General features: G+C 45.5%; 3 protein-coding genes across 3 annotated transcripts in view; 1 reads left to right on the top strand and 2 right to left on the bottom strand.

The window, feature by feature from the left end:
* Positions 1-45340, bottom strand: part of LOC146204800 (nose resistant to fluoxetine protein 6-like) — a 54733-nt gene extending 9393 nt beyond the window's left edge. The window contains exons 1-10 of the mRNA XM_084605199.1: positions 45088-45340; positions 25550-25758; positions 18476-18596; positions 15557-15644; positions 14748-14842; positions 11931-12107; positions 11368-11461; positions 11175-11276; positions 9363-9528; positions 3775-3857 (exon numbers count right to left, since the gene is read on the bottom strand). Coding sequence (XP_084461325.1) covers positions 3775-3857; positions 9363-9528; positions 11175-11276; positions 11368-11461; positions 11931-12107; positions 14748-14842; positions 15557-15644; positions 18476-18596; positions 25550-25758; positions 45088-45340 — 1388 coding nt within the window. The remainder of the gene's footprint in view (positions 1-3774; positions 3858-9362; positions 9529-11174; positions 11277-11367; positions 11462-11930; positions 12108-14747; positions 14843-15556; positions 15645-18475; positions 18597-25549; positions 25759-45087) is intronic.
* A 21197-nt stretch (positions 45341-66537) lies between these two features.
* Positions 66538-132183, bottom strand: LOC146204798 (nose resistant to fluoxetine protein 6-like). The gene is made up of 15 exons (XM_084586560.1): positions 131799-132183; positions 88768-88979; positions 84950-85064; positions 81174-81261; positions 80019-80119; positions 77278-77457; positions 76694-76787; positions 76465-76560; positions 75811-75976; positions 74712-74791; positions 74524-74646; positions 73996-74116; positions 70446-70638; positions 68382-68524; positions 66538-66826 (listed from the first exon to the last, which is right to left on the bottom strand). The coding sequence occupies exons 1-15, from the start codon at positions 132181-132183 to the stop codon at positions 66572-66574; spliced, it is 2352 nt and encodes a 783-aa protein (XP_084442686.1). The 3' UTR covers positions 66538-66571.
* On the top strand, positions 112361-113025 carry LOC146204799 (cell division cycle protein 20 homolog). The gene has a single exon (XM_084589501.1). It carries the CDS (start codon positions 112411-112413, stop codon positions 112894-112896), a length of 486 nt encoding a protein of 161 aa, XP_084445627.1. The 5' UTR covers positions 112361-112410; the 3' UTR covers positions 112897-113025.
* Positions 132184-144179: the final 11996 nt, after the last annotated feature.

Raw genomic sequence — 144179 nt, 5'->3', positions numbered from 1 at the left:
AGGGTATACTGCTGGGCTAGTTGATGGTGGTGTGTCCCTAGTCCTTTGTCCTTGTCTGCCAGCGCTGCGATACCATAATGTTTGAAAACAAATTGTTGCATTTCTTCTTGTGCCTCTGTGCGTATGAAATTAGCGGATATTTGTTGGAGAGTTGTCGTGCTTTGCAAGCTAATAATAATGTATGCGTAAATACCATGACCTGCATGTAAGATAAGAGCGGCGGTAATGGGGGCATTTGTTGCAGCAGCAATCACTTTTTGGGCGGACACGGTTTCTGAGACGCGCCTATAGTCTGAAAATTTTCCTTTTTATCTATTTCTTTCCGTTATCTTCTGTCTGCGCGCGACAGGGATATGAGCCCAGTTGGAGAAAGTCATTTAATCGTGCTGTGGACGGTCGGACGGACTGACAACAGTACACATACAAAGAAAACTGAGAATTTAACTGTGCAGTGTAGCATTCCTGCCTTAAAACGGGCGCTGATAAGGAATGTTTGCTCTCGGTTGTTTTACTCTTCAGCGGCAGTACCCCCCCCCCCCCCCCCCCTTTTTTTTACAAAGGCCTCGGAAAACGCTACGCATCAAGAGGAAATGCCTCTCAACGGAACTGCACATGGCCATGACACTTCTCAGCCAAAGTACATTGCTCCATTTAAGAAGTGGTAATTAAGGATGTCTTTCGTCTGTGGTGATAATGCCTTTATTTCACAGCCCAATTTCTCACCACAATACATAAGCACTCATTAGACTGGGATGAATGAGGCCTAATGACTAACCCGTCGCTTCAATATCGTGAGCGAACCGGTTTACCGGGCACAAGGGAGCGAATGAAGATGCCATGACATGAAAAAAGGCAGGCGAGACTTGGGACGGGCTCAGGGATGAAAACGGACGCAGGATAAATACAAAATGCTTTGATTAGGTTGTGGAAGGCAGTAATTCTGCCCTGGGCTCAGCCGTGCGTGCGAGTGATAAACGAGAGCGGTAAGGAGTCTGCATTTATACTCCTGTAAAATTTGCGCGGGACTCGAAAATTCCTACCCCGGAACGGACTTGGGCATAGCTTTAGTTTCACGATGAGGTTTTCGAAAGCCAAGATCAAAATTTTCGAGCACATTAAGTTGCTTCATATCACCGAGCCAGTATGGTAAACTCAACAGCTGGTCCCTAGGAATGGCTCCGTTTTTTCACTTTCACTGGGCCCTGTTCACAGAAAAGATCGAGTTTGCAACTTCTGATAAAATAGCAACAACGTGAGCAGTTTTCGTTTTCTTTCATCATGTGCCGCGCATTGTTGTCTTTATGGTTGGAAAAACATGCGCATGGCCTAGTTTAGCGCTGGCCCTTTGCCTCCTTTTCATCCGACCAGAGTAAGCGGGATCGGAAGATGCCTTGATATTTTATAACCTTTCTCAATAACACGACTAGGAAATCAAATAGAATGTTTTAATGCAAAAAATTACGGAAGTTTGGAATTTTCTAGTTCAGTTTGATAAGCTGAGTAGAAGGTACCGACTTCACAATGTTGGTAAAATATTTATAGGAATCCCCCAAGGCGGAGTAGGTTTCTAATAAGGGAGTAATTACTCATTGTCTTCCACCCGAACGCAGCCATACGGCTACAAAGGAAAGCTTGCCCCGGAAAGGCGGTGGCGCCGGGTTCGATCGCCGGATCAGGACGAATTTTTATTTAACTACAAAGTTTCTGAGAAAGCTGTATAGCTTTCCTTTGTAGCCGTATAGCTGCGCTCGGGTGGATGACAATGAGTAATTACTCCCTTATTAGACTTTATAATGCCGGATCTCAGCAAATGTGTCCCTCTTTTGCGACTAATTGTGCTGTTCTAAGGCGTGTTTTCACAGTTGTCGAGAAAGAGCACCTATTATTTGCCTTCGCAGCTATTGTAAGGTCTTGAAAATTATTTATTACTTTCAGAACGCCGGAAAAAGTGTTCAAATAGGAACGCGGCCTAATCTGCGGCGATATTCTAAGAGGCGAGCTTATTCAATCAGAGAAAAAACAAACACGCTAGCAAACAAATATAGCATATTAAACATTAAGAACAAGAGAAACCAATCTCGGCATCGTGAAACAATGCGCATTCAGGGCCGTAATATTGCAGATTATTTCTTGGGTGGACGAAATCTTCTCACGAGTGATGCAGAAGACGGGGCAGTTTCTTTTCTTTGTGCGCGAGTGGTACAGCGGCATTTACCATTGTGTGCACTTATGTGTATGTCAGCAATGCATATGCGTATACATATGGGAACAGCTGGCAATTGCCATCTTATGCACTAAGCAAGATATATTTCTCCATTAGTCTAACGCACACAGAGTAACTCCTTGATCTTTTTTTGCGCATGCTGCAGAGATAGTGTGTCCACAAACAAAGGAGAGGACAGTGGTTCAGTAAAGATAGCATACACTATTCAATTACCCAAAAGGCAGCCAATGCTTCCGCTCGGGATGTCCCGCTCGCATTGCCCCTTCATTAGTATGCGGGTCAAGCAGTAACCGCTTATGGAGCTGTTTCTCCAGCGGGGTATTCACGGAACGCAAATTTCCCCGCCACATTACCCTCTCTCGTAATACACACGTATACGTAATATTTACGCAGTGCGTGCAGTCACTTCGAATTGCTCGCACGTAGCCGGGATTTTCCTTCCGAGAAGTAGTACGGGGCTGCATTCTCGTCTAATAACAACGCGTACTTGAATAAAGGGTTGTATTGCGTCGTACAGGGGGGAGATAAGACGCAAAGAAAACAAGAAGGCGGCATAAGAACCCCCAGCGGGGCCTCCAAGCTCAGAACCGCTCACCTGAACGAACATAACGGAGTATTAAAAAACACAATGAAGGTAATTCCCCCCCCCCCCCCCCAAAAAAAAAAAAATTAAAAAAACTCTCAATAGGGCCGATACCATCACCTGACGCCAGCCGCGGAGCTCTCCCGAACCCTAACCTTTTTTTACAAGCGATTTTCTACTTCCCTCAAAGCCTCGAAAACTGCGCGCCGTGCAATAGTCAAGAACAGCAACGCTCTGTTACTCTGTCTGGAAATTCTCCAACCCACCAGAGACCAAAAACTATCTAGAACCCTTTTTTCTCCTCCCGGGAGGCTGACCTGTCCGGTTCAGACCCGAGCCAGCAGCGATGGTTGAGCTTGTGTGCCGGGTCTCGTCAGTCATCGGGGTCCTTGCTGGACTGAGAACTCCGTCCACAATAGAAAGCTACAACTAAACCTTTGTTTTGAGGCTTAAAAGATATGACCTTATATGTCACAGTTCGGTTCGAATATGCACGAAGGCGACGCTCCTCTGTGGCGAGTTCCTACACTAATTCAATGAAACTGAATGATTGCCTTTTAAATAACAGTCTGGCGAATAGTACGAACGGATTTTTAAACTATAGACCGAATTACTTTATATTGTTTTTGAAACGAAGGAAAAGCCATCATATAAAGTTTTCAGCGCGAGGAAATCTAGAACTTTCTCTCACACGAAACCGAAACTGAGAGCACGAGGTGCGGCGCACCGGACGCTCGGTGAAAATGCAACGTCCGCCGATGGCGTGTTGCATTGACTACAAATTCGAACTGCCTGCTGCACCGCAAGTGATGTCCGCCGTGACTGACAGTCATTGAAAAAAGGAGCTTTTTTTTTCTTTATTTCGAGCTCCCTTATTTTAACAGTCTTAAACAATGTTTGCTCCATCTTTACAGTAAAATGCCACTGTCGAATAAAAAGCGCAGTAACTGCAGGGGTCTTCACTCACTTGAGGAGGAGCAGGGTGAGCGGGAAGGCGATGAGCATGAATATCTGCATGTCGGTGCTCACGTACCAGAGATGCCGGAAACACTGAAATGAGAACAGAAGGGAAAGAGCGAAACTCAACAGTGATGACTCCATGGTCAGCAGTGATGTTGTACTCAAACATTGTACTCTTGCAAAATATAAGCGAATTCGAGTCAGCTCAATTCGAATACGGTAGCGAAGAGCGCGTAAAACGCAATCACAATACTTTCACATCTGCAAAGTAGAATTTATTAGCTTGCAAAAGGCAAACATAAGCTTGAGTGGCAGTGACTGGCAGAACCACGAAGAACAATAGAACTGAGTATTCAACAAGAACCTGGAATCAAGTTTTACAGGCAAGTGCGTAAGTGAAACATTTCATTACTTTGTATGTTTGAATGGAAAAAGAGCATCTCATCTGGCAGCTTATTTTGGGTAAGCGGCACATAGCACGATCTAGTGCGATTATCGTATTTAGTGCGCATCCGAGGCAGCACAAACCGCTCAAGTGGACTCAGAGTTCGTCCAAGTAATACGAAACACAAAAGTCATTGGACAAAAGACAGTTTACCATTCGACGCTCTACTGACCCAACTGTGCACCAAGCGAACTTGCAGCTTTTTATGATAGCGTTCTCGTAGTAGTTTTGTTTTGTTTCGGGAGCATCTCGCATCATTTATGTCGCAGATAAGGTGGCTTTACACTTCATATAGCCGACGCCGTAAAAAAAAAAATAATAGTAATTGAACAATGGGCATGGTAACACGTATATTTACACAACCGTTTTTTTTTTCTTTTTTTGCTGATATTTTTTAAAGAGAGTTGCATCAAGAGTTGCAATTTCAAGCGTAATGTGGAACCGCAAAGTGGAACTTTTTATGATCGTTCGGTTGTTTACTAGATGACGTTTCGCGTTTAGATGTTCCTATTTCCAGGAGCAATGACATCTTCTACGAAATATTACATATTTGTTAAGGAAATTAACCCCTGGTATTTTGCGCCGGAAACTCTCAAGTTGTCCTTTAAAAGTCCTGAATATGCTACTTGGGCGGAAAATATCCTTCGTTTTGATGAAAGCAAAAAAGAGAGAGAAATCGATCTTAAAGGGTTACGTGCAACGGTTGCCACCAATAACAGGAAAAAATCTGGCACCGTCATATATCAAAACGCATCATTACCTTTTTATTCATGCCGTACATGACACATAAGAGTGTGATTAATGATCCCCCAGACGAGGGGCCGGAAGGATCAACTTGCCGCCGCCAAAGCCTTCGCCGGCTTTTTGTTCTTGACGCATGCGAATCGAATAATCGCCCCCGTTAATCGGACTGCTTGAGGTCATGTACTAGCGCGCCTCAAGCCTCGTGTGCTCCAACGCTGCTTACAGAGTGGAGCACGCTGTGCCACCCGGACTGGGCACATTTATTTCTCTTTCTCTTTTCGTCTTCCTTAACACATGTTTTTACAGTGGTATGGCGTAGTGACGACTACTTACGGAAACTGCTGCCGTTGTTTGCGACCCTTGCTCAAATATGACAGCTAATCCTAATTCTCTCTTTTATTGTAAAAAATTATTTAGCTTATTGAGTGATTTCAAATAAAGCTCATTTGCTCATTGCCCCCTCTTTTTCTTTCTAAAAAAAAAAAGGCCATGTACATACATAAAAATAACAAACAAATAAAATCCATAAAGAAACCGTGATACTCTGTACGCCACTACGGCAGTATATGACAGGGGCCAAGACCACTTGGGACTCTAGCAGAGGCTGAAGCATAGCCTGTCCCGGGCCAGGCCCAGCTAGGAGAATACGCTGCTTCGCTGGGCCTCAGTTGGGTATGATTTTGAATGTGTGGGCACGAGCCAGTCTTAGGCCCGTGCACACGGGTCCTGCGTTCAGTTTTTTTATTTGTTATCGCAGACTAAAGTAAACTTGGGGCATTCTAGCAGCGCCATTAATTAAACAGGACCATAGTGGGGGTATAGAAAGAATAAAAGATTGCTCTATGTGTCTACTATAGTTACATTTCTCTAGTCTGGAAGCAATCCCGGCTCCACAAAGTCATTAGTGAGTTCTGTGTTGCCCTGGAATGCAGGAGGACGAGTTTATTCAGTGTGACTCATAATGTAGTGTCCAGATATATCTGGACGTGTGCACCCGGCCTCATAGAAAGCCAAACAATACTGTTCAGTGATTCAAGAGCAGCAGCGAAAGAACGCTCTAGCATATTCTAAATGGCAAATTCCAGCAGCGGACAGCGCGGCGTTCTTTCTGGGGCGCTGTAACGCCTGACCCTCGGCACGATTGCATGAGTATACGTTCACCTGTACTCAAGTACAGAGCACCCCTAGCGTGGGTCGTTTCAGCTATCTACGTACTTACGACTTCGGTTCTACCAAAAAGAGCTTCGTATCTGCCTCGCATGTCTTCGATTTCCATTCGCGCTTGCCAGTAGAGGCTTGGAACCTTATAGAAACCGCTCTAAACAAACCTTAATTTCACTGTTCTACGGGCAGCCGTTTGTCGCAGCCAATTGTCGTTGATTGCACCTCTTCACCTCCCAAATACACGCTACGCTATGAGAAACTCCTTTTAGGCGTAGTATGCACTGACTATTTCAAGCCTTAAAATACATGCTACGCAATAAACAAGCGCATTTTCTTCCGTCTTAATAGAAACGTAACCAGTGAGGTCTTAAGCTTAAACTAAGCAATCGTGCTCATTAAAAAAAAAAAAAGAAATTCATTGCTAGGCTGCAGGGATGTTTTAATATTCCCAAGTCACTGACCATAAGAAGTTTTGAATGACAAAAAAATCTAGAGTTAATGAAAAGTGATTGATTACAAGTGCGTGCAGCCCTTTTGATTAGGCTCTAAGAACTCCGGAAAAACTCACAAATGCTGTCACTCTTCGCAAAGCCGAGTGAACGAGTCCGCCTTATCTTCGCTTCTTTTTGGTTTACCAAACCAATTTCTTCAATCGTTATAGCAGTTTAAGCACCCTTGCCGGCCACTTCTTTAATCGTGCAGTAGGCAGCTACCTGCATATACAGTAAAAATTTTCTTCTTGCGCTTCCGCGCGAATGGGCTCAGACCCGAGCCAAGCCCGGCTGGCATCGTCAGCGAGGTAATTAAGCGGGCCAGGGTTCGGGCCTCAGAATGAGGCCCATGCAGTGATCTAGTTGAGACCCGTATCGCGCAATGAATTAATTATGGAGACGAAAGTAGCCTGCAGTCTTTTTGTGCACCACCGCTTTCGCGGAATTCGCCTACAGACATTTAAACCGTTGGATTATGGTGGGTCGCTGCATGAACAAATCTTCGCGCGGTTAAAAATTAATCCGCCGCGAAATGGACTTCAGGCGGCATAGAAGACTAACACACATGCTGTACTTCTGCGCAAGGAGTGAAGAGTGGAAGAGGCTGCTGCCCGCACATATAGAATCTTTCGTTTTGCACTATTTTTGTCATGGTTCGAAACAGAACGTCTAGCGACTGATGCCACAGCCTCTGGCTAATCTCAATACTTACCGACAATAGCCGGTAAATCATTAGGCTACTCCAATGTATAGCCAAGTTAATCTAGATAAACTGAGTGCCACTGTGTACAGTTGCTGTCACGCATGGATTTCTCAATGCTAGAAACGTTACCTTTACTTGTATAACGGAGGACCCGAGTTGGCTATATTTACACTGCACTTGCATCTGATGCACTGCACGCAAGTCTCTAATGAAAGCCGATCCTTAATTGTGCCCATACTGACCATCGATCTGGCAGCTGTTATTGGTCGCATAAGTTGCGACACGAGTGCAAACCTAGATGCAGGTGGTCTCGAAGTGTCATCGCGTCAACTCCAAGCTAACGGCAACATGTGCTAAATACCGATAAGTTTCACTTTCCAGACTAGGAGCATTCTTGACGAAGATTCGCTTTAGAGACGGGTGTCTAATGCGAAAGTTTTTTTTTTTTTTTTTTGAAAATGAGAGAAAGACATTTTCATGTGTAGCTTACGCGTAACGCTGCATATGCATTTAAGACATGCGAAATACGAACATTTTATGCAAAATGCTGTTGAAAGTAGATTGATTGCTAAAGAGCGATGCCACGTACAGGCAACGAAAACTTTTCTTCACTTTAGTTTTTTAAAACAAGTCACAGTTTATATTCTGGCTAATTTCAGGCGATATACCCTCAATAACAAGACATACATTCAGCGTGTGGGATGATGTGTACCTGTTTACAAGGAGGCAAGGAGGCCGCATCAGGATGCCTCGTTTATGCGACCAACAATATTTCAATGCTGGAATGTGAAACGTACAACTGTTGCGTGCGATTCAGTAAATCGTAAAATGACTGTTGTAGCTGTTATTAAAGTTTGTTCAGGACGCCGACTTGATGTAACTATACGGCTTTTTTTAAAGGATGTTTTGGTTGACTATGATTTAGGCAAGCCGCGTAATGTGATCAATTCCGGCACCACTCTGCAAGCGCAACACAGCTGGCACACTCACGTGGAAGATAACTGAGACAAAGTCGATACTGTCCGAACAAAAAGAAAAAAAAAAAGCCAATACCAGCTAGGCTATATGGTTTTTATGCTCTTCTTATTTTGCGCCCATGTATGACAAATTATCAGTAGTTCATAAAGAGGGCAGCCTGGGAATTTCTCGAGGGAAAATCAAACTCCCTCCCCCCCCCCCCCCCCCCCTTTTTTTTTTTTTTTGCAGCAAAGTAAGTTCAAGGAGTGTGTATTTCTTCTCCAAAACGACTCTTGCAAAAGTTGGGTGTAAACCCGTCACCGCCACAGTTTGGTACTTCTTGTGTATATCAGCCTTCAGTGAGAAGGGCTCATTTCGTAACTTTGAAGTTGATCCAAAACAATGTTTTCATCCAACCTAAAGGTCACAATAGGCACATTCATGCAATGAATAATTACTTCTAACTTAAGTATAGGTACACCGGGGGTTGTAAAGATATACATATATAAGAAGCCAGCAGTCCGATAAACAAGGGAAAGCATATCGGCATGGATTTTGTAACTTGTGATGTTGAAGTGAATTATTAATGCATGTATTTCTTTTACGTTTGAAAGAAATAATTTTATAGTATAAGTAAAAACCACTGCCTCCGTGAGCGCTTTCAAGGTTACGTTACAAGCTGCATAAATACTTAATAAAGTAGAAAACTGAGCAGCCGCATCTGTAGCTTAGTTCGTACAGCAGCGGGTGCAAAACTCGGAAGTATTGGATTCGGATCCCACAATGGCAGTGGCTGTTTTCTTGTACTTTGAAATTATTTATTCAAACTTAACATTAATACTGTATTAATACTTCCGTCAAGAGCACAAGTTGAAAGCTTAGTTTCCTTGTTGAAAGCTTGCTTTCCATACTTGCTTTGAGTGTTGGCTTTTTTTACATCCAGCGCCATAATGTTTCAAGGCCTTCGCAAGCTTAATTTATTATCCGCGATAAAAACGCAATTCTCCTTTTTTTTTTTGTTTTGCCCACGTCAGATGACAGAGGCCGTGGTAAAGGAGGACAGTAATGGCCAGCTCTGCCGGCGCCCTTACCAGTTCGCCCTCTTTCACAAAGTTCTCTGTCAGTGTGATAGTCTTCCACCAGCCGCTGTAGCAGCCTCTGATGTGCTGGTTGAAGGCGTCTTGGTCGGCGGGCCCAGATCCCATGAGAGGCAGTAGCAGTCCCGCTACCAGCACCACCAGCGCTGGGATTGTCAGCCTGAAATATGTCGATGGTGTCAGCTTTCGTCGACATCTGTGCGCTTATAGCAAAAGCTTCAGGCAAAAAGTTCTACTTCGCGTCATGCCTTATGCCGATGGTCGAACTGTTTAAGAATACTAAGATAGAGCAAGGTTCTGACGATCGCACAGCAGGAATTTGCCCTTCCTATAATATCCAACCTCTCAGCTCGTAATATAGTATACTAAGAGCTCGAAAACTGCCAGCTCGTAATACCTTTGGTTCCACATGGTTCCAACTGCTCTGCTTTAGCACATTCTGCCTTATTGTCTCTTTTGCCATATGGTTTTTGTGACTAATAGAAGCAGCAGTGTCTACCTTGTGATATGTTTTCCAAAAATGCTGCCTACCCTACTTCCTCCAATTTTTAAAATTCTGCTGTGGAACGCAATGAGCCCTGTTCATTTGCACGTTCACAAGGGAAGAATGTATTAGGCGGAGAGAGGTACAATTGATCTGCTAGCCATCTAGTTGTGTGCATAACTTGAGTTTTTTTTTTTTTCGAACAGTTGCCTATGGCTCCTAGCTCTGTATCTGGTCACAATCTGCTAAAAAAAAAAAAAGTCCAGACGTGCCTGGATCCTGTTTTTGAGCCAATGGAGTGGGCAGTTTGAGAAAAGCAGTTAAGATAGAAAAGCCATGAGCCACATGTAGGGTACAACTTATCTGGATTGATAAAATTTGTCTGCAGAAGTAAAATTAGAAAAGCTAAGTGGGCAAAAAGAAAAAAAAAAAAAGACGTCAATTGTAAAATTAAAGTTTTTGCCGTGGGAATAGTCAACCAAGAGAGAGAGAGCGGAGAAAACCTTTAATGAGAGGCCTGTATTTGTGAGCATGCTTTCTTATTAATAACAAAAATGACGACATCTTTTGCAGCCATTTAATTTTGGAACTCATTGCCTTTAACACTGAAAACTTATATGTCTTTGCACACATTTAAGAATAACTTGAAGGAATATTTGTTGAATTGCTGGTGTTTTATATTTTTTATGCCTGATACCTGTGTTAGTGCCTTTGTTTTTGTGTAGAACTACTGATTCGCCTAATTCCTGTGTTAGTACCTTTGTTTTTGTGTAAAAATACCGATTTGCCATGTTTTGTATATTATAACCTTTCGCTAACTTTGCGGTTATTATTTATTTTGTTGTAGTGATCTATCTAGGGTCCCGATGCAGTCTTATGACTATGGGACCCTCGTCTGTATTTTTATGCATTTTGTAAATATGTTCAATCTAATAAACTTTCACTTTCACTTAAAAAAAAAAAGACTACTGCCGTAGTCTGAAGGTGCAGTTCGATGTTTATAACATTTTTTCTTGTTTCGCCGCAGGATGGCGAAAACTGATACGAATCTACAAAACCACAGCAGCCGCTGTTACTTTCCAGGACAGTCACACCATTTGGCTAAAAAAAGAACTCAGCTGAATGCTCCTGTGTTAGTAGACAGACAAAAATCAGTAACGACCCAATCATCGTGACAACTCTAAGAGTGGTTTACTTAAAAAAAATATTTAGCTTAACATATTAGAGGCTTCCCTGAAGCTGCGTAATCATGCATTTATGATTACAAAACAAAGACAAAATAAAAATTAATAAAAGTAAATTAAAACAGATGCCAGCTTTACCTCAAGTAACGACGTATCCCTCGGCTAATATACACCAGTAGCAAATTATTCTTTAGGACAGCCGACCGGGATTCCATTACCAGGTACGAGAGAAGAAAGCCACTGAAAAACAAAGCATGGAAGCAGGTCAATTGTTCCACACGTTGGAGTTTTATGTTGCATTCGGCAGCATAAGAGAAACCACTATTCTTACCTAATGAAGAAGAAAGTAGTGACGCTGAGAAAAGCATTGATGATAAACTGAAACATGACGTTCCATGTCATAAACTCCATGGTGTAAACCGCATCTGGAAAGTCAACCAGAGTGAGTACGAATTAAGCAGGCTGAGCACCACTTTTTAACGAAAGTCCTAGCAAGAAGTTGCTTAAGATATCTTCATAGAATGGGGTATTTCTAGAACACGATTGTACTCAATATTGCATCAAAACATACGTCTAAGAATGGAGCAGATAATTATTCTGTTTTAATAAATCATTGTAGTTATTTTTCTGAAACTATTTCTGTCAAACCAGGTTACAGCTGGAACGACCATGTTTATACTGCTTTTCCCATAGAAATATGATAAATTAGTGACAAGAACCGAAATGTTAACACCCAATGACTATTGAGAACTGCCTTTGTATGGAAGGATGAACAGGCCACCGAGGAATTTTTTTCTCTGTTTGTATTTTGTATAAGGCTTCCATTTTTTAATGAATAACTGCAAATTCATTGGGTTGAAACAAATATTTCCATACTTCTGAAGTTTTACTCACGGAAGAATCCAGTGTCCACAAGTATATAGGAGTGGCCAAATACAACCCAAAAGGCCATAATAACTTTAAGGCCAGCCATGAATTCCAGCGGCTTGCGTTCCGGCTTCACCTTTGTTCGCAGCAGGTACCAGGTATTTGTGATAGCCGAGAAGGCCAAGAGCACCCGCAGTGGCACACCTGTGAGAAACGTTCGAGAAAACAATTAATAGAGCACTGAGAGTGAGAAATGCGTTATTGACACATGAGCAAGGAAGATGGCAGAAAAAGCTGCCACCGCAGCACACATTACACTGAAATAAACTGTCGAAGAACGCACAATCTACCATACGCTTATTGCTGAGGGTAGTGGTGTGAAATGCGTCACGCGCAAAGTAAGCCAGCAAATTAAAAAAAAAAAAAAAGAAACCGGGGCAGTTGAGAGATTGACGCCCAGTAAGTAATGCCGGTAGTCGTCTGCTTCAAATGAAGTGACTTGCTACTCGATAATTACTTCCTTTTTAGTCAGCAATTATTAACTTGTCAGCTGTTATAATACGCGGAATCGTTTAGTGAGAAACATGTAAAGCTCGAAAAACAATCATAAAGCTCCTAATGACACAGCTTTCGGGCTCGTGGCTTTAATAAGAAATTGGCTGCTGCTGCTGATGATGATGACTTATTGACCATTCCTTTTGTATCGGGTGAGCACCGTGTTGGTGCTCCAGCCATTTATGAACGTCTCACGCCTAAGAGATTTCATGACCATTACCAGTCGAAACTGACGCAACCGCGGTCACTATGAATAAGCGAGTTTCACGAGCTTCGATCAGAACGTCAAAATACCGTTGATGGATGGTATGTTCCACTGTTCTTTCAGAAGTTTTTGTGCCAGTTTTTACAATTATTTGTATAGAAAGTTCTTATATAATGCTTATCACGTATCTTCAATGGTTCTTACACTCGTCATTACGCTTAACCAAGGCCTGGTGAAGCCGAACACGACAAAAGCAGAGTGACCAGGCTTAGTTGGAGCTCTTAATCATGCATATAGCAGGTGGCGGTTGAGGCATCTCTTTACAATCGGCTCGCCTGGACTGCGCCCTGTGTGCCTTGAACTAATGCTGACGATTGGTGCGTCTTTAGCGGCCTCGGAGAAGAGTGTTTCGTGTTGCGCTCACCAGCCACTGTTCGGTACTTCTTCTTTGTAGTCGTTGTGACACGTCGAACGTTCTTGTTTTAGTCTTCAGACATGGCACATGTTCACTACGGAGCTTCTTCTTCTTGTTTTTCTCGCCTCTGTTCATTGTCGTTGTCTTCTTTCGCGTGTGTTGCAACTTCTGTTTCACCGTTGAGGCCCAAACTCGTTTGTGTTACCACCACATATAGAGGTTTGCATCAGGCGGTCGCCAAGAACGCTGTTTCGTTTTCATTCTCGGAACATGCACCAGCGGTTCTTTAGATTATTTGCTCACGTGATATGAAACAGCCTGTTTAGTCACTGCGTGCTGGACAAATGAAGAAAAGGAAATAAGCGTGAAAAACATTTGGAGGGCGCTTAAACTTCGCCTTAAGAATAGACACGATAGTGTGCGCGCTCATTGCCTCATTTGTTCTTACTTTGTTGCTACTGTGATCAAACACGCTTCTTTGCCTATTGTTAAACGACGTTGACATTTAAGCTCAGCATCTTTGGCTCTAAGGGCCAACTCAGCTTCAGCCCTGCGTTTACGCTCGTCGGCAGCTTGCTGACGTTCCGGCTAGGTTTCTTCCTCCCACTTACAGCGCTTCGCTTCCGTTTCTGACGTTCGGGCCTCGGCATCCCGCCTTCGCTTCAACCATCTAACTGCTTAATACGAAGCGTTCTTCTTCGCCTTCTCGGCATCCGTCTTACGACTGATCGTCAAGCAGCACGATCATGACAAGAAACATCCTCAAACGAAACCCCCTCACTATTGCACGCATACATGCAATGTCAGACTTGTTGCCGCACTGGTACCGGCCACAGGTCATCGCACGTGTTGAAATTAAGCGACACGCACAAGAGATTATTAGTCTACACCACGCTCGTTTCATTCACTAATCACACTAACAACCACCCCCAGTCGATCAACCGACACTACTTGTATCAATATACACTCATTACTAGTCATTATCATTTTTCGGCATCTCTTTCGATTCGACCTTGACGTGCAGTTTGATGATGCATAGAATGCGGAGACGCATCTACCTTGGCGAACACCTATCAGTTCTGTAGTTTCGGTGGCTGCCACATCGCATAATGGTGCCACTCAAATGTTTTGACTCGTCCTTGAGCACTCCCTCTCAAGTCGGTGTACGGCGACAGCTTTTCGGCGCAGCGAGATCAGTATGCTAAGCGTAAAATAGGCAACCAGAGAAAAGAGTTTCACTTCAGAGAAGACTCCTCGAAGAAACAAAAATAAATGACAGGTTATCGGGTTTATTTCCTTCTGAGAATAAAAATTTTGAATGAGACTGAAAAATTTAAAAGTTATATTATACATTGCAGCTGCCAAAAATAAGATTTTCTTTGATGCTTAGCACCCTTATTACTTTTTGTGCACACTGAAGACATGAACCATCCAGCCTTTTAGCCGCCTGAGTCAGCTTTTTGTAACCTAATATTGAGCGTTGGCGGACCAGCACCACGCACAGAGAAAGCTGCAGTCCTCCGCTCACACAAACATAATTATTGGATGGACGGACTTTTGTTTAATATTTGTTATGTGGTGTGGTTTTAAGCACGCAGTAAAATTACGACAAGATTCGTATCACTGTAGCTTCAGAAGCCCATCGCACAGAGAAAACGACAACACTTACTGGCGGTAACTTTCTTCTTTGGGCATCTTTTCATAATCATGTATTCAGTCGCTGTGCCGAATAAGACGAGCAAGAGTAGAGATCCTAGAATGGCCCTGAAAAATGAGGGGAAAAATCCTTTGAGGTGAGTTCCTTCGTGAAGAAGAAAAGAACCCTTAAGATAGGTCAAATCTAAATTTGCCTTGACAATCCTGTCTTTACATGATAAATCTAAATTTCTATAGAAGAGTTACGGGCACAGTCCTTGCCATAAATTGACAGGACACCAGTTTTGTCTCTGGAACACGCAGTAGGCTCCTTTTGCGTAACCAGAGCTCCAAATTTATCGAGAATAAGATGAGCTCTCGTTATTATTTCTCTTGAGCTAAGGATGGCCAGAACTGCGACAAGAGACCCTCTGAATGGCTCAGTAGCAAACGCTATCAGCCGCATACTTTTGACGAAGATCCCACACTGGCAATGCACTCAGTACAGGCATTCCCATGTTTGTTTTAAGTATTAGAAGCAAAATATATTCGTGAAACGCTTTGATTTTTGGGATCTAACGTCGCACGTGACTCACGCTATGACAGACGCCGTAGTGGAGATCTCATAATTTCTACCACCAGGGGTTCTTTAAGTGCACTGATATCGAACAGTACACGGGTGCCATGCGTTGTGGAGACTAAACGCGGCCATCGCGACCGGGGTCGAACCCGGGTCCTCGGGAACATCAGTAGAGAGCCCTAGCAACTGATGATGATGATGATGATGATAAGTAATCACGGCGGGGCTGCACACGTGAAAGTCCCACTCAGGGCGATACTTACAAGCATATGACGTGGACTTTGGTGATTGGTTTTGGATCGTCTGTTCTGCATGAAGTCACGGTGGCGTTGCCTCCGTACATTGTGAATACTGAAGAAAAAAAAAAAAGAAGAAAGAAACAGAGTGCTCATCATAAAACAGAGTGAAATGAATTTTCAGATACGCTATGGCTATGCTGTTGCCCCTAACCGAAGCTTCAATACCTACAAAATTTTTATTGTTATTCGTGCACTGGGGGTGATCGAGAGCTACAAATGTAACCATACATTAAAGAAGAAAGGCACACGTGTTCTTTTCTTTTCTCACTTTCGGAAAGATTGGGAGAGATTTGCCTATGAAAGCCACGTACATTGTTCCTGATTTCAACATCTGTGTCTGCTGTGACAACGCTTCCGGACGCAGGCTTATATATTTATCCAGAATTAGTTTTCGCGCTCAAATTTTAATTGCCTTCAAATTTCACATCATGGTGCAATTTGGTGGCGGATTCTTGACCAATACTCTTCAGTCGTGCTGTCAGAAATGGCGGTATGGGCCTTGGCCACTGATATGATGGCGCTGTACTGCTCCATCCCACCCAGAGCCACCAACGGTAAAGCCGGTAATTTTCCCCATGCACCCTCTCACACGTGTAGTGCGATGGTGGCCGAGCAAAGCGACAGTCATGTACAGTTTTGAAGCATTGATGACGTGTCGAAAACGTCAATGAGCGTTTTAAACCCGGCAGTTCGGATGTTGGTGAAGGTGTAAACTGCTGAGCGCGTTTAAGGGCGTCCGAGAAATTCCTACCGCCACAAGACTTTAGGATATTAAAAATGCGAGGATGAGAGGAAGAGCTATCTTCGCTCACTATCAGCCCCCTAGCGTGTATTTTTTTTTTTTTCTTCTACCATCTGCATGTGCTCTCCGCCGGCTTCAGGGCTGGCGGACGATGCGACGCGCACGTAGAGCAACGGAACGCCAGCAAAGGAAGGAGGCGATTGATTGCAGTAAATGTGTGGGTGCATCGGCATTAGCTAAGATACGAATATTACCGCTGGCGGAAATGACACAAAAAAGAAGCTTCATACTCGTTCTATATAACTTCGCCTCACCTTTTGTGTTTTCTGTTTATTGTTTTTTCTCGGTACCATGTGCTGAAGGGATCTGCCTTTAAGAGGCTATATGTATATACCTACCTTGTACACCGTCACTCGTATAAGGTGTTTTCTCGTCTCATTATCCCAAAAGTTTCGCGGAATCGATAAGATTGCACCTTTGAAAGCTTCCGACAGTGTTGTTGTGGCTGTTGTACTGAACAACAGTATATAGATGGAACCGTCTTTCGTCTAGCACTCATGGCCGCATCATCGTGAGCAATAGAAATCAACAATAATAGAAGATGTGGCTAGAACATGAGCTTTTTATGACTGCTCACCGAAGAGGGCGCAGCGTATACAGACTTCAAGCACCAGCTCACTAGGCCGGTGTCAAAATCAGTTACTTTGAGAAATACTGCGCTTTAACGTCGTGCTGCTCGTGGCCAGCCGTCGTCTTCTTGGCCCACACTGTCGCTGGGGAAAAAGCGCCGCCATAATCTGGAGATGATTGTTGTTTTTTTTTTACAATAAGTAAAAACACACTGTCGCCTGCCACAGGGTTTACAGCACTCAGCGACACCTTCAGGATGATCGAGTTTCTCTCATAATAAAAGCTTGCGTAATTAGATAAACCATTCTTTTACTTGAGACGACCCAAATGAGTGCGTGAGGATGTGTTGTGTTCCCAAAAACTCACCGCACGTAACAAAGGCACGGTGAAACCTTAGCGGAAATGAGTGGTAGTGCTTTTGTTTCGCAACTCGCAAGAAAACGAGCATGGCTGCATGGCTTTTATTGCGAGCCACGAGAAATAGCCGTGAGAACAAAGGCCCGATTTCTTTCGCATGTTAAAACAAGGAGCTGATGTTAGTTTTAGCTTCTGAGACACTTTAACCATCCGCAGCAGTAATCGTCTGCTGGTTCGGCTCACGTTCGAGCCGAAAGGACCCCAACGGAGACGCACAACCACCTTCGTAACGTCAGTCGCATGGAGAGGAGGAAACGTCCTAGGCCTCGTTAGTATGGCTTTGCTACAGAGCAACATAACGTGCGTGGTAACGCGTTGGCTTACATGCATACTACGCAAGACTGGGTGACAGTGTTCATAACATGTTGAATGTGGACACCCCCCCCCCCCCCCCCCCCCCCCCCCCTTTCGTGTAAACATGGCCTTGACTAATAGAAAGCTGAGGCACAGTTTTATTTGGAGCCGCTGGAAATACACAATTAGTACTCTAAGCATTTCAGGACTCAAGTTTGCCTTCCAAAATAGCTTTTAATTAGCCTTCTACATAGACTTCCATTCTTAAAACTTTGAACACTTTTGGAAACAAGTTCCTAGTAACGCGAGGGGTTGAGCGATGCTTGCGGGGAATGGGTATTTGTAAACACACAACAAACCTGCCGCTATTTCAGAGAATGCGTGTTTAACATTCCCGGTAATATGTTCATCTTTAACTGTTGCGACCAGGCTACCGCGTCTTCAGCCGAAGCAGGAGCGTCAACCGCAGCCATGGGCGCAGTGGCATGGCAACGTTTGCCTCAAACTGTGCAGTTATCGACGTTATTCATTATGGCTTTGTTATAAATTCTCACTTCAGTCGCTGGCGCCTCTAACTAAATTAACGGTTTGTTATTTTCCCTGAATGGTCGCCCGTTAAAGGAAACCGTCATTTTAGTGCACGCAGAATCAAGATAATTCTCCCTACTGTAGAAATTTCGAAAGCACCTCTCGCGCTCCCCGTGAGTTCTCTAAGCTGGAATCTTCGCAATGTAAACCGTCAAAGCTCTACGCACGGAAGCGGCAACGGAGCCCGCTTGAAATGGCGGTGAGCCCCTTACTTGAGCGGATCATGAAGGTCATGTCTTCCGCCGTGCACGACGAGGGCGTACACAGACCGCCCCTTGTGTCGATGCTCTGGAACTCATGGGATGATGTCGCTGTAAGCGGATTCTTGCGGCCCTAGAATGGAGAGGAGAGGAACAGATGAAAACAGCGTTGGGCGTAATTACAAAGCTCTGGTGGCAAGAAGACGTTTGCGATTTCCTTGTCGTTACGACACGAAGCAAAAAAAAAAAAGAAATCCAGAGGGCCCTTGGGACCACTAAAGTGCGATGAGATGAAAGCCATTATAGTGTGGTGAATCGTAGCCCTCGACTACAGCACCTCTGTCTCCCCCTCTTCTTTGAGTCCCACCTTCCTCCCTTCCTTTACAGCGAGATACATGTGTCCGCGGAGAATTGTGACGGTTAAAGTAGGTACAAGCGTCCCCCGGCCTGGCGCTCGGCTTTTCTAGGGGTGTGCGCTTGGGAAAAGCTCCGCAAACCCCGCTGCGCCCCTCCTCCGCGGTGGGCCCAAACCCAGTTTCGAACCTCGCAGCCTGCAAAGGTGGTTCAGTTTGTCTTGCAGAGGTACTTCCTTTGAGACTCACCTGCAGTGCTCACTTTGAGCCTCAGCTGCAGGGGACGCTTGCACCCATTCTTACCGGTGGGTGTCCGGCGGTGGGTTTCGAACTAACCGCCTCCTGCAGCCGAGATGGGCGCTCTAACCGCGGAGAATTGCGTCGGATACTGCGCCTTTTTTATCCTGTAAATCAATGTGAAATGCCGACGATACCTGCTGTACTAACGCCTCCTAGACATCTGTTTCTATTTGCAGTGTGGCCTTCGAGGAAGCGCCAAATGAATGGCGCCGCACGATGACCAGTCGTGACGGTACATCGCGCACCCCTTGTCGAACACAACCAGCATTTCATTGAACGCATCAAAGTTCTCCGGCGCTCTATAATTCGTTTACAGGAAATTAAAGGCGCAGTCTCTGTCACTCGTGGAACCGGTAGAAAAGGGGAATTATGATCAAAGTTTCACGAATAGATCATGTTGTTTACATCGTTGGGAAGGGGTTTATTTTTGGGATGTATTACAACGGACCATAAAGCAGGATTTTCCACTAGACTCGCACGGCATTCGATATTTAAGCGCAGAGAATGAGGATGGGGGGGGGGGGGGGGGGGGGGGTTCCATTTGACGTAATTATGCTACGGGTATCCACTGTATATGGCGCTCCAGAATGGCAGGCTATCACTGTGACAGGGATGCAAGACCTGTTCGAATTTATTTTCGAGGGAGTATGGAGTAGTTTATTCCTATTCAACAAGTGGCTGCAGAACCTCCCGAATGGCTCTCAAGGGTAGAACCTTTGTTTTCACTGCGGGAGTTTTGATGCGACGAGGCCAATCTAACGCTGGCTGATCATGACATTCATTCATGTGTATTGCCTTGTGTGTCTTATTGCATGTTTTGATCAGTTGCCGTTCGTGTTGTTTCGTGTGCCAAAGCCAGGCAATAAAGGAATTAATATTCTGCGGGGTGGCGCAGTTGGTTTAAGCGCTCGCCTGGGGATCTAAAAGACGGAGGTTCGATGCCCGGTGGAGATATTTATTTTTAACTATCTCTCTTGAAAGTGTGACACCCTTTGCCGACAGCCTCTGCCGACAGCTCCTGCTGACAGCGATGAGGCATTAAAGGCTTCCGCCTTAAGACATTGCTTGAGGAACTGTCTGTACCGTACGTACTTATGCATGGTCCGTATAGAGCACTGATCTCGTGCCTGCTGCTGCATCAGCGTGAATAAGACGGTATGATGAATGGGGAATCGAGAGTTACGGGACCAAGATTTCGCGGCTGTGAATGCGTACTTTGATGATTAATTGGAGACTTCAGAAAAGCATGTCTCTTCCCGAGTGCGGGCAAATAGTCTTCATTGTTTTATTTTTGGTCGGGGCCTAACAGTGAAGTTTAAGTAAAATGCAGAGGCATGCTTATGCAGGTGCTACCATCACTTCCACCAGCTAACCGATTTTAGCTGATTGATTAAACTGCTAAACGATGAATGGAAAGAATACACCTGACTGGTGGCAAATATCATAGATGAAGCTTTCAGCGTGCTTAAACACCGTAACAACAGTGGTTTTGTTTGTTTGATTTCTCGGGTTTAACGCCCCAAAGCGACTCAGGCTATGAGAGATGCCGTAGTAGAGGACTCCGGAAATGTCTACCACCTGGGGTTCTTTAACGTGCACCGGCATCGCACAGCACACGGACGCCACTTGGTTCCGCCTCCATCGAAACGCAGCCGCCGGCAGTCGGGATCGAATCCGGGTACTCTGGCACAGCAGTCGGGCATCTTTGGGCAGATCAACGCTCATATGCGCGGAGCTGAAGTTCACGCAAGTGATAGAAATTACACTTGGAACCTAAACATTGACGTGAGCCCACTGCACGTGTGTACAACGTGCACTTATTTAAACAACAGCTGCATAAAGGTGTCGATTTTTAGTCATTATCCTTACCTTGTTGTTCCCGCGAGTGTCAGTGAAGCCTAGTTCAAGCTGTTCGCTTTTAACTCCCCGCTTTTGTGCTCAGTGTACGGCTTTCATGTGAATGAAGCCAGAGGCGTGTTCGTTTTATTATTCACGGGATCACTGCACAAGGTACGAAGGGTGTGGTAAGAGTATGACTCAATTGGATGGCTGGAGGGAACGGTGAAAATTTTTAATGTCACTGCAGCTGTGTCAGTGACGAAACGAGGTTTTGAAGAAAGCCGATGCCGCCTACTGTGGCGCTATAGGATTCTTGACCACATCATCTACTTTGCTAGGGAAGAGGGGAGCGAATTACTAAGTTTCATTTGAAGTTAAACGTAGCGATCCACTTGCCGGACATGGGCTTGGTAACTGGAAACTGAGCAACCATCATTGGACGGTGCTGTTTTTGTGCTCTTAATGGTTTGTGCAGAAGATGTAGCAGAATAGCATTTTGTTATTTGAAAAGGTAATAATATCAAACAATGTCTTGTAACTCGAACTCTAAAGTTCTGTCAGAGAAACTAAGGCAGGTCCAGAGACATTGTCCATAATGACCTTGGTTGAGTTAAATGTCGTGAAGTACGGAGACACAACCGTCGGGTGCATTCTCCTGGTCTGAAGGACACATTACTTCCTTAGTGCGTACTAAGTGGCCTAATTTGTCAAGCGATGGTCGCCCTTCGCGCGAACGCTTCCACTTTGCTGATAGCAGTAAAAGAATACTGGCAGCCATTTCACTCTGTCTTGGGATTCCCAGGATGCCGCGCGCACTTGTCTGGCGAGCAACAACACGCACTGCTTGCTGAGATCACAGCCACAGGAGAACAAACAGGGTGAAACTGCGCCGTTGATTATTTTAGTAAAAACCCGGACAACAAAGAGAGCCCATGATCTCACGTGTACGCTGTTTTGACTCCACTGGCCGGAGTAATTAGTTCTGTTTAGGTCTGACATGCTTATACGAATATAGGAGTGCTTAATGTTCAGATGCTACGCCGAAGGTACGCATTTTCTGAAATGCTGCTGACGGGGGTGGGAGTCTCGTAGATAAGCAGACTTTAGTGGTACTGGCGCATGTCTGCCCCATTCTAGAGTCAAACTGTAGCCCAGCCACTTAGCTTTCCTTAAAAGGACACGTATGCGGCGCATACAGATTTCAAATAAGCCTTTCAAAGAATTTCGCCCGAAACATCCCGCATGAAAAATAGAACGCCCTCGTAGAGAAGAAATCTAAAGAATCTGCGTCACTGGTGCAGAGTAAAACGCGGAAACATCCTTCCTCTCCTTTTGGTATTTTTAGCCCATTTTCTTTTCCAACAGTGGCGTATAGCACCACCCGAAAAATATTTCTGCCAACGCCACTGACGCACACGGTGCGTGTAGAGCAGTGTGAAGTCTTAGTCAAAAGTTTAAAGCCCAGATAGTCTGTTTCTAAGGCGTGTAGCTGTGCTCCTTTAGTATTCCTGGAAGTCCTTCCCATTGAAAATGATAGGACATCAATTCTAGTTACCTTCAGGATATATGAAACCCTGGGAATGCAGTACGAGTCACGCGGTGTACAAGCCCCTGGGCTCTAAGCTTGGCAAAGGCTGTAAATGCTAGCGCCCACGCGGCGGCGAAGAAACGGGCCTTCGCACCAATTGATAGTTGGAGATGAGTGCGTGCCGAACTTTCTACATTATAAGACAGGTATGGCTGAACATCAAAGATATGGCAAACCTCCTCAGTGCCCGCGTGTGCTTTGGCGAGACAGTAGTCAAAGCGCGTAGCACGTGATGTGTGTGGATGGACGAAGTTGACCCACGTGCATGTCATTGTATACACTCTCAATCATTTTAAGATTAATCTGAATCTTTAGCGTCTAGGACGCCTTTCATATTTGGGTTTATTTTATACACCGTTTCGTTCCTTTGAGGATATTTGGGGAACGTGTTAAGAGCTACCAGCATTGCCTGTAGCGTGCCATAGTTAGTAACTTATGTGTAATTCACTTTATTATTTGTCAGCACTTTAACATAGCTTTACCAAGACAGCAGGATCGCTGATTTGTGTAGTAAACGTGATCATCGCTCAAAATAACAAATAGAAAGAGGTGCGAGATGCGAGCTCCCGCCTTCTCACATCATGCCGCCCCACATTGCACAAATGCTCTGCAATCACCGATGCGACGATAGAAAAGGAGACAATTGAAATCACTGCTAAGACGTGATGTATTTCCGAACGTTTCGAAATTGGTAACTTTCTCGGCCATCATATCAGAGGTTGAGAGAAGTTGATATATGGATCCAGTGCAACAAGAAGTTCGTAGTGTTAAAGAACCCAAAGCAAAATAATCAGGGGATGAGGGAAATACCGAGTGTGCTACCCAGTGTTTCTACAAGAGGACTTGTCCTCGTCTGGGCGAAGAAAACTAAGGCCTGTGGTAGAAACGTTGGATAGCGCACCGAGGCTTCCCCTCAGCATCTGTTTATTTCGCTCTTTATGTTCCACAAGAATCTCATCCCCTTACCCTCTCTCTAGTATGGATCCTGGCGTTAAATGACGATTCCATGTATTCAATGGTGATATGTTCCATGGTGTTACCGAAAATTCTCGCATTCAAATTTGAAAGTCCTTATATCACCTCCTCCGCCCCCCCCCCCTCCCCCATATTTTTTTTTTTCTGCATGAGCTTGAAAACTCGGTAAGTTTTGAAAAAAAAAAATGAACAATGTGGGTTCTTAAAATTTCCTGACAGTCTGCACAAATTCACCTTTTGTAAAATTTCCCCTAAAATTTCTTGAAAGCCAGAACATTCCCTTGAAAGGAACACGACTGGTCTACCCCACCTCAGCGACCAGAATAGAGGCTTCATGCACAGACAGCAAAAAGTAGCTTCCTTCCGGATAGCCCCAACGTTTACGTAAAATTGGCGCTTCCCGACATGTATATAGTGAACAAAACCGCGCGGAGTATTCTGGTTTGAAACTTCGGCTCCTCGCTTGAAAAAACTACAAGACCATTAGCACGTATCTATATAGGATGGAACGGCTACCACACATTTTGAATACCCTTCAGAAGCAATCTATTTGCGGAGGCTAAGTCGTGAAACAGCATTATTTTGTGTAAATGGCTGCCTAAGCTGGGGGCCCCGATGCTTAAGGGCGGACGTTGTTTTTTCAAGGAACTTAGTCCCTCTGCCCGGTTAGTGCATTCCAAATAATAATAAAAAAAAAAAAATTGAAGAACATCGCAGAATCTGCATTGGAGTAATGCGAAAGCACGGATGCTGCTTTTGGTTGCTGCTGGTTGCTTCTAGTTCACTTAATTCTAGTTCTTAATTCACTTCTTGTTTACCCATTTTAGTCCTTGGTACTTTCAAATTGCGCGCCAATCCCTTCCTATGCCCTTTTTCGGCTCTACTTCCGGTTGCGTGACGTCACATTCTCTACGTCACATTAATTCACTTCTTGTTGACCCATTTCAGTCTTTGGTACTTTCAAATTGCGCGTCAATCCCTTCCTATGCCCTTTTTTGGCTCAACTTCAGGTTGCGTGACATCACATCTTTGACCTCAGCTTAATTGACTGATTTAATTAACTATTTTAGTATTTGATACATTCAAATGTGGCACCAAGCCATTGGCTAATGAGACCATTTTCGCCTTCACTTTTAAAATTTTTGCCTCTAATTAATTACTTAACTTATTTTTCGGACACAACATTACGTCACCCTCTATCGATTGACACCGCTCATTGAACTCTACCACTTCTGAATTACTCACAACTGCTGCGGACAACGTTTACATTTTCCGCCTGTAATTAATAACCTTACTAACTTATCGGCTTAATTATTCTTTTGGCAACAACATTACGCCACCCTCTATTGATTGACACCACTCATTAAACCTCTACCACTTCTCAATTACTCACGACTGCTGCGGACACGATTTTGCTGACGTGGTCTACGGACAGAAATCTGTGAACATAGCCAAGTAATGCTTCCTCATTAAAAAACAGCATTTCAGAATTTCCGTCAAGCATGCTCAGAGTTCCCTTTCGCATATGAGCCCGCTTAACACGGTCAGTGCGGATTTTAGGCAGAAATGTTATAAATTGGTTGTCCAGGGGCCAGTATTAAATCAGTGACAGTTGATTTTGTGCACAGCATGGTTGCATCTTACAGGTCGCTGAAAACACTCTAGCGTTTGTCATGAACCAGAACCAGCGTCATAAGTAAAGCCCGGTACATAATGCAGCACTAAGGGAAAGCCAAGAAATTGCTGCTGCCCTTAGACGTCAATATTAGACAAGAATTAGGCGTGTGACATCTTCGAAGTATTTACTTGAATTTGCGGTGATCTGAAAAGGCGTGCGAATTCTGAAATTGAGGTTATGACCTATAATTTTGTGAACCCCCATCTTCCGAGTCTCCGAGTGCAGTATTGTTTGTTTAAAAGTCAGTGCAAAAGTTAACGCAGATGTACGCAACAATTATTCAGCAAGAATCGAATGCCATGACAATGGCTGTACGTGAAAAAGTAAACCATCTAATTGCACCTTGTGCTCACCGTGAGATCTCCAATCTCGTGGAAGCGCTTGATGAAGGTCTCGAAGTAGGCTTTTGGCAGCTTGTAGAACAGCGAGCAATACTGGCCTTTGAAGTCCAGTTCGCCGTCGGCCAGGTAAGCGCGCGCGCGAAGGCACTGGTCGTAGCCGCCCATGGCCACGTAGGTGCCTTCGAGGGCATTGCTGGACAGCATAGAGTTGGACATGATCACTGCGGAAACAATGAGAATTCACACTGATATGCCGTGATAACGAGCTGCTCACGTCTAAATCAACTGATGGCTGTATAAAACGCTTCAGAAAGTTATTTTGCTGTATGTTGCCCAAATTAAGCAGGAACCACTGTAACTGACAGCGATTTGAGAAATGAAATACCATATTGAAAAAGCTTTTTACTCATGCATCGCGACAGGTAATGATTGTGAGCATATCACTGGGCATACGAGCGCATGAACGCGAACACACATATATGTGTGTGTACGTTCATGCGCTCGTATGTCAAGCGATATGCTCGCAAACATATGGTCAGTGGCACGTCGTGAACAACTGGACAGAGTGAACAGCCGATTTGCCGCTGACTCTGCTGTTGACTGACATATATTTATGATGTGTACATTAAAAAAAAAGAAAAAAGAAACGAACGCAATGAGTTCATCACTGAATTATTTCAAGTGGAGAATCCCCGGGGAGAGGGGCGGCGGCTATGAAGCGGGTGCAAATGAGATGCATAATTTATAGAATTTTTCCTCAAGCAGAAACAAATACAGTTTGGTTCTTGCATTTCTCAATCCGTACAGGTCGCTTTTTCGCAAAAAAAATGGCCGCTGCTTTTCAGACTTTATGAGCACAGCATAAACAATACCTTTAATGCAGTAATGTATTTAAGGATTACGTTTTCACCTTCCTCTGTCCGTACATACGCATCACGAGGAAATGACTGTCTCAAATGGGCCACGTAATTTAGGACGCAAGTGTAAGATGTTCGGATTGACTCAAAATTTCTCGCAGGGTCTCCTGTAACTGGAGGAAAGCTGAAGAGAAAATTGGGTTAATTTATGTGGGGTGGAAACCGAACCCAAAACACTCGGATTGCGAGACATGTGCGCTACCCGTTAGCCACTAACTCTCGTTGATAACGAGAGGAGACACAGACGCAGCGCTGAACTTACGACTCATGGTTATTGAGGCTGCGCCTATATTTAAGTACAGTGGCGAACAGTTTTAAAATGAAAACAAAAACACACAATAAAAATGTCATGAAAGGCGTGAGAGCAATTCTGCGCGTGACAACAGTACATGGCAAACTTTGAGCATTTCCCTATCAATGGTTAAGAGAGCGTCTTTTTCAGGCAGATCAATTGATGTGGTGCTTACGCACTGATTTTGGGGCTTGTGATTAAAGAAGTGATTAAAAAACCTTTCCTTTTTGAGACTGTTCGCCACTGCATTTAAACAGAGGCAGAGCCTTAGTAAACATCGGATGGAAGTTCAGCGCTTGTGTATGTGTCTCATCTCATCCCCGTTGTATGCGCTGCGCCGATAATGTCTAACCAACATGCCCAAACGTCTACCTTGTCGTTCATACAAGCTTAATAAAAGTGGACCCAGCGAATGAGTGATGAGAATGGGAGGGACTCGATAATGCAGTCGCTTTCAACTTTCATGCAGACATATTTAGAAGAGGCCCTATACGAGCGATACATTTTACCCTTTTATAAATGTGGAATATCCTCGTTAGATGAGCTGACAGTGACTTCTTTAAAACGTTTTTACCATTTTTCAACGCGCTGGGCGCCTTTCTTTACTACGCCTCCTCTGTTGTGTGACGTTCAAGCACGCGTTCATGTCCTTCCTCGCACGTGTTCTTGTCCGCGCACGCACATGCTTTCAGCAACCAGGTTCTTTTTTTTTTTCCTTGGTCGTGACTATTTTTGCATGTCTAGTTGGCTCGCCACGTGCATAAAATGTATTTTAGCATGCCAGTGTCAACGCTATATAGCGTCTTCGTTTCTTGCATCCGCCAGACTTCACTCACCTGGAACTCGTGACATAATTAGATAGTAAAAAAAAAAAAAAAAAGAAAGAAAACGCTTGCACCGAGAGGCCGATAACAAGTGATGACGCTTCATAATTGCTCCTTATAAGTGGCGCAATGAAAAACATGCACGCAATTTTTGTCTTGATCCGTGCGCATGATGGTATCAAAAATCTGGTTTGGTTTGGTTTGGTTTATGGATGTAACATCCCAAGCCTCGACCACCTGAAGTTTTTTAATGTGCGATGACATCGCACAGTGCTAGGCCGCCTTACTTTTCGCCTTTATCGAAAAGCGACCGTCGTGGCGAATATCGCGTCCTTGAGATTAGAAGCCGAGCGCCCCAATCACGAAGCCACCGCGGCGGAGCAGATCAGAACTTTGAAACAACACGCGTGCCTCCTTGCAGTGGGTTAATCTAGGTATAACACGAACTAGACCGCAATTCTTTTATTTGCATTGATCTTAGCCTTACAACGACAACCTCTTGTGCATTCATTCCTGCATTCTTTAATCAGACACTTGGCAAACGTCTGTCCACGAATGGCGCTAGGGGGTTCCCCGACCGATGGAATAGCGTAGGAGCTGATTTTATGCAAAGCAGCTTCGTGTTGAACAAATTGTCTGCATCATTTTGGCACTGATTATTCCACGATTGGACTCGTCCTACACTTGAAGGCCTTAATACTTCTCCTATTTGTTTTCTCACTCTTACGTCTGCTCTGACCCTGAGCGACTGATTCGTAACACAGAATGCTGCGCGCTACCGCAGCGGTCTTCGTTGTGGAAATTACAACCACTAACATATGCTACGTGCCCTTGGAGACCGACCAGCTCCGTGTACCCCATCATAACGTGGCAACACCCGGAACCTTGTCGGGCGCCAAAGAACGGGCCAGCCCTAAATGAGCCTCACAGTCGCGTGCATGGGTCTCGCCTCGGGCTGCACCATCGACGTCTTGCTCTTTCCGGCAGCTGCTAGCGTGAGCTGCCCGTTGCTTTCGCTCGCTATCTGACTGCACGGCGAAAAAGCGCAGCAGGAATTGAAGCGTGACAGTTAAAGACCAAATGCGCCCGTGATGACTGGCTTGAGGTCCAGTATAAAAGAGCCTATGAGCAAACGCCTGCCGGTTTGGGGCCCGGAGTGATTACGGTGACGAGGTCAAGGCCGGAAATCGCCTCTCTCTTGGTGTTACCATATTTCCTTTCGATTCTTCGATGCAGGCTGTTGCAGGCCTATGCGTTCAAGCTGTGTAACCTATAAACGCTAGGTGTGTATTGTTAGAATTCCGCGATGTGTACCGCAATATATACGTCGTCGCCTTCTTCCATATATAGAATAGCTCCTGATAGCCATTAGGGACACAGTAGCCGGTCAAGGCCGAACGACAATCGGCAAATTCGACCGCTTATATTTGTTGCCTTCCGAGCACCTTTGTGCTAATGTTGTTATGGCAGTGCGTAAGGACAACAAACGACTGGTTTGGAAAAGGGTCGGTTGGACATAGGTAATGCTTTTGTGCAGCTAACTTGCATTTCATTCATTCGACCGCTTGCTCTACTGCCCAGCTGTCTGCATTTTTGATTGTTCACTATACTTGTGTTTTAACAACACTTACTTCAAGAAAATCGCTTTGTTATTGAGATCGCGCACTATTAAAACTGATATTTTGCACAAGCCCATCATTAGATAACCTCAGTTTTACAGTAAGACAGTTGTCAGGGTGCCAGAGGAAACAATTTGCTTAGCTGAGCTCGCTATGAACATGAACAGCAGTTCAGAAAGCGGGCACGGATAGCGCACTTGCCCACATGGTTTATGTGTATTCTGCGCTGAAATATGTATGATACCGCAAAGCGTATTTATTCGATTGTAGGCATGAAACATGCTTGTAAATAAATTTTCATTTCAGTACAGGAGGGCGCTCCCGCTTTTCTTTTTTTAACATAGGTTCACCAAGTTCAGTAAGAGTTGAGAAACTGTCATAGCACTGCAGCGAGAAAGAACTACTGCCGCCTTCGCATAATAACTGGCCCCGCCGGGGTGGCACACTGGTTACGGCACTCGTCTAATGTTCTCAAAGATGCGGGATCAAATCCCGGCCTCGGCAGCCGCTTTTCGCTGGAGGCGAAAAGCAAGGCACCCGTGTGCTGCGCGATGTCAGTGCATGTTAAAGAACCCCAGGTGGTCGAAATTTCCGGAGTCCTCCACTACGGCGTCTCTCATGGCCTGAGTCGGTTTGGGACGTTAGACCCTACAAACCAAACTAAACCAAACCAAACATATTGATTGAAGCACTGCCACTTCTCTGTTTCTTGTTTCTTGCTTACAGTTTTAAAAAATCGACAGGGGTAATAACGAAACCTTATAAATAATGCGCCAGCATGGTTGTTCTACCTGGTACAAACTTTCTACAGTCATCTTGGTGCTCCAGGGAATGTTCTCGGGAAATCTTATTTTGCAAGTTCTTGCGAATGCGTTCTTGTCATAGTTAACCGGAATGCGGCACGAATTCTAACTCTTACTTTTTTAGCTTTCTAATGTTCATGCTGCGATTAGCTTTTATTTTTTGTTATATTTCCAAATCGAACAAGTGACCCTAGAAATTTAATGATACGTTGTTCCAGTGAATAAAAGGACAGCTGGAGGTCTTTATGTGCCGTTTATATTTGTTAAGAGAGAGTAAAAAAAAAAAAAAATTATTTGGCAGCCTATTTCTGACACAGTAAACTCAGCACTTCTCGTATACACGCGGCACTTAGCAACCCCCCAAAAGAGACTGCATCCGAGCGCGTGCTTTCGTCCTTCACACGTAAAAGAAAAAAAAAAAAAAAATAAAAAAAATACGTGTTTGGCTGGGAAGTGTTCCTCCTTCCATGAATAATCTGATGGTTTTCTTAACTTTTACATATTTTATTTTAAAAACCGTGAGAGATAGGTAGGTGCAGTTTTAATCGAATCTTTGCATGCTCTAATATTCCTCCCCTTCCCCCTTCGCCATAATCATAGCAACGAATAAACGCTTAATTGAGCTCCTCTTGGACATGTGGTCTAGGCTCCGACAACAAGGTGAATATTTGATGGCTATATCTCGTAGACTATAATAGGCAAAGATTCCAGTCTGGCAGAGTCTCTACCTTCTTCGCGTATGGAGCGCAAAACATTTGAAGAACGTTGTGATTTTCTGTGTACTGTTTGTTGCCAACCGAGGCCCAAGAGATGATAAAGTTGACACAAACACGTGACGGTTTTTTCGTTGCTTTTTATTCATGAAGAGAACCGAGTCAAGCTATCCGCATAGAAGGACGAAGACATGGTCATGCACATGATGGTTAAAATTTGTATAAGGGCACAACTTATGAATAGCATAGCCTGACCATTATGGGGATTAACCGGCATTACTTTGAGCTTTCTGGCTAGCCAATCACGAGAAAAGTTTCCAGGGCGCATCAAGAATCGAAGCCAATAGCTCTATTGTTATCCAGAGTCATGAGACCAGACTAATCCGTCTGAAAGTCGGACTTCCTCAGCTCGTGAAAACCAAGAGATCTCCAAAGAATCAGGCCTTTGTACGCCAAATTTGCTATTCTCGTGTCCTGGAAACTTTCGTCCCCAGTAGTATGTTGCTCATATAATTTCATAATATTATTTACATCCGTTTAAACACCGTAAATCTGAACATGCCCACACTTTGTGATGACAGGGACATCACTTCGTTTCCCAAAGTTTAAGTCGCCTTCACATTGTTTTTGAAGCTGTGAATTTAACGATAGTCATATGATAATTCAAGCCATTAAGCGCTTGAAATTGGCATCGCAAGCGTCCTTGAGTTGTCTAAATTCATCCCGGCTACTTCATTCTCTACGAGGGAGGGAGAACGGCATAAAAAGTCATGAAGTCGGCGCTGCTATGCTGCTAGCTCGCTCGCGGGCGCCCTTGGATGGGCAGCTTAGCTCGCGCTCACGACTCCACGAACAAGGTCTGTGAAAAATGATGTCCCTTTACGGCGTAACGAGCTCCGATGCCGCTCGTGTCGCTAGCGTCGCCTCGTTGAGGCAGGCAGCTAAGTTGAGCCCGGAATTGGCTTCTCCGATTTGCGTGCGCCATTCTTCTAGCGCGTGAGGGACGGCATTGTCAGATGGAAGGGGAGATTTCCCGCATCGCGTTTCGTTTCCTCCAGTGGCACAAATTATGATAGAGCTTGAAACAATGAGCACGCTCAAGTCGCTTCCTTTGCTATTATCTTTAGCTGGAAGTTTCTGCGCCGACTTTCATTATAGGAAAAAAGAAAGAGAGAAGAAAAAAACAAACAAACTTGGACCGAACATCACCTCAGCGTGAAGCTAAACTTTTCTCGTTAATGCTACATTAGCCTAATCCTAGGCAAATGTAGGAATAGGACAGTCGCAGTTGCTGATTCATTACAGCCGTGCTTAATGTAACTGGCCGTTTTTTTTTTTTTTTTTTTTTTTTTTTTTTTTTTTTTTTTTTGCCAGGAAGCGTTCGTTAGGGCTCGAAAATTATACGCGAACTGCAGTTTTCCGCGCTTTGATGTGATGTCCCCTTGGGATGCAAAATTAGGTGGAGAGGCTCCCGACGTGCCTTTCTGCAGCGCCAACTACATCTACAGTACGTTCAGGAATTCCCTATTTAAGTGAAATGGAATCCAGCGCAAGTTGACAAGGTAGAGTATAATACGAATGAAATTTGAAGCTAACCTGGCCACAGTGTTTCTGTAAGTGGAGAAAATGTAATTTATCGGGCAACGAAGTTCACACTAAGCGAAGAAGGAATAGTTGGAATGATGTTAACGTATGCGGCGCTGCAAACGTAAGCCATACAGATTGTTTCTAAAGAGTCAATACAACGACAGAGTGAGCCATTCAGATCTGCATATGAATATTATGGAGTATGCGTTTATTTTATAATGTCTTGAGCAACTTAATGGCTTTCATCTATAACCTTCAATAGTGGCGCGCATGTTAGCCATTATGTTTCTAAGTGCAGCCAGGATTTTGATCTACACGGTGGCAGACTAAAATATATGAACGAAGATTCCCTGCTCGAAGCTCAGTAAATGGCTCATGCTGTATGTATAGGGGCTGATTATATTCTGAGCATATTGTCTATTCTCAATTGGTTGCGTGAATATTGTCTGTAATCGATTAGGCTTTTCGAAAGCCAGCTTGATCATATTTTAGACTAAAGTCTGTCGCCGTAGAGCTGTGTCCGATAAACTACAAGAAACTACCAGAAAAGTGAGCGCATATTGAAGGGCCTACGCTCTGCTCCTAGACTTTATCACAGTATTCGAAACAGAAATAGTTTGATTTGGCGATCAATTGAACGCGAGGATTTTCGCGCAAGCGTGAAACTGTGGCCACCTTACGTCAAGAAGAGGGGTGCAACCTTGCCACACATGAGCCTTTAGGCCCAAGTTACACACATGCAATCTATGCTGAGGTGCTCATTTCGTAGTAAGTCTCTAGCCGTCATTTTTCGTAGGTAGTACCGTGTGATTACCTAGCTTAAATGCAGTATTTAGGCTCAGAAAGGCTCAATTACTCAATAAAGTTTTACCAGAAGTAACCGCTTGACGATTATTTGGAGAGATTAAAAATAAATCAGATTTGCTACCAATAAAAAAGCAATGATCCCATTCCACAGACGAGTGGGAGAACGTGTGCTACATTGCCAGAGTGGTCACACTAGACGTAATACGTGCGAACTTGAGGTCAGCGTCTGCTTCGTTTTGCACTGACGATGCCCCAGATAAATTTTGTGCAATCTCTCATGCTTCAGCGAGGTGTTGTCGAGCGTTTCTAGTAAGTACACTGAAGCCTGCGTTGATGCTCCACCGCAGTCGCATCTTCTGAATGCCTTTATGCGGTCCTAAAACTCCAGCTTGACAGACAGGCTTCTAGGGAAATTCAAACATTTCAGTGCGTATGGGCATGCCGTGACAGCGTTAACGGCTCCCGTTCGTGTCCCCGCACTTTGCAACTGGCTTTATTCAGTAATCTCTTAATTTTTGTGCCCCTGTTGAACTAAGCGTCCTCTTTAGCATACAGTCGCAAGCTACATACAAGACCAGTGGACGTAAATAAAAAGCCCCGCTCGATCAATCAGTGCGAAACTGTCAGGCTTCTTAGGGGCACGTATCATGCCTAACTCAGAATACGAGGTGGTTGGGGGGTTCCCCTTGAAAAGAGAAGCCCGAGTTGGCAACTTCTTCTGAGTAGACCGTGTCACGTGGTTGCACGACATCGCACAACCCTACGATCAGTCAATGCTCATAGATGTCGGATGCCAGAACCCTGCCCGTGAGTTTTCGCTCACAATGTCGATGACGCCGACAGCGCCAGCGCCAGATTTTGTGAAGGAAGTGAGAAGTCAGGAAGGACTTCTTCGTGCGACGAAAACTCTAAGCACAGATTACATCCAACTTCTCGATTAGAGGTGTACATGAGAGATCACGAAGTCAAGCTATCAGGGACACCTATTAATTGTGATGCGCAACTGTGGGATAATATAAGATACTGCTATGCACACATTGATGGGAGTGGTCTATATAAGCTTCCAATGTATGAAAAAAAAAATGATTATGAAGATTTTCCAGCGCGCTCACATGGAGTAGTTAAATTGCCATGAAGATAGATATAGATAGATGGATTTATTGAAAGGAAAGAAAGAGAGGTTGGCTGGAATGATTAAAATCTGGCCCGCTACTCTTTACTTGAGAAGGGGAGAAGAAAGAGGATCATGATGGGTGACAATGTGGGAGAAGGCATATGAAAAAATATACTGGCACGGCAGGTTGCAAGTACGAAAATGAACTAGCTGCCATTTTGAAAATAATCAGGAGACAACTGCCGATTATTTTCAGATGCTTTATGAACACCGTTCACAAAAATAGTCTGTTTCCTATGATGGCGAAATTTGCTTTTAAGGTTTGTCTTGCGTTGACAACGTGTTCACATAGAAAGTCAAGCTAATGATCTGCGTTTTTGAAAATAATAGAAAGGCAAGTGTGTATTGTAAGAAACTCTTTGTGCGCATATCTATATAAATGCTGTAAGTTTCGATGCGCACCAAAATTATTCCTCTGATGTTTGTCATGTGCTCACGAGTAGCTAAAGCTTCCATAGAAAACCAGCATGGTGCGTTTTCGAAAAAAAAAAGATAGAAAAAAATATACATTATTGTCCAGAGAGAATCGGAATGGAGATGCATTGATTGTTATGGTGCTATTATATAATATATGAAAAAATATATTTTCAAGAAACCCTTCCCAGAATTTGTCCAAAATTTACGGGTAAGATATGCGTGCATGCTCGGCGTTCTTGCGATGATAAAACCTTGTACGCAGCTACAATGGCATTCGTTTTTTCTTTCTTACAATAAACAAAGGAAAGGAAGTCGCTAGGCCGTAAACAACGGGGCATTACTCGCAGCCGAAAGCAGTGCAGGGTCAGCGCCTTGTTATCCTTTGTTCGCGTATATGAGCGTGCATAAATGGTTCGGCACGTCATATTCTCGGCGTGTCCAACGTGCACTAAATCTGGAGGTTGTTTATTGTTTACATGCTATGATGCCGCACAGAAAAACACAATAAAAACGTTAAGGACCATAAATTAGTCTTTAGATAAAGGCTGGTGTGCATCGAGTTCAACACTACAGCCATTGGTGAAATATATTGAAGGGCAAACAACGCAAAAGACAAACACAGGAGCAGAACAACCACAGTACAAGCGCTGTCCTGTGGTTCGTGTGTTCCTGTGTTTGTCTTTTGCGCTGTTTGCCCTTTAAAAAGCGCACTGAGTGACTCGTAGAAACGCTCTAGTCCCTGTCCTTGCGATGGGTATCCAATTGAAGTCTATACCTTTGGCATCGGGCACTTTTAAGTTGAGGACAACCCAGAGGGCTATGGAACGAAAAATGGTAGGGGTAACATTAAGAGATGGAAAGCGTGCAGAGTGGGTCAGAGAAATAACTCAAGTTACCGACATTCTAGTGGAAATTAAGAAGAAGAAATGGACATGGGCAGGACATGTAGTGCGAGGAGAGGATAACCGATGGTCGCTGAGGGTAATAAACTGGATTCCAAGGGAAGGAAAGCGTAGCAGGGGGCGGCAGAAAGTTAGGTGGGCGGATGAGATTAAGAAGTTCGCAGGGGTCAAGTGGATGCAGCTAGCACAGAACCGGGTTAATTGGAGAAATATGGGAGAGGCCTTCGCCCTGCAGTGGGTATAATCAGGCTGATGATGATGATGACTTTTAATTAAGAGGATTCCTCCAGTTCTGCTTAAAGCTGTATATATTCTCCCTTCTAACAACTCAAAAAAGCTCGTAGCATCAGAAAGAAATAAAAATTTGTTGTTTTGCTTAAGAAGTCAATCGTAGCACTTCATTCACTTCTACGTCGAAGCTGCAAGCAATAAAAAGTCTGCGTGTACTCCTGTCCTTCCCAAAGAGTTTGGGCGACTGCAGCATGCTTTTCGCAGAATGTTAAAAAAAGGCGTATATGTCGCTGTAAGCGCTCGAGTTCCGGCAGAGGTAGGCGACGGTATCTCGCTCTCACGATCTTTATTTGGTTCGAAGGCCGAAAACTACGTCAGTAAAAATATCTGGGACACTAAATTAACACCAGACGGCGTTTATTTTCTCACGGATAAAATCACCATGTCAGGGTGACGACGAAGCCAATGGTGGAAACTAGGGCTTGCATTTCCAAACGCATAAGCGCAGAGCAGTACAGTTTTTTTTTTTTTTTTGTGTGTGTGTGTGAATTTTGGCATCTCTTGACCAGATTCCAGAATGAGTCGTGAACATTGCCGAAGCATTATCATTTCCTACGGAAGACCTTCGGTTTACTGGCTGTACGAAAAAAATGGGATCACGTCCTTGAGTGGGAATGATCTTGCCGACGGACTATAATTGGCCCGAATGACCCGTTGCAGGTATTCATCGCACTGTCGACAGCCGATGTTAACTCCCTCCTTAGCGTCGTTCCACGCTGCGCCGTGTCGAGGCAGTGGGAAGAACGGAGAGACTGGCATATCCGTTGCTTCCATTCCAACACGCCTTTTAGGCCGCTTAGACTGCAGCGGAACCGCAGCAGTCTTTACCTCAGATTACGACTGGACGTCGAAGTACAAGGCCTCCTCCGACGTAAGAAGTCTCCGAACTGCGATTTGGGCCAGCTCCTCGAAACAGAGGACTATATAGTTTGGCCTAGATTACGAATGTGGTGAGTGTATGCGATCTATTGCTCTGTCCAGTCTGTACAACCGACTGCTGGCCGAGGACGTATGATTAGACCAGTGAGCGGACTCTGAGTACACTTGCCAATCCATTCAGACTTCACTCGGCTTGCGATACACCACAGGGCTTCTCTTCTGACTGCGAAGTGATCCAAGTGTATGCAGCCCTTGTCCCCGACTCTCACCCGGCTGATCCCTTCTGAGCCTTCACTGCTCCCATAATATTAGGAACTTTCTACTATATTTCCTTCTCCAGATTTACGCATACATTAGCAGGCTTGAGCGATTCACCTCAGGCAAACTTCATTGCTTTTCCTGTCGTAAATCTCTATCACTAATTTTGTTCGTTTTTAAGTTTGAAACATCAAAAAATAAATTAACGTACACAAACATTCATGTTTTTCAGATATCTGCGGAATTCAAATTGTAAAAAAGCTACTTTAAGAAAATGTTCTTCGAGATTTCGGCGCCTTTTAATGTACATTACTGTTGTTACTGAACAACTGTTTTCTTCTCAACGTTCATATGGTTTTATTAAATAATATTTATTGTTTTTACTCAAACATGACTCGAAATTTACGCAGGTTAACGCAATAACATAAATAGAACGCACTTCCTTATTTCGGCTTTTGGAAGAGTTCGCATGATAAACCACTAGTAGTTTTGAGTCTCATTCCTTTCAAAACTGCCTTTTTTTCTTTCAAAACTTCTTTTTTGCTATTTTCATCTAAAAACCAAACTCTATCGACCTCGAATGACCTCATGCTGCTGGTTTATTTTAACCACTTCTCGTAAGCTACTGTAAAAGCTGCAGGTAAGCGATGCCAAGTCATTTTATGCTAGCTCGCAAGGGGGAGGAAAATGAAGAAGCCCTTTCCCGCTGTTTGTTGATACAGGGCCACTGAGAAGGTTGTAGAGCTCGACAGAATTGAATTGAATATGTAAAAGCTGCAGGTAAACGATGCCAAGTCATTTTATGCTAGCTCGCAAGGGAGAGGAAAATGAAGAAGCTCTTTCCCTCTGTTTGTTGTTACAAGGCCACTGAGGTGGTTGTAGAATTCTACAGAATTAAGGGAATTGAATATGTAAAAGCTGCAAGTAAACGATGCTAAGTCATTTTATGCTAGCTTTTAAAATGATGTCGTAATAGCTTGGTAAAGGTATTCCGGCATTTAGACTTTTCCGCAGCGTGCAGTGACAAGTAGATAGCCCGGTGAAGACGTCGTCTATAGAAGCTGTACGTGTTCAACACAGAAACGATTGTCCTCAGGAAGAAAGCCAGTGCCCCCGAGGGCAAAAAGCACGAACGCTAAGCGCTGTTTGGAGGCGCAGGGCGGCGCACAGAAGGGCGAAAACAGTCGGAGTCTGTGACGTCACAAACAAGACGTCATTGCCCGGCTTCTCGCATTGATTCACTGCTGTGAGGAGAAGTTTTGAATGGTCAGTGCCTATGCCGGCTTTTTTTAAAAGGTGCGAAAGTTTGTGTGCGGAATTCATTTAGGGCTGCAGGCAAGCCGCTTCGAGTTTCATCGAGTTTTCATTCGGTTTTTCTCAAACGTTTATGAACGCCACGTTTCCCTACCGCCTGCTATGGTTGCTTCATTTGAGTAGCGTGAAATGACGACATGAGGAACGGCGAACTGGCTGCGCTTGATGTAAACCTGTATTTTCGTAAACGCTTTTTGACGCCTAAAATTCCGAAATCACGTTTTGATGCCTACTCTGGGGCCAAGTCACGTCGTCAATGGAGTACAAGGCATTCTGGGCAGCAAGTCGCCTCCATACCTAAACTTGAAATTGGGCTAGATGGTGCATTGCAACTTGACGAAAGACAATAGCGCACAGGAAGACACACGCAAATGAAGAAGACACAGGAAAGCGCGTGTCCTGTGTCTTCTTCACTTGCGTGTTCCTTCCTGTGCGCTATTATCTTTCGTCAAGTCACCTCCATAAAACTTTGCTTTTTCTTTTTTTTTTTGGAAGGACAATGCCAAGTGTGGTGCAGCTAAAAGTAAAGACTGTTTATTGAGCGGGTAACTGCGTAAATGTCGCTTTGGTTCGTACTATTTACTCAGACTAATCTGCCATCGCAGATCGATTCGCAGTCTGTGTTCGATGGCAGAAGTGAGCAACAGGTATGAGACACTGACGGCCATTTGGAGAGGAATAATGGTACCAGTGCTTACTTCCAGGAATGCAGCGTTGGGCCTAAACGAAGAAGTAGAGTCGAGATTAGAAATAAATCAGAGAGCGTTTGGAAGATTAGAGATAGATGCCCACGATAAGACCGCAACTGGGACAGTACCGGGAGATATGGGCTGGTTATCTGTCCATTGGAAGCTGAGAGTAAAATATATTGGGACGAACGCCTGAGAAAATTGGACAGCAGGTGGGTAGCCAAGGTGTTTAAATACCTATCCAGAAAAAATTAGCTGAGGTTTAGCTTTAGTTAAACCCGGTAGGTTGCGTAAGCAAAGCCGACGTAGCTTCTCTTTCTGTTCTGTTTCGCGCGCCACACGTGCGAAGATGTACACGCGCGCCGCACCTGAGGTCAAATTCTCCGAGCCGATGACCTTGCCTTAACGAGGTCAGCAAAGTTATCGCTTTAAAATATTTTGGCATACATCACAAGCTTCGACTATTCTCATCAACATGTCCGTAACAGTGCCTTGCCATACCACATTTTCCTCCTAATAATGAGGTGTAACGCGGTGTGGAAGCAGATGTGATCTTAAGTGGCCGCCATTTTGCTACTTCATGTGTGTGTGGCAAAGAGCCACATCATACTGGTCTACGCTTTTGATTAATTACTCTGACGCTGGTTATCGATGACAGAAATGTCTTCTTCTCCGAATTCAGTTAATGCTTGGCTGGTTGGCAGAAGCATTCATTTTGTTGACGATGTTATGGCAGCCATACGGCCAGATGATGGGCGGTAACTGTTAAAAATAAAACAAAAATGCCCAGAACATTCTGCACGAACGCAAGTAAAGGCAATAGAGATGGGCACTGCGCCTGCAGACAAACTGCGATTGCACATCACGCATGCATTCAAGGAAAACTCGAGAGCAATAACAACCTAAACACATCATGGCATCAGTCCAAGGCCCTGGTTGCTTCAAACTATTTTTTATCTAGATAGAGGCTAGTTTTCATATGACTGACGAATGCAAGTATTAATGAACCAACCACTCAAAATGTGTAGCGCTTTGCCCTAAGCGTTAAGCGGGTAAAAAAAGCCAATACTTTGCTTAGCTTACCAGTTGGGGTTGTTCTGGCTTAAAAGACTGCACAAAGTGACGTGGATAGAGAGAACAGTGAAGCGCAGCGAGTGAACTTGCAGACAAATGAGCATTAAACTAAACAACAAATTAGTATGTGTTGTATAACTGCAGGCAACTCATCAAATAACCAGGCGTGGTTACTGGGCGTTTATATGTGACGAATGCATGTTCAAGGAAACTTAACGGTAAATTCTCTGACACGTAGTGCGTCCGAGAGGCGCTCGCCAAGAAAAGTGCGTCATTCTTTCAATTTACGCTTGCGTGGCTATGTGCGCAGTGCTAACGAGTGCCTGTCTAAAGCACGCATATAGTGCCAAGTTTATTTTCCGTTATATCGCAAGAGCCGGGATTCCGGCTCCAGCATCGCGAATTGGAGCTTGAGTTCTTTCTTTTCCGTTTTTACTCCGCCGTCCATTGTAGGAGAAAAGGTGTTTTCTTCCCCTAAGTAATATGACCCAATTTGTAGCTTTCGCTGTGACATGGGCTAATCATTTTGTGCATTGGGTAGAGCCTCGCAACGGTACGAACATTAAAAAAACACGACTAATCCACTCGAATGAGGTTCTCATTACTTCAGTGTACTATCTCAGTTGTGCGTTTTATTTACAATACTGTAACTATTTATGGGCTGTTTATAGGGTGGGAAACGAAAAACAAAATACAGAAGAAAGGCAGGCGCATTACTACAATGAACACAATTCTAGTTTTTTCTCGAAAGCCTAAGCTAAGATGGTAATGCAGATTCAGACTATTAAATTCAGCAATGGTTTTTGGAGGGAACGAATACTTAAGCAGGTCAAGGTGTGTACGGCATAATGGCGAATGAGTGGTTAGCACGGGTAGATAATCTTCCTGAGGTTCGGATATACAAAGTAAAGTGTAAGATAAACTTATTTTCATGGAGCATATGAAGAAACTTGAGGCGTGCTATTTTTCTACGCGTGGATAGTTCGGGTACTTGAGCTTGGACGCATAGAGCTGCCACTGATTGTTTTGCGGTAAGCGGAAAATATAAATCTTAAAGCTAATTTTTCACCCTTTCAAGTTTATTGATCTGGTATTGGCAATGTTGGTCCCATATAATGCTTGCATATTTAAGCTAGCTTTTAAATGCTTGAAGCTTAACATCAGGTGTTGAATGTTTCAGTTTACGTTTTGAGAAGCCAAGTTTTCGTTGAGTAATTGTGACGCCTAAGTATGTTAATTTATTACACCTTTGAATCTGAATGTTGATAATACCATAGGTAAAAAGTAGGGGCGATTCTTACTGGTTATTGTGATGGTTAGATTTCATTGGGTTAATTTGCATATCCAATTTCACACACCAACCATAGACATTTTTCAAACCCTGATTCATCAACATTTGATTATCAGCAGTTTTTACGTGGCAAAACAAGAGACAGTCGTCTAAAAACAGCCGCACTTCTACATGACAGTCTATATCTTCAACAATGTCATTGACATGTAATATATATAGTACAGGGCCTAAAATAGAATCTTGTGCAACACCAGATGATACATGAGAGGGAGATGAATGTTCACCGGCTATTTCGACTAAATGTCTCCTGTCGGAAAGGCAAGCGCTAACCCAGTTTATAATCGGCATATCAATGTCATATGCCTATATTTTTTAAGTAGTTTATTATGACACACTTTGCCAAATGCTTTACGTAGGTTTAATGCAATAAAATCTGGTTTTGTTTTTTAACTGATGGCTGCGGCGAAGGTATGAACAGTTTCAAAAAGTTGAGCTACTGTCGAAGAGCGACGTTGAAAACCATGTTGCCTGGTGAAAAACTCATAATTATTTTCGAGAAAGTCCTTTAAATGTTTAGCTATAACACGTTTAAGTAGTTTGCAAGAAGTAGATATAATGCGCGTGTGCAGAAGCACGAGCGCTAAAATCTCAAGGCATGTTTTAACATGTATGAATTGAGCAACAAGGAAAAGTACATAGATTTTGTGTTCGTTTACGGCAAGGGGTCAATCATTTACGAACGCGCTACGTTTCAGAGCATCCGGTGCTGTAAGCTCTGCTCGAAGTGCTTGCTAGCATAGCAACCGACCATTTAGAGCCGAAAGTGGAGGCAGCGAGAGTGACGTGGTCTAAGAATAACTTCTAAATCTTTCAGAGGCAAGAGCGAAATGACATGCAGCGTCATGTTCCACTTCTCTGCATGTAGTTGTAGCTATTGCATGAGGTATATTTACCCCATGCATATATCTTGAAAATAGACTAATAACGTCTACTTAGCGATTATGTCCAGACAAACGGCAGCTGTGGAGATTTTGCTTCTCGCCTTTGTAATCAAGGCAATTGTTTTCCAGCACAGCAGCGCCCGACGTTTTGCCAAGTATATAGCGTACATGAGGGCGTTTGCAAACACCACGCGGTGAATGAACGCAGCAACTAGTTACTCCTTACATCCAACGTGCTACCGCCACGCCTATTGTGCCGGAGTACCCAGGTTCGAACCCGATCACCGGCGCTGCGTTTCGATGGAGGCAAATCGAAGAGGCGTCCGTGTGCTGTGCGGTGTCAGTGCGCGCTAAAGATCCCCAGGTGGTCGAAATTACTCCAAAGTCCTGCACTACGGCTCCTATATCTCTCTTTCCACGTTCACTCCCACATTCCTTCCTTCCTTTACGGCGCGGTTCAGGTGTTCGTAGAAGAAAGTGTGACAAATACTGCGCCTTTCCTTTCCTGTAAACCAAATAAAAATAAAATTAACGTGTCGCCAGTAGAACGAAATATAGAGACAGTACAGAACAGCTGATAAGAAACAGAAATTAAGTCCCAGTGCACCAGTGTTTGCATGCTAATTCAAGAATCCATTCAGTTGATGAATTTATCGTCAGGGTGAATGGTAGTGACTAAAGAAAGATATAATTGCTACAGTCACCTATGTTATGCTACAGGTGTCATCGCTACATTGACACAGACATAATGCGATGAAAATGATTGAGCCTCATGAAATGTTCCGCTCGGCGTTGATATGATCTTGTACCACGGTGCACGCAGCGCATTCTTTAAAAGTAACCTCCAATTTTCGGCCCATTGTTGCTTTCGGTATTGAGGTGGACTACACCCTCCCCCCCCCCCCCCCCCCCTCCATTTTTTTTCTTTTTTTTTTTTTTTTCACCCGCAGAAATCTTCTGCTGCAAGTCTGCTGCCAGCCCTGAAGGCTGAACAGCACATCTAGGCGCTGAGAACACAACCCTGAGTCCTTTAAATGTGCGCCCTCTGCGCCTTTATCACAGTGGGAAAACTCATGGCGTTGCCTCTCTTTCCTTTCTTTCCCTTCATACCCCTCCGCACATGGAGGGCAGCCTACTGGGTCTAGTTCTCTACACTATTGGGCATCGCCTAGTTAACAGCCCTTCCTTGCCGTGCTTACGTTTCTCTCTCTTTCTCTTTAGGCGTTGAGCTTCGAGTTGTTGTTTGTCCGGCCGCACAAAGGTCAGCTCTCTGCTCAGGGAGTGAGAACTAAAAAAATATTCCACCGTGATTGGCATTTGAGTACTGGGTCTTCTTTCTTATTTTTGCAGTTTGAGTTATATAGGAGCAAAACCACGTTCAAGATATTTCACAACCTATGCCCATTCATCTGGACTGTCCGCGCACGGCTGTACTTGCGAATGTATTGACCTTGAAGGTTACGTGGCAGCTAAGTCCGACCATACGCTCTTTTCACAACTCGTCATGCGCGATAAACTGGGCTACATTCAACCCATATAGTTCTCACTGATTTTTTCGACGCACTCACACCTGCAAAATTAGCCTATTCGGTCTTTTTACGGACAGGGTAAGGCAGGGTTCGAATGTGTAAAGCTCCCGACGGCCCTATAGTGCCTATACCTCCAGATAGCAGTGTTGAACATTCAATGTCTACAACCGTTACGTATTCCCTTTTGCGGCCTCCCGTGTGCAATTGCGAGAAATTGCGAGATTTCTTCTGAGCCTTGGTCACCTGTTGGACTCAAATATGTACGTACAGTCTTTGTCAAAAGTGTAGAGCCCAGGGGGTCTGCTTCTGAGCCACTTTGTGCGGCTTGTAAAGTATTTACAATGTTCCAAATCTCTTGAGAGTAAGAAGATTTTTTGCCCTACCCTCTCCTTTGGGAAGGATCTCCACTAATGCTAAATCAGCTGTGCTACACGGCTCAGAAGTAGACCCCCGGGCTCTACACATTTGACAAAGGCTGTACGTGCAAAAACCTGCCGTGGCTGGCGAGTGTCTTTGACGCCCTGCTTCCGATCTCAAGGACGCGGGACGGAATCCTGGCCGTGGTGGCCACATTTCCAGAGTGGCAAAAAAAATAAAAAAAAATAAAAAAATTATGTGCTATGCGATATCAGGAAACGCGTAAGAATCTCACGTTGGCAGAATTCACCTGGAGTCCCCTACCATGACGTCCTTCAGGCCAGGTGTGGCATCGGAACGTTGAACTCTGCCATACGTGCTAGCGCACAGAGTCATGCACGTACTGTTCCGTCAACGTTCGGCATTAGCTAGCATAAACTGGCCACAAGCATAGCCGGCGCTTCAGCGAGCGGCTAGGATAACGCAGACTGACAAATATAAATTAGCGAACACCATGAGGTCACTTGGACACAAAAAGTCGCTTCGAACGGGCACATCCATAATTGACAGGTTATATCGAACCAAAGCGAAGGAGGGCGACGCGTGGAGCGAGAAAGGGCATCTCTTGTCGCCCGTTCTCACTCCTACAAGCGCTCTGCATTTTCGCTTCGTATATGAGCACTTCAACAAGACGCTTACAAAGGTTAGCCTGCACGTTTCATAAAAAGGAAAGCTAAAGCCTATGCATACTTAAGTTCAGGGATACAACTTTTACGAGAAGGCCACAACCAAATGTGGCTGGCTGGGAACCTCTGCGCTCGAGCCTTCGGTTAATTGTGATTGGATGCCATCCGAAAGTCGACTTCACTCACTTCTGTACGCCCATGCTTTGTGCTGCCGGAGTGCCGAGAACGTCTTGAGGAGGCTCGCAGAACAGTCCACAGAGAGCTCGGGGCTTGTCACCAGCTCCGAGACGATGGGAAAAAACTTCCTGATCACAACTTGAGCGATTTCTCGGATGTCAGCCTCGTAGCTCCTCGTAGCACTTTCTTCACCGGCGGTTCCTAGCACCAGAGCTGTACAAATAATCGCGGCCAAAATGCTCCTTTTTGTTAACGTAGACATGTTTTATCCTTCAGGCGAGCAAAGCCTGCACGTCTGTGAGAAAAATAGAAAGTGTACTAGTAGCAGCTATGAGCTAGGCTGTCGTCGACTATCAAGCAACGCCGTCTCTCACGAACTGATGTACCAGTGGCGCGCGTCGGCGCGCAAACACGTGCGGATTACCGCGATATGCGCATGACTTTCGGCCTTTACGCCGGTGTCAGGGAGCGGATAAGTAACGCGCTCCCGTGTACCCTCCCTTTCCAAAGTGTCCACTTTCACGCGCGTGCACCCTCGTCTTAATTGGCTTTAGTCGTCGGCCTCACGAATAGCGGAGAGTCTGTCTTATAGCGTCTGTCTGTCGAGAGGGTTTATTCCGAGCATCTCGCACGCTGAGCAGTGTCCGCTACTCGGAGCGGAAGTCGGGCTCCTTTCACCTCGAAGGAATTGACGGTGCGGAAAAGTGTTTTAAAGAGTACTTCCCTGCGTTGAAACGTGCAACCTACAGCATTGTCAAGACAAAATAATTGTAGTCTTTTAACTCCGAGTCAAAATTAGAATGCCTTCGGGAAATGCTCGTGATTTCGTTCACTTATTGCAATTGTTTTTCACGCTTTGTAGCCCTCACGCTCCCCGAATAATACTCATCGAGACAAAATATAAAATAGCACGGAAAGCATAGGAAGGCTTCAAGGCCTGCCATTTCCTGTCGCGAGTGGTGTTACTTGCGTCAACATCCGATGCTGCCCAGCGCAATGACTGCAATGCTGGTACGAGCCGGAGCGTTTATACAATTCCAGCACCTTACATAATTCTGCCACTGCTGAGCTGGCAGAAGTTGCTCGTTTCTTTTCTTTTTGCCATCAAATGAAACGCTGCTCACCTACTCGGAAGCGTCATTTTGAGCAGAGACAGTAGCGTTATGGGGACGAGAAGGCGACATATATGCTTTGTGTCGAGTTACGTAGAAAAGTGTACACAAACTTCTTTAAAAATCTGGCTCGAGTTGAAAATGCCTTAACGCTTGTGTTGTTGTTATCTGATAAACGGTAGAACGCCACTCGCAGCCACTCTTCGAAATTCCCGCTTTTGAGTATTTGAACGTGTTTTCTTGACCTGACCAATGTACAGGCAACTAACGCCATTACTGCATATTCTAAGCTAAAAGCCCCATGATGCGCTGTATTGGGGCACGCCGGTAATGTGCTACCGTCTCAACTGCGGCACCGTTTACAACGGGCTTCACGAAAACGAGCGTACGTCCGCTCCGAACGAGCCCAGCGAGCATGCCTCCTCTGTTCAAGCCGTGTAAAGGACAGCGTCGCGGTCACAAGGCCTACCCTCTCCGGTTCCCTTGCCTTCCGCGTTGGGCGCTTAGTAAGACGTCGATCGAAATGCAGCCCTCACGCAACTGCATTGAGCGCACCGTTTGTTCTTGCCACTGGACCTCTTTCTTCCTCCTTACTTTTGCTAGCCCACAGTGCGAGGCCAGACGAAGGCAAGGGGAGAAAGAGAGAGGAGGAAACAGCAAGGGGCGAAGGAGGACCCACTACAGGTAGGCCACCGAAGGCCGTGTTTAAACGCCACTTCTCTGATTTCATTTGTGCTCAGAGAATGCACCCCTTTAGTGAGCCGCACAAATTGGATACGGGTCTTCGCACGTTCAAGCCCAGCCTCCTTACAACGAAAACAACCGGGAAAGTTACGAACGCGTAAACGGTTTCGAGAAGTGTAATCCGCCCCCCACAAAATGGGTGCGCGCTTCTCAAAAAGCGCGTCTGAGACAAGCACAGAAATAAGAGGAACCCTCGGGCGTACTTGGCACGAACGGGCAGCGGTTGTGGCCAAAGTAAGTACGCGCGGCTTTTCCGAAGTCCAATAAAAGCCGCTTTCACGCGAGGATTGGTTCCACGAGCAAATGAAGCTGTTGCCCACGGGATGGAAGCAGCAGCAAAGGAGTAAGAGGAAGCATAAAGTGCGGCCTCCGCTAGGTTTTTTTTTTTTTTTTGTTGTTATTACGGGGCAGGTATTTCCCCTCTGAGAATGAAACGCAGGGAACCGTATCACGTGTTCGGTTGGTGAGCTGAGAAAATGAGTGGCCTGCTGCAAGAGCATATAATATCCAGATTCCTAGGGATCGCATGTCTCGATTTACTGCACTTTTCCTGAAGGCTGTGGTCGAGGCGCCAATTCGACGTAACAAAAAAAAAAAAAACAATAAAAGAAAAATCTGCATTTTATCTCTTGCCCAGGGCCTTCGCGTGCTTTATTTTTTTTTATACAATTCTTCTTCCACGTGGTTCACGCGCAGTACAGTGCACTGGAAACGTAATTACCGAAGCAAATAAATTTATTCCCGGTGAGACGGAAGGATTGGAGTTCAAACACGAAAGGGCGTGAAGCAAAAATCTCTGCGAGATATTTCAGATTGCGGTACTCGTAACCTCCCGACAAAAATAAAAAAGACGCGAACTAGATGAAATTGTCCCACAGTGCATCGAATGGTCAACCACTACGATGTGTATCCGTCTGACAGCGGGTTCCGTCGCGGACTGTCGATAATTTGTGCATGCAGCTGTAGCAGCTCATTCATGCTTTGCTCGCGCGCGTTCGTGATCTTGAAACCAACGTCCTGGCTTCGTGGGCACAACGCATGCACTCTTTGCACCTAGCGCCAGCTGCGAAGTAATCGGTCAACCCTCCTTAGCTAGCTCCATCATTTTTCGTTTCGTTTAACGAATCTTCCGCGTTCAGCAGTTACAGGGCGTGCACAGAATTACTTTCGACATAGCCGCAGCGAAAAAAAACACAATCACAGAAGGAAGACACGTACACAAGGACCAACGCTGCATTGGCATTGGCACATGTGTTTTTTTGTTTTTTTATTTTTATATATATATATATTTTTTTTTCTCTATCTATCTCTATCTCTATCTATCTCTCTCGTTATACCTGTTGCGCGCATGCGCGTACTAAGCAATATTTTTCGCGTTCTTCTCGGAAATAAACCAGTTGTGAGGCAGCGTTGTCCTTGTGTACGTGTCTTCCTTCTGTGATTGTGTTTTTTTTCGCTGCGGCTATGTCGAATGTAAGCTACCAACTCGCCCAAAAGCTGGTTTTACTGGAACAGAATTACTTATCCTGCCTTAAGTGGCACACTGTCAACGAAGTCACATGTAAGAGATTAAGGCGCAATTGTTTTCTTGTTGTTATTGTTCGCGTTTATAGGGATATGACTTCGTTGACTGCGGTCCGCATTATGCAGTTTCTCACACATTGTTTTCTTCGGGCTGCCGTGCTCGTTTGGATGCAGTGGAATGCCGTGCTTAGGTCGGTACAAAGCGTCTTTTTATTTTTTAGATTTCACGTCTTACATGTGAGCCGGCTTCCTCATCACGTTAGCAGCTTTTATTTCTCTTGTTCTCTTTTTTTTTTTTTTTTCAAACATTAAAGAGGCATGTACATGCACTTTGTACGCAACACTTTTAACTTCATAACCAACGGCCCGTCTCGTTTCATTTCCATTGTGAACAAGGCACCCGTAGCGGTGCCGAAACGTCAATGTGTTTATGTTTTCTTTTTCGTTTTCTTTTTCGTCTGTGACTTCGGCGAGTGCTGTTTTCGTCAATATGCTGAATTTCCCTTGCCGGACGGGTTTCCATTGAATCCTCAACTGTCAAAAGAGGCTTTTAGGGTATTTTCACCCAGATGTCTCCAACGCCCGGTAGTTACAAATTTTTCATTAAGGCAGTAGTAATAAGAAGGTCGAACAGGAGAAGTACGTAGCCCGAGTATCGGCGAAACTATACCTTCCTCGAGAATTTGCTTTAAATTGTTTGCGAGCAACACTTTAGGGCTCCAAGACGTCACGTAGAACAATATTAAAAAAAAAAAGTTAACAAGGCGAAGAGGAGGAGAATAAATGTACAGTGGCTTTATTCCGCCTTTCGCGGTTGCCCTCTTTAGGAGCCATTGGTAGAAAGCATTATCCCGCATCCACCATAGCCATAAAAAAGAAAACTATTGATTGCTTATTGTTTGATTAAAAGAGAAGAGCTGCCTTGGTGGTAATGATTAAAATGTCGTTGTGCGCCTACGTTGTCTTTTTTTTTTTTTTTTTTTTTTTTTCGGGAGTACAACATGGGTTTTGTTCGAAGTGAGAAGTTGTAAGTTACTGGTGATGGGCTGTCTGGGCTGCAGAAATGCTGTGTCTATTTCATCACATAATTTGAGCGTAGTTTCCTTCGAGCGTGCACTGAGGAAACGTAAAATATTCTTTTTTCTTTTCTTTATGTAGAGGAGGGGGAGGAAATTTATAACGCTGTTATTACAATCACTTCACTGCCTTTTAGCTCCCCCCCCTCCCCCTTTTTTTTTTTTTTCCTCTTCGTATTCTTGGCTCACTGCGATCAACGTAATGCGGGCGGAGATGCCTCCATCGGGCTCGCAACCGCGTCTGACTGAGAGAGCTGAGCCGCTTCTCTTGAAGGAGAATAGCCTGAGCGGCGACAGCGACGAGCGTAAATAATGCGGACGTGAGGCCACTCTTATTTTCCCACTGCGTGCTGACACATGTTTTTCCTAGTCTCCTTTGACAAAACTAACGCTCGGCGTTCGTTTTTAGAGCCTGCGTAGTGTTGTTCTTCGCGCAGTACGCAATACGCACGTTTAAGCGACTCGGTCATTGTTTCTCAGTGGGCTTTGTGGAAAGGAAAGTACAAAAAAAAAAAGAGGGGACGGATTCTTTTTAAATAATTGCCCCCATTATTTCGGAGCTTAGCCACGCGCTACCCGACTCCAAGGATAATGACATTCAGTGGGACTTGACAAGGACGTTAAGATCAGGAAGGCCGATTATACTCGCCTAATAGAGGGAGTAAAGTTGTTCCCGCTCGGCGCTGCGCTGACGAATGGGGGGACCCATTGGCGCCGCGCTTAAAGCCAGCGAACAGTTGCGCGCGGGATCTTTTGTTTTGACGCTGGAGTTGACGACCCATCTTCTGGCGTGCTTTTAAAAAGGATGAAAAAGAAAGAAGGAGGAAGCTCGCCGGTGGCTTTTCCATTACTCACGCATGAGAACTCGACGTTCACAACGCGCTGAACAGTTTTCTTGAAAAAATTACCTCTTTTCTGCGATTTGTCTCGTGCACACGTTACGCTCCATGCCCCCTTGTTTAGCTCTTCGCTCTCTCCCTGTCTTGAGCGATCGTATTACCATACTCTCATGGCCCTTGGTGACGCCAATGCGCGGCCGCTCGATTTTGGCTCGCTGTTTATCCGAGACGCAATCAATGCCTCGCAGGAAGCTTGTGAGAATATTACTTCAAATCAAGAAGTTTAAGAAGTTTGGCGGAATATACCAGGCTTAGCGAAACACAGGCAACGGGGAACCAGCATTCAGGTTTGGCTCGTAAAAGAGAGGATTCCGAAAGATGGATCTAGGTTCCTCAGGGTTCAGCTGCGTGTGAGGAGAGTCTGATCTAGGAGGCCAGCAAAGCCTTCCTAGTATTTTATACGCCTCACTGAAAGTTCTTTTAGCCGGTCACTAGTTTACAGGAGTCCCGCGATGAATCGAATGCGAGAAAAATAGATTGGAGGGAGGCAGTGGTGTAATATTCAGCGCATGGGGAGAGGTTGGGTAGGCTTGAATGTACGGAACTCAGTCTTTCTAAGGATGTCATTCTCATTTGCTTTTCCTCTCTTCCAAGAGAGAGAGAAAGGGGGGAGGGGGATGCAGGGAGCTTAACCAGAAAGGTGTTACGGTTGGTGATTCTGCACTGGGGATGAGGGGTTTGGAAAGGGAAAGAAAGAAGGGATCTCTGGCGCGCAGTTTGCGGAAAACGATGGCGTCAATTATAGGCATTCGTGCAACATTGGTGGCGCATCAAACCTCATCCGGGAGTGCACGTACAAGTGAGTGGTCTTTATCAGCAAGCTGTCACGTACTTCGCTCCGCAGTAGACTGTTTGGTACACTGATTATATATGCCTGGTACGTGACCGCGACCGCCTGCAGGTCGAAGTATTTAGCGCAGTTCCGAAGCTCATTACCGCACGTGGAATAAAACAGAACGTCCAACTAACCGGTGTCCTAACTGAACCTCGATCATTTAGGTGGTATGTGCAGTTTGTCCGACTTGCTCCAAAAAAATCGGCCAAAACATTGCTTACGTGCTCATATTGCTGTGGTCTACAAATGTTCATCACACATCTATATGGAGATATATTTCCGAAATGGCGCCTAAAAGGTTGAAGCCAATGGAAAGATTTAATTCTCTGCCGTTTGAACAATTCAGTCACACCGTCACTGCGGAAGGACCGCAAATTCGCCATGAAAATCGGTAGCGATTCACTGCAGTTCTCTTGCAGATGAACCCGCAAAATTATGAAGTATCGTTTAGCTCATTCTGCTTCTTTCGATTATGCAGAAGTTTCACAAAATTATCCTTAAGGATGGCTCCTTTTTCCTATTCTTAATTGGAATGTATTTGGATCAATGTCATTTTCCTGAGCCTCTTAGATATCAGTTACCAAGCGCACCATGCCCGTGCTCCATGTTGCATGCCAGGCCTGCGCGGCTCGCTTTGAGAGGGTGAAAGTTTTTAAAACGGCTAGACACTTCATTACTTGACCTTTGTAATAGCTGACGTGTACTCTACGTCCTTGACCTGTATTGCAGTCATGTGAAAAGTATAAGAAAGCTCCACTGGGTGCCCGCCCAACCGGCGCCTTCTTTTTGGGGCAAGGTTTCGGGCAGCGGTATGTGAGCTTCTAATTCACGGCTAGCGTTTGAAGAGTCAATGCCTTCTGCGTGTCCGTTGAACAAGGCGCTGCTGCTCGCCCTGAAGGCGATGGAAATGTGAGGAAAAATGACACAGGTAAAAAGGAGAGTTTAATGGAAGGGACGTACGGACGGGTCAATTCCACCAAGAAGCGTAACTCGTTGCGAAGTATAAAAATAATGAGGAATGATTACAAGGTAGAGACGCACGAGTACTCACGTGAACAAAGGCGCCTTGAGGGGAATTAATTATATGGACTAGGCTCCGACACGAAGTGCGGAGGGCGGGAGAACATGCCCTGACTGCGTGCGGCACGTTGTCTGCCGCCGTCCACATTTATAAGGAGCGTCCTTCAGTCGTGCGTGATTCACGTCGCCAGCGGTATGCAGCTTACTTCCAACGCCGATATTCCTACGCAGTCTGGTTATTTACCAACCACTCTTGTTGGTGTACATGTTTTAACTTATTTATGTTCTATGTCGGCATTCTTTAAATTCGATAATAACTTTGGGAAGAAAGTAGTTTGCTTGTTTGCATATTCATTCGTATTTCGCTTAAACGCCAGCATTAACTTTACACGATGACAGTCAATTTAACCTTGAAGACATGCTATTCATTCCCATGGCTAATGGCCGCGTTTAACAAATATATATATACATATACATATATATATATATATATATATATATATATATATATATATATATATATATATATATATATATATATATATATATATATATATAATCAACTTGAATATACCCATTGCAGGGCGAAGGCCTCTCCCATATTTCTCCAATTAACCTGGTTCTGTGCTAGCTGCATCCACTTAACCCCTGCGAACTCCTTAACCTCATCTGGCCACCTAACTTACTGCCGCCCCCGGCTATGCTTTCCTTCCCTTGGAATCCAGTTTGTTACCCTAAGCGACCATCGGTTATCCTCTCTTGGCACTGCATGTCCAGCCAACGCCCATTTCTTCTTCTTGATTTCCACTAGAATGTCAGTAACTTGAGTTATTTCTCTGACCCACTCTGCACGCTTTCCATCTTTTAATGTTACCCCTACCATTTTTCGTTCCATAGCCCTCTGGGTTGTCTTCAACTTAAAAGTGCCCGATGCCAAAGGTATAGACTTCAATTGGATACCCATCGCAAGGACAGGGACTAGAGCGTTTCTACGAGTCACTCAATGCGCTTTTTAAAGGGCAAACAGCGCAAAAGACAAACACAGGAACACACGAACCACAGGACAGCGCTTGTCCTGTGGTTCTTCTGCTCCTGTGTTTGTCTTTTGCGTTGTTTGCCCTTCAATATATTTCACCAATGGCTGTAGTGTTGAACTCGATGCACACCAGCCTTTATCTAAAGACTAATTTATGGTCCTTAACGTTTTTATTGTGTTTTTCTGTGCGGCATCATAGCATGTAAACAATAAACAACCTCCAGATTTAGTGCACGTTGGACACGCCGAGAATATGACGTGCCGAACCATTTATGGACGCTCATATACGCGAACAAAGGATAACAAGGCGCTGACCCTGCACTGCTTTCGGCTGCGAGTAATGCCCCGTTGTTTACGGCCTAGCGACTTCCTTTCCTTTGTTTATTGTAAGAAAGAAAAAATGAATGCCATTGTAGCTGCGTACAAGGTTTTATCATCGCAAGAACGCCGAGCATGCGCGCATATCTTACCCGTAAATTTTGGACAAATTCTGGGAAGGGTTCCTTGAAAATATATTTTTTCATATATTATATAATAGCACCATAACAATCAATGCATCTCCATTCCGATTCTCTCTGGACAATAATGTATATTTTTTTCTATCTTTTTTTTTTTTTTCGAAAACGCACCATGCTGGTTTTCTATGGAAGCTTTAGCTACTCGTGAGCACATGACAAACATCAGAGGAATAATTTTGGTGCGCATCGAAACTTACAGCATTTATATAGATATGCGCACAAAGAGTTTCTTACAATACACACTTGCCTTTCTATTATTTTCAAAAACGCAGATCATTAGCTTGACTTTCTATGTGAACACGTTGTCAACACAAGACAAACCTTAAAAGCAAATTTCGCCATCATAGGAAACAGACTATTTTTGTGAACGGTGTTCATAAAGCATCTGAAAATCATAAAGTATCCTGACTACTTTGGCTACTGCAGAGATCCGTATAGAACTCCTCGACTACTTTGACTATCTTGTCCATATTCGTGATGACGTAGCCCGCCTTCCCTCTTAGTGCATACATCTGATCTTTGCCTGTGCCCAATTTCTTCTGCACCGCTTTAAGGCTTCCCCCGTTATTTGCAGCATGCTAAATTTTCTCCATGTTATACTTCCTTATATCGGCCCCTTCGCGCTTATTGATTAGCTTTGATATCTCTGCCAATTCTGTCTGCTCTGTTGGATTGGAAGCTTTCATACTCTGGCGTTTCTTGATCAAATCTTTCGTGTCCTTAGACAGCTTACCGGTATCCTCTCTAACTGTCCTGCCACCTACTTCTATAGCGCACTCAGTAATGTTATCTCTGAGACTATTGTTTATTGCTTCTAGGGTAATTCATACTATCTAGTTCCTTTAACAGGACTGATAAACTAGCTTCACTAGCTAGGATTCTAGCGTTAAACGTTGCCAGGGTCAGTTTCCAATGGCGGCCTGTCCAGCGGAGCCAGGAATGTTTAGCACCCCCTGCTGCGTCTCAGGTCTGACCGCCGCTGTGGTCAGTTGTTCCGTCGCCGCTGGTGACTGAGGGCTGGGGTTTTATAGGACTAATCATGGGAGGTTGCGGCCAATTACTGCACCAGGGTGGCCAACTGCTCTTCTCTTGAGGGAGTGCGTTGCCGGAGGTGTTCACCGGCATCAGGTCGCACCCCAAACCTGTTTATGCAATTCCATCGACACGCAGATTTTTTTTTTTTTTCTTGTCCGGTGGAGAATTGCGCGGCACCGAGATTCGAACCCCGGTCCTTTTTGCATGCGAGGGGGATGTTCTACCGCTACGCCACCGCTGCACCGCTGCAGCGCTGCACCGACTCAAACATTACAACCACGCATAATGCTCATGCGGCATAAGTTGAATGCTCAGAAATATTATGGCCTGAAAAAGTGTTGCATTATATTGTTTCAAATTGTAAAAATAAGTATAAAACTGAGGACCGGTTATGAAATTTTCCAATATTCAGCCCGACATTCTAGCAGGACTTAATGAAGTGTTGCAACTGAAACTTTTATCCATATTATCCAGGACCAGTTCTCTACAAGGTTGACAAACCAGTTCTCTATTTCTGCAAAAATTCAAAATTATCAAAAAAATGAAAAACCTTGACTCGAATTTAAAATACTATCGCATCTTCGATATTTATCGAATTCTCCTAAAAACAATCCTAACCACTTCATAAGCATCAGGTACTAAAATGTATTGCGCTATGTAAACTAAATATATCAAAAAGATATATAAAACTGAATGCATGATCTCATTATATAAAAATGCTTATGTCTTCCTCTTCAGAAGTAGGCGTCAAAAGTTTAGCGCGGGTGGCAGATTGGGCGAGTTGGTTGTTCATGATGAAGACTATAGCGCTTGGAAATACGGACAACACAATCAAGAGAAGACATGCCCTAACTTTCAAACGAATGTTTATTAAATGCACGTAAGTACATCTTCTTATACAAGGTGAGCGTACCAGAAGGCATCTCGCAATCCCACCACACTGCAACCACCAATTTAGGCGGTGATACTGCGCTCACTAACGCAGTTTTGTCAATTATCATTGCAGAACTATATATATACACATGCGCGTTCTTGCCCAATGACGAAAAATGTTGCTTTCACAACAAATATGCTTTCCGGATTGGAATGGCCGACAACCCTGCATGTGAACATTTTGGCGGTGAAGAGACCGTTGAGGATCTACTGTGAGTATGCCCCGCATTTGTGAATGAAAGACATAGGTTGAATTATGCGATGGATTGCCTCGATCCACGTCCTTTAACGGCGGGTAAGATCCTTGGTCCGTGGCCACGACAGTCGACTACCTTCAAGGTATATACAGGGCACTACTTTGTTACCTAACAGCCACCGGCTTGAGTGACAAATTGTTACTGTACTTCACGTTGCTTTTCTCTTCCCCTTTTTAATCCCCTCATCCCTTTTCTCCAGTGCAGGGTAGCCAACCGGAGGCGTTTTTGGTTAACATACCCGCCTTTCCGCTCTTCTTATCGATCTATCTACTAGTTTTACTGCGAAGCTGGTAGCCTTCACTGCATCAAGCCCCCCACATAGGGTTCGATTTTGCCGCTGCCTACGCTTCTACGCTGCCGAGCACGACGAATCTCGTCTGTTCAGTGCGACTGTTCACTACGATGGCCCCGCGTGTACCGCGCTGAAGATGTCTCGCGATACTTCCACTCTGAGTCTCAAAGATGCCGAATTGGTCCCGGGTGCATGAGGAGCGCTCATGCTCATGAGGCTGCCGATAGTGCGGGCACGTGACGACTCCCTGCACGCGCCTCGCGAAGGCGACGCCGGGTATTGATAGCTCACGCATGAAGCCATCGATTAAGGAAAGACGCAAAGTGCACTTAGATTTCTCTGCCGCCGTATTTCGCACAAACCGTGTAATATTTATGGGTAGCATTGGGCACCTCCATATAAACCTACTCATTTATTACTGCGGCCAGGCGTTTGAACCGGATGCTAATGTAGCTATTTGCAGAAACAGCACTTCCTTTCTATCCAACCCAATGTTCTTAGATCTGATCCAACCTAATAGTCTCGTCTACTGGCGAGCCGCGTGCACGGGGTGGTCACGTGACCGGTCTATCGGCAACCTTACGAGCACGAGCGCTCCTCACGCGCCCGGGAGCTAATCGTCGTCTTAGCGGCTCGGAGCGGAAGTAACGCAAGGCGCACATGTTCCGCTGAAAGAATTTTATCATGGCCAGGAAGCAAGAGAAACGTTTATTGAGTTCCCTCCTCTTGCAGCGCACGCGCGAGAAACTTGGCATGTGCAGGGATGGTGACGAACCTGAAGACGCTGACCATGGCGCACAAAGCGGCAGAGCAGAAGAGCTGCTTCTGCATGTCAGCAGTTCAAACTGTGATCGCCGTCCAGACTTCAAAGCATACGTAGCTCGCAGTGCGGAAGAATGAACTCAAACTCTTTGCATAGCCCACAAAAGTAGAAAAAAAAACGCACTGAACATGTTTGCAGAGAGTCTTGAGGGTCCGGAAGAAAGAGTGCCCAGGGAACAAGAAAACATGACGCCGGCGAAAGCCTTGGGTCGTTCCCCCGCCTGCTCGACGATCCGCAGTGCAGACGGTGACAAATGCCTGGGTCGCCTGGTGGTCTGGGACCGCTCACTCGCCGCGGTACGCTTCGTCCGAAAGGGCCTCGTTCAGGTTTATCGCGATAATGACGCCCGTGCCAACCAGAATGCTGAACAGGACTATGAAGAGGATCTTGGCGAATAGACCGGACTCCTGGGTCTGGCTGATGGGCACTTCAGTCATCTGCGACGTTAGAGTCGGAGTCGGGGCAGTCGTGTAACGAGAGGCAGGTGCAAACGAGGCTCGCTCCTTCAGCTCTCGGGATGCGGGAAGCCTGCGGTAGATGACGGTTGGCCTTGCAGGCTTCGTAGGCTTACTTGCCGCCGCTTGGCCTCTCATTGCTCTAGAGGCCAGAGCAGACGCGGACAGGGAGGTTTGATCGTCGTTACTGAGCCCGGTCGAATGGAACTCTAGCGCGAGCCTCAAGCCACGGCTCTCGATCTTCGTTTTCCCCGAAACGAGCGGCTCGTGGCCGCAGGAAACGGAAACACACGAATGGGCTGCGGATGCGAACCATCTCGGTCAGGGAGACGACAAAGATGAGGCATCAGGACTTAAAAAGAACATACATATAGGAAACAAACCTGGCTGTGAATGCAAGCGCAACAATTCAGCGTGAGAGGAAAAAAAAGGAAGAAAAAAGTGGAGGAACTAGGTTCTTACGAATTTTTGTCTCCTTTCTTCAGGATAGCTCACGTGTTCATCGTTTACTTGGTGGGCTCTTGCAATACTGCCTGTTTGCATAAACCCGCCGAACCCATGTCCATCCACATGAATGAACAGTAGTGAGATAAAAATTATATACTTTTTAATATAAAATCAAGATAGTGTCACATTAGGCGGTACATACGCATAAGGAAAGAAGGAGAAGACTCTCGTGAGTTTTAGAGAAGACGTTCAACAGCGTCGGCTGGTGCCTGCAGAAAACGTCTGTTTGAAAGCCTTGTCTTCCGTGTCCGCCCTCTGCTACAAGCTGAACTACCCTGTAACACCTTGGTGGAGGTGCGGGGTAGTTCAGCTTGTCCGGGACGCCGATTGCCTGTCCCGTCATCCAGTCGACCCGCCAAGTCAACCTGAATGGGACAATGACGCTTGCGTGCTCTCTATTTCTGATTTTTCCAACATTCGCCGTGAGCAACACAAGGACCCTCAGCTTCGCGAAATTATCAATCGCCTCAGCGCCGATCGCCATGACCCTTCCCTTCGTTTGTTTGTGCTCCATGACGGTACCTTATACCGGCACAATATGTGACCTGATGGCCCCGACCTTCTACTAGTAGTCCCTCAGCACCTACGCTCAGCCGTCCTTCAACAGCTTCACGACGTTCCTACAGCGGGTCATCTAGGCGTCTCTCGCACATACGACAGTGTGCGCCGTCGGTTCTTTTGGCCAGGCCTATATCGCGCAGTCCGCCGCTACGTAGCTGCTTGTGACCGCTGTCAACGCCGGAGAAAGCCATCAGTTTTACCAGCTGGACTTCTGCAGCCAATCGACATCCCCATAGACCCATTTTCTCGAGTGGGTCTGGATCTTCTAGGGCCTTTTCCACTGTCCGCATCGGGGAACAAATGGATTGCGGTGGCCACTGATTACACCACACGCTACGCGGTCACACGAGCAATACCAACCAGTTGTGCAACTGATGTCGCTGCTTTCCTCCTCAACGACGTTATACTCGTCCATGGAGCTCCCCGCCAACTGCTCACCGACCGTGGCCGTTGCTTTCTGGCTCGTATAGTCGACGAGATCCTACGGCTGTGCAACGTTCGTCATTCTTTCACGACTGCCTACCATCCAGAGACGAACGGGCTTACCGAACGCCTTAACCGGACACTGACTGACATGTTGTCTATGTACGTTTCTGATGACCATCGTGACTGGGACATAACGCTGCCATTTGTGACATTCGCTTACAATTCGTCGCGTCACGACACTACCTGCTACTCCCCCTTCTATCTTCTATACGGCCGTGAAGCTCTGCTTCCTTTTGACAGCCTGCTCCCGTCTGTCACCACTGCCAGCTCATATGCTCGTGACGCCATAGCCCGAGCTGATGCTGCCCGCGTTGTTGCTCGCAACCGACTCGCAGCCTCTCAGCACTCCCAGAAACGTCGCTGTGATTCCTGTCATCCAACACCGAGTATTCTTGCGGCTCTCTCGTGCTGCTTTGGACTCCAGCTCGCCGCGTTGGCCTCTCGGAAAAACTTTTGCCCCGGTATACAGGACCCTACCGTATTTTACGACAAGTGACACCAGTGACATACGAAATTGCGCCCTTGCATCCCGCCCGCCATGCCTCTACACCACGCACCGAGACGGTCCATGTTGCACGCCTAAAGCCGTACTACATGGACCCTGGTTTGGACGCTAGTATGCATCGGGACGGTGCTTTTCAGTCGGCGGGGTAGTGTCACATTAGGCGGTGCATACGCATAAGGAAAGAAGAAGAAGACTCTCGTGAGTTTGAGAGAAGACGACGTTCAACAGCGTCGGCTGGTGCCTGCAGAAAACGTCTGTTTGAAAGCCTTGTCTTCCGTGTGCGCTCTCTGCTACAAGCTGAACTACCCCGTAACAATATTACATTCTGTGCGAAGCGCGGGGCCAAAGAGCGAAGCGCAGCGTGTGTGCTTCGCTCTTTGTCCCCGGAGATCACATTTTCAGCGTTGAGCACGGGGAAGTTATGCGACTACCGCCTCAGGGCACATGATCTTGGACTGCGTGCCGATGGTGGGGTTCGGATCCCACCATCGGCACGTTGTTTTTTCTTCTACTTTGTGTTTAATTATCTTTCCCCTGAACAGATTACATTACTAATTTATATGATTATCGAAGTAAAAATTAAAACAATTAGGACAAGGTACAATCCCCAATGCTTTCCTTGGCCTCGCCGACTGTTGGCTTCTTTCCTTCGTGTATTATAACGAGCACCCTCATTTCCCCTTCATTTATCTGCTTGTAGCTTGCGGGGGTCTCGGTTCTGGCAGTCTTGAAGCCATAGGTAGCGTAAGAGGGTTCTAGCACAGCTTTCGCCCTCGCTCTTGATCACGTTCTACGTGACGCTGGCGGTAACACAGGACGTTCCACGTCCACCGCTTTGGTTGAGGGTGGCGCTGGTGAACACTCTCAAGGTTCGTATACAGACAACATTAATACCCAAGAAAGTAGCAGGGGGGACAGCGGCCGATGTAGCTCAGTTGGAAGAGCACCGGACGCGATATTCGGAGGTCGTGGGCTCGGATCCCACCATCGGCACGTTGTTTTTTCTTCTACTTTGTGTTTAATTATCTTTCCCCTGAACAGATTACATTACTAATTTATATGATTATCGAAGTAAAAATTAAAAAAATTAGGACAAAGTACAATCCCCAATGCTTTCCTTGGCCTCGCCGACTGTTGGCTTCTTTCCTTCATGTATTATAACGAGCACCCTCAATTCCCCTTCATTTATCTGCTTGTAGCTTGCGGGGGTCTCGGTTCTGGCAGTCTTGAAGCCATAGGTAGCGTAAGAGGGTTCTAGCACAGCTTTCGCCCTCGCTCTTGATCACGTTCTACGTGACGCTGGCGGTAACACAGGACGTTCCACGTCCGCCGCTTTGGTTGAGGGTGGCGCTGGTGAACACTCTCAAGGTTCGTATACAGACAACATTAATACCCAAGAAAGTAGCAGGGGGGACAGCGGCCGATGTAGCTCAGTTGGAAGAGCACCGGACGCGATATTCGGAGGTCGTGGGTTCGGATCCCACCATCGGCACGTTGTTTTTTCTTCTACTTTGTGTTTAATTATCTTTCCCCTGAACAGATTACATTACTAATTTATATGATTATCGAAGTAAAAATTAAAAAAATTAGGACAAAGTACAATCCCCAATGCTTTCCTTGGCCTCGCCGACTGTTGGCTTCTTTCCTTCATATATATATATATATATATATATATATATATATATGTATATATATATATCTGCCAAATCTGGCTTCGATATATCTGGGCTCAACTGTATATATATATATATATATATATATATATATATATATATATATATATATATATATATATATATATATATATATATATATATATATATATATATATATATACAGTTGAGCCCAGATATATCGAAGCCAGATTTTTCTAATTACTGGCGAAAGCAAACGTACTGATGGTAGTCTGGAAAATTCTGGACAATAGTATAGGAAAATTACGCTGTATATCGAACTCCAGTGTATCTGTCGATCATTGCGTCCCGCAGACATGAGATGACCCGAGGATCCGAGCAAGGGGAACAGAAGAGCCTCACTTATTGAACAGACGTGTGTGTATAAAATAAATCTGTAGAGGGTGTGTTCCCTACGCCACCACGTCTCACGTGTGATACAGATATCGGCCACGTCGCCCGTGCCGGAGATGCGAGGGCCGCGCTGCACCGATACGATACGATACGGTTCGATACGATACGATACGATACGACACGGTACGATACGATACAATAGAAGCCGTTCATTTGGTATAGTTTAGAGCGGCGCGCCGCAAGTGGAGCTTCTCGTAACGACGCTCTTTGATCACCTTTTGTACGCGGAGACGGATCGGCTGTCCTGCCTTGGGCACACCTGCTGGAAGTAACCGTGAGATAGGCGAACTCGGGGTTAGAGTAGACTTACTATATAATATCAGTTCAGTTCAGTCGTTCAGTCGTGTCCGACTCTTCGTGACCCTATAGACCATGTCACGCCACGCTTTCCGGTCTCTCACTATCTTCCTAACATCACATAACTTCATCTGCAGTGCCTCGAGGATGCCATCTAACCATCGCGTTCGCTGCCTACCCCTTCTCCGGCGACCCTCAACCTTTCCCAACATCAAATCTTTCTCCAGCGACTCCTCTCTTCTCATCAGATGACCAAAGTAGCTGAGCTTTAACTTTAGAATTTGACCCTCCAATGAGCAGTCCGGGTTTATGGCCGACAATATCGACTGATTTGATCTTCTGGCAGTCCAAGGAACTCTCAAGAGTCACCGCCAGCACCACAATTCAAACGCTTCAATTCTTCGGCGGTCAGCCTTCTTCACAGTCCAACTCTCGCATCCATACATGACAACTGGAAAGACCATAGCACGAGTTATACAGATCTTGGTTGGCAGACTAATGTCTCTGCTCTTTACTAGGCGGTCAAGGCTAACCATGGCTCTCTTTCCTAGGTGGAAGCACCCTTCTGTTGATCTCTTGCGTTTTTTTTTTCTTTTTACCTCGCATCACTGGCATGCGATGAATTATATATTATATTATTTTGGCAGTGGCACACAATAGCACCACGTATTTCAGCAGGCCGACTCAGGAGTCGAAGAGGATGCAGACGCCAGGGAGAGAAATTATTTCGAACTTAAAAAGTACACTCCTCCTGATGAGATACGCCGGAAGATCTTTCCCCATCTTCCCTTCCGTGTCATCCTTTTTAAACAAGAAAAAAAAAAGAAGGTATTACCTTCCAGGTGCTAATCACTGACACTGTTCGAAATACGTTTAATCCTTGGGGTCCAACAGCTTTAATACAGTAGAGCCTGCGTCGCCCTCCCATCCAAGTATTGCACATAAGTTTCTTTTGGCGAATTCCACTTGGCGACCCGGTGCAAGTTTTCATGCTCCGCGAGACTGAAAGCGTGTTCGAAAAGCCAATATGGGTTTGGGCTTGAGTTCTGATTGCCCTGCGACAGTATAATTCCCAGATTTTCTGAGATCGACCCTGCAGCGTCGCGGATTTGGACGGATTGTTGAATGAAATCCGCCAATAGTGTTCTGTGCCGGCGCGAACCGATGCGAAACTATCTTCGGCCATGACATGGAAGTGCCGAGTTCAGAAAAGCTCTCACACAGGCCATGCGTCGACTACTTGCGGCACGAACCTCTAGGCCTTGAAATTTTGCATTTCAACTTATGCGTCGCAACTTCCGTTTTCTCCTCTTCTACAGGTCAACCCCGCCGCTTTGGTGCAGAGAGAGAGAGAGAGAGAGAGTAAACTTTAATTGGTTAACAGAATCGTGGGTGGTTTCCTCAGTCCAGGATACCATTGGCTTGGGCTGCCTCCCGGGCCCTGGTGAGCAGGCTGTGCTGCTAAAAGAGATCCGTGTGGGCCAGCTCTGCCTCCCACTCCGTTGGCTGAGTGCTCGAGCTTTATATATCTCTAATTGCTTTTTGCAGTTCGATATCATGTGAAGGATGTTCGAGACTTCGCCGCATGCAGTGCATGTGTTATTTTTGAATTTTTCGGGCCAGGTTTTGTGGTACTTTGCTAGGTTTGGGAATGTAGCCTGTATGTACCACCAGGTTACTGCCTCCTGTCTGCTGAGGTCTTTGTGTGGTTCTGCATATCGTTTTCTTTCTAATTTGAAGTATTTTATTAGTTCCCCATATGTGAGAAGGGTTGAAGGCTCTGGTGCAGCTGGCGCAGGTGCCCGGAAAGTGTACCCTCTGGCTGTCCTGTCGGCAGCCTCGTTGCCGTCGATTCCCTCGGGTGCCGGGCTTCATGTTGCCCGTTTTTTTTTTTTTCCTGCTCCCTTATTCAGTGTGCCTGTTTGCATACGCGTCCCAGGAGGAAGGCATGACAGGCCTTTTGGGAATCGCTGAGTATTATGTGTTTTCTACCTTGGCTGCTGGCGTGTTTAACTGCGAGGGCGATTGCAACTTCCTCTGCATCTTCTATGTAGTTATTGGCCTTGAACGATGAGCTGGTCACCTCTCTTCCGATGTGGTCATCTGTGGTGGATGCCGCCGTTTTTCTTCCCAGATATGGACTAGCGTCTACATAGAGTATGTCGACTATTGTGTCTGACGACGCTGTTTTGTATGTGGCGACTTCTCGCTTGTCGTCTTTCGATGTTGTGTAGGGAGTCCATGTTTTTAGGGATTGGAAGGACCTGGTATTCAGCTCTACTTTCGGGAGTGAGTGTTTCTCTTGGGGGGTTAGTTTTCTCATCGATGGGTCGTCTCATGATGTTCAGTAGGTGTCTACCAGCCCGACTTTGCTCGAGTCTGCGTTCTTGGCAGACCAGGATTGCTTCTTTATGTTCTTCGCAGGCGGCCGAGATGCCCATTGCCATAAAAGCCTCATTGGATGCATGTCTTGGTAATCCGAGTGCTAGTTTATATGCTTTTCGCCTCCATCAAAAGCGGCCGCCACTGTCGGGATTCGATCCCGCATCCTTGGGAATTGTAGTCGAGCGCCACTATCACTACTTTGGTGCAGTGGTTACGGCGCTCGACTACTGTTTCCAAGGATGCGGGATCGAATCCCGGTTGTGGCGGCCGCTTTTGACGGAGGCGAAAAGATAGACCCCCGTATGCTGCACGATATCAGGGCACATTAAAGAGCCCCAGGTGCTCGAGGCTAACATCACAATCCGAAGCTGACGGGTTTATGTATAAAACGCCGCGAGCTTCCATCCGCACAATATAAGTTTCTGTTGGTATTATCAAGAAGTCTGAATTTCTAAACCAAAGCTATGAGCTGGAATAAACGCTACGCAAAGGATGTAAAAAAAAAAAAAAAAAGCAAACAACGGGTAGTGAAACAGCGCGCTTCTGTGACATGGTGTATAAATTCTTGCGATGCAAAGAGCTCGCACGTCCGCGTCTGTGCCCGTAAGCGCGCGTTTAGGCACGTTGCCCACTGAATTCTGAGCAAAGTGAATGCATGAGCCTGCCATCCGTACGCAGCTTAATGAAGCTCTGGTGGCGCACTAGCACAGGTGTATTCGCTGTGAAGTTCTCAGCCAAGGATCTGCTTTTGTAGCTTGTTCAGTGGGTAGGCAAAAGATTCCCTCGTTTTCGCCAGAAACACGGTGGCCGCAAACAGGTGGATGGCGAACCGTATTCCGTACGTGCACAGAATCGTCCTTTTTCTCGGGCTGAAAACAATGAGACCTTGGAAGCCATCGCAGTGATTGCAAATGGATACTCGCAATCTCCACGAAGCGGCAAGGTGCATTCAATGCAGCAGTAATCCGAGGCCGGACAAAATTGCTTTATTTAGGCAGATACAAAAGGCGTTTCTTTCTTTTTTTCCTTATGAATGCGTACGCCTTGCTTCAACACACAAACGAAAAAGTTGTCTGCTTGCAGAGTCCTATATTAACAAGATTTACTAACATACTAACGATACTAACACGATTTCCTCGTTCATGTGGCACCTTACTAATAATTAGCCTTTTTACTGGGTTCACTGATAACCACAAACTGGCGCCTTTTATTTTCTTTTTTTTTTTTTTTGTTCCCTAAACAGAAGCTCGAAACCAGATTCTCAGAGACGAATAAATAATTATCGGAACGCACTGTCTGTGTCTTTGCTGTAAGGCACTCAATACGTGCTAGCGGAAATTTCCCCGCATACCACCATGAAAACGTGGTTGTTTGTCATGAGATAAATTAATGCATTGACGGAATATCTTGATACTGCATTATTTTGCATATAGTGCTTCATAATTACCAGTAGGGGTACCTGTACTTCCTTAAGACCATCGCCTCAGTCTTCAGTCATAAAAAAACGCATTTTAAACAAGGTGACGTCCCATACAGGAACATTTCTTCTCAGCCAATAGAGGTTCGAGTCGGAATCCCGTCTGCTTTGCTGTCCAGCTAAGCGTAGTCAGGCTAGTCGTGTGTTACGCACGTGGAACGAGGATTGTGGCTTATAAATAAAGGCCGCGCGCGACAGCCCGACCTACCCATGCTCAAACATCCAAAGCTAGAAACAGCTGTCTTCTATCAAACCTTCACTTCTCGTGATGTTTTCCTGAGTCAAAGCGGGATTCAATCGCAAAGCGCCGGATGTATGTATCGAAAGACCAGCCAAAATGCTCTGCGCGACATTATGAGAGGCCTATCGATCGCATCGAGGCTTACTCACCCACCATGTTTTCGTTAACTGACATTCAGTGCTGGTAAAAAAAAAAAAAAAAAGATGCAGTTGGAATCACAGTTTTGAAGCCAAAATAGGCCTCGCAACCAGTTAACGCGGAATACTTGTCACGCCGCGCTCTGACGCCTTGGTGACGAGCATTCGCTTTTACGCGGCGAATGTGCTTGGCGTTTTTGCGCATCTATTTGGCATGTGTAAAGAACTAGCTGGAGAGCAGCAGCGTGCGGTCAGAGATGACTCCTTTGGGAGCTCTCCTCGGGCGGTGTGACGGGGAGCTCACGCAGACTGGAGCCGTGATGGGCGTGGTGGTCCACCGCCCTGGGTACGACCATAGCGAGACGCGAGGAGGGCCCGTTGCGACGAGGGTTCCCGATGCCTCCCAAGAGCGTGCGCTCGAGCGTCGCCACGGGTGCCTCGCAGAACAGGTACAGCAGGTACGCGCAGAGGTACGACGCCATCACCACAGCCAGGTAGTTCATGGTCTTCGAGAGAAAAAGAGACGGCACGGGTGCCATGATATTGAATGAAGGGGTTGAAAAATGGGCTGGGTATTTGAGATATTAGCCTGCGCGACTGTCGAACCTTTTAACCCGTTAACAGCACGAATAATTGTGACGTTAATATTAGTGAACGAACGAGACGGCACGAGCGCTGTTCGTGTCGCTTCTCGTGTCGCAGTTCGGGCATTTAATCATGTATGAGCAAGCCCGAGTCATCAACAGCCTCACTAAAATTAGTAAGGTAAGTAGAACCTGACATATGCCTCGTCACAAGTTAGCGGAATAGAGCGTTATTTCGCGCATTTTGTCCTGTAAACTGTTTATTACGCTTCATTGGGAAACACTTTACGTTGGATGAACGAAGTGAGGCATCAGTGAAGGGCTTGACAAGTATAAAAATAACGCCAAAAACATGATCCCTGTCAATCTTAGAGCCATAGCAGATATCGCGGTTATTATGCATTCCTTAACAGCCGGAAGCAATTATAGAAACACTCAATGTGGTTATTAGCGAAGAAAGATTAACGGAGAAAAAAATAAAAAGGAGTCAGTATTATAGAAGTCAGTGAATTTCTACCTTAAATAAAACTTCGCTGTCTTTGTTAGCCCTTAAATTTCCAGTGTTGATGAAGAAGAACCCCTAAAATTATTTGTTTTCTCGCATACTACTCACGTCGCATCTTAAGCGCCGCATCTTAAGGTAGAAACGGCAATGATGAACAACAACCCCTAAAATCAATTGCTTGCTCGCATACTACGCACGCTTTGACATTGCCGTTTCTACCTTAGGATGCGGCCCTTTCAAATTAGTAACGCCCTGATTGAGGCCGGTTGGTCAGCCGTCGTACGCTAGCTGACGAGAAAGATGAACGACGAGTAATTATTAGCATGCCGGCAGTACGTTGCGCAGCCACAAATACCTTATTTCAATCATTCTTTAAGCGTACAAAGGAGCTAAACTGCATCTGTAAACCCTGACAAATAGTTGTAAGGAGAAAAAGAAAAAATCTAGAGGAGGAACTCTTCATTGTGTAGCTGCAAATAAAGCAATTTTTTGTATGACACCGTATTTACGTTCTTTTACGCATTGCAAATTATTGTCTAAAGTTTCAGCTTTTATTTGAACAAAAAGGTAAAACTTTGGCATCAAAGAATTAATATGGGTTCCGCTGGCTTTTCGCTTTTCTCCTCCGAACAGACGCGTGAAACCAGATTCACTACCTGTTCTTTTTTTGTGTGTGTGTGTGTTTTTTTTTTTGTATCGACGAAAAAAAAAAGAAGAAAACTATCCTTTGAGTTATATGCTGAAAATACGAAACAGTGAAGCTAACAGCTCATCTTAATCAATTAACAGATGATTGCAAGACAGTGTTTAACCGAATATGTAGTTAACATAAATAAAACCTATAGGAACGAAATCTTAAGATACAGAGCTTCTATACTCTCTACGTGTCTCAGAAGAGTACGGCACACTTGAAGAAGGAAAAGCCAGGTGGATTCATTCACGATGCACCGCTTGAGCGTTGGGTCGGCGTACCTTGACCATGTAGGTGTAGGCGATTCTCTCACGGTTGGTCATCATCTGCACCAGCAAAATGACGACGTGGCAGAGGAACGCCCCGTACGACAACCGACTGAGGGGGACCAGTGCCGGCCATGACAGCAGAGACATTACAATGCCTGCACACAATGGGATAAATTAGACTGAATACGGCTGCACTAGAGGGGGCGTCACAAATAAATTACAAGGGTTCGACGCTGCTGCACCAAATATTGAGCAAAAGCATTAGCTGCGGGTGACCGAGCGTTCTTCTTCTCTTTTTCTTTTTCCTCAGCCCACATATAAAGCCCCGCTTTAACCAACCCATATGAACGTGCCTTAGTGGCCTATAGGGGTAACGTGAATGCCAGGGTCCTAGCAGGCTGATTCTGACATAACCGTCCATTGTGCAACGAAACACCCAAGTTGACAGCTCCTGCTAGCCCACGGGGGGTGTGACGTCACAGCGTCACGTGGGTTAGACGTAACTGCGGTCGGGTCACGCGAAGGCTTTAAAGTGCGAGTAGTATTGCTTTAGCAATAAAAGTTGACAATGCACGCCCGAAAAGTGGACCTGAAAATATAACGAGATAGAAACTACTGTGGCAGGTCTCAATGCAACAAGCCAGTCTTAACCATTTTCATAGTCATGGCACCCAAACGCTAACGCTAACTGCCCAACCCCTGAAGTCTACTACTTGTTCCTCGTGTGATAGCAGCTTCCGCCGAAACATCCAATGTGTTTGCGTAGATTTGTGATATTGACTGAACAGGAAGGCCCTGGAGCCCAATTTTTCCTCTCGGCCACTTTTAAAGCATTCCACGGATGTATGAATGTTGTTTGTTTCCATTCATTTGTTATTTGACCGAGACATGTCTGCAGTTGCGTATAGAGATGTAAAAATAAATAAAACTAAAGTAGGTACAATATCCGTCCTTTCCTGCGTACATTAATCATTGCCATCTCGAGCCCCACAACGCCACCTTTCCTTCTTTCGAATAGCCTCGCTTTTCCATTCCCTGGAATATATTTTCCCTTCTGTGCGTCCGCCTCGTACCACTTTGTAACTGTCAAAATAGGCATTTACGTTCAGACTTCTCCGTGTATGTAGCACCATGACAAATGTGTTATTTCGCTTTCTTCAGTTTCCAGTGAAACAAGGATTTCTGCTAGAAACCCACTAATTATCCAATGAGACTGCAAATAACGATGACATGTACGTCTGGAGATGCTTATCGTCACACGCAAGTTTACCAACAGTATTGAAGCGTTTATATACTCCATTTTTCTGTTTCATTTTTACGACGACAGCATTTTATTGGTCTCGTCCTCCAGAAAATCTAGCACCGGCGTTGTCAGTGAAAAAAATGACGAGCATGTCCCTAGCAAGTTTCAGTCGCAGGTGTATACCTCATGACTGGGCACTGATTGGTCGGAAGGTTGCATGACGTCATGAAGCCGCAGAACGTGGCCGAGTTGGTAGAGGCTGCCAACTCTGGCTACTGCTCTGAGGTGAGATGGGAGTCGAATCCATCGCGATCCTTGGACCGACGCGCTACTCCTAGGTTACGCAGGCACGTTCGTAAGCCTTGGTTAAAGTGGTTAATCTAGTAGCTTACGGCTGTACAGTAATGAGTATGCAAGTGATAGCAGAGACAGAAATTAAGGAATTAGTGTTCAAGTGAGAAACGAAGTTTATGGAGGCGAACCAGGATCCGCAAGGGGAAGCCGCAGACGAGAACCATTAACGCTGTCTACCTTTAAGAGCGAATGCATCAGTTTTTCCTAAATTTGTGGGGTGTCTATTCGGCGTGCAAGAATCGGGGAGTTTCGCCTGAAAACAAAAGGCTATGTGAGTCTGTATGACAATCGGCAGGGGACATATTTCTGTAACAGTTTCTTTCACCCGCGGCGTTTTGTGGGTGCATCTGCAATTTCTTTTTTTTTTTTCTGCGTAGCACTCACACTGAATTATTAATATACGGCGTAACCTAAATGAACCCACGCGCGCTTTTCGGCGGCATCGGGTGCGTCCCGTGGACCACGCAACCTGCGTTTACCTCCGCGTCCCGTGGCACAGGCGAACACGAGCCAGGCGACGCCCAGCGTCCAGGCGACCCGGTGCAGGGATGCGTACAGCAGGCACTCCGGCTGCTTGATGGAGTACGTGTGATCCGTGTACCACTTGTGCGGCGCGAACACGATGGCCAGGTTGCACGCAGTCGCCGCGCACCAGCACAGCACCTGCACGGGCTGCGACCATGGGGAACCGGCGCGTCAGCCGAATGTCCAGCAACCGCTGAAACGCCGCCACCACATGGCTTTGTGGCCAGCAGCGGTATCCATCGCAATTTCGGCGTCTTCCAATGCAATTGCGTTGAATTCCGAAACTTAGGCTCTGAAGGCGCAGGCTTCGTGAGACACCTCGGTGAGCGCTTTCAACGCATGCGCAATAATTTGTCCGTGCATTGTTCGGCAACTTTTCTGACATAAAGATGTTCACAGGTGAAAAGAACGGAAGTGTGAGGTGCACAGTCGAGCACTAATCTTACGGCTTCACATGCCGCGGTAGAACCACAAGCTCGAAGGAATGATGGGAAAGAATGCAAACGAATCACCAGTGACTCAAACCATTATTGTTCTATCTGGCTGCTGGCCTCGAAAGCCTCACGCAAGCTCTGTTGCTGGCGTTGACTCAGCGAAGAATTTGATACCCCAGTTTCACATTTCGCTGCTCTAGCGCATGATTCGCATTGGGTCCCTCGCGCAAAAGGCTTTCGACGGAAAGAGAAGACGGCTTAATTGGCGCGTGTGTGCGACGAAACAGTGCCACGTTGCAGTCGCGTCCACATCAACTTAATGATTTGAAGAGGTGAACATTGTAGGGATGTGCATTTCGAGTCTTTTTTGACAATTACTACTTCATAACGTCACCATTATATCTAAAGCCATTCAAGAATGAATAAATAATGAAAAATATTTACATGAACATCGATTGCTAAATAATTAAATAATTAATTCTGCTTGACTACGTGCACGTAGTCGGCGAAGACTAGAGTCACTGTGATATAACGATCACTTTATTTCTGTTCAGTCTTACCCCCTTGCAGTGTCCATCTGCAGACGCTAGGCGGCGCTTAAGGAGAAGTTTAAATATTTTTTTTTATAAATCAGCAGGATTGAAGGATTGGAATGTATGATGCTTTTAGGTAAAGTATGTCAGCTTTTTTCCCACTAGAACTTAAAATGATGATGACATCGTCGAGTAAATGTCAGATTTTCCCTCATAGCCTCAAAGAAGCGCAGAGAAGCTTGGGAATGATGACACGGATGACGAGATTTCAAATTTACGTTGCATTCGTACACACCTTGCTATGCGTCATGGGACGCCGCAAAACAACGCTCCACGGGATTTGCCATTGGGGGCATTGAGCGCTTTTGCGTGATCGTTATTGAGTGTGCATTTTGCGGTTGAGGCCAAAAAAACAAAAGATGCGGATTCAAGAGCATAAAACGAGCGTTAAATTGGCACTGAGGATCAATAATTCGATCCATTTTTTTTTTTTTTATGGCATTAACCTATTCTTTGCCGCTTTCTAGTTTTTCTACTGTTTGTCTGAAAGCATTTACTGCTGAAATAGTTTTATCTAAATATTGTCCTCGCTACTCGATGGAAACTTGTAACGCCTACACGGAAAAGAATTCTGTGATTATATATTTAGAAGAGAATAGAGGTGTAGCGAAGAAAAAACAAAAGCACTGACGAGGCCCCACGGCTTGCTTAGATAATGTTTTAGTAGCGTCGCCGCCCATGTTCAAGTTTTCGGCCTCTTCTCGCTTATGAAAAATCCGCTCTCAGTAAAAGTAACGTTTTTGTTGCTGAGATGCGCTAGCCTATCGCTGCAGGCCAGCTTCAGTCTGTCCTCAGCATTCCTTCAAAACATTTATTTCATTTTCATCAGCGGCTATTAGCGATCGTAGCAGGGAAAACAAAACCCATGGTGTAGTCAACAGACGACTAATCTTCCTCCGAGTTTCTCCACGTTGGTGGTTTCGCAGCTCCCAACAAAAGGCTCGAAACAGAGAAAAATATATTTTGAGTCAAATTGAGTCAAATTGAGCGTTTGAAGAACAAAATCGAGGCTCAGTTCCCACTTCGCATCTGAGCAGGACATCAACATTTCCTTAAGTGGGGTGGTGTTGCCTGAAGATTGGTAACAATGCCCGCCTGCATATGAATCACAAACAAAAAAGGAAAGTGAAGGGTTAAGGCCGTGTTCTTCAGCGGACTTCTCTGGCTCTGCGCGCCCGTCCTTCGCGCTACCGGGAGGGAGGGTAGGGGCGTCAAGGATGGCGGACAGGTCTCGAGAAAATGTAAGGGGCTGTGTTTGCGGTCACCACTAGGAAGGAATGACCGAGTTTGGTACGCTAAATGAGTGACGCCGATTTTCTGTTTTTTTTTTTCCTTTTTTTTTTCTTTTTTTAACTGTATCGCGATCCGGCGGAAACCACTTGCATTAGAAAGGGAAGTAATGAAGTCAGCAACCTAAAAATAATGGACGAGTAGTGCCGTAACATTTTGGACTAAATAATGAACGACTCATATTTCTTGTCACTCCATGAATAATCTCGATTTTTCTTTTTTCCTTTTTACATGTCGAGGTTCACAAAAATAAAAAAGAAAATAGAGAGCCTAAAGGCGGGCGGGGTACTTAAAGGTTGGTGCATTGCAATGTTACTGTTTCACAATCAAAGCGGTTTCAGAGTAGTCGGAATAGCTGACTTCGCATATTACTAACAGCGTGGCAGAAACACGGCGGCAAACTTGGCGAAGTAAATGTTCACAACATGTAGCAAGCGCATGATATTAGGGAGTGATATTATTTGTAAAAACAATCGAATGACTTATTAATGTATAGCGAAATAAAAATATTTCCTCGCAGAAAAGAAGAAAAGGAAAACACGCGTAGTCTAAAAGCTTTGCACATGTGCTTTTCAGATATGACTCAAGGAGTCACATTGTATCCAGCGATGTTCACCCGTACAAGGAAACGCCACTTAATTTGATTGTTTTGCTATAGTTAAGTCTAGAACAACAAGAAAGACGCATGTCCCCCAAGAGTAACCCATGCTTAGTTGCTTTCTCTCGGAGGAATAATGGACCCTTCACTCTGAATTCTGAGAGGTCGACGGCAATACGGCGAGATTAGCTGCAATTCCTAGCAATGAAAAGGAAGAGAATGGGCCTTTACCACATTTGCTCGGTGGTTCTTAGTTACTTTAAGAGTCCACTCAGTGAAAGAGCGCTTTTCGTGAGCTTCTGAGCTGAAGCTGCCTTGGTACCACATAGGGCGAATGACGACAGACGGGAAATTGTCTCAACGCTGCTCCTCCTCAGTTATAAGATCACGAAATCTCCCCCCGTCCCTTCGTTTTCGAGGGAATATTATGAGGTGAGGAAATGTTTTGAGCAAACAAATGTTAGCAGTAGGAGCGATGATAAACGGAGGCTCGTTCTTGAATGGTGGAGCAAAACAAAAAGCAGGCGGCTTCCTAGTGAATGCTTTCTTTCAATCACTTTTAAGCCAGAGCCTTGTATGGCGCACCCACCTTGGACAACTTCATCTTGGGTGCGACGTAGATGTAGTAACCGAGCAGCACGCCGATACAGAAGGAACCGACGTGAGCAAAGGGCTTGAAGTAGATCTGGTTAGCAGTGCCGATGGTGTAGCTGCGCGCAATGACCACAGTTTGTGAAAAATAAGACAGGAGTGTCCACATTGGTTATTCTGACGCGCGCCACAAAGGGGGTCAAGGGGCTAGCTGAACTTCCGAAATATCTGAGAGAGAGCTATTAAATGCCATTACAGAGATTCGAGGTGTTATACAGCCGAATGTGAAACCTTTCGTAATCTTGTTTATCAATATACCTCACGAAGACCACGTCGTCTTCTCGTCGTATACGCGAGCATCGGCTCGTCAGTGCATGCAAGCCAACGCGCGCATACGCGCTATAGGATAAATAGAAATAGGAGGACCCCTGGGAAAGCTTCCACACCCGAACAAACGAAATATTGATGGCGTAACAGAGAAACAAGCGCTGCGCTAGCGTGCAGTAAAATGAAAGGAAGTGCTAACCTGACGTCTGTATGCGTGAAGATCACAGCGGGCTGGTAGTTGTTCAAATAACTTACTACTCCGGTATACGCGGAAGATATCACCGTCGCTAAGGCTGCGAGGAGGGCTCCAAGGTAGGGCCGTCTAGAAAGAAAAAGAGTAAGAAGTTTTACGCGGTGCACTCGGTAAGGGGCTCGCTCTTTTCTCACCTAATCATGACCAGTGGAATAAATAGCAATGCGACGTAGAGCTGAAAGTCGATGTTAATGTACCACAGGTGCCCCAGGCACTGGAATAAAGGAAGGCATTTGATGCGCTGCTCACAAGAAAAAAATAAAAAAAAAGTTATCATGAAGGTTAGTAAGATCTAACTAGGCCTAGCAAGCAGTAACTAAAGCTATATTGCTAGCTCTTTAACAAAAACACCGTAAATTGTGCAAACTTAAATAAGCACTTCGCTATTCAATGTTAGTAAGAAGCTTCAATTGCCCAAGTTTGGCTTGGACCGTTTCTGTAACAATCTTAAATGCCACTGAAGAAGGAACGGACTACAACAGGGACAAAGAAGGCGCGTGAAAATGACGGGACCGACCCGCAGTTGTAAGCACTAATGGCGTACTTAAAAGTGGACTTTGAGCGGCAAGGACTGTTCTTTCTCTCCTCCTCTCTCTATTTTAATTTTTTTAGAACATATTTAGAGGGCAGTGATTCGCGATCCATACGTCCAAAGATTCTTGTGACATTTCTTTTTATGCTCTTTGCATGCTTGCTACGCAGGCTAGCTTAACCTGCACACCCGAATACTTTGCTGGCGAAAGCTCATTCCAAATGCCTGTAACTGCCTAATAATAGAAACTATCTAACTGCATCTACTTTATCGGTGCAACAGCAAAAGCGAAAATATTGAAGAACACGTGGCGGCGATCCGCGACAACTGATACTATAGATATCGAGTCAACCCCACACGCGCACATTGCGCAACCATATGCTGCGGACGGATAGGTAAATGTGTGACAAAAGGAGCACCTCCGGATGAATCGGTCCGAACGAGCTGGTCAGCAGATGAAAAATGATGCGCACGCGAACGGCATAGATGCCGATGCGAATCATGCGTCATATAGCGCCGCGATTAATTTCGGCCTCACGTCTCACGGTTTCTACACTTGCTGGCGGAGGGAAGGCGAAAAAGATGTCCAGGCGCATGCCAACAAGCACAAATTGGCACAGGCCCGTGCATGCTGCTTGGTCAGCTGAAGCAAGGTCTAAATGCCTTCTACTCCAAATGGCACATGTCAGGTGTTGACTCACCATCTCGAGGAAAGGAGAAAAGTTGTTGGTGTGCAGCATAACTGTCCACCATCTCCGCTGGCAAGTGTCCAGGAAAGTGGCCTTGTAGTCGTTGAGCACGGGGCCGTCTGCCATGAGCGGTAGCAGAAGCCAGACGCCCACCACGAACATGGCCGGCACTGTGAGTCTGCGAGGCAGCCGACCCAAAAGCCCCGCGTGGTCCAAGACGTTTCTTCAGCTCCCTATGTCTTATTCGCAGGTTTTTCACCTTGACATTCTACAGCACACAAAGCAGTACTTTGACATAGAAAGCAAGCGCTTCCTTTGTTAACACGGCCGTACATTTTAAATTTGTAAGTTTCTCTCTTTAAAAAAAAAAAAAAAATCTCTTTATTAAAGCATGAACTAATTTTAGTGGTGCAATCTTTCTGGATATATTATCGATGAATAGATAACCGGATATTAGCGCCCATATACAAAGAAAGAGTTACACCCGTAGCAGATGGCCGAAATCCTAGTCGTAATGTATAAGAGGCAGGAAGCTAAACTAATCCTTGTATCGTTAAGCTAGTGCACTAAGCTAGAAAGCGGCATCTGATACCCCCCTCCTCCCCCCCTCCCCCCCCCCCTCAGTTTGATAGATATCGCTAGTGCCCAAAGAAGTCCCACAAATACCTGATATAGCGACGAAGAACGATCAGTGGCACCCAGAAGATCAATTTCGTTTTGTTCCGTAATGTTTTCTGCACGTTATATGACAGCAGAAAGCCACTGCAAGGAATCGGAAAGAAAAGGCACACGCTGTAAATTAAAGAACGAATGCGCCGCAAAAAAGAACCGACTTGAAATGACTTTGGCAACTACGTTCAAGAGAATCAGAAGTTGTACATCACTTAGAACGTACCTGATGAAAAGGAACGTCTCCACCGATGGGAAAGCATTTGCTATCAGAGTCGTTAGAAAATCTTCAACGAGATCCACAACATTCATTAACGACCCTGAGAAGAGAGCAGTTGGAAGGCAATGTCAATACACTATGTTTTCTAAACAGGCTTATCGCTTTCACTTCGTGTTATCAGGAAGAGCATAAATTTTATTTCATTTCATTCCCAATGTTACTCGTAAATGACTTTATCGGAAATGAAAGAATTTTGTGGAATATGACAACCTTTGAAAGGACAGTTAACCTAGTTCCAAATGATATTTACGTAGCGCGAACAATTCATTATTTTTAATTTCTTCTCATGTACTGTCGGGGACAAAAGCCTCTGGAACAAGCGAGCGGCAAGCAAAGCGCATAGCTTTGCTATCGGCCAGTGTTTTCATATACCATACTTATGAATGGGGAAGTTGGACTCGTGTTCTCTCCTGTGGGCTAGAAAAATAATGCAATTATCGCGCTTCCAGTAAAAAAATGGCGCTATCCAGAGACTTTTGTCACCGATCGTACATGATTTGTGCGAGAAATATCGAGAAGTTTGATGCTACCGGTGGCTGTTGGGTCCGCGATGAGGAAAGCGTGGCCCAGCATGACCCACGTTGAGCTGTAGAAGCGAAGTCCGTGAATAAACTTTAGCTTTGAGTCGGCAGGGTCACTTGGATCCGTCTTGAGTAGTTTCTCGGTGTTGGAAATGATCGAGAATCCAAAGAGGACGCTGTACAGGTTGCCTTTTCCCATAAATGAATAGAAATCACATATCACATTTTTTTTTTAAGAAAGAAAAAAGTGCCATTGTCAGTGTTCTATCGGGACGAGAAGTGACGCACAGGATACTTACAAGGCTCTCGATAGTACCGCTTCCTGCTACAGTGTGCTAACAGCATGCATGTGTGCTCTGCGTATGCATTGTTCGTCATATTCCCGTATGCAGGCACTGCTCAGGGCCTTCATTTTTAATTCCTTCGTCCTGGACTTGCCTGCCAGGCACGACACGTATATTATAAATTATATTGAAACCAGTATGTAGCATTGTTTTCTCGCTTTCACATCGCAAAACAGACTGCTCAAGAAAGCATTTTTGTCTTGCTTTCGGAACATGCACAGACATTCTAACGTTGCAGATGGCTATTTGCAGATGAAGCGTCCCTAATGTGTCCAATATCTCTTGCGAAAAATTAAAACACTCACAAATTGCTGTGTACTAAATCGAAACCCCTAGGCTTTCATCACGCAGCATCGTGATCGGTTACGGGTCTGCTCTCTACTTTTTTTTTTTTATATACAAAAACACTGCAAGTCTAATCGCCAAAAGGTTCGGCGTAGGCGTCCAGATACTCGGATAGGATAACCAGGGCCACGACGTCACCACTCCGAATACCAAACAGGACCTTCCGCCAAATTCGAAATGGCTTCTTGGCTCACACGAAATATATGTGAGTCTTACAGTGCCAGTCTGTGGTTCAAACCAAAATTTAGGGTTCACCCACAAAATTTCGGACTGACCTGGAGCAACCTCCGAAGTGGGGGTTGCTCCAGGTCAACCCCATGCATTTCAAGAATAATTACAGATTGGACCGAAACATTCCTCCAAGGCTTTCGCATTAACCACACATTGGGGGCACCTGAAGTGCCCCAACAATTTTTTGTTGTCAGTACAAAGAGTCGTGCGTCTTTCCAAGGTTCCACTATTGCCATATGAGAACTTTGAAATGTTCGAAATTCGTAGCTATCACTTGTCCTTTCTTGCTACCGCTCCGCCTTGTACTTCACCTCGCTATCTCCTCCCTGTCCCTTTCATTTCTGCAAGCAATAACTAGGACGTTTAAGGTATTATCTAATGCCGCTGCTGGCATCATTTGCCTTCACTTTTTGCTTTATATCTACTACTGCCACTACGTGGCGAACCCTTCTGCTCCTGGATGCTTTTTAGATCATTTTTTTTTATTCCAAGTGTTGGAAGCAAAACTATTGAACAAAGCAATTGAGGCCAATCCTCAGGCAGGCGGAGTTCGCTGGTAATCCAAACCAACGAACTTTTAATTTGTAAATATCTGTCTACCAGGTCATTTTGCTGTGCTCCTTAAACAAGCATAAAATGCATCGCAGATAATATCGACATCATGATGTACGCTCTTTTAATTCAACAGCGCATTCATTACGCTAAGTTCCGTTCACCTAATCAGCCACGAGGCCTATTACACAAATGAACTAATTTTGCTTCATTCCGCTTCTTCCAGTGACAACAAACCAAGTTGTAAGAAAATACTGCTGATATATCGAACCTCTCCTGCAGGGGTTGAGTATCGATGTCTCATTTCACTTGCGGAAGCTTCCTCTCCAAAGCCAGTTCTCGAGATATTATCTACCGGCTTCAGCGAGAACCATGTCGATGCATTTTGTAGCCCAATGGAAGCTTGGCACATTTAAAAATGGTAAAAATTATATTCTCTCTCCTGATTTTAATGCACAAACAAAGGTTCCTCAAGAGCTTCTCAAATACCAAGCCAGGAGAAAACGGAGTTGATAGTGAATAGGCTGAAATGGTTAATCGATCGAATGTCCAAACATTGTTACTTCAGACGGCACGATCGTCGGATGCAGCGAAATTCGATTGAAAAGTGATTTTGATTTGGAGGCACCTTGGCCGTTTCCACAAAGCTCGACTTAAGGAGAACGTCTTTTGGCCTACCAATGCTCGCACCTGTAAATATTACATTTTTTCGGTGCCTCATCTAAAGCAATGATTGCTTTCAACTGAAAGAGTGCATCGAGGTAGCTTCGGCAACAAATGTTATTTTGCCTAGATATTTCTTTAGGGGGCGGTGAAACAGGTGTTGATGGTTGTATAGAGAGATGTGGCATTACGACATAGTGTGCACATAAGAGAACGTAGCAACATTTTCATAATATGTTCTTCAAAAGCGTTTTCGTGCCTTGGCGTCACTGTCGAACAAGAATTTAAAGGTACGAAAATCTAGCATTAGGTTACAATTTTGGAACAAGTGGGGCTAAATCTGTGTAACTGTTCACTTTGTACTAAAGCTGTGTTTTTGTTCCATGGAACGAACCAATAAAAGAGAGAGAAAAAAAAAGAGAATTCACAATGCTGACGACACAAGTTACGTGCAATATTCGTTCCGGAAAAAATGAGCAACTGCTGCGGCTCTCGACCAAGACTGAGGTCTCGCCATGACCAAGAGTTAGCCATACAAATAGCTTCCGCTATAATTACTCCATGCAACAAGGCATTGTCCCCTTTTCAAATGTGCGGCATGTATTTGTCACATACCTTTCGGTTTTTTACTCATTTTGCTCTTGAGCACAGTTCGTAGCGCAACGTCAGCCGCTGTTGCAGCTGCAACGAGAATCGCTACGGTGACCAGGGTGTATCTAAATGGCAATAAAAAAAAAAGAAAAGAAAAAATGCATTTATTATTTGTTACTTAAATATTTCTTTAAACCTGTCACTTCCTTGGCGCTTAACACCACAATCGGCCCTCTTGACGTTATCACCCTACTGACAGCTGACTAACATCACTCTTTTGTTGTTTTGTTCCAAGTGTGCTCCTACGTAATCACTGACAGGCGACATTTTTCGTGCTGCATGAAAGTAAATAAACATTCCTTTTGCATTTCAACGATAACCGGAATTATACCTCTTTATCTACGTCATCGCTTAATTACAACGCATTCGAATAGGACTCCAATGCATTCAACCCTGGACAAAGTTCACAAAGTTCCGCAATTACAACCATCATCAAACATCTTCAGACCACAGTGTTCATATCTAGCGGAATGAATTTCTCTGAATGCCCCGCGTAGCGGAGCGCTAGAGAGCACATCAAGCAGAAAGTTTCCTTGCCGCAAGACGGAATCTTCGCCGAGCATTTCAAGGCCCTTGGTCTTGAATGATGTCATGATGAGCCTTTAGCCTCAAGATTTCTCACTAAGAGCGCACCTAATAGTGTAAAAGAAGCGCTGTTGCAATAAATGTGTCTTTTTCTGCGTATCTTTCGCCGGTTGGTGGCCTGACCTGGGGTGGAAGAAGAGATGAGGGGGGGGGGGGGGGGGGGGGGGGGGGGGGGGGGGGGGGGGGGGGATTTGAATTTCACGTAATCGGTAATTCCTTATTTGGGGCACCTGTCATCTCACATGTACTCGCTAGCCAACAGCCGTAAGCTACCACATAATGTGACATGTCATCGACGATGTCATGTGGTCTCATGACGTGAGAAATCCCGACGACTAGTTTATGTACGACCATGCCAGCTGCCAACTACCGTAACCTGTCATGAAGCACGCTTGTGATTTTTCGCTCATAACACCGACAATGCCGACGCCTTTTCTTTTCTTTTGTTCGGAAAATGGGCCCTTTAACGCTAACGCGTTGAAACACTACATCGCTCGTTGCACGCTGACCGAGGTTATGCTCCAAAGAACTCACAGTATGCCCGCCTGCCATCCGAGGATCTTTGTTTCGCCTTCTGCCTTGCAACCTCGAATGCGGGCTTTCATTCCTATTTTCTTGCCAACTGAAAAGAAAGGACGTTTCTGTCAGGAACTAATTCCTGGAACCACCAGGAGAAGCCCAGAAGGAAGTTTTGGCCGAATAAAAACGAATAACAAGAAAAGCTGTTGCGAAATAGGCGCCTGGTCAACAGGCACGCACTATTTTCCGTAATCGCAAAGCACTGCTTTCACGCGCCGACAGCGGGTGCATGGTAAGTTTTCGTTTAGTTTATGCTTCTCGTTCCTTTCAAACCTCTTCGTGTGGCGTGATTACGAGACTAAACGTCCGCTTCTAAAAAGCGTAACGCTTAATACGCAAGGAAAGGCCACTGGTGTCCTTGAATAACCACACGTCACCGCGGCTGTCATGTTACTGAGTTGCGTAAGACTGTTCCGAATAGCGGAAATTTTAAGCCACCAAAGCTTCCTTTATAGATGTACGCTACCTTTGCCCGGTTCGAAATTCTGGGTGGGCATTTTATAGACGTTTTACAATCGATATCAAGATTTCTCTACACAACTAGATATTTCTAATGAAAAGCTGTTAAAGAAGGTTTTCTCGCTGCAGTGACTGGCTGCTGCTTTCGGCTGCTGGTCCCAAGGTTGCCAGAATTCTTTGATCATGCCAGTTGGGAAACTAAACGTTAAAAAGAAATTGGCTAGTGTTAGTATGCAGGTTTCCCGTGCTTAACCGCCATCTACAAGTGACCAATAAAATAATCTGTCATTGTCGTCTTAGCGTTCTGAAAGGCGCTTCTTTTTTTCTGTTACCTCTTAAGTATCCCTGTGGCTATTGCGTCTAAAAATGTTGGCTACCACGCCTTTTCAACTAATTTTATATTATTTTCCAGATTGCTGTGCATTTTTCAACAATCTTAAAATTTGCTACTTGGACACTGTTTACTTTAACGACCGTGTGCGCCGCCACTATCCCTAAACAAACGAACTTTGACCGAGCTGGGCCCTATGGTAAGTTTCTCAACTGGTAATATTTAAAAACTTTAGAAGGCCGCAGGATAGAATACCGGCCGAGGCGGCAGCGATTCGATGGAATATAACGACAAAAAAGAAAAAAAAATTTTGTGCACACTTCCGTGTCAGCGCACACCACGTGGTCTATAATAGTCCAGTGACAGTCGATGCGACCCTTACATCCCGCGTGTTGCATCAGGACGTAAGCATCAAATACCATGCAGCCCACACTACCGTAACCAGAGAAAGCACGGCAGAAATCATGACCAGATACCAAGTTCATTTAAGGGTTCAAAATCTCACAGATATTATGAAGCATTCGGAGTTCAGTGAAATCAACGATAATGACTAAGATCAGTTGCCAAACTATCCGGGTTCTGCATGCTGCTGAATTGGCGCCTCAGTTTTAACGCCAGGTGGCGCAGCCGTCGAACTCGGCTCCAGGTCGCCGTCGAAACGCTAGCAGACGCCGCGGGACCGGCCGTTCGGCGAAGCATGTAGTCTTCGGGAATGCTAAATTAACTAGCGTCCCAAATGCCGCACTTACCGTTATTTACGCTAAGGAAAGAAGTCAAGTCTGAACCCCGTGTGGCGACGATGCTACAAAACTCTGCTGAAGCAACTTTGAGCTGTACAGGTGATCGTTGCTCAGCCAACGCTGGCTGACATGGGCGGCGGTCACCTTTTGAATGGAACGCGGTTGTACGAGCTTCGTCCCCAAAGTGGCATATGTAACACATTTACACTAAAGGCGCAGGTCAGATTATAGCAAGGCTGATAGTAAGGTCACTAATAAGCTTAGGTCAGTGCAAAGGTCTGGCACGTGTTTATGCTGTTTCTGCGCCACCGCATATGTGCTTAACGACCAATTAGCAAGATGTTCACAGCACAAAGGCCGCATTTGCGGCAATCTAAAGTTGACCACGATTAAGTACGATGTCTGTTGTGTGGTTTTCTGGAATAAGCGGATTATGCGCACAGCACTAATTTTGTCAATGAGCATATAGTTACTTTTATCCGCGCGCCACGCGCAACCTAAGCCGCGAAGGCGGCGAACTCCTTCAGCATCGAGAGTTGTCTGTTCTTCTCTTCCCGCAAAAGAAGAGGGAGCGTAGAGAGGAGCTCTGGCGCAAACAACTCGCGACAATAAAGTTTAGTCTTTTTTGGGATTCACTACTCTCGGTTTATCGTCTCTGGCCAGCGACAGCGTCGCAAGTATTTATTTTGTGATCATTCGCGCAGTGCGTTGCTGCAGACAAAAATACAGAGGTAATTGATTCATAGCTGTCCATATACATTATGATACAAATTATTCACAGTAGTTTTTCCACTTTACAATGAATACATACATTATAGCAGCCGAGATCTAATTATTCCTTCTGACTCACATTACTCATCTCGGACAGAAATCTTGTGTAAAAATGCATTCGCTTTACCAAATGAAACATCCTTACTTGTACTGTAAGCTGTACAAAGTGCAGCTAACATGCTATTCGTGGTAGCTTCTTGCTCTAAAGCTGATCCACAATCGAACGGATTACATCTCTGGGCACGTTTTCGGTCGTTTGTCGCTCGACCACTTACTAATTGTCAGTCAGTAGTTCAGTAGATCGTAGGGTCCTTGAGTACTCCAGAAACACATTAGCGCTTTTCAGTTAGAAGATAATGACACACTTATTTATATATTTAGTACTTTCAGCTCCTTAGCATAAAAAATGCCACAAAGCTGCCTCCGCCGTCACCTTCCGCTATATTTCGCCAGCGTGGGGACGAGGGTTTAGGGATGCTCCTTCAGAGTGACAGCCCGGATTCACTTCGTTTTTCTTCCATGACTGTACCTTTCTGTCTGGCAGTTTTCGCTTCTTTGCAGGCGGCTTCGATAGGTATGAAGACAGGTGAGGGAAAACGTTGCGCATCCTTCAACAAAGCTTCATTTACCCCTCTCAATTCATTGCCATTGATAACATGAGTGTACGTCTTCAGTATATCTTCGTGAAAATGAAAGGTCGAAAACACGTGATTTGACAGAAAGCTTTCTGTCAACATGCGGAATCGCGCGATCCCATGATGCACGGAGGCCAGCGTAATGTGGAGCCGAGAACAAATGCCTCGCGGTGTTGTTGCTCCAGCAACCGCTCGCGCAGCCCAGCACGCAGCTCGCCGGCTTGACCATTGTAAACTCTGTATGAAAGCATAGGCAGCACAAACAACGATCACTACAGCAACCGCGTCGCGAGCACACTGCACTCTATGCTGCGCGCACTGTACGAGTCCAGCCACCTATCGGACCGGCTGGATCCTGGTTCGACTGCAGCGACACTCAAATCAGCCGGTGACGGCGGCGCCACGAAACAGCTCCCAGTTTGGCAACTGACCATATTTCTATATAAACTATTTCTATTAACGTTGAGTGAAATGGCGGCTGTTCGAACAGAACAATGAGCAAGGGCATATTTTATAAGCACAAAGTCACACACTCTGACTTAGAGTGCTGCATGAATGGTGATATTTGTTGTCTGTTTCACAGGGCGTGACACACTGAGAATACAAGATCCCCTGTGGCTTCGAGATAATTTCTCAATTGTCTGTTTCTAATGGCGCTTCGTTCAATGACAATCGCTTCGTTATCAGTGGATTACGAGCGGCTAGTTTCAAATGACCAAATTAGATGATAATGTGAGTAGTACAGGTGCAAGAAGCTACTAGTTTAAAACTAGCTCAGTAAGCAGCGTATCCTACGTGTGTTCATGATGTACGCGAGGTCCTTGGCAGAACAAGTAGACGGAATGCACGCCGACTGACGGACGCCATGGGCCATCTTGTTCTGAATCCAGTTGAGGGGGTTCTTGTAGTCCTGCGTCGTAAAAGACAAACACTTTGGGTTAGTCTCGGTGACATTTAGGTCTGATCAGTTTCATTTTGCAATTTCATTCCACAACAAAATGAATTCCTTGCTGAGGTAAGTAATTACTAGGGCTTGCAGCGAAGAATGCTTATCCAAGTTTTTTTTTTTTTTTTTTTTTTTTTTTTTTATGTTTGGAGTGCGGAAGCAAACTTGTCAAATAACTAAGCTACTAAATAAATAACTGACAGGAGGACGTGGTAGCTATTGAAGTCTAATCGCTTTATAGATAAAGTAAGTATGCATTTATGGCAGAAAATTAGCAGTCGGTAACCAGGTAGTTAAGCGAGAGCTTAGTAATGAGCTGCCCTGTCCTCAACTAGCAAAATAAGCAAAGGAAGATCTTGTGCCAAAGTCGTAAAAAATTACTGCCCTCTGATTCGCAGATTAAGAGAATCTTTAAACATCTATCTACATTATAGTAAAAGGGTTCACAATGCAAATATTTACTATTTGAAGCGGTATGTGGAATTCCACAGCGCTCAAAAGTTATCAGGCCGGGAATGACGCGTAGCAGCTGCCCGAGGGAAGCAGAACATTATTATTCACTAGAAATTAAATTGAAATAAATACAGATTGTTGCAGCCTCTACAGGATTGCGCCGTTTGGCAGCCTGTTTTTCCCATTGCCTTCTGCGCGGATCTTTGGTTGAACACCGGCTATCTTTCACGTATCCATGTATTCATGTGTATACAGGGTGTTTCAGGGAAAACTAAGCAAATTTTATAATATAGTGGGTACAAAATAGAAAAAAAGCACCGCAGGAATAAATTCTCTGCCGCGGCGGAAACAATATATTGCAAAACTCCCTTTTTTGTTTAGTTAATTAACTAGAACCCACTAATTATCTTTTTTAGTTATCGCATTTAAGCGTTCAGTTCCAATGGGGAGTTCGAAGTCGTGAGCAAGGCGATGCCATATCAGTTTTCTGAAACTAAGAAAAACTAATCGCGCGAGAAGATCTGATGTTTTTTTTTCTTTTTTTTTTTGTATACGAAAACGAAACTAAGCGCAAGGGAGGCGCAGGAAGCTTAGTGCAGAAGCGACGTCCGGTGATGACGTGACTCCGTGGCAACGGCGCCAAATTCGAACTGCCTGCTTTTACTTTGACGAGTCATGCACTTGCACTGTTCTCCTAAAGATAAAGACCACACAGTTGGCAATGGCTGACCTTTCCCATGCATCAAGTTGTGAGGCAGAAGAATGCACATGTGACGCAATACCGCTCTTAGCTCGAAATTAGCGTGGTTAGCGCTGTTGCCACTGCTTACGCCATTACCGGAATTCGCTTTTGTACCGAGTTTCCTGCTCATTTCTTGCGCTTAGTTTCGGTTTCGTATGCAGAACAGCATGAGATTCACTGGCGCTGAAGGAGTTTAGAAAATTTATTTTTCTTCGTTTCGGAAAACTGATACGGCATCGTCTTGTTCACGGCTTCAAACTCCCACTGGGACAAAGCACCCAACTGCGACAATTAAAAAAGGTAATTACAGTGTTTTAGTTAATTAATCGGCTAATAAGGGAAGCTTACAAACATATTGTGTCCTCCGCGGCAGAGAGTTCGTTCTTCCAAATGCTTTTTTTTTTTTTCTATTTTTGAAAAAATAATTTTTTTTTTTTCGTTTATTTCGTCTTCCCAGAAACACATTATACTTAGCCCATTAGTCCCGCTCACGCGTTTAGGGGACAATTCACATGCAGAAAGCGTCACCTGAACTCAGCGGAACACTTTCGGATCGCAGCGGCGCACGAATGACAGAACATAATCTTGGAACTTTTGTAGGAAGATTAGGGTGGTGGTGTGCGCAGGAGCCAAACCCGAAATAGATCCGGTAAGGGAAGCCTTCTGTGGGCGTCGGCTCCGCAACACTGTGCGTGCCAGCATGCGCGCCACGGTGGTCCTCAGTGCACGATGCACAGCAGAGCAGCATTGGCGCTTTGGCCGCACGAGAGACTCGCGGAAAGAAGAAAGGCGTATACGCTAGGACATGCTTGCTAGCTCTCACAAGCCTTGCTTGTGTGCAGCCGTCCTTCGGGAAAAACACTCGTCCAGTTCGAGGCTCATTAGGGAGGTTTCAACTTGGAGGAGCTCCAAGCGCCCTAAGCCCGCAGGAGGGACAACGCACGCGATCTGCTGAATTAAAGAAAACCAGCCGTGATGGGACGGTGAGCTTCTTCTTTGACAATTATGTCGATAATAAGCTGCCGCTCGCAGATGCTTGCGCGCCCTCCCTATCCCTGCCTCTCTGTTTTGTCACGGACGAAGAGAGAAGATGGAAAGAAAAAATAAAGGAATAAGTGCCGACAAGCACAACGAAAAAAATAAATGAGCTCAATAAGTTGCGTGAGCTGCTGAATTCTTGGTTTGCAGAGTTCGGGAGACTATATAGTCACGGCCGCGAATCGTGGACTATGTAGCCGCTGTGCGCGCGCACGTGTTTTAATACTACTTCGTGGCCGCCTAATCACACTGCCCCGCGGCCGTCACGCGGCCTAAATTGCCAAGTCACACCATCCATCTTATACACGCCAGCACCAGCGCCTTTGTTCTGCGACGCGAAAAAGAATAAGATGCGCGCGTTTCCTTAGTTACGTTGGTATAGGCTGCGTTCTAATCACGGCTAGTGCGTTACGCACGGTGCTCGTTTTCGTTTCGCTGCCAGAGACGAGGCGGCAACAGTTGGTTGCGCTCGTCTCTTTATTATTCGCAGTCAGGGCTCTTACGTGCGGTCTCGCTTGTTCGTTACGGACATCGTGTTCGCCTTATAAGGAGCTTGAAACTTCTTTTTACCGATACCCTTGCATAATTTAGTTACAACCTGCACTTTGTGGCAACGTTAAACGCCTTAGGATCAAGGAGGCGGTTGCGAGACGACTCGGCTTCCGTTTGGCGGCAGCAAGGACGTCGACTCGTTCCCTCGGAAATGACGAAGCAGATCGGGGAAGCCGATATTTCGGGTGTTTAAAAGCGGCCCCGGAAATCGATAAAACGTCAGCGCTAAACGCTTTGACCTCGAGCAGGCAAGGTTAGCTACACGCCCTTTCAGCTTGTTCTTGTATCAAGTTAACAACGCGTGCAGTAGTATACGCATATAGGATTGCACGATATAAGTTCAATTTAAGTGTTGAGTACACGGCGCATTTTGAATGGGAAATTCGCTGCTGTTTTCGGTTGCAGAGGTAACAGAGTATCGATAGCTGAATGTTTCAGCTTGGGTTATTGAGATGCTATATAGGCTGTTTTGCCAGTATTGGCCCTATTTGATACTAATCTCAAACTATGTATTGCATACACACAGTCAGTGGTGTTTATCGCGTCATGTGACATGAATAGAAAGCAAGCAGATTAATTCTCTCTAACTGCCTTAACCATTCTAAATGTGCCGACGTGAGCTAAACATTTCATACGCACCGCAGGCACGGCTGTGTTTTGCGCAGTGAAGCCCTGTTGCGTGACGTGACATACGCCACTGACTGCGGTCAGCCTCGCCAGACATCAATTAGTCTCCGACAAATGCTTATGCTGGCGCGGCTCCCGGTGTGAGGGACATATTTTAGTTTAGATCTCGGGCACCTTGGCCTCCCAAGCTTCTCGTAAAGGCGGTGAACTGTTCATTACGAGGCGGCCGCCTCTGGCTGCGCTGACGGCACTGACCCTGAGGTACCCCTTCTCCTGGAACCTTGCCACCATCTTGGTGACGAATGTGTTGTTCTTGAAGTTCATGTAGACAGTGCAGAAGCGGCCTGTGAAGTCTGTCTCGCCATACATGTTTTCCACGGTGGTAGCCAGGCATTCGTCGAAGTTGCCCAGGTCTCCAATGGTGCCCATCAGCAGACCGGACGCCACCTTGCCTGAAGCATCCAGCACTGGACCAAGGAAGAGAGAACGACGAATGCACGAACACACCAGCTTTTGGCTATGTTATGTATACTTGGTTTGTACGGCTCGCGCTCGCTCTATGTGTCCTAAATTATTCCGTAAAGTTATCTCGTAGTTTTATTTATTGCTTTTACTGTGGCATCCTCGCGCGGTGTTGTTAAATCAGATTTCGTCTACGCAGTGCTCGCGATTTATTTCCTCCTTCAATAACAACTAGCACACAAGAGGAGAAAGGCTATACTGATTTTAAATAACTTGAAATAGAAAGCTGTCCATCTTTCGTATTGAAGTAAAAAAAAAAAAGAGAAAGCAGCTGAAAGTAGACCGTAAAGGAGCCCCCGCGAATCATTTGATGTTTTTTTTTTTTTTTTTCAATACGACTTCTCGTGTAAACTCAACATAAAATTGTGAGCGACGCCACGGCTGTTTTCTGCAGTGCAGTGACAGTGCGAAGCAACCAGGGATCGAGGTGCGGCGCTGAACCTTAATTTTTTTTTCTAGTTTAAAACAAAAAGGATCCGAAAAAAATAGTTCAGCGAAATTTCGACGAAGATCACTATGAAGTAAGATACAATATATATTTTTACGAGGAATGGCTCTGCACGAAATTTATGCCTGCAAACGTGGCACAACACGTTTTCTTTTTTTTAAGTTTACACTTCTTTTCTTTTCTGAAATACATTGTACTGTATTACAGCTAAAACCGTTCAATGAGAGGGCATATATCATATAGAAGCGGCGAAATTTCATATGCTGTTGCTCGCCAATGTCGCGAAAGTGTATTAAAAAACTGCAAGAACGATGTTTTTTTTTTTTTTTTTCGAGAGAGAAATAACGAAATGAAACAACACAGTAACTCTGCACCACAAATTCGTTTGCTTTGCATTTAAAGACCACAATGCATATTCATTATCTTTTGAAAAATTTCAAGCAAAAATTTTAAATATTCCTGCTTTTGTAAATTTTTCAGTGAGAGCAACTTTTACACTCGTCTGAAAAATTAGAACTGTAACATGACCAGAAACTTTTTTTCGCCAAAGTATTTAAAGGTAATTGCTTCGGCCGGTTCAATACAGAAGCACAACATTTTTCGACAAGATCTGAGTAAGTCGTGCACGAGCTCTGGTGCATTTGGGATGGAATGACCTATTATTCTTTTTCCACAAGTTTTCTAGCAAGGTGTTAAGAACAATAAATCTCTGCTACTCTGTTGCTGTCCACTGTGAAGGGGGAGGGGGGGGGTAGGGACGAGCTCTGGTATGCAACTACGCTTCTGCACTAACTTTCGCCGCAGCAGCGTTAACCTGAGCTCTTTTCATCATGGCTTCCGCCGCAACTCTTGATTGCTCTGTAAAATAAAATAAGAAATCGCATATTATTTCGTGATGAGTGGTTTTTCTAGTAGCAGAGGAAACGAAGCCCTGAAATCATAGATCTGCCAACGACGTTCCATTCCGGGAATTTTTCCTTCTTAAAGAAAGTTGAGGAGTTAAAAAGCGACTGTTTTGAGCGCAAGGGAGATTACTGAACCGAAAGTATTTCGCTTTTCCCAATTTGGCTGAGCTTTCAAGCTTCTACAGAGCAAGAGACACCGAGGTAGGTGCTCTTCGGTATCATTGGTAAGATTTTCGGTTACTGCATAAAGTATCACTTGATTTCGCTTGTACTTACTGTGCTGCTATAAGATTAGCACGATATGAATGCGAATTTCTCTGTCGGAGCCCCGAAAAAGCGGGGAGCTCGACTAATGAAACCTGTCCTCCAAGAAAAGCCAAACTCGATAGCGTCAATGGTTTTTGCATCCGAGCAAATAATGGCAGGTGTCATGAAATGTGTTTATTAAAACGCGACTGTCTCTTTCGAGCGAGCGCACCTCCAAACTTGCAGAAACAGCCAACATCATTTAAAAAGGGAACGACCAAGCTTGCGTTAAAGGCGCGAAACCGTTCTGCCCGAGCGAGTATGAGGGTACTACAATGAGCGCACACGTAGCAGCGGCACCGACACGAGGGTACCGGGACGACAACACGGCTCGCGCGCGAGGAGGAAGCAGTGACACTGTCACTCGAGAGGAGCTCAGTAATGGGCCCCACCGTTCAGAGCATGTCTCCTGGACAGGAAAACGAGACAGGAATAGATTCATTTGCAACCTGGGTGTAGCCGTTGTGTTCGTGAGTGGTCTAAAAGGAGTCATAAAGGAAAAACAAGGCGTGTAATTAAATATAGGGCTATAATTGTGCCCCACATTCTATAGAGCCAGCACGCTTGGTGGCCAGGCGCCTCCTCTACGCAACATAGGTTTGGATTCGAGCACGCTAGTTGGCTGGCCTTTGGTACGGCGCTGTTGCAGCTCTAGGCACTCACACTCACATCCTTCACTGCCAGCAGCTGGCAATCGACCGTATCTGACAGGTTAACTTATAATCTAGTTCGCAGTTGAGAAATATAGTTCCTCAAACTGTTTCTCGACTCTGCGCTTAAGAAACGGCATTAAAAGGCCAAGGGGAATAACAAGGTGGCGTCCTGAAACAAAGGAAATAAAGCAAGGTTTGCTGCCTCAAAGCGCTAGCTTACAGCAGTATTTCACAACGGTTTCGCACAAACGTGTTAGTTGTGCAGAGTTAGGTTACCTGTAGTATATTGTTACGAGGTTTATTTACACGTAGGATGTTAGGATGCGCTGGACGCCGAAGACTTGTAGGAACTACCAGAAGAAACTGTGCTCCTACTGACAAGTAGTTCTTCCTGTATTTTAGAGCGTCACTAATTCAGAATGAGGTAGCAAGGTTCCGGGAACTTGCTTCATCAAAAAGCGGCACCAACTACTTGTCGTTCCGCTCTGCAATTTTGAATTCACCAACATCGGGGAAGCTTGGAAAAATGGCAGGTATATATTCATCCAATAGCTCATGGAAGGTGAGTGGTTCAACTACAGTGTCGAACGCATCACTGGTACAGCTTGAACTAACCACTTGTCTCTGTTGACATTTGCAGGAATGACTACGTCATCCGGAATCGAAAGCGTGCTAGGATTGGTCGGCGAATTTTCACACAAAGTAGATTGAATACGAGTACTCACAGAAATGTCTCCGTTGCGAAAGTCGAGAGTGGTCCCGCCTTGTTCAAGAAAATCGAGACCAAGAATGACGTCATGCGTTGATCGAGCAAGTACTGCGAATTCAGTTTGGAATTTGTGACCGGTGATTACAAGGTTCACGGAACAGACCCCAAGTGGGTTAAGCGGTTCGCCACCAACGCCACACAATGTCGCCGCACTATCCCAACAAAACATAATTTTACGACGAAGGCAGCTTTTAAAAGTGAGGCTTATAATAGAAATGGTTGCACCTGTGTCCCCCAACACCATAGCGCGTACACCGTCCGCAAATCCTTCAATTCGGTTCTTTAACAGCGAAACGGGTAGAGGCATAGGTAAGCTCGAATCCCTTGCGACCTCATCTCCATCGGCTGCACTGTCTAGTTTCCCGGAGGTGGCGAGCGTCGTCGGGTAGAAGGGGAGCGTCGCAGGCGCCGAGATGGTGGTGTCTGGCTGCGGTCAGAGGCCGGTGGTTCGTTTCGGTTCGGCGCCGTTCTGTGCTTCTGACGGCTAGGTGTTGCTCTGTACTCATACCGGCCAGGTTTCCTTCTATATGGATCATCATTTTCAGCAGGAAACCTTGTACGGGTGTTCACCCACTGTCGGCGATACTGCTGGCAGGGACGGTGATTGCTGCAAAAACGCGAAATATGGCCCATCATTCCACAGGCATAATACACCGGCGGCTCACGTTCACGCGATGAATAAGGCTCATTGCCGCTTGGGTTAAACACTTCATGATTTATATGTAGTCGACGAGGAGGACGAGAGTGCTCGCTGTTGTAGGCGTTGATGTTGAGAGTTTGGATATTTGGGCGATGAGCAGCAGAGCATTGGATGTCCCATGGAGATGTAACAGAGGGAGTATATCAGGCAGAAGGTTGACTATTGTCTACCGAGGAGGTGCCAATGTAGACGGGCCTGACGTGGCCCCCAATATCTTGATGCCTCCGAAGCTCTTCGCGGACGATCTGTCGAATTGTATCTGCCATGCTCGTCGCTTCAGGCACATCTACACTGGCGACAGTTGTGACATTCGACGAGCGACCAAACTTCGGGATGATACGGCGTCGCTTCAAACCTTCAAACGTGCGGCAGTGTCGTGTTACATCAGCGGTGGCTTTCAAATCGTCCTTGCTGATGAGAAAGCTGTACACGTATTCCGCTATTCCCTTGAGGAGGTCGTCCACTTTATCTTCCTCAGTCATATGAGCATTCAGTATTCTGCAAAGCTTGATGACATCTTCTATGTAAGTTGTGCAGGTAGATAGATAGATAGATAGATGGATTTATTGAAAGGAAAAGGCAGAGAGGTCGGCCGGAATAATTCAGATCTGGCCTGCTACTCTGCACTACCCACCACTGTTGTTGCTAGGTTTATTTACACGTAGGATGTAAGGACGCGCTGCAATGTTAGCACACCAAGAGCGCACAGGCTCAGCTTCCTCTTCCTCTTCTGCCTCTCCTGCCGCACCTTATCTTCCTCCAATACAGGATCGCGGGAAGTGCGTGACAATATTTTAAACTACACGGAATCGACGTTTACACACTTTGGAACGCCTATGATGCATTGTTTGCTTCCTTTATCTTGATGCTCCACCAAACACACAGTCAGAAGTAGCCATAGAAGTCCAGACGGACGTAGAAGGCGTGTGAGCTGCAGGCGTGATTAGCCAGAATGCGCGAGTATGTCGGCAGCAGAAGCTTGTTCTCACTGTGGGCTTGTTTTCTTAAAAATGCGCGGTAATAGCACTGGTGTCCGCAATCACAAAAATGACCCGTTCGTGACATTTAATTACCCACCATTTCTTAGCGCTGTCTTCGACGCTCACGGAACAGGTTTCATTTCACGCTTGGCCAAGGAAGGTTGTGTTAACCCCCACGAGGCAAGGAATGACAGAAAATTGAGGAAAGGGCGTTTCTTTATATACGAAACAAAATCCTCAGTGAACAATAATAGCCGCATCAAAAGTAGGATGGCTAAGAATGACCCGGACAAGGTGGCGAGTGGTCTTCCAAGACTCGGCTGCTCCAAAACAGTCGAACTGCTGTTAGCAATCTCGCTACGCGGAAAGCATGCGGCCAGCTGATTTAAAAGCACATCTCCATTCTTCGATGTTATACGGCAATTATTCTCTCTGCCAGTTGTGCGGCTATACATTGTCCGCACAACCTCACAATTCCATCTGGAACCGCAAGTAAATACAAGCCTCAAAAAACAGGCACAAGGAACACTAGCGCTTGATACTATCATCCATTAACACCTCCACTTGACTGCTGTCACCAGCATAATAACCATAATCATTCCGATCTGTCAAACTGAATCCGAAATGGCCCCTAGTATTGCGCTTTTGCGCCAATCGCGATAATGTTATCCCATCAAGTTTCCAAAGCTCACCTACCCAATTCACCTTCGGCCACGTTTAGTACGGTTCTATTCGCTTGGTCCACTTCCAGAATCTATATGCAGCGTCTCAGAGATGGCAACTTCTATGTATGGTATGTAAACGCACGGACCAAGTCCGTTTCTTCGTTTTGATTTCTCCTCAAAAAATTCTCTCGCGTTCCTTCTTCCTTCCCTGCTACACAAAAACAAATGATCTTCTCGAACGAAGCTTCCTTTCAACGCTTCTTCGTTTTCTTTTTTGTTTGTTCTCTAGAATCTCATCTCTCTGCCCTCACTCTAACGTGGATCCCGGCCTCCTAATGTTATTTCTGTCACTTTCTTTTTCAACGCACGCGGGGTACTGTTCGAAGTCTCATTTGTCGCCTGCTTGTTATAGACTGTAATCCTGGTCATGGCGACCACGTTGCAAGTAACGCGAAAAGTTGCTTTTCATAGTTTGGAATTGCCACACACACACACACACACACACACACACACACACACACACACACACACACACACACACACACACACACACACACACACACACACACACACACACACACACACACACACACACACACACACACACACACACACACACACACACACACACACACACACACACACACACACACACACACGCACACGCACACGCACACGCACACACAGACACACACACACACGCACACACGCACACACACACACACACGCGCACGCGCGCACACACGCACACACACACACACACACACACGCGCGCGCACGCACACACACACACACACACACACACACACACACGCGCGCACGCACGCACGCACGCACGCACGCGCTGTTTCAGTGGACGGACGCTGCAATTATGGATAAAGTAAAAGGTGCGCGTACATTTCCGTGCGCTATCTCAATAGCACGGCAAAGAACCGGTGCGAAGAGTTTTGCATATGTACCCGCACCGTAACGAGCTGCGCGCAGTCTTTTACGCAATACCTTGCATACGGGGCTGACCTTCTCAGACTAGTTAGTATTCGGTAATTTCAAGCGAAACACTACCTCGACGCAGTATTAGTTGCGTATTTCAATAAGATGCGTGGCGCCTATTACAGCGCAGCCTTTTCTTTTCCTGAACGTTCTAAGGTTCCATTCAGCCGTCAGCACTTCTTTGCTGGACAGGAAATAATTAGCCTTCAAATTGTGCTCTGAAGATCGGTGATAAGAGCGCCTAGAGTGAGTGCGCTCACCGCTCGGCAAACTCAACAAGACCTTGCTGGTGAAGTCTTAGACGTCACGGTAAGGAGGTTGTCGCATATTTCCGGCACTTGACGTCATATACACACGCACTCACGCGCGTGTATGCGTTGTAAACAGGCAACGGGTTATCTCGGGTACGTAAAAGCATATGCGGTCACGCCGCGTCGAGTGTGCTCCCCCAAGTCCGCCTTTGCACCGCTAGATGAATGGACAAAGCACAGTGCATAGATAAGGGGCAAAAACAAAAAAAGAGACCGTCTAAGGGCTTTTACATTTTATTTGAGTGATTTGTCATTAATCCTCTCATGCATGAATTAAACACAGTGCATGATTTTTTTTTTGCACGCCCAAACATGTCACGCTAGGCCACAAAGGTCTCGAAAAAAAATTTGAAGTAATCATCAACCTCCTTATTGTATTTTCAATGTGTCCCTATATGAGAAAACCATCCAGTAATGTGGTCGAGGCTTAAGTAGACAACAAAATAATCATACTCAAACAAATACAGGACCCTCATGCCAGAACAGCATAGCAAACAGCACTTCAAAGTGAAAGGGTTGATGGTGGGCCTTGCACATGCTAATGAGCTGTGAAGGACTGGTACAGAGATAGACGTTGCAGCGACTGCAGAGATACCTTGTCTCGCTACGTCAGGCAGGACGTGGACAGCAGTTTGCTTACTTCTGGTTACTCTTTTTTAAAAAATGCTGCCCGACGTTACATATTTTTTTACAGAGAGGCATAATGGAGCACTCTCTTCTATATAGAAGCTGGCGAAGGATCATTGGATGAGCAATTTCGCGCATAGAGCTCTGTGATGGTTCAACGCGGTTTATGAGCGCCTTGGCAACACGAATGGGGAACTCAAGTTGGTCCATGAAGCGTTTCTTGACGTTGCTGCACCTCCATACTGTCGAAGCGTTCGGAACTGCCGCACTTAGTAGGTGCAAGACCATTCTCACGTAACCGCTCTTGTTTCAGACGTTATTTCTGTACCTTGCAATCAAGAAATTCATGATGTCGACACCTCCCATGCATTTTTTTGCAAACTTTCAAGGAGCACACCCGCGTGACATCGATTCCATTGCTCTCTTTACTGTTCTCTTTTTGAACTGCACACAAACCTGTTTGGAAAAAAATATTCTGAAGACGCAGGAATTACGGCAAGGAAGCAGTCAATCGGTGTGTGTGTGTCATGCATGTTGACCCTGTGATCACCAAGAAACCCAGCAAGCTTCCCTGCATAGTCGTTGTCTTTATTGGCGATTCACAATGTACTGTCCTTTTTTCTTAGTATAAGCCTTCAAAGCAGCCCTTAGGCCAGAATTTACAGAAGGGTCGTTATCATGTAGAGCCTCGCTGTCATCACCTTCCTCTTCTGAGTTGCTCGAAGTGCCAGTATCACTCTCCCAGTCATCCGGCTCAAAATCGTCATCGAAGTCATATTAGAGGTCGAAAAGAGCATCGATTTCCTTCCTGGACAGTTCTTGGTTTGAAGACATTCTTGAAATACGACTGTCTTTTTCACACTCATTGTAACTGCAACACTTACATACGACCGAATTCCCACCAAGGTAGCCTGCACCGCGCATGGAAAGCGTGTAAAAATACTGGAGCTTTGAGCCCAGGCTTGGAATTCTGCAACTGGGTTTTTGTTAGGTGGCGCTATGAATAAAAGCTACACTTTTCATGCATAATGTTCCCATTTGAGGACACATGTTTGTTAACATGTATACAGACCATAGCCAAGAAAAAATGACAACAAAACTGGCAGACGTTAAACAAGAGTTGTACTTTGGGCATATATTTTTTTTATACTCTGACAGAGCCACTGCATCTCGATGAATTTTTTTTTTGCTTCCCAGAAACATTCGACAACCTCAATCAAGCCTATTCCCCATTAGAACGTAGCAATTAAAAAAAAAAGATCATCGAAAGGTAGTGTCATCTGTGAAACATGATAGGAACATTGATAGGTTCTCAGCTGAGGATTCCGTGCGGCATGCGGCACGCTCACAGGAAGTGAAAAAATTTTAAAGCAGGATAAATATGTGTCTTCATATGAGGCTCGTATACATGAGAGGGTTAAACTAGAGTACCACTGCGCATGGTACGGATGATATTCACCGGAGTGGCTAATTACGGACCACGCTTATGGCGTCCGAAATGTTTCCACGCGCTCCTATAGAGAACATGTGGGAGTTGCTTGGGTGCACGCGCGAGCACACCAGCGGCATATGCTAAGGTATATGTATAAGGTGCTTCCTAATATTCGCTAGGCTTTGCGGGAAAAAGGTTTTAATGTCGAGACATGCTCTGATATTTTATGGCCGCGGGACCATGTATACCATTCTTTTCTAACGCATCTCTAAAAGTACAATGCTTGTGCTTTACAATGCGTCCGCAGCGAAAGAGATGACTGTTACTAAAAGCCTTATGGTAATCTGCAAAATAAGAACGATGTTTGTTGTCGAGTAATTTCACCTCAGCACTGCCAGGTTTAAGCAATTATATTCGCGGATATTTGAGACTGTCATGCTGACTTTCTTGAGCCGAATAATTAAGCAAATTTTCTTACGATACACCGACTTCTTGTAGCAGCGGTGTCGAAGTTCATCGCTTTGATTGGACACCAGAATTACTGTTTACACCATTCTACATGTGTTTTCGCTGCTCATGTCGGTACTTTTGAGCTGACCTGTCACTGCTGCCAGGTGGTTAGAACGATACTTTTTTTAATATAAATCAATATTTCAGAATTAATAGAGTACCATCACCTTGATCTGGTTACATCCGGTGTGCCACAGGGCTCGGCATACCAGCCGCTGGTTTTCTCGGTTTATAACAGGGATCTAGAATGGATGTACCGTCTTTGCCAAGAGTAACAAGGCTGCATGCTTTCTTCTCGCTTGTATTCTAAAGCCAACATGGATTCTAAGAGCACCGCAACTTGTTAAAAAGTGAGGACAGGAGGTCGCCTTTACTTTGCACAAGTTTACAACATCAGAAGTGGCACGAATTCTCTACTACATGACTGAGAAGCGGAGCACGCAGCCTGGTTACTTTTGGTAAAGGCGGTACATATCATCCGTTGTACGGGTTTACGTCAGTGTATTTTTTTTTATGCCTGTCCGGCGCATTTATTGAAGGCGATAATTTTCAATTAGATATCTATTATTTGTCAATATGCTGCATGCGTGGAAAATTTGCCTAAACGTATATAAATGCTGTTATATGTATTTACCCTAACTATGGTAACTGTTATTCCTTTGATGTCATGGCACTGTTAATTTCCTTTGATCGGTTTGACTACTTTAATGATTGAGGCGTGTATTCCCGCCTGAAAGTTTTTTGGTAAAAAAAAAAAAAACACAGCGAGTACATAACCAACAACATTAGTGGTGCTTTGTTTCACGAAGCTAAACTTCAAACTTCAATGTTCGACTATGTATTGCATTTCTGAGCCTGTTCTTAAAACTGCTAGAACTGCATGCTCAATCTTGAACGTATAATGCAAACAGCCGCATTCATTAACAGCAACGTATCAAAAACATGGCTGCGCACTTTATTACAACTATGATTTTGTTTCGTACACATCATCATCATCATCATCATAATCATCATCATCAGCCTGATTATACCCACTGCAGGGCGAAGGCCTCTCCCATATTTCTCCACTTAACCCGGTTCTGTGCTAGCTGCATCCACTTGACCCCTGCGAACTTCTTAATCTCATCCGCCCACCTAACTTTCTGCCGCCCCCTGCTACGCTTTCCTTCCCTTGGAATCCAGTTTAATACCCTCAGCGACCAGCGGTTATCCTCTCTTCGCACTACATGTCCTGCCCATGTCCATTTCTTCTTAATTTCTACTAGAATGTCGGTAACTTGAGTTATTTCTCTGACCCACTCTGCACGCTTTCTATCTCTTAATGTTACCCCTACCATTTTTCGTTCCATAGCCCTCTGGGTTGTCCTCAACTTAAGTAGAACTCTCTTGGTTAGCCTCCACGTTTCAGCCCCATAGGTGAGTACAGGCAAGATGCAACTGTTGTATATTTTCCTCTTGAGCGATACCGGTAAGCTGCTAGTCATAATCTGCGAGTGCTTGCCAAATGCGCTCCATCCCAATCGTATTCTTCTTGTTATTTCCTTTTCGTGGTCCGGATCTGCGGTTACTACCTGTCCTAAGTAGACATATTCGCCTACTACTTCCAGTACTTCGCTACCTAACGTAAACTGCTGTTCCTTCCCGAGGCTGTTGAACATTACCTTAGTCTTCTGCATATTGATTTTCAAGCCTACCTTTCTACTAAGTCACAGTCTATGGAACAACAAACATCAAAAGCCGAAACAATTTTTTCATGGGAGAAAACTTCTGCGATGAATTGTTTGTTCCAAAATATTTGATGATGAAACAGGCAATGATCGAGGTAATAAAAAAAAAAACTTCTTCTTAGGATAAAAACTATGAGGAATTTTGTTTCTCAGTATATTTAATTGTGCCACTGACAATGACTATGATGAAGTTTTTTCTCATAATATTTAATTGTGCCCCTGACAATGACTATGATGAATTTTTTTCTCAGTATATTTAATTGTGCCACTGCACTGGGGTATATACAGAGAAGTTCCATACAGAATTTGCCCCCGAGACAATCACAAAATAGATGTTCCAGAACTCTCCTATTGCATTAACATTTTTGTTGAGTTTTCCTTTTATTCAGTCACTAATTAATGCAATTTCTTCAATAGAGGAGTTGTCGGCCCACTTTCAAATACGTTGCTTCGGCATCACGTGAGGTCTTTTTCCTACTATCTCATTTTGCTGTGATGATCTTATTTTTGTTTAATGCATTTCGTTCAAAGCAGTTTCAGCAATGCCTCCGTGGGAGATATCAGTACGTGTATAAATAGTTTTCCCGAATCGTCGGAAACTACGGTGAGCCTTGCGCGCTATGCTCAAAAATGCAAAGCCGACGCAGGAGCGTTTTTTTCACAACCATGTTGGTCTTCAATATAACGATTACAATCTCAACTAAAGAGATAAGGACTTACTAAAGATAGTCAGTCCCTATTTTTTATCGAGAATCGTCTAAGCTTGTAATTCAAATGTCACCTCAAACCTCGTCTCCTTATGCTCGTCTGCGTTATGTATTGCTGCTGGATGGGACCCGCAAGCCCATCGGCAAAATTAGTGTTACGGAATCAGCAGGGAATCACTGTCAAATTATTTGCTGTTTTAAGGGACATTTTGTGCGCGGTGGTGTGTACTGTGAATGTGTGACTACTACCACGTTGTGTTGTGTGCTAAATTATCTGAAAATTTCTGTATCTCTTTATTGCCTAGGAGAGAAAAAGTAACGGTGCCATTTTTATACACGCATTTCTGCTTCCCCGTGCGTAGGTTGGTGTTAAATTATGCAGAAACAGCACCATGCCGACTCTTAACAGCGCAGTTTCTTTCCTTTTTTTTTTTTTTTGCAGGTTTAACCAGAGTTGTTCTAGGTGACTGAAGAGAACATTGCACTCTGAAGACCACTGGTACCAGTGAGAAAAAAAAAACTTGATGACGTTCAAAGAATGATTGAAGAAGCCCAGCTGCGGAGCTGAGGTAATAATGAGGAGCCCTAGAGAAGTGCTGCATGGATTACTGGCACCATAAAAAAGGCCTAACGAAGTCGTCAAGCTCAGAAGTGAACGTAAAGTTGTGCTATCAGTAGATAGATAGACAGATAGATAGATGGATTTATTGAAAGGAAAAGGCAGAGAGGTTGGCCGGAATAATTCAAATCTGGACTGCTACTCTGCACTGGGGAAGGGGAATGAGAGAAGAAAGAAAATCATGATGGGTGACGATGTGGGAGAAGGCATATGAAATACATATCTACAGGCACAGTGGCTTGCTTTACAAGCGCGAATCAAGTCCGCTGGCGCAAAAAAAAAAAAAAAAAAAAAAAAAAAAACGGCAGAGAGCACGCACTGCCTGGACACCCTTCCCCTTGTCCTGCCAAGCGCCCAGTGACAGTTTCTCCGACAGAGGCCTATTGTCCAAACGCTTCAAGGAAGCGGCTAGCACACTTCTTTCACACGCATACGCTGGGCACACCAATAATATATGCTCCACAGACTCCGGGATGCCACAAGTTGAACATTCCGGCGAGTCCACCTGTCCAATTAAATGTAGGTACTTGCGGGTGAAAGCCACATTTAAATGAAGGCTATGTAGCAAGCATGCCTGATGACGCGGAATATCACGCGGATAATATAAAATTTAAATGTTCGATCCAGCCTTCTTAGACGATTGTGTCGGGCGTCTGGCTGGGCCCAGTAAGCTGCTGTAGAATTCTTCATAAAACTCGTAAGGAGGCACGTCGTATCCGCTCTTGAAAAAGCCACATCTGTTTGGAGGCATTGATGAGTGCGCTTTTCGCTTCATCATCAGGCCTCGGCCTGTCCATTCCCATGGAGCACGCAGTGGGCAGGGATCCATTGAAACATTATCCTGTGGCCTTGCAGCTGAGCAGATGTGAGGAGCTCCATAATGTTTAGTGCCAGGGACTGTTAGGCAGTGTGGCGTAAGACGTTTTCCAAAATTTGCAATGCTGTCTTTGAGTCCGTTAATATACACCATTTTTGAGGTGGTTCCCCACATATGTAGCGAATAGATTCCCGAATGGCTACAAGTTCAGCAGCGGTTGATGTAAAGTATGTCCCAAAAGGAAATGTAGAGTCGTTTTCTGAGCTGGTATGACCACAGCTGCAGCGGATGTCTCTGCTGACACAGATCCATCGGTGTATACGAGAATATAATTAGGACACCGTTTTCACCCACTCAGCAAGATTGTGAAGTTTTACAAGTGCACTCCGCTGCCATCAGTCGCAAGTACCGACAGAATATGCCCTCCCATATCGTCCCGCCCAACCACCATGGACGATGGATAAATCTTTGGTGCACATTCGTGTTCCCGGAATACTAAAGAAATCAACGATTCCAATTAGTGCACATCAGTAGAGCTCACCGTTACGTGACTACATTCGAAATGTAGATGTGGCTGCACTACTTTATTATAAGTGAAAGTGTCCTGTAAAATGAGGAGAAATACGTGTAGGAATAAACCTTGACCCGTAGCTATGAATGACTAGACGGCGGAAAGACGGGAATTTTCTGACACTTTTCTCACACCATTTGTGTTGACATTTAACATGTAGTCGCATACCTGCTTCTGAAGCAGCAATCACTGAACAGCGCTGCGCCACTGCCTGTCTGTAAGAGGTGCTCCATAAAACCCAGCAGAGGAGTAATACAAATTATTTTATTCCTTCTCAACTCTGCGTAAAAGCCTGTGATGAAAGTGGTATCTCATTTCAAAGCTGCAGCCTCATAAAAGAGTCGAGCACAGAAGATGACAAATCTTGCCTTGATGCCAGCGTTATCGGGGTCACCTTAACAAAATAGCAGGTCCCACGCAATGTCAAAATGAATACCGTGTGTGTTCGTTTTCAGCAGTTCTGCAGAATATAACTCGCCGTCGTCTTCAGCGAGGAAGGAAAAAGAAAAGTGTTAGATCCACGCGCGAGGAAGTTCAACGTTTATTCTATGTCGCTTTTCCTGCGCTATCCATCAACGCTGAATTGTCAAACCTGCTGAAATGCCGATTACTCGTCGCAGGCGGGAACGGATAACATCAGCCAACGACGGAGTATTCAGGCTTAGCGTCTACGCGCGGGCCTCGCTTCGATTGTCGCGGAGACTGACGCCTGCGCGCTCCATTCTGCGCCGTCGCGCGCTCCAAAGCTCTTCCTTGAAGAACCCACCGAGCGCGCAGCTTCAGCTAGGGCCCCTATATCGTTGGCAACGACGCTAGGTCCGCATTCAGTCTTTTTTGTACCTGATTCTAATGCGCGCACTCGTTTCCCGCTTCTTGTTTGCAAGAAAAAAAAAGAAAAGCGGGAAAACCTCTCCTTTAGAAAGATACTTCTGCAAGGTCGTAATCGTCATAGAAAAAGTACGTATCGCCAGTGGCGACTGCCCCGTAGCTTTTCCAGCGCCGCGTGTAATCGGCGTTTATTTTTTAATGAATAACCGATGATATTCGCTCTCGAATGTCTTTAGGTGGCTCTCGCAGCTGAAAACTGCGGTAGCTGGCAGAGAACAGCTCATGAAGTGCCTGAGAGCACAAAGAAAAAAAAAATAGATGCCCTGCGACCGCAGCGAGATATCGCCTCGCAGGAGCAGTAACAGCCTTTTTATTCATGGAGGCTTTGTGAACTGTAGCGCTCCCACGGGAGCTATTCTCATGAGTATCTCTGGTCATGGCCAATTCAAGGAGACGTTCTTTTGGACCTGGTTGAGTATGTCCCAACAGCAGTAGCGTATACGACCTCCTCCGCTTCGCCACTGGCAAAGGCGATTTCTCGCGGTCCGAAGTTCTGCTGCGCTAGCAGGTAAGAAGCATTACTTCTGCTTCCATTTGAGCTGGCCACTTTTGGAAAGCAGCAGAAAACGGTGCAAACTTATCCATCTAAGCGTTCCGACCGAGACATGCGCTGCCTGATTTCTTTAGGGCCTCCAGCGCGTGTGGCGGAGCTGGTGCTGACAACGTATTGGTGCGGCTATAGAGAAGGAGTTTTAAACGTTAAATGTGTTTTCCTCTCGTTGTCGGTGCATAGCCGATGACATCACTCGGTGCAAGAACGGGGGCGAGCACGGTGCCTAACCAGAGGAGAACACGAAGGGGGAACCTCAACGATGTTTCGTAGGTCACCCCCTTGTGACCACATGCTGTGCTGCCGGTGCAGCAGCGCATTCGCCATCAAATGTCCGTCTGTTCCGCGCGACTCTGTCCCGTGGACCTGGCAGCCCTGACGAGCGAGGCGAGGCACCGCGTGAGTTGCTGTCGTTACGGAGATGCGTGGTGGCATCCATCAACACGGCTAGTAACGAGCTCTTATTAAGGCGAAATCCTTTAATGGCTCATACTGTCAGCGTTCGTTCGGTCACACTATAGCTGTCAATCCAATGACGTGAGCACCCGAAACCGAAACTAACGTCATCACAAAAAAAATTCGGTTTTCGCAGGGAATCGAACCTACATCACTCGGATCCCCAGCTGAGCACATTAACCTAATGCGCCACGCCCGGAATTGTGAAACGCACATCATAATTCCTTGTCTACCGCGAGGAAGATAGCAGCGAAGACAATGACGCTGTAATTAGTAATAATGGCAATGATGGGAGTAGCAATGATAATGACGGTGCATTTTGGTTGATAACGATAATGAGAGCAAACGTGATGCACCGTGTGCACCAGCAACACTTAGGCTTTCGCATCTCTGCAGAGTAGATTCCACAGGGCTCTCGGAAGTTTTTTTGTTCACCTTGTCACCGCTCGACGGTGACGCTAATCTCTGGTTATGCGCGTGAATTAAAACAAAGTTCACAATTGCATGCGTATGCACCAATGTGCTGTGCGGTATGTTGCGACGTTGCGTGACCCGAACTAGAGTCATTTAATGACTGCGGTTAGTGCCATCTTAGGCTAATATGCTGTGCCGGTAATAAGCCCATTTCATGTTTTTATTTACTCTCGCTTACGAGGAGGCACTCTGGTTTGTTTGGTACTCGGAATTCTTTAAATGTCCATGTAGCGTTAAACACATTTCAGAAATAATGCGCTAATGAAGCGTTGCGCACGAAACGACTCTCACTTTTTACCTTTGACGAACTTTTGTGGTCTGTTCCGAGTACAAAACCGAAAACGTAAGGATTAATTCGAGTTTAAAGGAATATTAAGGGCTTCAGCGGAAAGTACGGAATCTGGTCCTCGCAGAGCTGACCGTACATGCAGGCGCGCGTCTTCGGCGGCACAAGTCACTGCAGCTATACAAGGTTCTGCGGTCTTCGCACACGGAGCCTCATCGGCAAGCGAGCGCCCGGTAGGACGGCAAATGTAAAGCGTACCACCACGCGGATGGGGTCCGGGCGGCGTGAGCGGCTTCTCCGAGAGCGCAACCAGGAGCGGGCTATTTTCGAGGCCCGCCGCCGTCCTTCGGAGCGTTGCCGCTCGCCGAGCGGCGGCCGCTGCTCTGATGGTGCATAATGAACTTCACGTGTCGGTGCCTTCGGCTGTCTCGGCGCTGCTGCTCTTATTTGCCCTGCTTTTTTCCTCCAGCGCGCCGCTGGTGTGAAAGGGCCCTTAGAGTGCACGTGCGACCCGCGTCGGCTCGCTTTTTGAAGAGCAAGGCCCGTCGCCATCCCCGCTACAGCCTTCTTTCTTTCTCTGGGCCTTTCCTTTTCCGCTTTTAAAGCATCACGCTTACTCACTGTCTCTTCCTAGAGTGCCAGTTGCATTTGCAGGAGCGGGTGCCGTATGCGCGAGTGGTAAGAGGTCTGTTAATGCGTTTCGTCACGACAAGCTCTGTTTGGATTCCGGCCCGCGCGCGTTATTCTTTCTCCTTCGAACGCTGCGGTTGTGTTCTGTCGCTTGAGCTACCACGAGGAAGCCGCCTTGCGCGCGGCCAGGTAAACTCGGCCATTGCCACCGCTTCGCAAGTGCGCATTTTGAGAGGTCTGCTTTTAAAAGTGCACGGAGAAGCAGGCAGGCCTTGAAAACACACCGTGTATGTCGTGTTTGTCCATTCCGCTGGTGTGGCCAAAGCATGGTGTGAGGACCTTGTCGAGTGCCCACCGTCCTTCATTTGTGGCTGCAAGTTCCATAGAAATCATTAAAAATCAGGGCTACGCATAAAGCCGAGGCACTGTGTGTGGGTTTGGGGCTTGCGTGAGTCCATGTGCGTGCCTGCTTGTGCGTGCGTGCGTGAGTCAGCGAATGAGTGCATGCGCCTTTTTGATTCGTTATTGTTGGCCAAAATATTGCTTTCAAAGATATTGTACTTCATTAATGTGTTCAATTGGGAAGTGTGGAGAAGCTTTTGCGTTCAGGTCAGATAAAATGCAAGTCGCCTTGAGAAGAATCAGGAAATAGCTATTACAGTTAATCACTCTTTACCTGTCAAACCCGAGTACTTTGAGGTATACTGCAGTAGTGCTTCTCAATAGGTTCAAGCACCTTGAGTTCCCTAAAGTGCACAAGAATCTCAGTACAAGACGCTTCCAACAGAAAAGAGCCCAATGCTGTCGGTTTCGAACTCTATAGAACTTGTGTTCAATTTGCATGATGCCATAGTCGATACGTCACCATGCCGAAAAAAAAATCTAAAAGATTGTGCTCTCGTATGTAAACTAATCGGTTACGCCATTGACCTGATTATTCAAGGTTTGTTACAACATGAGCTGTTTCGCGGATGTTCTTTTTTGTTTGCTTGTTTGTTTGTTTGTTTGTTTGTTTGTTTGTTTGTTTGTTTGTTTGTTTGTTTGTTTTATGTCCACTATGGGTCATCGACAAACACGATGAAATGCGAAATTCCAATGCTGAGTAACGCTCAGTTCCGTCTTCTCAGCAGTGCTGCGTAATGCAATTACTACACACCCCTCATTTTCCTATCAGAAGCGAGTTGACAGGTTCCACGATGCTTGGAGATGCTGGCGTTGTTTTCGCATTAGCCGCAACGCTCCGCCTTCGTCTCCAACATCCATGTCCTTACCACTTTTCTCACTTGCTTCGTTCTCACCCAGCGCAAAGTAGCAGGTCACAGAACACCGCCCCGGGCTGGCCTCGGTACCTTTCGCTTAATATGACCTTTATTTTTCTCTGCCGCTCAATTATACACATGTACTATGGTATCGGGCCATCGGGCCTAAATTGGAGCGAACCAGTTTAAGGGAGGGAGAACGCATTAATGGTGACCTTCGTCATTTTTGCCATTGGGCGTTGTGGATGTGGCCCAGTAATGTTATGCAGCAGCAGTATTCATAGTTTGAATAACGCTGAGACTGCAGATGACAGAAACAGGCAAGTAAGGCGCCGTCTACCCGTCATTTTAGCGGTGCTAAGCTGCGCGATACAATATACTAGCTCACGTAGCAACCCTTCTCAGTAATCCGAAACAGCCCGTGCAGGAAGTAAAGGATGCGGGATCTCATCCCAGCCTCGGCGGCCTCGCTTTTCGATGGAGGTGAAACGCAAGGCACCATGCGCTGTGCGATGTCAGTGCACGTTAAAGAACCCCAGGTGGTCGAGATTTCCAGAGTCCTCCACTACGGCGTCTCTCATAGCCTGTGTCACTTTGGGACGTTAAACCCCACAAACCAAACCAAACCGAAGCAAATGACGCTGCTTAAAAGGAGGAGAATAGAAAAGCCTTTCTGTTCCCGCGCTCAATGCGATAGCTGATAGCTTATTGTGAACAAGACTCTCTCACGGCAGCCTGGCAACCTATCGAAGCAGTACGCTATCACAATGAACAATCAGCACTAAACTAGCGACGTCGTCGTATTTTTTTTTTCTCACGCAATTTGTGGGGAAGGTATGATGGTTTACTGGGCTCATACGCGAGAGCACCATCGGCATGTATCGACATCAACGTTCTTCCTAATTTTCGCTATGTGAGGCGCGAGACGTTTGATCGCCGAAGCGAGCTCTGTCACACTACGTCGGGGCCGTAATTTATTGGAAAAGACAGAAGTTCAGTCGTAAACGAAACATCTTACTAAGTGCTATTATGCACGATACCCTTTCGACTCTCCTTAGTCTAAAAGAATCCTGACGTTCATATACACTGAGCTCCGCGTTGAGTGTCCGCCATTGGCAGATTAGGTACACGTACGCGCTTTGATGGTGCATTCTTGAGATAACAGCAAAGTTCAGTCCGCGTGGTAGTCGTTGTAGCTTGCCAGTGATAAATAATATCCAACTATATTGATTACTTATTACTCGTGAAAGCCCATGACCATATCACGAGTCCTGCGGCATAGAAGAGCAGCCGTCAGAGAGGGACGTTCAGATAACAAATGAACCAGTCGAAAAGCATCTTGATCACAGCTTGATGACATCTTGATCATCTTGATGACAAGCTTGATCACAGTACGCTCTTAACTTTGTAATTATAAATGGAGCCTGTAATACTTATTTCAGGCGCATTTCATTAACACAAGGACAGAACCGGCTTTTTTTTTTTATTTTTAGAAGTACACTGTAGCGTACGCGTAGTGCCCAGGCTTTTTAACGTAAAGGTATACTATAGGCTTCACTCTCTGCAGCAGGGGCAATGCGTCATGTGAGAAATGAGGTAGGCTACAGAACCTTCCGTCACTTCAAGCAGGTAAAAGAAAAAGCACCTGCAGTAGTACCTTCCTGCTTGTTCCGTGCCCACTATGTATATATTTGTTCATTCTATTTTATTTTTCTCATTCCCGTCTTCTGCGCCCACAGTGCAAGGCAGCAAACCAGGTGATTGCCTGGTTAACCGCCTTATGTTTTTTTTTTTTTTTCGTTCTGTTTTCTTCCTGCACGCTTCCCTTTGAGACTGCCTAGCAACGCGTAACCATGGCATACTTTGTATCACCCGAGAGTGCCGAAAAACGTTTGTTACGTTGTTATATTATTACAATAAAAGTGCGCATGCTTCAAAAAGTGCGCCCGGTGGTATATACGTGCTTTTCGTTAGCGGCGAACTCTTAATGCGGCAGGTGCACTCATTACACGCTCGAGTGCAAGGTTTTATTGCAGCGAACGCACGAACTACTTCGCAGTTCGCTTAAAGCGAAGGAAACTATGCGAGAAGAATGCAGTTCACGAAAATGCGGAGTCTTGACATTATGAACGCTTGTTTCATCAAGGAGGTAATCGATCCACCCAATTTACAGTTCACCAGAGCATTAAAACGCTGCTACGAAAAAGATATAGAGTAACGTCAAGGACAGTTTTTAATGTGGCTCATATATTGGGCTCCAAGATTACCTCGGAAGGAGACTGCAGCCATGAAATTAGGAGACGCCTGCTTCTGGGAAAGAGAGCAATGGTTAGCCTTGACCGCCTAGTAAGGAGCAGAGACATTAGTCTGCCATCCAAGATCCGTATAACTCGTGCTATGGTCTTTCCAGTTGTGATGTATGGATGCGAGAGTTGGACTGTGAAAAAGGCTGACCGCCGAAGAATTGACGCGTTTGAATTGTGGTGCTGGCGAAAACTCTTGAGAGTTCCTTGGACTGCCAAAAGATCAAATCAGTCGATATTGTCGACCATAAACCCTGACTGCTCATCGGAGGGTCAAATTCTAAAGTTAAAGCTCAGCTACTTTGGTCATCTGATGAGAAGAGAGGAGTCGCTGAAGAAAGATTTGATGTTGGGAAAGGTTGAGGGCCGCCGGAGAAGGGGTAGGCAGCGAATGCGATGGTTAGATGGCATCCTCGAGGCACTGCAGATGAAGTTATGTGATGTTAGAAAGATAGTGAGAGACCGGAAAGCGTGGCGTGACATGGTCCATAGGGTCACGAAGAGTCGGACACGAGTGAACGACTATATTAACAAGGCAGCATTAATATTAAAGGCCCCGTTCTTCAGAAAATCCGCCGCCGACGTTGTCCGCGCTGGCATTGACGTCGTCGGAATCGGAGTTGTGAGCTAAGGGCAAGCCCCTGCAGGTGGTAGTTGGAAGGCGACACAGACGAGCACTGATTGGTTGGCGGGCTGTGTGACGTCACGAGGCCATGTGAAATGACCGAGTTGGCAGGAGCTGCCAAATCGTGTAGCTTTTTTGAGGCGGGAGGCTGAGATCGGAATCGAACCCTACTGGCCCCTCGGGCTTGCTAATGAGTAGTATACCTATATGATTGAGATGATGAAGACAGAAATTAAGGGATTTGGGGTTAAACGCGTTGCAAAGTGCGATTGCTCGAAGCTTAGCTCCAATAATATGGGAAGCCGGGCGGTATTAACTGCAAAAAGCCCTGATCTCCAGTCTTCGCAGTAAGGCGAAGGAGACAAGTGGCTTTGAGATATTTAATTTTTAAGCTGAACAAGAAAGTAAGTAATGATGGAGGGAGCCACTACCTTATTCTGTAAAAAAGGGAACGCCAAATACGTGAAAAGAAAAAAAAATCCGAAATTTAAGGAGAGAGAGAAAAAGAAGGAGGAGGAAAGGTGGAGAGGTTAACAGGCAAATAGAAGCCGGTTTGCTGCCCTGCCAAGTGAAGAAACATTGCTGACCCGTGGTTTAACTCTACTTAACCCGATGACGACGGGCGAAAGTAATGTTTGGCATTGCTTTTTGGGTTGGTTATGCTAGGTGGTTTAGCACTGAGAGACTGGCACAGGGTTTGATAAAGTAAGTTTAACAGGGTGGAAAGTTGGGCTGGTTGGAGAAAGAGGGAGGGCAGCGTCGTGTCCCCTCTCTCTCTCCTTCATCTCGTGTTAGCGCTGTTTTCCACAAGACTTGGTAAAGTGTTAAACGTCTTTAGGTTTTAGAATAATAATTATAATAATTGGCTCACAGGAAGGGAAAGGCGCAGTATATGTCACACTTGCTCCGTGGACACCTGAACCGCGCCTTAAGGGAAGGGATGAAGGTGGGAGTGAAAGTGAAAAGAGAGAAAGGGGTGACGTAGTGGAGGGCTACGAATTTCGACCACCTGGGGATCTTTAACGTGCGCTGACATCGCACAGCACACGGACGCCACTTTGTTTCGCCTCCATCGAAACGCAGCCGCCGTGGTTGGGTTCGAGCCCGGGAATTCCGGACAGTAGTCGGGCGTCTTACCACTGCACCACCCCGGCGGGGTCTTTAGGTTCTAGATGTTTTGGTTTTTGGGGAAAGGAAAGGTGCAGTGTCTCTCTCATTTTTCGGTGCACCTAATGTTAACGGCATATACCATCGGAGTTAATTATGTTGTCGGTTTGTAAACTAGGCTCCAACGTGACCAGCAGATGTGGGCTAATCCAAGCGAAATGATATGACATCACCCTGAACACAGAACAAAGAATGATTGCGTCACAATTCTGATGCGGAATCATGCGATATTTTCGTCAAACACGCAAGCGTTATACAATTTTACCTACGCCAGGACAGCAGCGTTCTTTCTTGTTCCGTTGTTCTGCGCTGTTCCATCACAAACGAATAACCAACATGCCCAGGCTGCTCTTCTGGCTAATTGCTTTTCCAGTAACTCGGGCTCGTTTCTTTTTTGTCCCATTGTTCGACGCCGTTTCATCACATTTGAACCTACATATTAGCGCTTTCGCACCAAAAGGCGCGGTTCGATCCGCGCTATACCTAGATCAACCCTCTGCAGAAATTCATGCGTGTTTTTAAAGTTCCGATTCTATGCATACGCAATAAGGCTGTCAGCAAAGGAACCTTTGTGCACGCTTGAATACGTCACTTGAAAGTAACCAAGTGGAAACACCGATGCCGTAACACGTGCTACATATAATATTAGTCTGTAATCGGCGAATCGCCGCCAGCATATGACTTTGATTTCTTTCACTACCCAATTGTGTCACGTGTTACAGGTGAGATAGGTTTGGCGAATGCAAGCAACGGGGACATTACAGCGTTGACACAGACATATATTCCATCCTTTACCTAAGTTGCAGCGTCATGGAAGCAAGACACGTTTTCAACCAATCACGAGGGTGCGTTAAGTGCCTTCCTCCGCGCTTCGTCGTCCGCACGTCGTCCCGTTGCGGCGCATGCAGATATGGCTAGAGAGAAGTATAAACGCATTCTGTCAATGCCGTTCGCTCGCCACCGGTGGCAACGACAACCTGCTGCGTGTCTGGCCCACCACCATGAGTCACGGAGATGTACAGCCTGTACATTCTTTCACTGAGCATCAGGCTGCTGTCAAGGCCATTGCCTGGTGCCCGTGGCAGCCCAATCTTCTGGCCAGTGGGGGTGGCACAGCAGATCGCTGCATTCGGTTCTGGAGCTGCAGCATGGGGACGCACCTGAACTCCATTGACACAGGATCACAGGTTTCCTCTCTCCTGTGGTCTGACGAGTACAAAGAGATCATATCAGGTCATGGCTTTTCAAAGCATGAGCTGAGCATTTGGAAGTACCCATCAATGAGGAAAGTGGCAGAGCTCACAGGACACACAGCACGTGTCCTCGGCATGTGCCTCAGCCCAGATGGCACCATGGTGGCATCAGTTGGTGGTGACGAGACACTCCGCATATGGAACTGCTTTGCTGTTGACCCGGCCAAGAAGAAACAACAGAAGCTTAACATGAATGCCACAGCCTCGGCCATGTTCCGTCAAAGCATCCGTTGAGGAACAGCCCACATGGTTTGATTTTTAAGCTGCCTGGAACGTCCTTACTGGCATGCTCAAAATCCAAGTGGAAGCTTGTGGGCCATTGCCTGTAGACCATGTGGACTGCTCTCTATATGGAACTCAACGGTTTTCCGAAGCGGTGGCCTTGTGGTAGAGCATCCGCCTCGCATTCGGGAGGTACCGGGTTCGATCCCTGGTGCCGCCGGTTACCCACCGGTTTTTAAATGGGTACAAGCTTTCCCCCGGCCTGGTGCTCGGCTCTTCTGGGGTGAAATGCTTGGGAAAAGGGGTCACGGCCCAAATAGTTGCGCCGATGTGGCAGTGATTCGTTCCGCCATCGGACAACAATAAGTCCGCCTTGCGCGGCAACAGCCCATTATGTGGCCCTTTTTTTTTACTGCTCACACAGTTGGGCTTAGAAGGCGCGGGCTCCTTTTCCAAGCCACTAGCCCTGGTAAGCCGAGCACCAGGCCGGGCCGTGGCTTGTACCCATTTGAGAAAACCGGTGGGTGTCCGGCCGGCAATGGGAGTCGAACCCACTACCTCCCTTGTTTTCGTGTTCGCGCTGTTTATATCAATAATGAATAAGTACCAACTCGCCCAACAAAGTATCTTGGTAATGCACTGAACTTGGAAAGAATATTAGAAAGTTCAATAAAGTATGTTGGTGCCAAGATGCGCTGTTTGTGATATCCGAACGTTTAGTTTAGCGTACGCAAATGAAGAGGAGATGAGAACTACAGTCTAGTGGCGGCATCTGGTTTTTTAGCAGTCACGTGAATTGTGTTAACATGCGGACATCATTAAGCTTTGTGCCTAAGAGAAGCAGAATCTTCCCTCAAAGTAAAAATAAAGGAAGATCATCACTAATGGACGTTTCTCCAGGTGAGATGAGACCAAACAAACAAACAAACAAAAAAGCCGACGCAGCATTTCTGACCAGTGAACCTATTGAAAAACCTATAGGAACAATTAATGAGTTCACTCGAAAGCGAGATGCCCTGTTTCGAAGCCGAAGCGCGCCGCTATATTTGCAACGATATTTGAGCAAACGCAGGAGTCGAGTGCACGCTGCACTCGAGAAATAGCGTGCCCAATGAGAAAAAACGTTAATACTCGATTTAAAATGACGTTTGCCGCATACACACTCTAAAGCATGTTATCTCATGTGTGCATACGTCAATTTTATACTGCCACTACGCTCCACAACCTCAGAACATCGCCTCTGCACTGCACTCATCACAGCCTTGGTAGTACTGCAGGGGACTACTGGGTAGTGTATATTTATATACATTTTATAAACGCGGTGAGCCAACCAGACACACAAAAACAATCACACAGCAGGAAAACCAACGCCGGCAATCCAAGTACATGCGAGCCCGGACAAGAACACAGGCCAAGGAGGCCACGAAGGCTTGCTCGAATGCATCAGAGAGCGCATCACAAAGACACCCTGCGAGCTCCAAAATGATAGGAAAAGAAAGAATTTTGAAAAAATGTCTTTTTTGTTCATTTCGCTCGGACATTAAATGATAAAATCAGCTCTCTGTGCGAGGATGTGACGCCGCCACGCAAGAGCCGATAGGAGGCAAACTGGACGGCGGCCTAGCAGACGACGCTCACAACGCATCGAATATTACTGTGCTACTGGTACAAATGAAAAGTGCAGCGGAAAGACGCAGGCCAAATGCCTGTTTTGTACAAGTACTTACATGGTAAGAAACAGGACTAAAAAGAAAGATGAGGTAGGAGCGCATAACGTCGTCTACTACAGTGCCACCATCGCTTACTCTGTTTTGCCCTGCCGAGCAACTGCAAATTTTTGTTTCGCTCAGTTCCTGGCGAAGCATTCGTCGGCGCTGAGATGTTGGTCCCTGTTAAGTTCACGTGAAGGCGTAGCTGCGGCGACACCGTTTTAGACACTTTCGATGCGTCTCCCATGGCAACGGCGCGGACCAACGCCTAACAGATTGGTTCAATCATGTTTATCTAGAGGTATGCTTTGCGCATGCGCAGACAACTCGTACATACAGCTGATTTATCTGCGGTATGATACCTTTTAAGTAAAAACTACTTAAGAGTTGATCCTCATTGCGTTATCGGGTCTGTTCCATTCGCATCACTCATTCACTAGGTCCTCATTTATTCCGCTTGGACCAATAAGCCTTCGCGGCCCCCGGGTGGCCTGAATGCCTCGCAGTCCTAAGTTCCTGGTCTCGATTCCCAATCAAATCAACCCAGTTTTCTTTTCAGCTCAATTACATTTCTTTGTTTGCAGTAACCTTTGCGGGAAATTTGGCGTCAATGCGAATATTTCTGCCTGTTCCTTAATTTATATGGTCCAGTTGAGGTGACCACTTTCGCGCAGTATGGACGGACGGAAAAAGATAGATGGAAATTATTTGTTAGATGCACTTCTGCATTAAAAACTACAAAAAGATCAGCTCAAGGTTTTTGCCTACAAGGTGTTTACTAAAGTAATCGCCGATACAATCGAGTAATCTTTGACTTCAAATAAAAAGAATATAAAGGCTGGCTTTCAGAAAGGCCATTTGAAAATAGACCATATTCACGCCATCAATTACGTGTTAGAGACATTCGCAGAATATAGCAGCCCCTATATGTATTATTTATAAATTACTAGCATTTTCCTCAGTACAAACGTCAAAAGTCATGCAGGTATAACGGAACTACAACTTAAGAAAGGGATATTTAAATGTAATATTTACGGGGAAAGGCATATTTATGGGAACGTAAAGTATACCTATGGGGGCTGCAGTTTTCCAAAGCTAAAGTGACAAAATTGCATTTCGAAAGTTTGCCGGCCACAGAGACGTAATCTCTAGAATACCTTTCGCCACGTGTTTACAGGCAGTAGTCTCAGATGTGTTTTTGGAAAAGTTGGAAATAAAAATTGATAATATTTTTGCAACCAGCGATTTGCTGATGACATTACCTGATAAGTAACTCAGGAAACGGATTGAGGACCTCGAAAGCGAAATCAGAGCGATGAGTCTAAAGCCCTTTATGTAGAAAACGAGAGAAATGTCGTACAGTCTCGCGAAGTAAAACAGCAGTTTTTCTTAAAAATCGAAGCGCTGCAATTGATAAGGGAATACATCTTCTTAGGCCAGGTATTGACCGCAGATCCAGACTACGAGAGTGAAATAACTGCGACAGTAATAATGGGGCAAGTAATCACAAAGTAATGAATGGCAGCCTATCAGTATCCCTCACGAGCAAAGTATTTAATAACTGCACGTTGCCAGTACTCACATATGGGACAGAAATGTGTAGGCTAACGAAAACTTAAATATCGGCCAACGCAGCAAGCTATGGAAAGGAGCCGAATTGGTGAAAGAACAAATGCAAGTTAATGACATCCCATTTGAAATTCAGAAGATACTGGCATCGACCGAGCACCAGATTCGGAGACATGCTTGTTAAGAGTAACGGAAATGATTTCAAGATAAGGTAAGAGTAAAAAGCGGGGACATTACGCTATGGGGGCTCCAACGACATTAAAAATATTCGCTGTCATCCATGCTACACCTAGATTAACCCACTGCAAGTAGGGATAAAGTCAAGTGGGGGGATGAGATTAAGTAGTTTGTGGGGATTAGGTGGCCACAGCTGACAAAGGGTAGGACAAATCGAAGAAGTACGGAAGAGGCCTTTGCCTTGCAATGGGTGTAGTCAGGCTGATGGTGATGGTTATAATGAATCTCTGGCTCCAGACAAGCTGCTACTGGAAACTAAACATGGCAAAGCTTAACGCTAGAACCTTATCTAGTGAGGGTTCTCTCGCAGTCGTGTTCAAAGAACTATCGTGCATTAAATGGGATAGCGTATAGCTTAGCGAGGCGAGGAGTACAAATCAAACATACACAAAAGGGCGGGCCCGTACCATGCTATCAAAGCATAACAAACAGATGAAAACTAGGTGTGGGATTTTTAGTTATAAGCATTTAGCTGGCAACAGGGAGTAGTTATATAGTATTAATGAGACGGTGGCAAGTATATTTATCAAGCTTGACAAGAAATTTGGTCTGCGTTATACGGTTTAATGTGCCGTAAAAACTCTGACTGTGAGAAAAGCCGTAGTGGAGGGCTCCATGAATTTTGACCACCTGGAGTTCTTTAACGTGTACTGACATCAGGCACTTTGCTTTTCACTTCTGCCAAAAAGTGACCGCCACAACAACATCGAACTTGTGTCCTCAGGATCAGCAGCAGAGCGCACTAACTACTGAACCACCGCAGCGGGGATTTAATAAGCTGTATAAATTAAAGGCGGTGCACGCTTCCTCGCCTACATCGTCATGATAACAGCTTCTATGAGTACGTAGAATCGGCAATGGGTGAAATACCAAAATTAGGCAGTACTGATGGGCTACTCCAATGCTAAAGTAAAAGAAAATCAGGCTGGAGACCAGGTAGTGAGCACTTGGCTATGATATGTGCACTGGTTCTAAAAATAACAAGGAGAAATTCTTATCAGAGTTCTCAGAACGAAAGTATCTACGGACCTAAATACCTCCGTCATCAAACAGACGCCCCAGAAGTGGACATTAAAGAACCACAATAGGGACTAAAAATCAAATAGATTTCATATTGTGTTTTTCCCTAGCATTGCACAGGATGCGTAGGCCATTAGGAAGGCGCGATGCAGTGACCAAAGGACAGGTAATTACACACATTTTGAAATATTATGTAAAGTCCGGGCTACAAAATCCGGCCACCCTATATATGCAATGCCTGATCACCTCAAGAGTACCTGAATCTTTGAAGAACGCAAAAGCTATCTTAGCTCATAAGATATAAAGAGGACGTCAAGGGCTTACAAAATTACAGGCCGTTCAGCTTGCTGTCTGTTACATACAAGGTGTTTACGACCTTCAACTTCAATGAACAAAAGGAGGCGGGCTTTCATAAAGGCTACTCGGTCATAGATATCATCCATTCTATCAATCAGGTAACAGATAAGTGTGCAGAATATAGCTAACCCCTATATATTGTATCATAAATTACGACAAAGCATTAGACTCAGTCGACACCTCAGCAGCCATGCAGGCATTGCGAAACCAGGGTGTAGATGAGTCATATGTGAAAGTACTAGAAGATATCCATAGTGGCTGCACTAGCAGCCATAGGAAGTAATAAAATTCCAATAAAGAAAGGTGTTAGGAAAGGAGACCCGGTCTCTCCAGTGCTATCCACCGCTTGCTTACAGAAACTATTCATAAACCTGGATTGAGACGCTGGGTTGTCGCCGTGTTCGAGTGGCACTGTAGCGCACAACCACCGCGGACTGCTGAGAACAGAACAAATTAATTGTGACATCCATTACCGCTTGCATCAAGTGGACTTCGCTTTTGCCGACTGGTGAGCGTAACATGAAGAAGGTTTGGGGAAGCCGAACCGTGAATGGCATCGATGGCAGGCGGAAATACCTCGAGTGGCAGTGTCTCTCGGGCTCAATTCCAGTATGTGTACACCTGTGGCCGATTATGGACACTGAACTCATTTTTAAAGTGTGGGATGAGCCGCTCTATTGATGCTATATCAGTGCTGGAAGAGATGAGAGGGGCCTGTAGACAACTTATACCAAAGTCAATAACAGGGAACGGAAACCTCGGATTGTAAAAATAAATCTTGGTTCATCTTCACCTGAAGCTTTGAATGTCTCCGTACGCCTACTTCGGAGCGCGATTAGCCGATGCCAGTGCGCTAGCAAACGATGATAATCAGTGACGAACGAGGGCGATCGCGTTGACTACCTTTTTGCGATAGTTTTTTTTTCTCGGCAGTGCACGCTTTTATTTTTGCTTCACGAGTCTTCCTTTTTTTTTTTTTTTAGCATCTTGAAAACGTAAAACTTGAAGCGAAATGGGGGTTTTCTAACGCGGGGGAGGGAGGAGGGGATGCCGCGTTGATGTACACATTTACAACAGAAAGATTGACTTCCTGGTGGCGGTTAAGAAGTGCCAGCCACGAGAGATTGGTTGATCACCTATTCGTATTCATGCTCTGTTTAAGTAGTTGAAAACGCAGCGGCACTGCGACGCAAGAGTTTCCAAATTATTCCGAAAGGATGGTTGCTTTGCACAGAGACAAGACATGCATCGCGGCGTTTAACACATTTCATTAAGCGTACAAGATGAAAAAACGAAAACATAGCCACATTGCACGTACAGCTGCAGCCGGAAGCCTTTGTGAAGAGGTAGCAACAGTAAAACTGATTTTTTTTTTTTTTTTTTTGCCGAAAGAGCGAGCGGCCTCGTATGGAGAGTTGCATTACGCATGGTCAAAATAGGCCACGGCGAAATGCGTCGCTTAGTTTCTCAGTGAGCACGCAGGCTGCCAGTGAATCTTCCTTATTCGCGGTTACATCGAGTTTAAAAGAGAAAGACTTGAAGAACGCTGCGTATATGACAAAAGTTCAACTTAGAGAGCGGTAACCTTTAGCATGAAGACGTTAAGAGACGCAAAGCTAGAATTACGATAGCGAGGCGAGCCAAAATTATGGAGGTCACTTAAAGACTATTCATGTTCTGTGGAGGCGAAAGCATTGACAGCTTTTTATCAAAATGTAATCCGCTATAACCTACCACAATTCACCCTAATCCAATTCTATCCACCGCATTCCAACATAATTCAGCAGAATCCACCGCTTTTGAGCGGCAAAACACTGTAATCCAACTTAATCCACCTTATTTCACCGCCTGTCCCAATCTAATTAATTTATGTCTTACCTAAGTCAATGAAATACAACATAATCAATTAAGAATAACTAATCAACTTTAAAAATTGATCTTCAGGGGCAATGTTGTATTGCGAGATTGAAGGTCGTTTTTTAGATAAGTCCCGCTTTGAAACTCTCATAAACGGCACTGCGGTTCGAAATTTCGAATGTCAAAAATGCGTATTTGAAAGCGCGTTGAATTGGCTTTTCTCCAGAGCATGATTGTAAAATTAAGTAGTTAAGCGTGTTAATATCAACAAAATCATGTTAACTGCTTCAAAATTATAAAATATAGAAATAGCGTTTGCATCTGGTGCATAATAAATGTGATAGACGCCATTTTATGCATGTGCAATGGTGAAAAACCGACTCAGCGGGCTTCCATGCGCGTTCTTTTTTGACATTCGATATGTTGAACTGCACTGCCGGTTATCAGCATTTAAAATGGGACTCGCCTTTGAGGTTGACGACCTTTAACTTCGCAATAAAACATTGCGCCTTAAAATCAAAAGTAAAATGCGGATTAGTGAATTTCAGGTGATGAATAGTCTAACCTTCAAGATCTATAACGTAAGTAATTTCCTCCTTGCTGTAAAAGCAAGCTGCAAAGACAAATCTCTCATAATTTAAAAAATAAAAGTTTATAGATGGTCGAAAAAAAATCACCCTGTATATCCCTATAGTTTTCAACAAGCACGAATGGCCACACATCATACCAACTAAGCTCCCTGCAACCTATCATAACGTTGTACACAAGAATACAGGAGCGACGTATTTGATGTACCTAAAAACAATAAAGGTCGCGCTGCAAAAAAAAAAAAAAAAATGTAGAAAAGAGAGAGAGAGAGCTAAGGCGCGCCCCGCTTCCCTGTTTCTTGCCAAATATGCGCCACTACTGTTGAAACAACTCGTCCACAGCTTATATTAGGCTAGATAGTGTGATATGTCCCTCGAAATTCTTACGGAATGTTTAGTTTATGGCTAGGGGAGAAATGTGACGGCAAATGTTACTCATGCCGAAACCTTGCATTTACATGGTTTTTCTTTCTTTTGCTGCACTGCGCTGGTGCAAAGGCTCACCGTACACAAGCCCTGAATCCTGGAAAGAACTATTGAGTGGTGCGAATTGAGGTCTTTTACGTACAACCATTTTAATGTCACCATCTGAGTGACAACAAAAGGCCGGCTAAATATAAACGCGTAAAAGGGAGCAGATATCGCGTCTTTAAAGCGTCAATCCGAAAGTAGCTTACGTTCGCCAAGCTTGAGCTATGGAGGTAAAAAAATAATAAAAGAGAGAGAGAGAGCAGCGAATAATCAACAAAGCGCATTCCTTTCTGCGCATAGAAATAAGGGGGTGTAAGGTCAAATCCCGGAATTTTGGTTTTTCCCAGTATAAAAAAGATAAACTGCATTTATCGTTTAGTCATTATAGCTGTGCACTTGTACTACAGTGTTTGGTTACGAGCACGCTAGTAGGGTTCTTCAATTTGGCACTGCCGGAACGATGGCCCCTGAGAAGCTCGTAAATTGCGACCGGTGGTAACGTCTTGAAATCTGACCGGAGAATGAAAACGTTTTTATGGCTGTCAGTTCAGTTCCTTCACTGTGAAAGTTTTATCATGAGTATGATATTTAGGCGTGAGCTACCTTGCGTAAACACACCGCCTTCAATGGACAAATCGTATCCACTTTTTATCACGACGTTACGTTCCCTCCCTCGCCCCCCATTTCTCTCGACAACCTCATAGCAGTAGACATTTTTCAGATTACTCACCTGAACTCTATACCAACACGAATGGCGACTTTTCTGCCTCAAAGTCACCTATACTCAGGACCTTGCTCACCGACGGATCTTCTAAGTGCAATTTGAGGGTTGGATACTCGTCAAGCTCCCACTTTTTGAGCAGGATGCTCAGAGAAGAAATGGCATGCTGACGTTTAAACTCCAGTGACGTTAATACTGAAGAAAAGGGCATCCCTATAAAAACCTTTTTTTTTTTTTAAGTCATTGCGTGCTATCCGACAAATGTTCCTGCTAAAGGTTTGTCTGCTTTGTCTCCCAAAGAATTTATAAAATATGAACTGGCGGTATTGAAGCCTCACCGACCTCTTCTACTCCCCTACTACACGTTAGAGACATATATTATTGATTGGTTTTCGACGATGGTGAGTTCTACGCAATGAATATACCAGCGAACGACTTCAGCGATCAAGGAGGGAGGCACACTTTTGTTGTATTTCCAGGATGTACCACCATGCTTCAAATCTTTTCGTGTTTATGACAGACACTTAGATTCCTGCGCCCGGAGCAATTTCCGATTTTCGCGTAGTTTTGAGCTTCCATTCGGTAAGAAACTTTCTCCACCATTTTGTTTATCTCATAATAGGCATTTCATAAGGGATGTTAATGCAGTAGTAATAACGGAGACTTATCTCTTGCAAGCTGGAAGACCAGCCTGCTCTGAAATCTTTGTTTACCACGAGCACGCATACATTAAAACAGACCCCACGATTATCATCACTTGTTAATAAAGACAGCGCAAACAGGATGACATAGGACAAGCTAAAAGGAAGCTACAGGATAAGCGCTGACTCACAACTCAGCCTCAGCCTTTAATCCAAGGCCCAGAAAAAACAAACATGAAGAAAACGAAGCCCTTTCACGTGAAACATCCCTGGAATCATGCTAGTCAAAAAGACACCCCAAAAAGAAACCTCTTTTCTTGAAAGAACAAGAGAAGTCTTACTGTCCTTTGAAATAAAATATGCTTCTACCCCTTCCCTCATAAACTTTTCTCTGTGCCGATATTAAATTCTGACATGGTCAAATAGGGGACTACACTTCTCCTTCTTCGCTGTCTCACAAGAATAGCAATGGGAAACCGGAAAAGTTTGGTCCTTGCCACTTTCCAAGTTGTTTCGGTTTTCATGCAGCCTCTTGTGATAGGGCAGACGGACAGACGGGGCGGGGCGTCTGTCCTATATAACAGGCTCCACAAGTGCCAACATTCTTGAGGTCATGTGAAATCCTGCGGACATATGGTACCACAGCAACTTTCCTCTTCTCACCCATACTGGGAAGGTATTGCTGCCTGGTCGTTCTTTTTAGGCTCTTCAGTAGACAAGAATAGGCCTCATTAATAACGAAATCCCGGTAACCGGCCTTTGCAATTCTTGTCAATTGCCATTCAAGACTTTTACCCATGCCGTGGTAGCAAGACGTCTTTAACGCACTGAGCAAGCATGTGTTGGTCATCCCATTTTTTACTAATTTCGAATGTCCCGAACTAGAACTCATCAAAGGCTTCACCGATCTCAGATTGTAATCCCAACAAACATGATCCTCCCCGAACTAATCTAAAAACTGCAACCGACCGTCCACTGGTTCTTAAAATAGTAAATAATAAACTCCAGCCCAGATCCACACTCAGTAAAAACTTCAGCGATATCCCTCATTCGTTGATCGAATCATTCACGGTCTGTGAACACTAAAAAGTCATTTACTTACCTGAAGTTAGAGTGATAGAGGCCCCTTAAGTTCTGCTGAAGGTTTCTGTTCACGTAAATCAAGAAGATGTTACTCAAGACAGGTGCGACATTCAATTCAATGCAGAATCCAGCCTTTTGCTTGTATAACTTATCCTTCCAGCCTATGAAGGTGGACTGCAGGTAGAACCTCAAAATTTCGACGAAACTTTCAACACTTACTCCAGAGGCATCAATCACATTCATTATTGTCCTCAGTGATGCACAATTGAACCACTTAAGCAGGCAATCATGGGAAACGAGAATATAGGAAGCAGGAATGTGGTGTTACCATAGAGACCCATTTGTCAGCTGCAAGACCGGTGTTGTGTACAGGTTTCCGCTCACTTGTGGAGCCTATCATATAGGGACAGGCAGGGCGGTGTATCAACAAGAGGCTACAGGAACACCGAAACAACTCAGAATGTGGCAAGGACAAAACTTTCCTGGTTTCCTATTGCCATTCTTGTGAGACAATGAAGAAGGATAAAAAGAAGTGTACTTCCCTATTTTTTCATGTTAGAATTTTATATCGGCACAGAGAAAAGTTAACGAGATAAGTGGATAAAGCATATTTTATTTCAAAGGACATCAAATGTGTCAGCAAAACTTCTCTTGTTCTTTCAAGCAAAGCTGTTTCTTTTTTGAGTGACTTTTTGACTAGCACATTGTTACGGGGAATATTCACAGTACGACAGCTGTCCACACCACTGAGGATGATCACAGCACAGCACTCGTCTGCGTCTTCTTCTTCTGGGAGTCTGTCGCACTTCTTTATCCTCAGTAACACTACCCCCCATTCGGGAAAAGCACAGTCCCGGAGCGTTCTACGTTAGTGAAACAGAACGTGCATAATAGGGCTTCAGGCGGGACACATGCACTATTTCAGAGGATGGCGCTCTGTACGAGGATTTCGGTGGCACAGATTCAACTTCGTATGTGACGTCGGTCAACGGGGCGCAAAACTCGGTAAGGGCCTGTGTAACGGGGCAAAAGTTTTTCACACAGGCCCACGCGACGGCACGGGAGCCAAAGCAAGACGAGTGAGCCAGGAGTGTAGTGGACATCACAGTGGCGACTGTCGTACCAGAACTTTTGAGAGTCTTGGGATGCAGAGCCTGGCATGAGCTATCCGGTGGGCATCATGAGCGCGGGCTACGGCATCACTGGCGTAAGTACTGGTGGCGTCTGTCGCGGGTAGTGAGGTGTCGAAGGGCAGTAACGGGTGTCGGCCAAATAACAGATAAAATGGAGAGTATCCAGCGGTAGAATATGATCCCAGTGATGTTTCACGCGAAAGGGCTTCGTTTTCATCACATTTGGCGTTTTTTTTCTGGGCCTTTGATTAAAGGTTGAGGCTGAGTTGTGAGTCAGCGCTTGTCCTGTAGCTTCCTTTTATCTTGTCCTATGTCTTCCTGTTTGCCAGAATTGCAGCTTGGGCTTGTTGGTTAAGCATCTTCAGGTAACAGCGCAAAACGTGGACAGGTGCACAAGATTATAAGACGACAAAACGAGCGCTGGCTTTCAACAACATTTATTTTGAAAAAAAAAAAACAGACATCTTGTATATCCTTCAGTTCAGTCGTTCAGTCGTGTCCGACTCTTCGTGACCCTATGGACCATGTCACGCCACGCTTTCCGGTCTCTCACTATCTTCCTAACATCACATAACTTCATCTGCAGTGCCTCGAGGATGCCATCTAACCATCGCGTTCGCTGCCTACCCCTTTTCCGGCGACCCTCAACCTTTCCCAACATCAAATCTTTCTCCAGCGACTCCTCTCTTCTCATCAGATGACCAAAGTAGCTGAGCTTTAACTTTAGAATTTGACCCTCCAATGAGCAGTCAGGGTTTATGGTCGACAATATCGACTGATTTGATCTTCTGGCAGTCCAAGGAACTCTCAAGAGTCTTCGCCAGCACCACAATTCAAACGCGTCAATTCTTCGGCGGTCAGCCTTTTTCACAGTCCAACTCTCGCATCCATACATCACAAATGGAAAGACCATAGCACGAGTTTATACGGATCTTGGTTGGCAGACTAATGTCTCTGCTCTTTACTAGGCGGTCAAGGCTAACCATTGCTCTCTTTCCCAGAAGCAGGCGTCTCCTAATTTCATGGCTGCAGTCTCCTTCCGATGTAATCTTGGAGCCCAAGAAGAGAAATCTGTCACAGCTTCCACTTCTTGTCCATTGATGCTCCAGGACTTGATAGGGCAAGACGCCATGATCTTTGTCTTTTTAATGTTCAGTTTAAGCCCAAACTTCTCACTCTCTTCTTGTACGCGCATCAGAAGTCTCTTGAGTTCCACTTCACTTTCTGCCAATAAAGTGGTATCATCCGCATATCTAAGGTTGTTGATACGTTTTCCAACAATCTTCACTCCAGCTGAAGACTCGCCCAGACCGGCCTTCCTCATGATGCACTCTGCATATAGGTTAAGTAGGCAGGGCGACAGTATGCAGCCTTGCCACACTCCTTTCTCGATCGGAAACCAATCAGTAAGACCATGCCCAGTTCTGACTGTGGCCTCTTGCCCTTCATACAGGTTCCTGAGGAGACAGATGAGGTGAATTGGAACTCCCATCTCTTGGAGAGCTTGCCACAATCTGCTGTGATCTACGCGGTCAAACGCCTTCGCATAATCAATAAAGCAGAAGTAGATGGGTTTCTGGAACTCTCTTGCTTTTTCCATGATCCAGCGAAGGTTGGCAATTTGGTCTCTAGTTCCTCTGCCCTTGCGAAATCCAGCTTGCACGTCCGGAAACTCCCGATCCACATACTGCTGCAGCCTACCTTGGAGGATTTTCAACATCACCTTGCTAGCATGCGAAATAAGCGCGATCGTGCGATAGTTGGAACAATCTTTGGCACTACCTTTCTTTGGAATGGGGATGTAAACTGACCTCCTCCAATCCTGTGACCACTGCAGGGTTGTCCAAATCTTCTGACATAATGTATGCAGAATGTTAACAGCGTCATGGTTGAGGTTTTGAAGCAACTCAGCTGGAATGCCATCAATTCCGCTAGCTTTGTTCTTAGCAAGGCTGGCTAAGGCCCATTCAACTTCACTCTTCAGGATGCCCGGCTCGGGATCAGTAATCACAACCGTCTTATGTTGGGTTTGCACATTCGGGTCCTTCTTGTACAGTTCTTCTGTGTATTCCTGCCACCTCTTCTTTATCTCTGAGGCTTCAGTTAGGTCCTTGCCTCGTTTGTCCTTTATCATGGCCAGCTTAGCACAGAAGCTTCCTTTGATATCTTTGATTGTCTTATACAGAGCTCTTGTGCTCCTTAATTGGCTGTTGTCCTCAACTGCTTGGCACTGTATGTTCAGGAAGGCATTCTTATCTCTCCTTGCTATTTTCTGAAAATCCGCATTGAGAACCTTGTATCTTTCTCTTTCACCCATAACTTTTGCCATCCTCCTTTCCTCAGCTATTTGCAAAGCCTCTTCAGATAACCAGTTTGCTTTCTTGCATTTCTTTTGCTTTGGAACTACCTTAGTAGTAACTTCTTGTATTATATCACGAACATCAGTCCACATCTCTTCGGGCTCTCTGTCTTCTAGATCTAATTCTTGAAATCGATTCCTCACTTCCACCGCATATTCTAATGGAATTTGATCCAGATCATACCTGAAAGGCCTTCTATTTTTCTGCGTTTTCCTCAATCGAAGCTTAATTTTGGCAACAAGAAGCTGATGATCGGTGCCACAATTGGCCCCAGGCCTTGTTTTTACTGCTTGTATAGCGCTTCTCTATCTCTGCCGGCAAAGAATATAATCTATCTGATTCCTGCACAGACCGTCCGGTGAAGTCCATATGTACAGGCGCCTCTTGTGCTGTTGAAAATGAGTATTCGCTATGGTCAGGTTGTTTTCTTGACAAAACTCTACTGGCCTCTGCCCAGCTTCATTTGGCTCGCCAAGACCGAACTTGCCTATAATTCCGGATATTTCTTCACTCCCGACCTTAGCATTCCAGTCTCCTATGAGAAAAACGACGTCTGATGATGGGTGCGGTCTAAAAGGCATTGTAGGTCCGCATAAAATCTCTCAACGTCAGCTTCTTCAGCAGTAGTGGTCGGTGCATAGACTTGGATAACTGTTATGTTGAAAGGGTGACCTTGGATCCGAAGTGAAATCATTCGGTCGTTTTTGGGGTTGTACCCTAGCACTGCTTTGCCCATTCTTCTGTTTACTATGAGAGCGACCCCATTCCTTCTCTTGGATTCGTGCCCACAATAAAAGACATAATGGTCGCCGGAGTTAAATTATCCCATTCCGGTCCACTTGAGCTCGCTGATACCCAAAATATCAATGTTCAATCTGTCCATTTCTCGCTTGACGACATCTAGTTTACCTTGCGTCATAGATCTTACATTCCATGTTGCTATGTGATATATCTCCTTGCAACATCGGACCTTCCGGTCGCTTCCCGACACATCCACAACTGAGCGTCCTTTTGGCTTTAGCCCAGGCGCTTCATTCGTCCTGGAGCTACTAGGAATCGCCCTTTGTTCATCCCCAGTAACATGTGGGACGCCTTCCAACCTGGGGGGCTCATCTTCCGGCGCCATATCGATAATGGTATTGTGACTGGCCATAGGGTTTTCTTGGCAGGAAATACTGGAGTGGGTTGCCATTACCTTCTCCAGTGAATCACATTTTGTCAGAACTCTCTGCCGTGACCTATCTATCTTGGGTGGCCCTACACAGCAGAGCTCACGACTTCATCGAGTTTCGCAAGCCCCTCCGCCACGACAAGGCAGTAATCCATGAAGGGGTGTATATCCTTACGCCACACATATCACGTACAGTGACTTGCACATCTCAGCACAGTTATAGTCGAAATACACGGGCCGCATAAACGTCTCTTGCACACAGCGTGGTACACTCACTTCTGAACACTCACGGAAACGATTGCATATTTAGCAGCTCAATTTCCTTTTGTGTTAACAGTAGGGACGGCTGCTTACAAATCGTTCCCGCAGTTTGGCTATAGGCACCTGCAATAAAGTTTGCTGTGTCGATCGCCGGGTCGTAATATATATCCTAGCGAGAAGAGCAAATACTTCAGAGGCGACTTTTTAGGGCGTTTTCACGCCACCTGCATGAGCTTGCAGGGATCAGATTGCATGCTCTATCGAAGCTTTGCATGGCATGTGTCAGATAACTGGGCTACATTCAGAGCGCTTGGGCAAGCACGTTATCTGTCACACGCGTGTATACCTATAATGCTGCTGAACATGCTCGGTCGTTCATCGCGAACCAAGCGGCTAACAGCATCATTTTTGAGTCACGCTGCGGTAAAATTGCAGCCCCACCTATGCAGTGCAGATTCCCTATCTCAGTGGCTTCAATTATTTCACGAACCAGCTGCTCATTATGTTTTGCTAGCACTTTACATTGTGTGAATTGCACGGAGCAAGTTTTCGACGCGCAATCCCTGACATGGATCCCCGAATGCCTGCTTGCTTGTTCGATGCTCTTTTTGTGTTCTTTCAGCCTGTCATTTGTGCATATCCCAGTCTGTCCTACGTATTCCTTCCCACACTTCAAGGGTATGGAATAAACAGCGCCTTCCGCGAACTCCACAAATCGACTCTGGTGGTTTGTTGCGTACCCCCTCTGCTTTTGCGACCCATCTGCGTTTACACGTCGGCAGAGGCTATTCAGTTTCTCTGGAGCAGTAAGCACAACATTAACGCCTGCTCTGCGCCCGATCTTTTTTTAAGCGATGGAAAATATTGCGCACATATGATATGGCCACAATCCTGCGCTTGTATGTTGTCTCCCTGTTCTCGTGTCCTAGTCGGGCACCGACACGCTCGAGTCTTAGCTTCTTATTCAGACGTTCCGCAATAGAAACAGGCAAATGTTGATGGGTACCCAGCTCCCGTAAGGCGGTAAACCAGGCGACGAAAACTGGCCTCCATGGTGTGAGTACATGACTTCTTTAGAGCATTTGACAAACAAAGGTTTGCAATGGCTCTTTTCAGAAGTTTGGAATGGGCCTAGTGGAAAGAGCCCTCTGGGTTCATAAGCCCAGCAAACCTTCCCCAAACCGAAATCAAGTCTGAGATCTAGAAATCTTACAGGGACTTTGTGGGTGATCGTGAGCGGCTGAAGAGCATGGTTAAAGCACGCCTCTACTTCCCGAGTTACGTCATGGGTGTTCGTGCCGCGGCCATCACAAAGCACAAGGTTGTCATCGACCTACTTTAACACTTTGCGGACGTTTGTACCGGTGAGCGCGTTCAGAAGAATTATGTCTTTCTACGCGAGGTACAAATCACCAAGGATTGGTGCAATACAAGACCTTATGCACACGCTGCTTTTTTGGATGTAGACGTTACCCTCCCAGAGGACATGGGTAGACTTCAAATAGACAGCAAGGAGCTCCAAGAACCCACCTTTCGACACCCCGCAGGCATTTTGGAAAGTGATTGCACTGTACGTATCTATGCACTTTTCCACACAGTCCAGGAGATCATGGGGAATCGAATAGTATATACATTTTACATCCACCGTGCATGCTGCAAAGTCAGTGCTAGAATTGTCATTTAAAAACCTTATTAAATCGTCTAATGATTTCACCTGGAAAGGTCGGCACAGTCTAGTAATTTTAGTTTTCCCTGTAAAAACTGGGCGATCATTTTTTGCCAGGTCCCATTCTAGGAAACTATAACCCGTAGGGACCAGTCAGGTTTGTGCGTTTCGCAGTGAAAAACATGTCGAGATGATTTTTTACTAGTCTCAATGCTACGCACTAGGTGGTCAAGTTTAAGGTTTTTGCATAGCTTCTTAGCATCTAGCATCTAGCATCTGACTTTGCTTTTCTTAGAACTGACATTTCATGTCTATTAAAAACAGGATTAATGACATCTAGCGCCTTGCCTTTGCACAGGTCAATAACCAACACAGCAAAGCCCCCTCCTTTTCCGAAGCAGGCAATAAGAGCGAATGTTCTGTTCTGCGCTCTTTATGCGCTGTTTTTATTAACAATGGATGTTCACCAACTCGCCCAACAAAGTATCTCGGTAAGCCATATTATCATCACTGCTTTTATTTTGTGCGTTTATATTTGCTGTAATCAAAATTGGCATTGGGGCAACAGGCTTGACGATGATTAAAGTTATTGGCCCAGGCGTAGCTCCAACCGAAGAGAGCCAGGGCACCAAGGTATTTTCGTTTACGCAACTTTAGAAACAAAGGCCCTTATCCCAAGCATTTCACCCCCTTATAAGCAAAGCAACAGGCCAGGGGAAAACTTGTGCCCATTGTATATCATCATATCCCCCGTGGGAACCAGGTGGCGATGAGGATCGAACCAAGCACCTCCCGCACCCGAGGGAGACGCTTAAGCAACAAAATCGGCGTTGCGGTGGATTTTATTCAGCACATTTTGCCAGCTGCAGAAGTAAAAAAGGATGTACTGCTGTTGAATTAATTTTTATTTCTTGATGCCAATCTTTCGGGCGCAATAATAGCACCAAGCTTCGCATAGAGAGTCTTCAGCCTTTAATGTTTTCATGCAAAATGCGAGGTGTTCTGCAGAAAGTTGGTGCGTATTCTCGGCAACGAACACATTCGAGTACTACCAAGCTACCCAATCGCTTTGCACTGATACTAGCTGATAGGGCATCATTGTCTTCTCCCACCTGCAAGCATTTCGGGCGATTGGCTTGAGTGACTGTCCCGAAGTAATTTTACTTGGCACACCCATATCATGTTAGCTCTTGCTGGAAGCCATACTTTCTCTTTCTCCCCATTGCAACCTTTCATTTTCCTCGCGGCGCCGTTCAGGCATCCAGATAGAGGGAGACCGTGACCGCACATTTCCGTTCTTCATGGCCTCTTTCTCTTGAACAGTAGAGTTATTTTATAATTATCGGCAACACTGAGTGACACAAGGCTATCGGAACCGAACTAGACAGCATATATACACTGTGGATTCGGCTTGTTCATCAGAGTAGTGCGAAGGAACCTGGACTTGGCAAGGCGTTCGTGCTGCGGTGTCGGTGTGATCGCCTAAGCTTTGTGAGGTGTGCACTCTCTTGTGGCAATTTGCATGTCCACCTTTATAATTTATTGTTTGCTACATCGCTGAGGCATACTCTTTCGGGGCTGGGAGTTAGCACAAGAGTAAACAATACATGCCTCCTTCTCACTCTAAGAGTGACCAACAAGAATAACGAAAGCAACTAACGGCAATCATCACACGCAGAGTTGTGGAAAATTCACAAAAGTAGACAAAATTTAAAAAAGCAATATTACTACCAGCTTCAGTATGACGCATGAGAGTTTATTAGACAAGGCCGCCTGAAACTGCTTCGAATTTCTCTGCGGTCCTGTCGCCCTTGATGCCAGCTGACAATACAGCCAAAGAAAAGGCCGCTTGGAGCCTGTTCTGAGGCAAGCATGCATGTCCATGCCGTGAAGGCTAGCTCACAGTTTACGACTTCCCGTTGAGAGTCATTTCCCGCAAACAGCGAGGAATCAACCAAGCAATTTCATGCACAGTATGCTCCTCACGAAACGTGCTTGTCTCGTGCCACTCCGCTAATTCGCAACGCAGGGAGCAGAACAACAAAAGGACATAAACCCTCGACCCACTCACTGCGTATCGCCCACGGTTCCAGACGGCGGAAGGCCAGGGCCATCTTGAGCAGGCTCTGGGAGCATTCGCCAGAGACAGCCGGGTCAAAGCCGAACCTGGTTACCATAGGCAGCGCCTTCTTGTAGGCGGCGTCTATGGTGTCGTATACGAAGGCCTCCACGTCTGGCGCGGGCTCGTCGTCCGAGTCGCCTCTCGCGTCGTCAACTCCCTCAGACATCACCGCTGCGGCGTTACTGGCATCTGCCGCATCCAAGGAAGCGACAGAAGACTGGCCTGGGGTGCTTGCTTGGCTGTGCGAGGCATGCTCAGTGAAGCTCACGGTCTGCTGCGACGATGTGATCTCGAAGAGCACCAGGGAAAATGCAACGAGGATCCACGGAGCCATACTTGATCACAAAAGAAAAGGAAGGGGGGGGGGGGGGGGTGCTGCGGCGCCCTTAACGAACGATACCGGTCACTTGAAGTCCGAACTTCAGTAGTGTGATTTAGCTATTCGCGTCGTCCACTAAGCTGCGGAGTAAGATAGCCGTGAGTTTTTCTCAACTATCCCCTTCGATTTATCCGGTAAGATAGGAAACCTGCATGGTCAGCTAAATGTCGTCGAGGGCGCGATGACTTTGCACGACCAGAACTACGGCGAAACGAAAGAGAATGATGTGCAGCAAGACTTTTCTAACGGGAATAGATGGAAGAGGGGCTGCGCAGTGAAACAACCGCTAAAGGAATGGCCAGGCATCCGCGGGGCACGACATTTCAGTGCGAGGCGCGCGCATCACTGCATCGTCGACTCGTCAACTTCGCGAGCACTCGGAGCCACCTCGCGCAGGCATTCACCAGCTGGCGCGACTGCGTTGCCAGAAGCAGTGATCGCAACGTATGCCGGTGCGGGCGCGCCGAAATTTCGGAAGCACCCCCCCCCCCCCCCCCCGCCTCTTTCTGAAAGAGAGGAGGGGAAGCAGATGCGTCCTGGCACAGTTTCTTTCGCAGCCGCTTTCCTCGCAACGTGGTCCAGGAAGGAGGAGGAGAAAGCGGCCCACCGAAACGCCACCCGAGATGATTTGCGACCAGTGCTTGGTCAGGAGGATGATGCTCGCAAGATGAACTAGAGATCAATTGTCCGACTAATGTACGGAGTAGAGTACGTTCGCCCCCTTTCTTTATCGTATCTGAGTCTGCTTGTCCTTCCTTCTTGGGCACAGGAAAATGACATGTTGAGCTAAACGAACCTATGCTCTCTTTTATCAACTCACACCGCAACTGTATTGCAGTAAGCAATAGACAACCCTGACCAAATTATGCATATGTTTGCCTGAAGCTTTTCATGCTTTCTACGCGAGATTCGGGTTTAGTTCGAAGTATTCAATCCTCAAATGCAGGCCTTGGCGATTAGCTTTGATTCCCATTTTTATTCCCCTCTGTGGCAACACTTTCGAGTTCACCTTACCATGCAAAGAAAACACGGCGTCTGTGTTTCCCCCCATAAATACGCGTTAAAACCGACGCCTCATTTCTTTGTGTGAAGCCCCATCATCGTTAAATATTTATTCAGGTAGTATTGGTCCAGTCACGAGCGCCTTCGAACTCTCAGATAATTCAAGTTTATTTGAAATGAATACTGCAAAATTGTTTCAGCTAGGAGGAGTCTTGCCCCAGTCACCTGAAGGCCCATGTACCACCTAGAGAGCTGTGTTAGCGGGAACGCCCCGTCTCCCCCTCCCGATTCCTCCAGACCCTCCTCTCTCTGCTCTCGTTCTCAGCATCCCAGCCTTTCTCGTCGAAGTGTATCTTCTTTGTAGGAAGCTTTGTGGTCACTGTTATATATTTTTCCCCTTAGTTATAACCCCCGGATTGCGTACTCTCGTCTAGCGTAGCCTGTTTTTAGAGCGTAGATGCCCCACGCGACGTCATACACAACGGCCTCGTCTCAAGTGCATGTCCGTGACGAGAGAGTGACCACGGCGACGCCCATGAGGCGTCGGAAATGGAGCGCGCGCGCATTCGCCATACGGATGCGCATATGGGCTGAATGTTCCATGGAAGGATCGCACAAGGGTTTTAGTGCACCGATCATTTTGTACGCTACAACGCTCCCTGTGCCCAAGAAATTGTGCTCATTCTCTTTTCACGATCTCGCGAATTAGCCCGGCAATCGTTGGGTTTCGCGCTTGGCGTTGTAGTGCGCAACCTCCGCAGGTGGCGGACACACGTTTTCGGTGGCGCCGGAGCGTAACCTCGCGGAAAATCCGTAATCGTCACGCCGGTACGCGCTCTGTGTGTGTGTCTTTCGCTTCTTTCTCGCTTTCTTCGCTCGCCTTCTCTTTGCCCGGCCGCCTGCCTCTCTTACTCTCACCGAAAAGGAGGAGGGAAGTGTTTGACTCAAACACACAGCCTCATAGTGGGTGCGTGCTACCGCCCCCTTCGCCACCAGTCCCCTCGACATCTTTTCTTGCGTGCCTGTTTGAACGCCTTTCTTCTTTCTTGCGCATGTATAAAGAGTATACAGGGCGCGGCACCGACTCTCACTTTATGCGTGCCAGCAGGGAAAGCTCGCGTTCTCTGCGCGTCTCGCGTCGCGGAACAAGTCCATATTTCATCTTCCTCGTACAGCGACGCAAAAAAGAGAGAACAAAAAAAAAATAATAATAAACGGGTGTCGGACGTGCATACCGCGCTCCGCCTAGGTTTGTCGCCTATAAAGCCGTCACTTCCTAAAGCGACGCACACGTAAACGCCCGTTTGCACTACGTGCTCCACTGAGCGTCGGCTCGCGTCTTTTCCGTTTTTGCGCCCGATTCGCGCCGCTTTATTGATTTGCAAGCGACATGCTTTCAACGCAGAAATGCATTCCTCCGCAGCTGATCTTCTTTCCTTTTTATTTTACTGGGAAGAGAATACGAAAAAAAAAAAATCAAGCCCTGCAGGGAGGAACAAGTCGGCGACAGCTTTCGTAAAGACTGATCATAATATTGCGTGAATAAATCTTGTAATCGCTGGTTGCACTTCTTGTTGCGCGGTGTTGAGATCACTGGCGTGGCAAAGTTCAACAAAATCAACAGGCGCGCGGGAGAAATAAAATCTCGTTTTCCGTAAGAATAAAAACAATGTCCCTTAAGTTGTTCGACACTGGGACACAGATTGGAGAAAATGCGACGTAAAAAACTATGAACGTTCAGTGAGCCATTTCACTGTCTTCGAAGCACGTACCGGTGATTCTAGCGCAAATGTTTTCGTGATAAATTATCTCGGACTGCAAGAAAGCAACTGAGAGGAAGAAAAAAAAAAAGCACCTGCACGACATGCCATTTCAAACGCGCATTTTGTAAGGAAATGAAACACAAGCTCCAACAGCAACCAGAAGGACAGCTTCCCATTATAGCTGTCCAGTGCAAGTGAATAGTTGCACACGAACGAGTTTTCAGAAACATCACCGCGACATCAAATGCCGACCTAGCACCGAGTTTCGCGCGCTTAGTCCCCGCGGGGACAACGTTCAGAGCTATTGGCCGGCTCTTATGTTGCCGAGATGCAGGCGTAACGATGCCTGATGCGTCGAAGAGGGGCGGCCAGACTGGCGGGGTCAGCCGCCCTGCTATATATACAGGACCCAGAAGCGTACAGGGCGCCTCCACACTTCCGCATGGGGGCCAAGTACACACAGAGTGTTCGACATCCCGCGCTAATTTTTGACAAGCGGAAATACTTGAGCCGTGGAACATGCTGATGACTTAGTGAGCTGCTTGTCAAGACAGCGGAGCATGGGTCGCTTGAAAGCCCCATATTTGATATTTGATCCGGAGTAGGTATAGTTACGCGTGGTTTGGGAAAGGAAGACTGTTATGTTATGCAAAACTGGAACCAAGTTAAATGAACAGTCTGTTGTGCTCGTAAATGCGTTCGTATTCGAATTTGATGCATGCGAAATTTCAAGCCTTTTAACTGCATGCCATGAATTCATAGTCCGGCGTCGCATTGAGCCGCTATCACGCACTGAATAAATCTGTTTTCACAATCGACATTAAAATCTGAGTTCCTACGCCGTACTCAAGCAACGCACTAGATGATAACTGCACTTAATTATTTTCTGGACCAGTTTGTCTTGCCACAGAGGGATATTCAGCGGCAGCGCAGTGCGATACTTCGTATGCGCATCAAGCTGCCGTGTTTCTGCTTTTTGTTCAAACCGAGTAGTCAGTTGTTTGACTGAAGCAAACGTTTATGAGAATCACAATCAGTTATCTTTTTCCTTGCCATAGACCAAGAATTTTCGTTCGACTGAGTTGTGTAAGAGAGTTGTTTTTGAAATGCCTCTGAAGAGTCGATCTGCCGCTTTGATTCTGACACAAATTTCAACAAGCGGTATAGCCATATGTGCGTGAGACCTCAGACTTTTTATCAGTCTACCCAGAGAATGGCAGTTACGGCGTGAAATATTGCAAGTCTTGCGTGCGATAATAAGAAAAGCAATAGTTGTGAGTACATCAACACCGCGCGTTTAACTCGGAGCGGTCAAGCTTCCGCTGCGGATGACTGTGACCACCTCACTTATTATTTGCTTATTATTGCTCACTTATTATTTGATTTTAAGCATCCGATGACAAATCATTCTTTTTTATTGTTGTTGTCGTTTCGCTTCTTCAGAAAGAAGGCGAAGTTTTCACGTTTTGTTTCCGAGGTGCTCCAGTTCCAAATAAGGCTGGATTGGCACACTTCGGAGCTCGCTCTACCGCCCTGAGTGAGCACCGTTCTAATTCTCACGGTTGGCTAATACTGTGGCTCGAGGAGTCGTAGGAGACGCGTGTTCCTGTCGGGTTCACTTTGTGGCTACACGCAAGTTCACGCTCCCCGATTAGGAAACGAAACTGTCCTCAGAAGAGATATGGCCACCGACGGCAAACCTCAGTGTGGTCAAGCGTACAGGTACGCCCTTGTGCTTTCTTCGGCCACTGTCTTCTTTACCTTAGTGCCCGTGCTACAGCAGTGGGCAATCGAAGGAAACAGGCATAAAAATAGGTACCGAACGAGCAGTGCAGCCCGTCACACAAATTCAAACTCCCTAGAGCTCAAATGCATTTCCTTTTCGCCACAGGCTCAAGAAAGATATGTACTGTACGTTGCGCTGTTCAAGCGACAAGAAGCATGCGCGATGCATGCTCATCCACAAATGTCTCCTGTTCATAGAGTTTTTCTGTGTATCATGATTCCCCACCAGTGCGTTAAACATTCTACTTATAACAGAAGTGTGGTCCGACGTGAAAATTCTGCCTTTATATTAAAGCAAGCAAAAAAAAAACACAATCTCTCATGAGGCGGGAAGCAGGAGCTTGTGAAGTGTAACAGCAACAAATCGGAACTGGCTCAACTATTATATTAAGAAAAAGTCTTATTTTTCCTTTGGCTTTCATTGATCTGAAGCTTGTCAGTGGTGAAATTAGATGGCGTTTTTAGGGAGTCGTGTAGCGCATATTGCCGCGAACCATTCAAATCTTTATTTGTTATTTTCTGGTGGCTTATGAGTTATGGGCAGAACCGGTCGGTCGTTCCACATGGGTGTGTTCTGGGGCCTTTTTAAAAAGTATTCATTAACAATATCGTCAGCAATGTGTCTTTGAAAATAAAACTTTTTGCAGATGACTGCATTATTTGCCATGAAATTAAACACTCAAATGACCAGTCTGAGTTGAATTTATCGCTAGCTAACATAAAAAATTGGTGCACAACATGGCAAATGAAAATAAATAAGAAGAAAACAGTAGCAATGACAATCACACGTAAAAAGAGGCCCCTAACCTTTCCTTACTCCATTAATAGTCACCCCCTAGCATCCGTTAAACGTTATAAATATTTAGGTGTAATTCTAACCTCTGATCTCAGGTGGAACGAACATGTGTGTCACACTGAAAAAAAAGCGATGCAAAGACTTAGTTACTTGCGAAGAACCCTACGCCAGTCTACTCAAGAAATAAAACTGCTAGCTTACAAAACATTTATGAGGCCACTTCTTGAACATGCTTTGGTGATATGGGATCCTTATACTAAGATGAATGTTAACAAACTCGAAAACAAAAAAATTAGCTAGATTTGTTCATAATTCGTACAGTTGGCACACTTCAGCAACTGCTCTGATGCAGAAAGCTAATTTACATCATCTGCAGTGACGTCGCTTTTATGAACGACTGAAGTACATGCATCTTCTCTGCCATTCTAAGCTAGGAATAAACGAGAAGCTATATGTCGAACCTGTTATTCGGTGCAATACGCGTGCAAACCATTCTAAAAAAAAATTGAAAGAATACACCTGCAAAACCAACACGTTTAAAAATTCTTTCTTCCCTAGAACAGTCAGCGAGTGAAACGCACTTCCTGCTGATATTGCGGAATGCCCGACTGCCAAGTCTCTGCTATCAAAATTGAAAAATTGTGCTTGATGTATTCTCGTGTAGTGATCTTTTATTACTTTTGGCGTTTCTCGTACACGTGGTTTGCCATTCTTAATCGTATCTGTTCGGGTATTGTGCATTACTCTTATCGTTTTTTGCGCATGTGATTTCATATGTCTGCTTATAATTATGTATTTTTTATTTTAATATTTCTTTCTGATAGTCACTTTCACTGTACGAACAGCGTGTTGATGTGTAAGTCTTTCGATCCATTTTTTATTATTTTTTTTTTGATGGCAGGTCCCAACCGGGATAATGATGCTTGATTTCTTAGGATTTTTTCTAGTTGAGCTGGTTTTTCTTTTTTGCTGTGTATTTTCTCCTTAAACAATGCATGTAATCCCACTCCTGCCTAAGGCCTTCTGTGAAGGCTGGCAGTATTTCTGAAATAAATAAATACGCAAAATCTATCTATATGTGTTGCGTAAGAATAGTAATAGACGCCATTTTATGAATCTGCAATGCAGAAAGCTGACTCAACAAACGAGCTTTCAAATGAGTATATTTGGCTTTCGATAATTCGGACCGCACTGTCGTGTAAGAAAGTTTAAAAGCGAGGTTCACCTTTAATGGGCAATTACTGTGTAATGTGATGCGTGATCAAAAATTAAAAATTTGTTTAGACAGTTTTAATTAATTCATCTGTAATAATCAAGCTCTATTACGCACATGATGTCCCCTTTGCTGTAAAACCCACCTGTATAGACAACAGAGACGTATATACCGTATTTGTTAAGATATAACTTTGCAAACAGTTAAGAACTCACCCTGTAAGTGAAGTATGTGAGATTCATATCCGGTTCTGAATGAGGACAGACGTTTGGAGTGAGTGCAGATTGTAATGAAAAAAAAAATGCAGCCACCACCGATAGGCGTTGAAATGCAAGAGCGTAAGCTTACATGTTTGAATTATTAAAACGTATGGCACCATGGATGTTTTGTCATATTATTTATTCATTTTTCTGCATCACGTTTAAACACACTCATACAACATTCTTTATCGGTAAACATTCGATTACATCTTATTTTTTCTTAGTCAAACATCAACACTCATCAGTTTCATCACTTTCTTATTCGACGATTTCAACCATCTTCATCAAAAACCTACCTTTTGACTATCAACAACACTGTTTGGTGGTCACTGAAATATTTTGCGATAGAGCAGGTTTGGTCTTTCAGATTTCCCCTTGCTCGAGCCCGACCACGGCCGCGTTTCGATGGAGGCCAAACACAAAGGCGCCCGTGTGCTGTGCGATGTTAGTGCACGTTTAAAATCCCCAGGTGGTCGAAATCCACTACGGCATCTCTTCCTCTCTTCCTTGACTCCCACTTCCCTCTGTTACGACCATGCATCCGCATTTGCGCGCTCTATTGTTCGCCTGTGGGCATGGATAAGTGCTGTGGATATGTGGTGATGGTCCAATGGCTCTAAGTGAGCCTGTTTCCATAAATCCCTTTTGTAAGCCTGTTTTGCTTTGTGGACACCCTGCAAATGCCAAATTGACCCTGTCAAGAGAACGTCTGGAAAAACACAAAGAAACGTCCCCCTGCGGGAAATAGCAGGAAGTGATTTCTTTCTTTTGTTCACCCTTCCAGTCGAGAAGTGCTATCCTCCAGTGATGAATGCCTCCTATCCAAAGGAGACGACAGAGTGACATGTCCGCTGACGTGCAGGACAAGAAAGGAGCATGACGCATACGGCCATTAAATGATTTCCCGGGAATGCAGGAAAGATTTGCAATTGTCGAAAACGGACAATGCTGGGAGCGTATGCGGCGCCCACGTGCACTTGGGTTTCTGAGAAGTAAATCCACTTGCCGGAACCAGCTGCCTATCGATTCTTGGCTGAAGAATAGAAATGTACCTCCTCGCCGTTCCCAAGCTTTTCCCGCCAACAAGTGATCACGCCCAACGAATCAATGCCGGACCAGTCAGTGCCTGAGACCATCAGTGCAGTGATGTGTTCTATTGGATGCCGATATCTGAGGGGCGTGCCCTGGAACTGGTTGGTCAGCATCTTCAGAGGGGGGCTGGACATAGGGGGTTTTAAGGACGCTGCAGAGCACGAAAAGACGCTCTGAGCCCTGGGTAAACGGCACATCCAGAAGCTTCTCGCTATGAAGTCTTAACGCTTGCCATTTTGCTGATGTACCCTACTTTTTCGTGTAAATAATCATGTAAATAAGTTTTCTCAAAGTGCCATTAAACCTGTTTGTATATATTTTTCCAACTTCGAAGATTCAATCCTTCATGAACCCGGAGTCTCTGCACGCAACCAAGTGAAGGCCGGGTCGACTTAGCCCCAGCGTCACGACAACTGGTGACCAGCGGTGGGATCTGGATCTACAAGCTACAACATCTGGTGATTGGAGGTGGATCAGAATCTACAAGCCACAACATCTGGTGATCGGAGGTGGCATCTCAAGCAACAAGCAGGAGCAACAATCGGCCAACAAGAGAGCGGCTCGGAACATCGATCGTATGTGTGGGTGAGTGCTTGGCTTTTCTTCTGATGTGGACCAGGTTCTAGAACAGGGTTAGGTTTTAGAACTGGTAAAAAGAGTGTGGAAACGCCTTTAGGTTTCGTCGTTTCCACTGTTGTTTTGGAAGTAGCTGGCACTCGGAGCGATCATGAACCTACAAAAGCTGCAGAAACCGACCGGAACTGTTGCAATTGTGTGAGGAATTGGGAATTGATACAAGTGGTTTGGCACGAAAACCCTTGATTATAAAGGCAATCACTGATCTGGGAACCGATGATGAGGAGCTCAGTGAAGCATGGAACCTGATCGGACAAAAAAAGGAGGAGCAGCTCAGACAGCAGAAAGAGCGGGAAAAAGAGGAAAAGAGGCGTGAGCGTGAACTTGAGAGGGAAAAAGAGGAAAGGGAGCGCGAACGTCAGAGGGAAAAAGAGGAAAGGGAGCGTGAACTTGAGAGGGAAAAAGAGGAAAGGGAGCACGAACGTGAGAAGCTTGAAAGAGAAGCAAAAAAGCTGGACCAAGAAATTGAGCTCCGGAAATTAGAACTAGAGTTGAGCAAGAGGTCGGGCGATTGTCCCCAGCTAGCGGTACCTCGTCTCAACAAGGAGGCAGATTTCAAGATGCCAAAGTACATGCAGCCATATGTGATATCAGGGGATATCGGTCTGTATCTGGCTAACTTTGAGCGAACCTGCGAAAAACTGTCCTTCCAGCGAGACACTTGGTCTCAGAGATTATTGACGGTTCTGCCCTGCGAGGCAGCGGAGGTTGTCGCGCGGCTAAGCAAGGAGGACGCGGACAACTACGAGAAGGTCAAAGCTTGCCTTCTGAGAAAGTATAGGCTTAGCGCCGAGGCGTTCAGAAAACGTTTTCGGAACGCTACTAAGTCCAGGGACGAGAGTTACCCTGAATTCCTGTACAATTTAAGAGTAAATTTGGGCGAGTGGCTAAAGAGCACAGATTCCTACAGTGATAGGGACGCTGTAGTCGAGCGAATTCTTTTGGAGCAGTTTTATAACTGCCTCCCAGAAAAAGAAAGAAATTGGTTACAGGACCGAGGCGAAATTAAGTCGGCAACTGAAGCTGCCGAACTTATTGAGGAGTATGCTTCGCGCCGACAATTCAGCAACCCAGCAGTGGATAGGCCCCGCAATCCCAAGTTCAGTGTGAAAAACCGTCAGGAAAGGCACTTTGCTAGAGTTGGAAACGAAGAAATGAAGGTTTCTTCAGGCAAATTCCCTAGAAAGGACGGCAGTGAGAAAAGTGGGGAAGTGACCAACGTGCAGAACACAAAGAATAAGCTTGAGGCTAGGAAGCCGCTCACATGCTTTAGGTGTAATGAGCAGGGTCACATTGCCGTCAACTGCCGGAAAGAAAAGATTGCTTTCTCGTATGTCAGGGACTGCGATGAAAATATGCAGCTTTTAGAACCCTACCTGCATGACCTAGTAGTCAACGGGAAGCCTTGCAAGGTACTGCGCGATTCGACCGCAACGATGGATGTTGTCCATCCGGCGTATGTATCGCCTTCCGACTATACAGGACAGTGTGCATGGATCCGACAGGTAGTTGAGGAACAGAGTGTGTGCTTGCCGATCGCGAACGTGGTCATCGAGGGCCCTTTCGGCGAATTAACAACCGAGGCTGCCGTTTCAGGAAAGCTTCCTAGGTGCTATCCGTATTTGTTCTCCAACAAATCGGACATGCTACTGCGAAAGAGGGGCATCCTTTTCGGAGACAGAGTTGTGCCAGCCTTAACACGTTCAAAGGCGCGAGAACTAGCTACACTGCTCATTCCAGAAAAATCCACAGCGGAGGAAACGGCAGTTAAAACAGTGGTAGATGCGGAAGATAGCAGGTCAGAAAACTTTGAGAGCGAGGCATCTCAGATAGGTCAACTTGAAAGTGAGCTTGATGAGACGCGGAATGAGGGCGTTCTTGAGAATAACCTCTTGCCGCCAGTGTCTAATAATCTCACGAGACTTTTAAGTGGAACCCGAGAGGACTTAGCTATGAAGCCTTATGAGCAGAGGGAAACCATGGTAAATCTAACGTTAAACCTTCCTGAGGAGATTGGGGACAACTTGATTTGCCTCAGCGGAAAAGAAAGCAACGCTCAGGAGCTTCTCAGAAAGACGGAGCAGAGAGGAGAACTAAAGAAATCCCAGCTGTCCGATCTGGGCGAAATAATAACAGAGTTTGAGGCCTGCTTCGTGGACAGGCCAGGCAGGACTGATTTGACTGAGCACGATATTGAGCTGACTTCAGACGTGCCAGTGCGATCAAGGTGCTACCGATTCTCTCCAAGGCAAAGAGAAATTCTGGATAGGGAAGTAACTCGCATGCTGGAATTGGGAGTAATAAAACACTCGGAAAGCGATTATGCTTCGCCTATGATCTTAGTAGAAGCTCCAGGTAAAGACCCTAGGCCTGTGGTAAACTACCGAAAGCTAAATTCTCTCACCAGGGATCAAGTGTATCCTATTCCGAATATTGAGGAGAGAGTAGAACAGGTCAGTAGAGCGGCATATGTGACTACGCTGGACCTTACTCGAGGATACTGGCAAGTACCGCTCACTGAACGCGCCAGCAGATACGCGGCTTTCGTCACTCCGACGGGCAGCTACCAGCCAACAATGATGAGTTTCGGGCTCAAAAATGCTCCATTTTGTTTTTCCCGACTCATGGATAGGGTTTTAAAGGGGTGTGAAACATTCGCGGTGCCTTATTTAGACGACATTGCGGTTTTTTCCGACTCATGGGCGGACCATATGGTACATCTAAGAGCTGTACTGAGCCTTTTGCGTCAAGCTGGACTAACCGTAAAGGCCGAGAAATGTTGCCTGGCAAGGGCGACCGTGGACTACTTGGGTCACAATGTAGGTCAGGGTTTCAGGAAACCCAGCGAGATTAAGATTTCTGCGGTAGCAGACTATCCGCGGCCGAGCACGAAGACGGAAATTCGAGCATTCCTAGGTCTGACGGGATACTACAATCACTACATCCCTAACTATTCAGCTTTGGCTAGCCCTCTGACCGACGCTCTCCGCAAGACAGAACCGACAAATGTAGTCTGGGACGAACAAAAGGAAGCCTCCTTCGTAAACCTGAAGGCTGTGCTGATTAGCCGTCCGGTATTGCGAGCTCCAGACTATGACCGAGAATTCACGGTCCAGTGTGATGCCAGTGATCGAGGGTTAGGTGCTGTTCTCTGCCAGAGAGATGACGACGGTAATGAGCACCCGGTGCTCTACCTGAGCAGAAAACTGAGTTCTAGAGAGAGGGCTTATTGCGCGTCAGAGAAAGAGTGCGCTTGCATTGTATGGGCCATTCAAAAATTGCAGTGCTATCTTGGAGGGGCCAAATTCACCGTAGAGACGGACCATTGTCCCCTGGCTTGGCTGCAAACTGCGACATCGAAGAACAGTCGCCTTCTTAGGTGGAGCTTGATTTTACAGCAGTAC

Source organism: Amblyomma maculatum, chromosome 1 (assembly GCF_055883805.1).
Source record: "Amblyomma maculatum isolate TAMU_Amacu chromosome 1, ASM5588380v1, whole genome shotgun sequence".
Lineage (NCBI taxonomy): Eukaryota > Metazoa > Arthropoda > Arachnida > Ixodida > Ixodidae > Amblyomma > Amblyomma maculatum.
This window is presented reverse-complemented; position numbering and strand designations above follow the sequence as displayed.

Bases quoted from the DNA above. Each gene is read 5' to 3' on its own strand.
- LOC146204798 (XM_084586560.1), bottom strand. From the start codon at position 132,183: ATGGCTCCGTGGATCCTCGTTGCATTTTCCCTGGTGCTCTTCGAGATC. The intron at 77,458-80,018 runs GTATGTGACAAA...TTATGGGAAAAG, and splicing joins AATGAGTAAAAAACCGAAAG to GCAACCTGTACAGCGTCCTC. The intron at 74,117-74,523 runs GTTAGCACTTCC...CATTGCGCGCAG, and splicing joins TTCACGCATACAGACGTCAG to CTACACCATCGGCACTGCTA.
- LOC146204799 (XM_084589501.1), top strand. From the start codon at position 112,411: ATGAGTCACGGAGATGTACAGCCTGTACATTCTTTCACTGAGCATCAG.